Below are 134,691 nucleotides of genomic sequence, written 5' to 3' on the forward strand. Positions count from 1 at the left end.
AACATGACAACGGTTTTTACTTGCTCTTTTTGGGGGGCTATGTGACGACTCATTAGTGTGACCAAGTGAAGGGCAGTATAACCAACTGATTAAAGAAGGAAAAGAGAGAGAAAAATATCACAGAGGGAAAGTGGCTTGTCCTCACATTGCCATCTCCAAACATGGCTGGAAGGCTCCACTAATGAATTGAACTGTCTCATGATAATGAACGGAGTCTAGAGATGTGCAAAAGGAAATGAGGGGGTAGTGGTATGTCAAACTACATGAGCGATGAAGTTACTCATAACACTGCCTATACTACAGGGGCCTATTAGTCCGCCTGTCTCTGCTGACGATGGGTTTAATGAAGTAGTCTGAGAAGACCAGACTGGTGCCTACTTTAAGAGGAAGATGATAGTCTGTAAAATCCAGCAAAAAAGTCTGAGGAAAGAAAGGAATATATTTCCTGCAAATCCTGTATGTCATTGATTAAAACATACAGTTCTTTAACGGTGAATATATGCTTAAAAACATTGTTTTGTAGATCCTCAAACATCATAGCAATCCAGAAAGTTGTCCGTAAAGACAAATAAGTATGGTTGGCATTTGCTACCTGTTATTTCTTTTTCGGATAACGGCTTTTTTCCTTTGGCTTCAATAAAGTGATGCATCAACAACATTTATGCTACAACTATTATACGCTGCCATTGTTTATTTTTTGGTGACACACAGAAGCCACTTGTGCAGCATACTGGTGGGTCTGCACCTCAGTGGACAGGTTTTGAACACAGCTGTGATCTGGCATGGATATGAGCATCTCCAAACTAATGTTCTTCTTTCACTACAAGGATGAAGATAAGGTCTGTTAACAAAGATTACAGTGACATGTCATCTGTCAGATTAATCCTCGTGGTTGATCATATTGTGTCTGTCATGTTGAGCCTGATTAGGCATTGCTATAGTTGCCATATGGTTTCTTATTCTCTCTTCAGAAATGCATTGAACTCTGATATTCAGCACAGGAGTTTTCTAATATCACCGATTAAAAATAAACATTCTTTGTTGTTAGTTAGTTTACTGAAAATATACTTATTTAGCTTTTTGAAAGAGATACAATAAAAAAAATAGTTTTATTAGGTTCTTGGTGTTTTTTTTTTTTTTTTCCTTTTTTCTGTATTTGTATAACTTTGCCACAAGTAAAGTATCTTGTTTTTTTTTCCTCCCAATTCTTCTGAGTGGAACAACAGGAGTTAGTGATGGATCAGCTTTGAACAAATTCAGAATATGTCAAGCCCACTAAAAATAACTTGTTTTGGGATGATAGAAGCAACTCTGTCAAACCAGTAGTAGGGTAATTTCTAGGTATTAAGTCTTTGTGCTGTTTATAAAGATATGGATCTATTTAATAGAATGAGCTCTATAAGCTTGTCTTTCGGCTGTAAATCTGAGGCAGTTAAAGGCATGTCTATCCCTATGGACAATATTGGTGTCCACAAATTGGACAAATGTCTGTGGAATGAGTACATATTCACTTTATCAGAAGTGAATACATTTCAAGCTACAATAAAATATAAATTAATCTAGATTAATTCATTTAGTCATTTTAAATTAATTTAAAAAATAATTTAAAATTAAAATAAAAAGAAATATTTTTTTTTCAAATTAATTTAGTTAGTAGATAGTAACTAAATTGATTCCAACTAACAACTTGGCATTCTCCTGTAATCTGTAGACTAAACAAAGCAAGCAAACACACAAAAGGAAATTTCACCCATTTTAAAAGTATATCTTAATATAAACATTTTATTCAGTGCATTTTTGTGTATACAACAAATAATAAACAACTGGAAGTTATCAGACAGCCGCAATGTCTGTCAGTATATGCTGATTTATCAGATTTAGTCTGATAGTTTGAAACACATGATCCAACATGGGTTAATACATGTAGCCTACATCATGCAGCTTTATTCCAGTATTTCCCTGCTTTCTCCCATGCAACAGATAGGTTCACTTAATACAAACCACTTCCAGAGGATACCAAGGAGAGAAAGTCTCTCAAAGCATGTACCAGAAAGAAGTAATGTAGCTGAAGGGAAGAGTACATAGCCCACAAAAAGGGTCATATTTGTACATTTTTGTGTACATGCCCTGTGCAAAAAAAGGGAAGATGTTCATTTTTGTATATTTTGTTCTTTTTTTTTTTAATTTTACAAATATGACGTGTCCTATAAAATGTTAAGCCACCTAAAAGTCCACAGTACTCTTTTTTTTTTTTTTTAAATATAGAAAATATTGTCACCACGATAAGTTACTTAAACACATAACAAGCATCCTGGGAGGGGCTTCCACCATAATTCTATGGTGAGCTTTATCAGTCAATAGAAGTTGACAAAAAAGGATGGCTTGGGGACTGAAGTATAACACAAGCACAGAGGGAGGAAACAGATCACAAAGACAAGAGCTAGAGACAATGTGACACAGTGATAACAGAAGGGAATGGGAACACTGAATAGTCGCTTCATATCTCCATCATTGAGCATATCAACAAATCACAACATCAAGCCTGCTGCCAACACCAACGTGGCTAAAATCATGTTCATTATCCAATCTTTTATTTATTTTTTTCCCCACCACACAATCATTGCTTCCCTCCATCAAAAATGTACAATAAAAAGAAAAAAAAAATCCAAATTTGCCTTTATGTTGGCTTGGTTTTCAGCGGCTTAAAGGGACACTCTTTAAATCTGTCTTTGGTTTGCTGGAACCCATCTCAGTAATGCCAAAAAAAAAAAGTCCAAAATAACAAAAGAAAAAATAAACCCAAATACTAAACAACGAAAAGTGTGAGACAACAAGGGGGACAAAAACAACCAGTTATAAAACAAAAAGCTCTTAGCTAATTTGGAAAATTAGCAAACAGGAAGTTGCAGCTATGGCATCTCTTAAATAAAGAAAAAAAATGCAAGAGAGCCACACTGTCCTTTATATATCAGGTCAGTTAAACATAGGCTTCATTTTCCCATGCTAGAGAACTCAGTCTCTGAGCGTGTGCACTAGGACGCAGGAGAGCTACCATCTGGCTGGTCAGTAGCACAATGCTGCACCATACCAGGGAGTTTATAGGCTTTGTATTCACAGAAGCATGGATGAGACAGAGAGGGCTTTTACTGTACCACTGCAGCCTTGTGGATCAGCACCAGTAATGGCTGCCATGAACACCTGCATATCTCACATCCTGTCTGCCTGACAGAACTGCTTAATGTCTGCATGACCCAAGAAAAGTTAATGAAATTAACAAAATGGGATAAAGATGAGCTAACTGGTATGTGGTCATAACCAAAAGAAAGTGACTATGGTAATAAATAAAGCTTAAGGGTAAAACAAAGTTTTTATGTTTGTTTGTTTTTTTTATTTATTTTATTTTATTTTAATTTTTTTTTGTCAATTTAAGAAATTATCTATGTACTGTTTCATATTATATATGCTGTTTGGAGGATGGCTGATGGTACCTAAAAGTTTTTACTAATTATGTCTGAATGTTAATATGTTGATGTCGTAAGTTCTGAACAGCTGATTGGAGAAACAAGTTTGCTTTGTTTCACGCTCTGCGTGAGGTAAGGTTTCGTTGTTCGCCAGGGTAGGGTTTGACTCTTGGGCTATGTCGACTCATTCTGGCTCACGGCTTTGCCTCCGTTGAGAACAGCTGATGCACTCCGACTCTTGGTGGGTGTGCCGCTGCCAGAACGGGAAAACTCTGTCAAGTCATGGAGGGATGGTTCTCTGTACATCGCCACTGTGGAAACACAAGAAGAGTGCAAATCAGTAAGATTATACACTGTATCTATATATCGTACAAGTAGGAACATGAAATGAAACATTAAATTGTTATTTATAGGGTAAACAAAGCAATGCAGACAGCCAAAGATACTTTCTGTCATGATTAATCACAATTATAACCATAATCCACACACAGACAATATGAAGAACACATCACTGTTCACTGCATTGAATGAGTGTCTGACATGTTCAATGACACTCTTTAAAAGTAACGACAGAAAAAGGTTTTCATCTTAGATGAAAGGTTTTTGTAAGCTTAGTAACTATCTTAAAATAAAAATGTTACATGCAAACTGTCAAAGTCTGCTACAATATGAACTATGCTGACCAATATAAACAGCACAAAACTAAGACATTGATGGTTTATTATTGATTAGGATTAACAATTTTGATTCAAACTTAAAGTTTGACAGACGAAGGTGTTCAGATATTAGTTTTTTTTTCTTTTTATCAGGGTTGTACTAATTTTCCGTTTATTTTATTTTTTCTGGCACTGTTCACTCAAATATAACTGTTGATTTGTTAAGATTTTATCTTCTCATCCTACTGTTCTTACTTTAAGAACACTAAAACATCACTGAGTTGTGCATCATTGTGGACATTTTTGTCTGATTAGGACATTTTTGTATCTAAATCTGAATGCTTTTTTTTGTCTTAGTGCATATAACAGAAAAATTTTCTCTATGAATTTTAGAATTAAGTTTTAATGTTCTCTAATAGTACTTTATGCATGGGCTTATTTTAGTAGTAAAGAGTAAAAAGTTACATATTTTTTCCTAAAACTGACCCAAAAAAAAAACACACAGAATGTATGACTATACTTTGTAATTGCTATTACAATAAAAAAAAAAAAGGTGGTCACCAAAAAGCAGATGTGCTTAGGGGCACCTCAAAGGCAAGCAGCAGCCCTGATACTCATAAAAAATGATCAAGTTTTTATCAGACACTGTGTAGCTCAATGCAAACTCCTGATATGCTGTGGGAGGTCAGAGTAGACTAAATTGATGCTGTAGTAAAAAAAAAACAAAAAAACAACATGTTCAGAGTATGTCATTATAAATGGAAGAGTTGCTAATGCCTCAGCTCTGCTGTGTATGCAGCATTGGTTCAATCTGCATCTCAGCAGCTACCGTTTCAGAAAACACATCAGTAATTTGAGGTTCTTCTTTGGTTTCCGGATGTTGTCGACATCCTTCTGCCTAGAATGCTATTTAATGTTTATTCCCAAGCGAGTCTGTGGCTGAAACAGCAAATCCAGTACTGACACTTCACTTAGCCCAGCATTTTTCGTTAAAGCAGCAACCCAGAGACCATCCTTTGTACACACATCAGTCAGTGTGGCTGGAAACTGCTGATTGGCACACATCTCATTACTGGAAACTATGGCGTGACTATTATGGCATGAATAAGACCAAACACTATTGCTCCTCTAATTCTTACCCAACTATTCCTGACAACAATCTACTTTTAAATAATTTTACCACACAAGTCTCTTCCTGTTACAGCAATGGAGACTGACTGCACACTCTCCAGATGAAGTCACTGCTTTGTCTCTTGCATCATGACTTTCTAGAAGAGTTTTGAGAGGATTTTCCTGTTTGGCTTTGAATGATGAGTTAAACTTGCTTCATTTGGGGGAGGATAGAATGAGGTGCTGAGAGCTGTGTCTCACAGACTGGAACCAGAAGAGTAGTGAGTGAAGCTTGGAAAAGATGCCATCACCAGCGGAGAGACGGCTTCTTAATCAGTGCCCTGTAACACTGCTGCCTCTGAATCCTTATGAGACTTTGGAACAAAGTCTCCTGTGTTTCTCTGTTGGGATCTTTCTAAACACCAGATACATCTTTATAGAAAAGGACAGCAGTCCTGCTCACATTTTTAACAGTTTTCTCAACAGGAGGATAACAGGAGAATTTATCTTGTAATCTTAAGAAAACAAATTTCATTTTCTCAATATAACGGCTTATTCAAATGTAGGGTCATGAGTGGGTTGAAGCTATTCCCAGCCCATCAGAGCCAACACACAAAAAGACAAAAAATAAATCAGACTCACTCCTTGTAAAACTTCTTGACACATCAGCCTAAGATGCATGTGTTTATATTGGCAGGAAGCTGAGACAGAACCCACAAAGATGGCATGAACTCCACACAAACAAGACATTTGTTGTTCATCCAAATGATAAAAAAAAAAAAAAAAACAAAAACATACATATGCAGTATACATTAATAAATTCCAGTGGATTTATTGAGTGCTTTTGGTGTACTGGGAGTATGCTGGTGTCCAGTCTAACTACTGCAGGAATCAAAGACTTGCACACTTTGAATGCAGCAGTCTGTTGCTGAAGCAGCTCTGCAGGGCTGTCAGTGTTCCAGAGGGCTGTGAGGCAGTCGGGAGGGGACTGTCCTTCAACATGGATGAAAGCTTATAGCCAATACCTTTTCTCTAACAACACTTCAACTAGTGGGTCTCACATCAGCTTTCATCCACCAGATAGAGGAACATCCATAACTGATCTACACAAGTGATTTTACTTCTATGAAGTTGAATAAAGGCTGTAATTGCAATGTGTCGCACAGGTTTTACCAAACACTCATTCACAAAAACACACATTTACATCAGTCTATGAAATACACAGTGACAGGTCTAAGACTGTAACCGCTAACTGAGCCCAGCTTAATCATTTCATTATCTCAAGAAAATAAAGTTTGTTTTCAAGATAAATTACACATTATCACAAGAAAGTGGTCAAAATATTGAGCAAATGAACTTGCTTTTTCAAGATAAAACCCCAAGAAGAATAATAGTCAAGCATGGCATCTCTTAGCTTCCGTAACATCTTAAATCCAAATATATAAACATGCTATAATATTGAGAAGTGAGAAGCTTTTGGCTTTGCCCTTGGGCAAGGCATCAAAATCCACTGTTTAGAATACTTTCTATTATTATGGCATTAGCAACAAATTAATTGAAAAATGAGTTGTTACTAGGGCAAACATGTTTATAAAAATAAGTAGTCAGGGATTTCAATGCATTTTCTTAGTTTGATTGCACAAATTTGCATACAGAACTGTAAAAGCAAGGTGGAAAAAAGCAGATTTTCCACTGCAAGGACCACGGCCTTTTCAACAGACAACAGAACCATTCCTTCCTCTTTCCTCATTTTTTCTCTGTTCTCCACAACCACATTGCACACACATCACCTATACTGGTGGGGTTCTCTGTGAATTTACTGTAATGAAAATAAAGGACTAGGAGTCACTATTTAAATCCCTGAAACATTTTGTATGCGTCCCTGGCTACAGACAATGGTTCAACCTCTCCATGCACGGTGGCTGCTGCAGAGTGTGACCAGCTGGAGGGAACTACTGAAAAGGCACAGACCAGTATCTATGGGGAGAATACTAAATGGTAGAGCCAAATGGAAAGCATTTTTGGAATTTAGTGAAAGAATAGCCACAAAGAGCACAAATATAATGAAAAATTGGTCATTTTATTCAGAAAAAAGTGATCCTCAGAAAAACTACCCTTGCCAACTGAAAGACTAGTAAAGAGAAGAAGTTTCTCAATAATTTATGTATATCAACTGCATATGATGCCACATTGCATGCTAATTCTAATCCAACATAATCTTACTGTGAAAAGTAATCATTTTAAAGATAATCTGGTCAGACTTACCCTTCAGAGGTTTGGGAAGGAAGTGGGCTGCTGGCTTGTTCTTTTTGACATGATTCCCCTTCATGATTTCTCCTTCCTTGTTCAGACCGAGGTACCAGCCCCTGCCCGACTGTTGCTGCCGGTATATCATAGAGGAGTATGTCACGTAGTAGTTCTCAAACACTGACTCCTTGAATTTGCACTCTGGTGTAAAATGTTCCTGTGGAAAGATGGACAAGCAGAATGAGTGTAAAGCAGTCATTGGTCAAAAGTTCCAAAACTATCAAGAGTTTCTCACATCCTGCTACAGACAGAAGGAGCAGTAACGCAATAGTTCTTTGGCTCAGAGTGCAGCTTCATTATGGTACACTGAGCTGTGCAAGTGACACACTTGGCCAAAACAAGAGCAGATGGAAAGTATCTAGGCGCAAGACCTTGGTTAAAAATTCTTATCTCAATTCAATCTTATAAATCTATGAAAGACATTTACTGTTGTTAATAATGTAACACTTATGCCATAGATAATAGTTATATGACTCTACTGAGGAGCGTTAATAAGACATACATGCCTAATGAATTGTCCATTTTCATTTGAACTCAACTTTTAAATATGCATGGGCTATGCATTATCTTCCAGAATTTTTTTTTTTTTTTTTTTTGTATGTATGAATTTGTATGTGTGAATTTGTAAGAAAAGATCCTTCCGACTTTTTAATTATTAGTCCCAAGTCCAGTCCTCGGGATCTCAAGGACTCAAGCACCCTGATATAAGAGAATAAGCATCCCAATGGCTTATACATAGAGTTCACACACACACACATTAAAATGCATACAGTATATGGAAAAACCACAATAATATAACGATAGTTACAATAAACACAGATTGAGAACTGTGAGTCCTCTGAGACAGAGAAGTATAAATGTCACTTTCAGCCCAAAGTAGGTGTAGCAGGGCTTAGTTATAACTCAGTTAATTCAACATCACATCAATAAGAGTGGTGACGTGTCCCAAAGGCCAAAGACCCACTGTGCTATCCATTACATAAAACATGCCATTACCAGACACATAATCATATATTACAACTGCTCTGTTTTTTAACAGCCCAACAGTGTCATACTTCATGTGAAGCAGCAACGTGACTTCAAAAGATGAAATGAGGTTCATGTCTGATGACCTGTTTTGATTAATTATCGAAGTCTTTCTATCAGCAAAAACTCAAAAACATTAAAAAAAAAAAAATTCTGTACACCTCAGAAGTGAAAGATTTTCTGTACACCTCAGAAGTGAAAGATTTTCTGTACACCTCAGAAGTGAAAGATTTTATATTAACTGGTCAAAACAGTTATTAGTTCTTGAGTAGCTTTTTCTCTCTCTTTTTTGGAGGAGGGGGGGGTCCTCAGAGCCCAGTCAAGACAAAACACCTATTATGGGTTATCTTGTCATCCATTCTCACGGACTAAATCTACATAGACCCAATTAGACAAAAATATGATAGAAACAAAACCACAGTAGCACACAGCTTGTGGCAAAACTCAGTTGGATCTGTCCTATTAGCTTGTTCTTCATCCTCAGCTAAGTATTAACATTTCAGGCCACTTGAATAAAAGTTAAGCCCATGGGGAGGACTGGAGAGCTAGCTAAGGAATTACTGTGTGATGGTGCAGTAAGTGGATGCGCTCCAGAATGGTTCTTATTTGAGACCATTAGTTTTTAACTATTTAGGTCTTGAATAAATGAAAGAAAACAAATGGTAAGTCAAATAATAACATCTACTTTTCTTTGCTGCAATAATTAAAACTCCATTTAATCTCCAGGTGTACCATGTAACCAGCAGTAATCACTAGTTCAGAGACAACTTAATCCCGCAACCATTTACCACTTGGGTCCAAAGCCAGGCTAGAGACTGGAATAAGTAAAAGAAACTCTTTCTTTATATATACATATACTAAAGATGTCTAACATGAGCATTCTGGCTGCGAAAGAGTTGTCTTGTTCTTGCAGTGTTTATGCAAATCATAACTGATAGATTTGCTTAAATTAATAGGCTTTATTTCATTTGTATGTATTGCCAGCTTGAATATGTGCCTCACCAGATTTCAGCAACATAAAATTTCAACATTGAAAAAAGCAGATACAAAATATTCCTAAGGCTTTTACCTATCTTACAAAAGCTTTAAAGCTTCAGTATTGTCAGAAACTCTTCTTATGCTATAAGCATTAAAAGGAATGACTATGAGGGGAACATGTAAAGAGGAGCAAATTGAGTGCATGTTAGACATGCTAGAGCATTAAAGGTGTAAGAGGTGGAAGTGCTGTCAAAAGAGGCGAGAGACTCTTGAGGGGCGAGAGCAACACCCATGCTCTGAGCATAGTTGGCAGCTCATTCCACCATTATGGAAACATAAATTTCCATATATATATATATATATATATATATATATATATATATATATATATATATATATATATATATATATATATATATATATATATATATGTATTGCTTGATCATAGGAGCAAGAGTACCAGAAGATATTCCTGTGAGGAAAATAGTAAAAAAGATAAGTAAGCCACTATGACTGAATTTAAAAGGCTAACTGCAGGTGCTTTAGATCAATCAATCAAAACTTTATTGAAGGACACCATGATAAATAAATAAATTAATTAAAATGAGTGACATAATCCATTAAATATTTAGACATAGACTAAAACACCTGCACATATGGGGACTCGATTAAAACAAGTATTCTAATTAATTACAGGCTTATTAATTAATAAATCTTGATCACTTGCATTTTAATCACATAACAATTTTTGCCCAGAAAAGCTTCTTTTTTTGTGGATGAATAAATAAAATAATAGTCACATTTTTTACTATTATCCACTCAGGCTTCACGTTAATGTCTGGAAAAATGCATTTTATTTCTATTAAAAACAGTACAAAAAATAGAAAACATCCCTAATCAAAATTGAACCCCTTTAAGCCAAAAATACCGTTTTTAAGTCATTTAATTTATTAACTTCAGTCTACAACATGTGACATCACTTTTAACTTTTTTTAAGTTTTTGTCCACTCTTCATTAATGGGTATTAAAATCTGACGGTAAACCATACTGTGTTACAGCTTTAGTCTGGTCATGCAGCAGAGGTGATCACCTTCTGCTCTGACTGTAGCTTGAAGCTGGATGATGTTGGAGGACCAAGCTTCTTGTTCTTCTGGATGGGGAAGCAGCAGCCAGTTCCAGTAACAGAGAAGAGCTAATGATACACTTTTTCATGTTACTCACCAAAAGTCTTTAATAACACTAGAAAAAGTCAATAGATTTGTAGATAGTCACTTTTTATATACACAGAGCCACTAGAGGGATCTGAAAATTTACTAAATGAAGCGATAAGGTTTTTAGCAGAAGTCTACAGTGTGCATCAGTGTAATCAGTGTACTGGGAAATTTTGCGCTGACAAATGTTCCGCTATTAAATGACTGGCTGAAAGACCAGGTGTGTGCCAGTGGAGGTTGCAGGGAGTTTGCCAGCCACACTCCAAGCAGAGCCTATATAATCCTGGGCATGTCAGATCTGAAAAGGAGAAATGCCATTCACAATAATACTGAGACAGCAAAGAAGGTGTCTTGATGGCCGTGGTTGAGAAGGAGAGACCAGTGGGACCAGTAGCAGTACACCACTTGGACACAGGCCAAGGCTTGATCAGCCTTGGTCAGGTCACCTGGTGGAGGTTGCTTGTTGCAACAACCCAAAATACCTGTAGATACCAGGATACAAAACTAATGAATGTTAGAGCATCAGGAGATGTATAAAAAAATCCAATTGCTTAAGGAAAAAAATAAATAAATACAAAAAGTGAAAACATTAAACTGACTGATAATTAACTAAAACTGTGGACCCTAATGGAAACAATCTGTCTCCATGCATTCTAATTTTGTTTTACATAACCTCTAAATAAACTTCTCAAAAGAAGAAGCTGGTGTTCAGAGAAACATGTCACAGAGTAATGAAGCAAACAAACAAAACAGTTTGCAATGGGCAAAAAGGCATGGCAAATTACTGTCAGATAAATATTTTTAACCAATTTCTTGAAGGTATTTTTGTCTCTTTTATTTTCTACACTTAAATATACAAGTTGTATTGTATTTAGGTTGCCTTTAGATACTCTCTCAATGCTTCTTTCACATTATGTATTTGTTGACTGTTCCCTACATCAGAGTTTCTTTTTTGTCTTGCTGCACAGCTCTTTTGTTCAGACTGATTTGCAGCAAGTCTTGGAAAGTCTAGGCAGCATCCAGTTTAATTATACACGATCAGTAATTGGAAGGAAAACAACAAGCTGCTCTTGAGCCAACATTGCTGTTCTACCTCTAATAATGAGCGTATGTGGATTTGGCTGGTTACACTAACTCTGATGAAGAATGAGAGTCTATTGACAGTAAGACACATACAGATGGATACATGTGCAATTAGTGCCAAGAAGGAGGAGAGGCTGCTGGCTGTTACTCTTGTACTTGAGTGGGTGTTTTGACAATAGGCTTATACCGATTAACACAAGGAGGGGCCAAAATAGCCAATGATCTCCATTTCGGTTTCAGCAGAACTGTTGTAAATGGACATTTATGTGCATTTCAAAGAGCTTTCAGTATTTTTGCATCTATTGTTCACTGAAACTGATCTCCCTGGGAAATTTTTAAAAAAGAAAAAACTCCTCACATTAATTTAATCATGGTTCTGTGTTAGAAGGAGCAAAGGAATAGCCTTGTAAAAAAAAAATACAAGACAGTACTTGACATAATACAGGCTGTCAGTCTCCCTGTGCTCAACTCGGTATGGTTATCTGAGTGTATGGACTTTTTTTAATAATCCCATTTCATTACAAAAGCTTATGTTTGAAATAAGCACAGATATGACGGATACCTGGCACCTGGATACCTCACTTACAAAAATCCAAGAAAACTGTTCATTTAGGTATTTATTAATGATTTATTTTTACATATTTTTTCTTTAGTCATATAACTAAGTGGTTTTATGTGTCTAGCTCAAGTATAAAAACAAAACAGTGGGAAAATTATTATTATTATTTTTTTTTTTTACAGTATCAGGAGTGTCCATCATCAGTTCTCAAGGGTTCGGGTTAGTCCTGAAATACATGAAAAACCCACAGGACAGGTTTTTCAGCCACACCTGGTTTACATGAAATGGATCCAAAAGCCATTGACGTTTTGCACAATGACTACCTGTCCAGGGTATACATCCTGCCTTGCTGATGGGGTGGATTCCAGGCCCCTGCCTGCCTGCTTTTTACATAAAGTTTATGTAATATGCAAGTATAGAGAATGGATAGACAGAATACAGACTTCTCATTAAAGAAAAGTAGTTGAGTGAACTTATAAAATAAAGTAATGCACCCGGCTGCAAAGGCATGTTTGAGTAGTCTCAGACCACTATTCAAATGTACTCATGAACGTAAATTGAGGAATTTGAGAACATACATTATCTCAACTTTTTCAGGCATATTTTTAACAAGCTCAAAGACAAGAGAAAGACAGAATCGCTATCTTGTTCAAATTTTACTTTCATTTACTCAGTTTTTTATTTATCATATTTTAATTTTTCACAGTGAAGGATCTTTTAGTTTGTATTTGGACAGAGATACAGAAGATTCCAGAGGGTTCACCTTCCTAGTACCTCTGTATTTTTTACCACCACTTGTGAGTTATCAATCACACACTGAATTATAAGCTTCAGTGGTATTCATAGGACACCTTGTTATGTGCATATGACAGTTGTGGTACCAGTATGTTTATTTTACAGTAAGTCATATACACTACTCACAAAAAGTTAGGGATATTTGGCTTTCAGGTGAAATTTGTGGAAAATGCAATATGTTCATGCTACAGAGATATAATATCATAAAAGTAAGACATTTAAGTAGAAGGATGCACTACTGATTTCCTCATCTCAAAAAATTCATTCAACACAAAAGGTAACAACAATGGTAGTTACACCACAACAAAAAATGTGAACGTCTCAATATCTCGTCATGTGCCCTTGAGCATCAATTACAGCTTGACAACGACGTCTCATGCTGTTCACAAGGCAACTTATTGCCTGCTGAGGCATGGCATCCCACTCTTCTTGAAGGGCAGCCCTCAGGTCATTGAGGTTCTGGGGTGCAGGGTTTCGAGCCTCTACACGACGGCTCAGCTGATCCCACAGGTTTTCAATGGGATTCAGGTCTGGAGAGAGTGCAGGCCATTCCATTTGAGGTACACCAGTCTCCAACAGCCGTTCCCTGATGATGCGGCCTCGATGAGCAGGAGCATTGTCGTCCATGAAGATGAAATTAGGCCTGTGCTGTTCATGTAGGGGCACAATCACTGGATTAATGATGTTATTCAGGTAGTATGGGCTTGTCACAGTACCATTCACAAAGTGTGGGCAGTTCTGTACCAAGTGGACACCCCTGCCCACACTGTAACACCGCCACCACCAAAAGCTCGCCTGGTGACAACAGTGGCTGATGCATAGCGCTCTCCCTGACGTCTCCAACATCGTTGCCGGCCATCATTTCTGCTCAGTGTGAATCGACTTTCATCAGAGAACAGCACTGAGGCCCACTGGTTCCTCGTCCAGCGTAAATGCTCCCTGGCCCATGCAAGACGATGATGCCTGTGCCTGGTGGTGTGGTCAGGTACCCGTGCAGGTCGTCTAGCACGCAGACCACGCTGATGTAAACGGTTTCGAATGGTCTGACGTGACACTTGGGTGCCTCTCACCTCTCTTAAACGTGCCTGGAGTTGAGCGGCATTCATCATCCGGTTTCTCAGGGCAGTGTTCACAATGTAGCGGTCATCAGCACGGGATGTGGCCAAAGGACGTCCACTTCTAGGCCTTTCTGTGACTCTTCCAGTCTCTCCATATCTCTGTTGCAACCTGCTGATGACACTCTGTGACACTCCAAGCTCAGTGGCCACTTCTGTCTGAGAACGTCCTGTTTGAAGCATCGCAATGGCAAGGGACTGTTGTTCCATTGTTAGGTGTCGTCTTGGTCTCATGATGTCAAAATGTGAACAGCATGATGAGGACAACTGTTTAAACACCAGCTCTAATTGAACCAGGACATTTATTGATCAATTCAAGGATCACACACCTGCCGTGATTTTTGCCGTTAAGCTCCTTGTTAGAGAACAGCAACTTGTGCAAAATTTATTGAAACATTTAACAGTTGGACATGTGCATTTAAAAGCTTAGAGAAGATCACATTAAGTTCACCTGTACAGGTTTGAATGCATTTTAGGCTTGTAGTGAAATTTCCCCCAAAAGCTGAATATCCCTAACTTTTTGTGAATAGTGTATTATATATGACAACTATCACCATCCATCTTTGTTCAATGAATTACTTTTTTAGAATGCAGACTGTAGGAAAAGAAGAAGTGTCATGTCTTATAATAAGAGAATAGCCTGTTCGATATATAGAAGTACAACCTGGGATAATAACTGCCTATGGAAAGGGGACATAAGCTTATTATGGTAAGTGTTTAGTGTTGAGGGCAGGTTTGAAGTTCCTTTGACATATTCAATCTTTCTGAATGTTAAACACATGCATTAGTTAATGCTTCCAATATCTAGATGTAACTATAAAATGAATATTCCAGTGGCAAGGCAAGTATGTCAGTGACACTGAATAAATTATGACACACTGTCCAACAATATTCTGTCTGCCTCACAGAAGTGATAACATTGTTTTTTTCCATTCTTGTCAGCAGGAAATAAACTTGGATAATGTATTTGATTTCTTCAATAAAGATACTGGCCAGATTTCTAAGAAACAACTGTAGTCAATGCTCAACATAGCCTGAATCAAAACTAAATTGACACCAATTATGATGATAAAATCAAAGCAACCGGTAATCACTGTCAAAGTTTCTCTGAAGCCACATCGACGCTTGTGGGTCTCAACAAAATTGAAGCTATGACTGAGCAGCAAGGACCATTCTTGGTAAATTAAGTGTTGAAGTGGATTAAACATAGTTTTTCTTTAGCTAAATATAAAGTATACTCATGGTGTTAATTTGTTTGGGAGACTTTTAATCTAGTAGAAAGGACCCTTCCAAATGCCACATACAAACAGACACTCCCACATAGGGTAGGCATTTAATTCAGAAGGACACACACACACACACACAAATACATAAAAAAGAGCAGTTAATGATACAGTCCAGTGGAGTGAAACCTTGCCGCTGAGCCTGTTTACCAGTGGCATTGTGATGGCTAAATAGCTGAAAAGACTCGTGTATGAGCCAACTACAATACATATCTCAAAGGTGTGGATTATATGTTCACAATAAATGTTCAAACGTGACAATACAGACGCTACTTCTTCTTTATCTTCTCTTTTTGTTATTTCTACATCAAAACCAGTATTAGCGCACTCTATGCTTTTTCATGAATGCATTTTTCAAATGATGTCATTAATTAAATCTAATGTTATCTTCACAAAGCAGTCACATTTACTTCTCAATCAAGATGAATTACATTTCTTCTCCCTTGCAGCATCCGAATGATTTTTCTATTCATTTCAGACATTTAGCTGGCACTTAACACATATCCAGAATGGCTTATGAAAAAAATATGAGTGTGATGAATTTAACATCCAATGCTAATGCAGGAAATTGTTCACACAGTGCGTAAGGATTTAACTGCAAGAGTTTTTTTTGTACAAAAGGCCGTAAACCTCAAAGCCAGACTGTAAAATGTCTCCACCCAAGAGCCCTGAATGCTCCAATACTGCTCACACACACATACACACACACAAACATAGCAGTCTAGACGAGACTCAACTGGAGCCTCAGTGACTCACACTAATTCAAATATGACCCACCAGGAAATTAATAACACAGCTTCAGAGGCACCTCATGATTTATATACACTTCACTTAGTTTGGTATCCTAAATATGCTCACAGATCTGAAAAAAGTATCAAAAAGTTAAAAAATATATACATATTTTCCTAACTGATAATTCTATACGTTTCATTTGTTTGATGGCAAATCATTTTATCTCTTTACTGACAACACTTTTTTCCCTTGCACAGAGAAATCTTGTGTAGTTCAATGTGAAGCAGCCTCTAACACTTGTGTTTTTGAAGAGAGGCAAAAGGGAAAATAGAGAATACTAAATCAAATCAAATCAAATCAAACTTTATTTGTATAGCACTTTTTGTGCTTAAAAACAATACAAAGTGCTTTACATTATAAAACAATTTACATCAAAATAGATAAAACACTAACACACATACACATCCCCTTTCACCCACCCACAACCACCCTCACCCATGCCCTATTTGCCCTGTAACAGTTAAAAGAAGATGAATGAATGGCCAGGTGCATTTGCACCAGATGTGCACCAGATAAGGAAACGGTATTCTCAGGGAGCCTCTACACAAAGGGCTACCCCAAACCAAGACCACCCAGGCCATCACCATAAAGTAAAATACATATTAATTGGTTATTCCTCTCCCACACATAGATGCCAACAGATTCATATATCTTTACTGGTAAACTCTGCCTCACCCACACATGTGCACTGTTTCTTTTACCCATCATTTCCCTCATAATAAGTCTTGATATTTGTTTCTGCTCTTAAATATACACAGCAGTTGCAATCAAACAAATACAATACAGATATACTTGAAGCAAAGATGAGGTAAAATCTCCTGTACATTGACCAATGCTATCAAATGAAATGCTTTATATTACTTTCAGTTATACTTAAACATGTATGCACATTTCCAATTTAGTCTATATAGAAACATGTACAAAACATCTACAAATCTACAAAGGTCCTTTTTATTTTGTCATAATGCAGATGTTCCCTTTTCATCAACTCATAATTCCTCCCTCACATGCCTGTATGCACACATTCATGTAAAACAGTGGGAGACATCTAAAGCCCATAGCAGCAGCACTGCCTTCTCCACCCAAAATGCGTCATCTGTTGTCTCTCCACTGTTGATAGGGAATCTCCTCCCAGTGCTGACCAGCTATTGGTTGGTTTAATGCATGGCTTAAAGGCAGTACTTTACCATTACAGCTATCCCAGCAAGACAAACACTATTAGGCAGCCAGCTTCACATTCAGTTCAATTTCCTCTCTAATTTAGCTGAAATATGAAGCTCTACAACCCATCCTCCAAATGCATTTCTAAGCTGTACTTTATTCCACACGAGGGTTGGTATTTGAAACAGCATCGATGATACATTGCATGCAGCAAAAAGTATGCTTTGTGGGTTTCAGTTTTTCTCTCTCATGTCTTAGACATTTTTACAAGTAAATAAAATTCTAATATACTGTCTGGTTGTTTAGATTTTAGTGGCTGTGGTTCAATCTTGTTTCCTTTTAAGTTCAAATTTTCACAGTAAATTTCACAGTTATTTTTGAATAATATGACAGCACAGGTTAATTATCACTGGTTATAAGAACTTTCACAAATAAATACCAAAAAAAAGATATTTTAATACATCAAAAGATGATATTAATGAACAAAATATAACAACAACAACAACAGTAACCGTAGCAACAGGCTCCTCTCACTGTGCTGTAGAACTGAGTGGTTTAAAAGGTTATTTATTCCATCTGCCATAAGGCTATATAACAGAAGTCTAAAATGAACTTGTATCTTAATTTGTGTATTTTTTATTAATATTGTTAGTAATTTTTGTCTAATTTAGTTGGGTTTTTTTTGTTCATTTTATTTTTTACTTAGAGGTATAATTGATTGTGTGCTTGGATTTTTAGTTGAATTTCCCCTTTAGAGAATAATAAAGATCTATCTATCTATCTATCTATCTATCTATCTATCGATCTATCGATCTATCGATCTATCTATCTATGTCTTTATATCTGTCTTGATGCTGGCTCAATGAAAACTAAAGCGTTCTCATTATCCTTCATTTAACATAAGCACGTAGAAACAATATGTACAGAAAAGCAATGAGCTGCTTCTATCGGAGTCTTTGTTGTCACCGGACCCCATGGCAAAAGTTTTAAAGTTTGGAGATGGTCAGAGGATATTTTTGAAGAGTTAGTTATTAATAACAAAGACTGAAAACTTGGATTAGTACTTTAAGGAACTTTAAGCTTTGTCTTAAGTTGCACTACAATGTTAACATCTTGGAGGGCAAAAATAAGTGGTTTTGGTGGGGAGTGAAAGGCAGTCTATATCAAAACAGACACCTGCAATTAACCTGTTAAGACAAGGCAAGTTTATTGTATTGCATAATTCATTTACAAGACAATTCAAAGACAGAGTAGACAACCAATTTTAAAACCATTTGTCTTAAAAGGCGAAAGGGATACCATGCAACCTTTGACCCAAACATTAACCTAATATGAATAATAACCATTGATTTCTGGGGTTACTGTAAATGTACGCTTGACACGTTTGGAGCGCTAAAGGGGGCTGCCCTTTTTTAAAAACAGACACGAACTTTGCAGGAGCAGTCATTAGTCTGTCATTAGAACATGTGACCTGGAGCGCTTTGCATTAAGGCTCCCCCTCCATAAACAGAGGACCCTGCTTTGTGCTACTTTTTCCTCCTCTTTAAACAAACATTTTTCATGGCTGAACAAAGTAAGAAAGTAAAAAACAATGTCTGAGGAGGCCAGAAAGAGAAAGGGGGAATTATTGCTCCAGAAAAAAATGCTAGTTCATCTTGGCAATAAAATTGCTCAATGGAGTCTGATGAAAGAACAGTGTGAAAAAAAACCCCACTCTGTTTGTCTCAGTATTATTAGATTGGTAAGTTAGTTCCTGTTAGCTCCTGTTGTGCAAACATACCAAAATATGAGGTAAATCTTCCACATCTTAAAGTGAGTGTTTATTTAAAACAATGACAGTATGTGCCTAAAGAGCAGCAGAATGTCGCCATATATGTCTGTGTATATGCTGTTCAGTAGAGGTTAAATGCAGCTAGTTGAAACTAATCAGCTACAGATCAAGGCTAATATTACTCCCTAAACATTTTATGCAAGTTGGACTGGTTTGCATCCAAGAAATGCATGTCCTATCATTCATGTACATATCAAAGAAGTAAAAGAAATTAGCAACTGGCCTGGTTTTGTTTTATGGTTTTTATACACTGTTCAATAGAAAGCAGTACTATTCTAATGTACAATAAGCTAAGGGCTAATGCTGATGTTTCTACAGCAATAAATTATTGACATTAAATAAAATCACATCAAATCAAAGATATTTTATTTATCCATGAGGGGAAATTCAAGGTTCATTTGACACTCAAAACTATAATTTATAGTGATGTTTTTGTAGCAGTTTATGCTTTTTTTTTTTTTTTGCTTTTTTTTTGTGCGTGTGACACAGATGGACACTTTAATTTTGTGGGAGTGTCCTGTGGCTTGTGGGAAGTTACAGATTTAGCGCCCTAGTGGCCAAAAGTTACATAATATCCCTTTAACAGAGGAGGGGGACTCCAACATAACCTCTATGCCACCAACAACAGCATCCTTTCAATTATCCCAAGGAAGCTGATCTCTCTTGTTCACACATTTGCTACATTCACACCACAGGTCTCAATACTTAGAGTTAAAATTTTTTGTATAGTTGTTCATTATATTTTAAATGGCACTGGCATCAGACTCCAGTCTGAAAAGGCCATGACCAAGAAGTGACCCACCTGCACAGAAGGAGATGCAACATCATACAAAGTATGCTGTTCACACAGGGATGCATTACATGTTAGCATCTGTGCATCAGTTTTGAAAATGTTGTGTAAGTAGAGCAGACGAAATTATGATACAGGCTAAATTTACTTTTTTATCCTATTATTTGCATTTATTTTGCAGCTTTCCATCACACACTCTGGGGCAGAATTGGGATGCCTGTCACTTAATTGTGTAGAAGTCAGATGTGACATCAACATTCAGACTGGTTATGTATTTAGTTGGATATGTATTTAGTACATTGTACCACTGGCCAGTAAACACAGGGCTAAACACAGAGAAACTGTATGCGACTTCATGCTGTACTCTAAATGACATTACAGCTATAGTTCTTTAAATGGCTTTTTTTTTTAAATTTCTTTGATTCCAGAAGTGATGAATTTCCACTCATTGCCTTGTTAAGAATAGCAGCTGTTTATGACGCCATGACGTTTAAACATGAGGAAAATTTTATAGCTGCCAGATGATTTCTTAGTCTTTACTGTGAAACTACAACATATGTCCCATGGACCAACATAAGTATTATTTTTTTACCATCTCTTGATCCTATTGATATATAAGGTCATGCTGCCTAGTGCAGAATTTCATTACAAAACATATGCCAGTAAATACAATTGAGAAATTGAACCAACTTTCACTGCTGCCTTTTTCTACTTGGAAACCATTAACAAAAAGGTCTGCATCAATTAATTAAACTATTTGCTTGATACGCTTAACTGCTATCAGACATCTAACATGTATCATTTAAGCAGTCGCTCAGAGCTGTGAACTGTCTGGGAAAAGATTGATGGAGTATGTTTTATTTCAATTATTGCTGTGTATTCCCGTCGGGCATGCTCAGCTGGGGATGGATATGTTGTCAAACCTTTGCTAGAGCTAATTAAAATGTAATTATATTGTAGACAGCCTATATTTTCAGCAGGCCACAGTTATTATGTTATGATCGTTACACTAAATTTTGTCTGTTTTATAGAGGTTTATGTTTTTATGATATGAGAAATCATGTTTTGTGACAGAACTCTACAGAGCAGGACGAGAGAAAGATAAACACAACAATTTTTTACTATTAAAACAATGAAACAGTTATAGCATAACAAAATTAACACACATGGTACCAAGTGACCTGTTGATCTGGTGTGAAAATCTACCAAATCTCCACATCTCCAATGTCTTATTTATTCAAAATATGAAAGATTAATGACTTATAAAAGTTACTTATAAAATATTCGTTCACTAGTTAAAAAACAATCAATCAAAAAAGAAAAAAAAAAGGGCCAGCTGCTCACCTTGAACTCAGCATCAAAAACACAGATACAAGAGTGATTCTTCTTTAAAAATCATCATACCACCAAAAACCTGACTTGGAGCTAATAGACTTTATCTTCTTAATCCAAAAGTATAAAATGCCACAGTATGCTATTAAAGCAACATCTCTTGTTACCATACCAACTGGCTCTTTTGTATTTTATGTATGCATGTGGATATATCATTGCTGTTTGAGGATCTATTTGTTTTCCTTGTCTAAACAGCAATCTAAATCAGTAAGTTATTTAAAAGCTGTGAAATTATGCCTATGAAAATGTTTAAATACTTCATCCACTGTAATAAAGTTTTTAATATAGAAGCATTATGGACCTTTCTGACTCAGTGACATCTATCGTGTGTTTTAGAGCCGCTGCTGTGCAGCGGCATCCTGAGAAACCAAACTATACAACTTTTTCATCCGGGATGCTATGTGACGTTGAAGCAGAGTTTTACTTCACGCTGGATGTTTTAAACACACAACGTTGCTGCTTCAGCAAAGAAATGCAAGGAGATTAAAAGAGAGAAAAGGAACAAAGCAAGAGTCCTTGTAAGATCATCTTTTGCCGGCTAGAAAGAGAGGTCAGTTGCAGGTGGAGATGCAAAATGATGCCGGATTAGCTGTCGATCGGGGGCGCATGACAGGGGAAAATGGCAAGAGTCTTTAAAGCTGGGGGAGGTAACTGGGGAGGTAGTAGGGCTGCACGATTCTAGATAAAATGAGAATCACGATTTGTTTGCTTAGAATTGAGATCACGATTCTCGCACTATTATTTTCCAATATAAATATTTATTGCACGTATTACCGGCACATCAACTTTGCAACCGCTGAAACTGAACATAAAAACAATAAATGTCTCTCTTGTCTTCTCTTAGACACACAACCTTTGAATAATTTTAATAGTAACATTTTTTAACTATTTTTTTTTGTACATAAGGTGATGAGAGGTAGGTATGTTTCTTAAAATATAAACAACAGGAGGGTTGGGCATGAATCTAGAAATTTCACACAGCAGTCCTTTGGTAAAATTTGATATTCTGTCATTCAACATTGGAGGACAAAAGTGATTTATGCAATGTTGGTCTAAAGGTATTCCAAATCTACTTTTTTCATAATCTATTTCAATGGCTCAAAAGTTTATTCATAGTACTAAACATATTTAGGGTGGTTTTGACTCACCTTTTGTTTCTTCCACAACATTATTCTTCTCTCCTGCAATGTCATAATATAATCTCTCCTACATCTCCTACATCTCTCCATAATCTCTCCCACAATATTACATTACACGCATATGGCCAGTTATGCAAATTAGGCGATGACATCATTCAGCAACTGTTAGAACAGCCAATATCTACTTTCTTTGGAGCAGCAAAGTGACCCAAAAAAGACACTTTGGCAGAGTTACTTCATTTTGTTGTTGCTTGTTTGTTTGTTTTTTTTTAGTAGATTTCTTACTTGTGGTTAGTTTTTAGTCAAAGAAGAACATAAACATATGTTGGCAAAAACAAAACTTTTTAAACTACTTACTGGACAGACAGTTTAAACTGGACATTAACAATCTAAATGGACCAAACAGAGACGACAGAAATAATCTTAGTTTACGTCCCACTCTGTAAGCTAGGGTGGGATCAGTGGTGGATTTGCACATGCACTATTCATTTTGACTGTGCACGTGGACTTGTGCAGGTGTTCTCTCTGCTCCTCTGACCGGCTGTGAGTGCTTTATGACGGGACGGGCTCCCGCTCCGGTTCGTGTCAGTAACTGATAAACATGTGCTTTTTAGTCAGTCGCCAAAACACCAGAAATGTCTCCAATAACTCCAGTAAAAGTCGGTAGATTTGTCGCTTGTCACTTTTAACAAAAAAAAAAGTCGCCAAGGGGGTTTGGAAAGTTGCCAGATTTAGCGAGAAAGTCTGCAAGTTTTTTCCGACCAGCCGGCATCTGTGTCACGTGGTATAAGGATCTGCCGTTGTCATTTGTTGATGGAGAAAGAGGGAGTGCTTGTTTTTATGCAGGTGATGTCCCAGTTCGAAATGTGGTACATTCGTGGTGTTTTTTTTTTTTTTTTTAAATCGTCGTCCCTGAGCCGTCACCTTATCGTGGTGGAGGGGTTTGTGCGTCCCGAAGATCCTCGCAGCTATGTTGTCGGGGGCTTTATGCCCCTGGTAGGGTCACCCATGGCAAACAGGTGTCTAGGGGAGGGACCAGACCAAGCACGGCTCATCGACCTCTACGATGACGACCAATCTGGGCATGAATGTTCCCTTGCCCGGACGCGGGTTACCGGGACCCCCCTCTGGAGCCAGGCCTGGAGGTGGGGTACGAGAGCGAGCGTCTGGTGGCCGGACCTTTGCCCATGGGGCCCGGTCGGGCTCAGCCCGGAAGGGTTACATGGGCCCCACCTCCCGTGGGCTCACCATCTGCGGGAGGAGCCGTAGGGGTTGGGTGCAGTGTGGGGCGGGGACCCTGGCGGTCCGATCCCCGGCTGCAGAAGCTGGCTCTAGGGACGTGGAACGTCACCTCTCTGGTGGGGAAGGAGCCTGAGCTTGTGCGCGAGGTTGAGCGGTTCCGGCTAGATATAGTTGGACTCACCTCGACGCATGGCTTGGGCTCTGGAACCAGTACCCTCGAAAGGGGCTGGACTTTCTTCCACTCTGGAGTTGCTCATGGTGAGAGGCGCCGAGCAGGTGTGGGCATTCTCATCAGCCCCCAGCTTGGTGCCTGCACGTTAGGGTTTACCCCGGTGGATGAAAGGGTAGTTTCCCTCCGCCTCCGGGTGGGGGGACGGGTCCTGACTGTTGTCTGTGCTTATGCACCGAACAGCAGTTCAGAGTACCCACCCTTTCTGGAGTCCTTGGAGGGAGTGCTGGAGGGTGCTCCTTCTGGGGACTCCATTGTTCTGCTGGGGGACTTCAATGCTCACGTGGGCAATGACAGTGAGACCTGGAGGGGAGTGATTGGGAGGCATGGTCCCCCTCCTCTGAACCCAAATGGTGTTTTGTTATTGGACTTCCAACATAAGAGTGTCCATATGTACACCTGGCATCAGGATTCCCTGGGCCGCAGTTCGATGATCGATTTTGTAGTCGTATCGTCGGACCTGCGGCCACATGCCTTGGACACTCGGGTGAAGAGGGGGGCGGAGCTGTCAACTGATCACCACCTGGTGGTGAGTTGGCTCAGGTGGTGGGGGAGGAGGCCGGTCAGATCTGGCAGGCCCAAACGTGTTGTGAGGGTCTGCTGGGAACGCCTGGCTGAGTCCCCCGTCAGATCGAGCTTCAACTCCCACCTTCAGCAGAGCTTCAACCATGTCCCGAGTGAGGCGGGGGACATTGAGTCCGAATGGGCTGTGTTCCGTGCCTCTATTGCTGAGGCGGCCAGCCGGAGCTGTGGCTGTAAGGTCGTTGGTGCCTGTCGTGGCGGTAATCCCAGGACTCGTTGGTGGACACCAACAGTGAGGGATGCCGTCAAGCTGAAGAAGGAGTCTTATCGGGCCTTCTTGGCCTGTGGGACTCTGGAGGCAGCTGATGGGTACCGGCGGGCTAAGCGGCATGCGGCTTCGGCTGTTGCCGAGGCAAAAACTCGGGCATGGGAGGAGTTCGGCGAGGCCATGGAGAAAGACTTCCGGACGGCTTCGAGGAGATTCTGGTCCACCATCCGGCGGCTCAGGAGGGGGAAGCAGTGCTCCGTCAATACTGTGTACAGTGGAGATGGGGAGCTGCTGACCTCAACTCGGGACGTAGTGGGTCGGTGGAAGGAATACTTCGAAGACCTCCTCAATCCTACCAACACGTCTTCCGATGAGGAAGCAGAGCTGGCGGACTCAGGGCTGGTCGCGGAACAGTGGACCAGCTCTATACCCTCTTTGGGGTCCTGGAGGGGGCATGGGAGTTTGCCCAACCAGTCTACATGTGTTTTGTGGACCTGGAGAAGGCATTCAACCGTGTCCCCCGGGGGCTCCTGTGGGGGTACTCCGGGAGTATGGGGTACCGGACCCCCTTGTAAGGGCTGTCCGGTCCCTGTACGACAGGTGTCAGAGCTTGGTCCGCATTGCCGGTAGTAAGTCGGATTCGTTTCCGGTGAGGGTTGGACTCCGCCAAGGCTGCCCTTTATCACCGATTCTGTTCATAACTTATATGGACAGAATTTCTAGGCGCAGCCGAGGTGTTGAGGGGATCCGACTTGGTGGCCTCAGGATTGGGTCCCTGCTTTTTGCGGATGACGTGGTCCTGTTGGCTTCATCTGGTCGTGATCTCCAGCTCTCGCTTGAGCGATTCACGGCCGAGTGTGAAGTGGCTGGGATGAGAATCAGCGCCTCCAAATCTGAGACCATGGTCCTAAGCCGGAATAGGGTGGATTGCCCTCTCCGGGTCGGGAGTGAGGTCCTGCCTCAAGTGGAGGAGTTTAAATATCTCGGGGTCTTGTTCACGAGTGAGGGAAAGATGGAGCGCGAGATCGACAGACAGATCGGTGCGGCGTCTGCAGTAATGCGGGCTCTGCGCCGGTCTGTCGTGGTGAAGAAGGAGCTGAGCCAGAAGGCGAAGCTCTCGATTTACCAGTCGATCTACGTTCCTACCCTCACCTATGGTCATGAGCTGTGGGTCGTGACCGAAAGAACGAGATCTCGTATACAGGCGGCTGAAATGGGTTTCCTCCGCAGGGTGGCCGGGCTCACCCTTAGAGATAGGGTGAGGAGCTCGGTCATCCGGGAGGGGCTCAGAGTAGAGCCGCTGCTCCTCCGCATCGAGAGGAACCAGTTGAGGTGGCTCGGGCATCTGGTCAGGATGCCTCCTGGATGCCTCCCTGGTAAGGTGTTCCAGGCACGTCCCTCTGGGAGGAGACCCCGGGGAAGACCCAGGACACGCTGGAGGGATTATATCTCTCGGCTGGCCTGGGAACGCCTCAGGATCCCCCCCGCAGAGTTGGCAAATGTGGCTGGGGAGAGGGAAGTCTGGGCTTCCCTGCTTAGGCTGCTGCCCCTGCGACCCGACTCCGGATAAGCGGCAGAAGATGGATGGATGGATGGCTGGATCGTCGTCATTTGAAAATGAGATTGTACACGAGTATGAATTGAGATTGCGATTTTTTAACGATTAATTGTGCAGCTCTAGGAGCTAGCAACGTTTGAAAGTGGCACCTTGTATTGGTTTCTACCCCCCCCAAGCAATAATCTGGTTTTGCTCCTGGCATGATCCAAGGCTTTTTTATTCGCAGCTTTTTCCACCAACGATTTTCTCTTTCTCTGGTAATTAGCGGGAGGAGGCACATAAACCGAGCCGGGTCGGGGAAATCCTTCCTGGATTTTTTTCAGCCATGTTTAACTTCAAAATTTCTTCTTCACTACTTTTTATTTTCATCCAAGCACGCTGTTTATGTGCAGGTTGTGGCTATCAGGTACGCGCTGCAGGAGGAGGAGGACGAGGGAGCCAGGAGAAGAAGTTTACAACATATAAGAAATACAACTCCATTTTGGTTCGAAAGTTTGGGTTGATCAGAGTTTTTATGGATTTACAGTAAACTGAGGGGTATAACTATATTTCTTTTTGTTTGTGATTATAAAATGTATAGACTACTATAAGGACGAGGAACCACTTCACCCACAATAAAAAAAATGTCTCTGAGCAAGATTACCAACTATAGCTTTAAGGCTGCTGCATGATTTATGGAAAAAGATAAAAAGAAGTGTTTCTGTGATTGTCTGTGTAGACTCTGTACAACATGACAGCTGATTTCAACTGTTCTGAATTCTGCTTATGAGGCCTTGTACAGCAGCAGCGTCATTTCCATTGATCTCTAATTCCTAACCTAAGGCAGACAAGCTAACAGAAAGCTAATGTTACCTCTTGTTCAACCAGACCTCCATCAAACCTGCTTACCATTACAAGATGACAAACTTCCATTAATAGAGAACATGCTCTTTTATTGTTTTATTATTTAAACTGTGATTTCTGTAAATATGTTTTCTCTTCTAAATACTCGTTTTTCAATACCAAATATTGCTGTATCAGCTTTTTAATTCTAACTCCCAACAATGAAAGCAACTGCTCTGATTACATATAAACCTGCTGATTTATGTGACATGTGTGTTTGTGTGTATGAGAAGGTAATAACACAACAAAGGAAGGAATAAGCAAGATGTTCAGTTCCTCGCCTTTTTTTAAATCCCGTTACCGCTAAGTGTGTAATCAACAATTTGTCAGTCACAGCCACACACCAAAAAGTCACAGGATTATTAGATTTTGTTTGTTGTTTCTACGCTAGTTGCTCACTCGGGAGACCTTTACCATACAGAACAATCTTTAGTAATTTGACTATAAAGGCTGTCTGTCAACAGTAAATGTGTGTCTGCCTGCACACCCTCGGGGTACACACCCCACCAGTCTGTCAGTCTTCTTAGTGATGCCTGCCATGCAATGTGGTGGTGGCATTTGGGGAAAAGATGAACAGAGACAGTCCTCGGCCGGCAACTGAATTATTCATGACTTTGCACATTTAATCAAAGATGAAGAGCCAGCTGCCACCGTTGGAGATGTCACAGCTTAGCTGGCTTGAACAATCTTCAAACTTATTATTGACACATGAATTTATCAGAAAATGATGTTCTTTAATCAGGTTCCGGATGTTGCCGTGTTTGAGTAAACCAGAAAACGAGTTTCTCATTTTCACAAATTAAAAAAAAAAAAAAAAAAAAAGAAGAAGAAAAACACCTCAGTGAAAGATCTTTTCTCCCATTCATGTCATGTAAATCAGATGCAAGTGAGAGCCCCAACAATCTCTCTGCTCACAGCCAAACTAAAAGTCTCCGGACAGAAGACAAGTTTCTACACAACACAAATGATTCTCACACTTGGATTGAGTGACACACTTACCGATGTGTACAGGTAGCCCTCACTGTTCATAGCCAGATAGAGTTTTGTCTGCACCCCCTGGATGGCCACCACTCGGAGCCCCACTGGTATGAGGTTAAACATAGCTGAAAAGAAACGGAGCAGCACAAACAAAGAATAATTAAAGTCTTCACATCAATTTCTTTTAATAACTTTATTTTTTTCTAAGACAAAATTACATGAATAAAAACACAGAATTTCTGCAGCTGGCTTAATATTTTCTGGAAACTACACCTGGAGGTGTTCAATAAACAAAACAGAAGCTTATAGTATAAAAATAATGTTCATATCAATAAATGGAGGCAGGTGAAAAAAAAAGTTAATTCTGCAACCCAATATATCTTTTGTGATCAATGAAACAGACATTAAATTGAGAAAATGTGGGTTTTTTTTTTTCACATTTCTCAATCTGTTATTTTAAAAGAAACAAGGTCACATTCAATCTCATTCAACTCATTTACAGTTTACTTTTGCAATTTTTTTTTCATTTCAGTGGTCAGAAAGCATTAATTATTTGTAAAGCAATACCTTTGATTAGGGCTGGGCGGTATGACTATATATATTGTTTGGATGATAGAAAATGTCTATCGTTTCATATGAGGCTCTATCGTTTACGTCATAATAAGGTGCTTTACTGCAGTATTTTCCGTCAAGATGCGCTTTACGGCATGCACACTGCTATATATAAACAAACATGGAGAAAGACGGTAGCGGACGTGTTTCAGAGCGGGGTAATTCACTAAAAGATGACCAGCCAACCAAAACTGATGAGCTTGTTCATAAAAGAGGGGGAATTTCTATCACATGGATGCGGTTTGGATATAAATAGACGTGTAACCAACAACAGACTATCTCACAGTCCCAACAACAGTCTCCGACACAACTAATTTTAGCAACAGTGCAAAAATTTGGATAAAGAATACAGAATAAAGAATAGAGTCAATGAGCAAAAGCCACTAAAGCAGCGCCAAGTGGTGACGAAAGCGCTCATGATAAACTTCAGACGTAAACGCTGCAACAGGCTTTTACCTGTGAAACGTCATACGACCATAGTTCCTGCTGATAGAAGGAGATCACTGATGCCGTTGCCAAGCACATCTGACATAACTGATGACTGACACAAAATTACACAAACTATTTTATATCGTTATGTATATCGTCATGGGGATATAAAATGAGCTATATCGTGATATGAGATTTTGCTCATATCGTCCAGCCCTAGCTTTGATAACTAAAAGATAACTTAATAGTCATTCAGACATAATTGTTACATTGTATCCATCCCAACAAATGCACCATTTGGTCTGAGTTTAAGCTCTGTTGTTTCAGCCTTGATATCTGCTAAGTACACAGGCACCCATCATTTGCACACTTCTACACACAAACAGCAATGTGCACAACCTGACTGTGACTGGGAGGCTGAATGCAGGTTGTGAAGATTAAAGAGCCAGCAGCTGCCCAGCTGGTCACAAGGTACATCTCTATTTAATTAGTGTCAGCCTGTACTTATGTGTGTGTATTTGTGTTTCATAATGACCCACAGGTTTAAAGAGGAAAACACATGAACATTTACCTTAGAGTCTACATGTGTGACCAACTGAGAAATTTTGATAGTGAATAATACAATTACTTATGTCCATAAGAGAATTATAATATATAATGGTCTGCTGTCACGTCACAAGGACTTCTAAGTTTAAACACAAATGAGAAGACAAAGAAAATTTGTTTTGTTATTACGCTTGTTAAGCAGTGAGTCAATGTGTCCTCACTGGAAATCTCTTCAACCACTTAGTACATTCTTATCTGAAACTCCTTTGAGCAAAATGCTCTACAGAGGCTTTTTGATGGGCCATTTCATTTACTCTTATCGCTTGAACATTGCAGACATCCCTCTCTCTGGGCTTTCTATGTAAACAACTGCCCCAGGAAAGCATAATATATTTACTTCATAGAGGCTCTGCCAGCATATTATTGGTTCAGTGGAAAGGCAATTACTGGTATGTCCATGAAGTACTTGCTCTGTGGCTGTCTGTACGCCATCCCCTCGTTTCTTTCTGTCTCCCTCAGCTTGTTTCAGCAGCACTTAGATCCTTCAATTACTGCATGAATTTTTGTTTGTTCTTTATTGTTATTATTTTTCTATAGAATACAGCAACGATACAGGAGTGTCAGGATTCTGAAGAGACTAAAAATCCCATGAGTTTATTTGTCAGTGCTTTTTGACAGGTGCATGGAATGGTGACTTGCCTGATCATATGCAATATTTCTAGAACAGCTGTGATAAACAACAGGAGATGCTTTGCGTTCCTTTGTCGTATAAATCTGCGCTTCCACTGCAGGGGCTTTCTCCAGGGACAAAGAATCCTCAAAGGCAGTTAAGTCAGGTTTCTTGGCATCTATTTCGCTATCTACCACACACACCCTACTTTATATGGTCCAGCTTGCAAATGAGCCAGCAAATTAAGTGGACCACCTTCACCTTGCAAACGATAGTTGTATTTCTAATAGAGTCTTAAAGAAAATTGAGAACTTATCACAACAAATTAAACTGCTGATACAAGTTTATTCTATTGCTACTGTATGTGAAAGCAACTCCATTTTGTAACAAAGTGTCATAGCCCTTCATGAAATACTTATGTTTTGACTGTTGTGTCACATAAATTACACAACAGAGTCCATTTGACGTTGGAGCGGGGTGGAGAATGGTCTTTTACCTCTGACTGCCAAGCCTGAGAATCAAGATTGAGTACGTTACAAACTCCTCAGTTAAGGTGAGGTTAATTCACATGAATATATAAGGTTAAAAAAAACGTCATGTCTTGCATTAAAATGGACTCTGTTTTAATTTGTGGTAAAGAAAATATTCTTTTCCTGGATAACTTGGACCCCACGTCCTGGGCTAAACATAATACATGTTTTGCTAACACATACCACGCCTCCCACTGATGCACATTACTTTGAACAGGCACACTAGTTGGCACAAAAAAAAAAGAAAAGAAAATGCAGCTTCTTTTTTCTTTGTCAGCATGAATACATAGTAATGAGACAAATTTCAGGATTTTCTGTGAAACTGGGATGACGTTCCATACTGCCTTGCCTGGTGGATAATAGCTGGTGAGGCAGCTGAATGACACAGAGCACGGTCATATCAGCAACTTGGTGAATCTCCGGGAAGGTAAACATGAAGTGCGGCAGACTGTGCTGGGCCATAAATAAATCTGTGAACTGGAAATTATGTCAAACATAAATATGGCTATCTTACAAGTATACATACAAAATGGAACATTAAAATGTGCTGCCAGATATACTTTGGAAGTTTTTAGTATAACTGGGCAGCTGGCATTTCAAATGCAAAGACAGTCATACAATATGGAGATTGTAAGTCACACCACTCTGTTTTGAATCTTTCAAACTGACAGATTGGCGTAGTTTTTCTTGGAGAGCATCTGTGGTGATGTCTGCTTTACACACCCATTGCTGCCAGTAAAATCTCTACACTGGTATGAACTCTTATTAAGCACCTCATTATCTGCAGCATTTTTAGGTGCATTTGTGGAGAGTTTGTTCTTTAAATGTGAGGTACAAAGTAATGATTAATATCTGTGACAATTTTTTTTTTTTTTAGTTCTGCAAACTACCAACAGAGAAACTAGTTTAAAAAATAGTGCACTGAGTACAGAAGCACAACTATTTCTTCCCAAAACATTTTGGTTACAAGACAGAAATGATGCTATCTACAATTGTTTTTCCATTGCTATTGTATGAATGAACTCAGTCTTGGCTCTGCTAAAGCTGGTCAGGATGTAAAATTGTTTGCATTTGAAATCTAACCATTTTTTTTTTTTTTAAACAAAGACATCTTCCAAGTTTCCTCAGTATAATTTAATCATAACTAAATATGAGAAGTTATACACTCCATTCCCTTATTTAATTTAGATGAGTGTTGATATTTTGCTGTCTCCCTCTCCCTAAAACATCTTGCTATCTGAGCAGTTTCTGTCTTTATAATTGCGCCCTTCTCGCTTTGCATCACTCTACTGACTTCCCTCCCTTGATGCTTCCACCATGATGCTCACATACACATCTACACTAGAAAGATTACCAGCCAGTGAGCTAATCGAGATTTTCAAGTAGTGGAAACTCAATTACTTCCTCACTCCTACAAACACCTGAGCACAGTGAAGAGGACGACAGGACCTGCCACCCACGTGCTTTCCTTTTGCACAGTGGCACATGAAATAAAAAGAGTGAAGAGGCCTGAGGGACAGCTTTCAGGATGGTTTCAGTTCCACCCACTAACAGCGACAAGTCATGGCCAATTCAATGTGACAATCAACCTGAGGCTCCTCAACAATGGATAGTCACACTTCTAACATTTCCAGTGTCATCCCAGGAGCAACATGCCTGCAATTATAACAGCCTGAATATGACAACATGGCAATGTTTTACAGCTATAACATGAGCCGTGGTGTCAACAGTCACTTGTGTTGTCAGATAAATGCTGAACAGCAGTGGATTTGACGTTGTTTGGAGAGTTCAATTTAATGAATAAATTAAATAATGTTTAGGTATCTGAATTATAAAATGTATAAAATTTAATTTCATTAGATTTCTTTGTGTTTGTCTAAAAACATTTCTAGTATGTGTGTTCAGTTGTAATGCAACTAAAGAAAATAGCTAAAATTGAGTTAAATAGGGTACAAATTGCTGGCATTTAAGAGCCTTTGATTTGTTATGTCTGCTGTCATTTTGCCAAGTGATAAAATATACCATAGAAATATCAAACCTATCTAGAACCAAAGCCGCATCCCAGAGTCTGTCTGCTTCAGCCAGCTACAGTGGCAAAGATCAAACCCTTGCTTTTATGCATGTGTGTGTGCATGTGTGTATATAAACATTTGAGGAAGTCCTCTCTAACACTATCATAAGACACTGCCAGCTCCAAGAGGACTGCACTCTCCGTCACCATGGAGACAAGCGCACCCAGCGCCTAACAACGCTATTTTTGGAGCAGTGCAAAGAGCTTCACTCTTTCTCCTTTTCCTATTCAGCAGCACTCTTAATTTTCTCTTCATAACCCATTTTGGTGCCTTTACATGCCAGTTGTTATGCAGCTCCATAAAAACAACACAAAATAAAACAAACAAGCAAATAAATGCAAGTCCAATCACATCATGTGGGGTGGTCAATGTGCGAAGGGGAGTATTTAGTTACTTCTGTGTGTGTAAGATGTTAAGATAAACTATCTTTATTTTAATTTTTTGTGACTTTGTTATAATTTAAATTTTATTTAGGATAGAAGTTCACACACAATTACAAGGTGTTGCCCTGCATAGAAAACATCTCACTTACCCAGAGCGGCTTGCTGTACCTTAGACACATCCCCACCGAGAGACTAAATTAATACAAAGGTAATTTGGAGGTTCGAGACTTGTTAAGACTTGCACATTGGGATTAATTACAAAGTATTATGTTAAATCTGATCAGTGTTCCATGCTGTTATGTTTTCATCAAAACTCTTTAAATAAAAGCTAATTACAGTTGATCACCTGATCCCTGCGATGCAGTTCAGACATATAAAAATTTTGGGGTTTTATTTGTTGTTTTGTTTAGTTTATTTTCATCATCTGATTATGATGTGATCCCTTTCTGCATTGTTGCCAGACAAGTGGCTGTGCTATTGCTGTTCCACTGATCTTCCCTCTAATGTATTGAAAAACAAAAAGCTGGTGGGTGTTGTGGCTATGATAGGGATGCACCAGGCATGGTAGAAGACAAAGCTGCCTCTTACTATAGAGGCAGAGAGGGGGAGAGTAAGAAGCCATTTATGATCAGTTTTTATGTAGGTAAAGTATTATTTTATTTGGATGTAATTTCACAATTTTTCAATTACACTTCCATAGACATACTTGGTCAACTTGAATAATGGAATTTTTTTCTTTTATTTTAAGCATAAGAAAACAAAGTTGTCAAATTGATAGACAGTATAGACGCAGGTCTGCCTTAATTACAATTGACAATGGCAAGGTGAAACTTCTTCTTTGCTAACACTGTGTGTTAAGGAAGCACATCTAAGATTGAAAATAAAACAAATGGTGGAGATAAGTGGGTGGAGATTAAAACTTACTGTAACCATTGTCCTCCTCCTTTGTTCCATCAATGGTTCCATCTGCCTGCAACTGCAGGTGGAAGCCTTGACGACTGTACAGCTTCGTTACGATCCCCTTCAGCTGGGGCTCTAGGGATGCAGAGGAAAAGCAGACAGAACACAAGAATGAAGTAAGGGGCAAGGTGATGTCATTTTGACCTTTCTAACGAGACATGAAAAAAATTATTGTACTGCTTGCCATCAATTTATACATTGGTAAAAAAAAAAAAAAAAAAAGGAAATGCTATAATCAAAGAGAAATTAAACAAATATATGTAGAGAGGAGCAATAATGACAGCTGGTTGTAAATAGGAGATCAGATCATTTTTACAACAATAAATTCCTCTCCTATAAACAAGTTAATGGATGTTTTGGATGATTTTTTTATGTAGACTAGACAAGAAGATGCTGGTTAACTATTTCTGCCTATTTTTCCCTACACTGGAACAGAGGTGACTGAAACAGCTGCCACATGTGTCTTGAATTTCATAAATGTGTCAACAGATGGCCAAAAGCGAAGAGTCTTGAAATAAAAAAATGACAGTGACATAATGGGACAATGATGTTAGCTGGCTAAAGGAAACTTTTTCCTTTTACAACGTGCTCTACGACATGGAAATCATCCAATAGAAGTAAGATGAAAAAAGAAAAGGAAACTTTTAACACAGAAGCGTGTGAATGCATCAAGAGTAGAAGTGTGAAAACAAGACTTCAAACAAAAGCAGTGGATCAGCACTTTTCAAAAATACCGTGCAAAAAATGGTGTCATTTTGACATTTAAAGAGAACATTGACTTGTAGTACAGTCAAGCAAAGAAACACGAAGATGCAGTACCAGTCAAACATTCTGGCACACTTTTCCATTAACTTAAGTGGGAAAGGGTCTCCAAACGATTGACTGGCGCTGTACATCAGTAAATCTAAAACACAAAGTTATCAGCTTAAAAATGACTAAAACCAACTTAAGTAAAAATGTACATTAAACTTAAGGGCATGATAAAAACAGGCAAACAAGAAAGTGGACACAGGCAAAAAAAACCAGGTAAATTTGCACTTTCACATTAGTTTCAGATGCTCTTTAGAGGCATTGCATCTGTGCTGCAGCTAGCAGGGTGATGCTTTTATGTACCGCTCTGACTTACGCCAGCCTTGTATGGACACTTATCTTTTTTATATGGCATATTGAAAATATCCTAAACATAAAAAGGACTGCAGATCCATTCAAAGGCACAACTTTCCTTTATAAAGATGTAAGATAGCTTCTCCAAATGTCAACAACTTATTTAGCTTTCTTTTTTTTTTTTTTTTAAATGAAAATAAAGGAAAGCAGGTTAATCAAAAAGATAAACATTATACAGGCTAATGGTTGCATAAACAATCTATGAATTGTTCAAGATATCTTGAATTGAAAAAATGCAGTTTTTCTAAGATTTTACAAGTAAAAAGAAAAGAATCACCTCATTTCATTCACATTTAAACCAAAGGTGAAGTTCTAATGTAATCTGCTTGGTCCTATTTAAGATTGTGTCGCCAGAGGTATTGAAAATATAATTTCATAGTCAGTTTGTCTTCACCCAAGTCATCCAGTAAAATATGTCCTATCCTTTAATAGCTAGTTTTATTGTCTGTGTTCCATCAGTGTAATTCCCAGAAAGACACAAGTGCCTTCAGTGATCTGGTCACTGTTGCCAGCAGTGTTCTTTACTGTGGTGAAACCACACCTTTCATCCACTCTTTCATCTGAGTAGTACAACCACTGCTAGCTGTACTAAGGTTAGTCTTGAAGCACAAAAGGTTTGTTCAATCAGGTTGCCAGGAATTGTTTTAATGACTTTGTTGTAAAACTTTAAACATTGCATAGTATAAATAAAGTAAAATAAACAATAACAAAATAAGAAAAAAAAACAATCACAACAATCTACAGACAGGTTCAGCTGCACATTTATCTCTGTTTACAGAGACACAGGAGTAAATGATTATGGACACATACCATTGCATGGAAATAAACTTAACAGCGTACACTGAATACATTTCTTTTAGATGTCAAATACCATAGTCTGATGAAATCAAACTCGGTTTTTTTTTCTGCCAAAGGGTAGAAATCAAAACTGTAGATAAGTGGGGCATGCACAATCTGCAGGGTATATGGTTATCTAAACACACCCTAAACCTCTTTTGCCTTAAATGGCAAGTTGTGAAAGAACTTTGAAATAAATGAAAATATTGTATTGGATAGTTCTGATGAGAAGTTGTTATGCCCAAAAACATCCAAATAGTTACACTAAAACATGTGAACTTTGTCTCTGAGTAAGAGGTGATCAGATCCACAGCATGGCCACAAAGGGAACTTGAAGCGAAAGAACCTTTGTGTCATTGTAGTGGGACGGGAAACTTGACTCTGTGGATAAAGTGTAATATTAAGTAGTAAAACTACATACCAACAATAATTTTGAATTTGACAATGTGATTGATCTTTATTTCTTTCTTTAGTCTTTTCAGATGAATTTCAGAATATTCAAGAACTTGGCAGAAGTAAGGGGCAAAACTTTGGAGCAAGCTATGAGGTTTAAATAAAAGTACACGTGTGTGTCAATGGGTCTTTTTTACATTTGAGGTATGAAACTGTGATGTAAAACGTTCAAATGTTTAAACACCCTTTCTTACATACTTGAGAATCAGCTAAAAGGTGGAGTAGGCCTACACCCAGGTCAGTTAAATGTTCAACCAGACATTTTGAACAGTTTCCACAAAGTTCAATGAAATTTGTGAGGTAGTGATGAAAAGTTAGCGATGAAGTTGATGCTACTCTGATGACACTGCGCAACTGACCTGGTCGTCTCCTTCGTCTCTTCTTGGAACCAAAGAGTTTGACCCGTGAGAAAACGTTCAGTCGACTGGGTTTTTCACAGCTTCCTTTGGTTTTACTGGGGCTGCTGACGCAGCGGCAGGCATTGGACTTCTCCCGCTCCCTCGCCTGCCTCTTTTGCCTTATGAGGGAGCTGGCAATAGCCGCCGCCATAGCCAGTTTGGCAGCGCTTTGGAAAGAAACGTGAATGCGTGAAAGCAGTCAGTCCTGCAATCTGGGAACCTGATCCTGAAGAGGAAACGTCCAGGTGCAGCAGGGAAAATAAGGCGACTGTTTAAATAACCCCACGGTCTGTAAAACCAAGTGAAAAGTGCACCAAATAGTGAACAGGAGCCGTCCCGCAGTAGTGAGCTTAGATAGTGTCCAAGATTATTAGTTTCAGTCGTTATTCAGAAACTGTCCGTTGTATCTCCAAGATAAGAGGGGAATCTAATGAAAAATAAGGAATACACGTTCCGCCAAAGATACTTTCACCAAAGCACGTTGCGTCCTCCTCCGCCGGTATCATCTTCCTTCTCATGGTAATGAAAAACAACCTCAGATCTGTCAGCAGTTTTACATCATCCCAACAAAACTATCCGACCGCGCACATGGTGATCAGGCAGGCAGTCGTGAATGACGCTCCGTGCCAAACCTTAGGATGTGAACACCTGTTTGCAGACGCCAGAAGTGACTGCAGCGCTCCTTTGAGACCTTCTCAAGACTGCAGTGAGACAAAGGTTTAAATTCCGTTTCAGAAATGCAGAAAAAGGCGTAAAACGATTCAATTCAGAGATCCTACTTGCTTTACTGTGTTTAGTGGAAGCAAAGCAACGCCAGGTATCTGCAGGAAGCGCTTCATGCTGAATCAGTATCCGAGCCCGGCGCAAACTCAGCCCTGCTGCTGAGCATCCCACCTACAACCTGGAGAAGGAGCAGCGGGGAGGAGGGGGAGGACAGGGAGTCGAACTACTGAGACACATGCACAGTCAGTGTGCGCAGTTACAGCATGAGTAACGCCACACAAGCCATGTGGGATCATTCATATTAGATATCTAGAGAAATGGGCGTATAGAAGGCTTGAGGGCGGGTGGTTGGTGAAGACGATAAAGTGGGAGAGAAGGAGAGAATGACACTCCCCCCCCCCCTTTAATGGTCAATCCTATTTGACAAAACAAGGCAGATATACAAAGAATTATAAGAACTATTAATGATTTTTACGCAAACATTTATGGGTCTTAGTGAGGTGAAGAAACGTTTTTAACTTTATGGACTACATGTATTGCGCACATACACTAAAAATAAGCTAAATACATTAACTATGCTGATTAAACTGATTAAATTATTAACTACAATCTCTGCTTTAGTGGGGAAGATACTGTGAGTAATAAAACTGTAAGCAGCCATCAGCAATAACAAACATGTTCTAGTGAGATTCACATTAAAGCATGTAAATGCGCAGGTAGAGTATAGAATTTACAGCCCAAACTCCCTCCGTCCATCACTCCAGTCTTTAAATCCATTTTCTATCCCGCTAAATCCAGTTCAACAAACATTAACTTTGAAGCTCCTGTTCTCCTTTAAGTTGTCTATTGCATTGTCCTTAATGATAAAACACCACTAGAAGATTATGCATTTTATTATTCTAGAAGCTGCAAACCCCAGATCAGAAGTTTTGACACAGTCTTTCCCAACCTAACGGCCAGTCTCAGACTTTTCCTTACAACGCATTCAGCACATTTAACACACTAACCAATGGTGCCATCTACAGTCCTAAACCAAAAATGTTCGCTGGTTTGTCTATTTACTTGTATAGATATTAAATTTCAAGTACCACACCTCAAAGGTAAGGATATGTCGATGGCAGATGAAGACAAACGTACAGGCTAAAATGTCTATAAATGATAAGAAGCATGTAAAATTACACAACTAAAAAAAGCACAAGTTTTATGAACAGCTATAGAAGTAAAAAAAAAATTTAAATAAATTGAAATCTTTGGCTGGTCCGAAACTTGGCAGAAAATTCAGTTGGCATGAAATCAAACCGTCCTCGTTTCAGCACCATAGACAGCAACATGACGACTACTGGTTGTAGAAAACCAAAAATGACTTGTCTGCTCAGTTTATTAAGCAAGACCATTGGCTTTGCTGGAAGCACTTAAATCCATTTAGTAAAAAAAAAACGGGTGACAACAGATTACCTGAAACAGATTTCCTCAAGGGAAAAGTCATCTTTTCTTTACAGCGAAGCCAAAGCAACGACTTGGATACTTGCAGTCCTTAGGTATTGAAGTGAAGACGAATGATGCTCAATTCAGCAAACTTCAAATCACTGTAAGACATCTGACAGAGGCGTAGTGGAGGAGAAAGCACCGAGGCGTGGCCATCAACAGGAAGCTCATTACAGGACATTAGCGACATGCCATTATGAGTTCTAAAATGCTCATTAAACATTCATTTGGAGGTCTCGTTGAGCCGGCAGACACTGGTGTGGTCTCAAAGTATTGCTAAGATCAGATGGAGGGGAAGCAATGGGGAGAAATATTGAAGAAAAGTGGGCAAAATGCAGGCTGCGATTGTACTTCCTTCACAGGGAACTGAAGACTTTGCTCTCATATTACAAAAATGATGTAAAATGATCCGATAATGCGTTGACTAAACTGGTTATGCAGACCTTTCCACTTTGAGCTGAAAATATCGATGAGACAGGGTAAGCTTTGCTTTAGACAAAGTGTTGTTATAAAGACAATCCTTTTATCTGTGAAGTTGCAGGGTTGCTTTTCTTAAATGAGACGGTTTATTTTAAGGTTGGACAAAAATAACGCCAAGCAGCGGTTTTAGTATCTGTTTGTCTCCAAACTATGAAGTCTGGTATCATCAGGGTTTTCTAATAAAGGTTTGCTCTAAATTTGTCAAATTATAAATCGTATACATATGAAAACTGATTATGTTGTCGTCTCTTGAGTTTTGAGTGCAATCTGGTCTAAAGGTGAAGTTTTGTCATGCACACGAGTTTGCCCTCACTGAGATACTTTGTTTTGAACACTAGATGGAGCAATGAGACTATTTAAAGCACGGATGAGCATTCGTCTTAGAGAACAAAACACTTAAGCGCTTTATTTATATGCAGCTTTAAAATGTGTATACACTAAAACAGAAGTATGGCTGAACATAGGAATGAGTGATTCAATTTTCATTTGGAACTGTTATCAGAAACTGTTCAATTTAGGGATAATACAACCGGTTTGTACATTTTCTGTCTCATTAGTAGCATCACACAGGAATAACATTTACACATATCAAAACAAGACAAAAAAAACACAGTTATGCACAAATATAACCTTCCAAATACTTGATGTCAGCAGAGTGAAGCAACAAAGCAACAAATCAATAAGGTCAATACTGGAATAGAGAAATCACACTGTGACTGGGTGTTAATGAAATACAGTGTAGCCATCCATGCAAAACAAAGTGCATTTCTGCCTCTCCTGTGGAAGTGGTTATTTCCAGAATAACTAACCTTAAACCCCCTTTCATTTTAGTAAATGTGGATTCTAAAAAGTTGGATTTGATGCTTTTAGACCGATTTTATAGATGATAGATGTTCAAAATTATATCTGGCTGAATGACTAAGCTCATTTTTAGTTTAAGAAAGGAAACAAGCTTACTTTCCACATTTCCTTCTCTCATATTATCTTGGATTTACTTCAAATATAATTGCAAGAACTATTTTAGCATTTCATGCAGTAGTCTTTCTCACTTTCATTTACATCAGCATGTGAATAAAACAACAAAGACCAGTTTTATGTGACAGATGATGATGCAGGGTTTCTATAAATATAATTTCAGTCAGTTTTCTGTCAGGTTTCATTTTATTTTCCTTCGTTTTTCTCCACACTGAATAATGAAGAGAGTGGAGAAAAAGCTATGCAAGCCCTGCCAACATGGATCAAGGGTCAAATAGGAAACTCTTTTGCAAAAACTATTTCATCCTGTGTTACATGGACTTTGTCAAACAACTCAAAATTAAGGTGAATTGTGCAGTTAACACAGAAATTCACACATTGAAATGAGAGTATTGATTTGCAAATTATGATACTGCTGAAATTTAGGAACCGGATTATGTCCATGTGGGAAATGATGTGATGGCATCTATTTTATGTAAAGTTCAGATTTTTTCCTAAGTTCAAGTTAATAATTTCTAACTGAACCATATGGCTTTAGATCTAAATAAAAACATGCTAAAGTAACAGCAAACACATAGTGTATCAAAAGCAAAGTTTTGGAAGACATGAAAGATTTTTAAAGTACTATATGAGCCATCCTGTATCCTAAGCTGCCATTAGATCTAACACGTTACATACTGAAAAGTCCAAATAAGATTCTCTTGTCTGGTAAAAATGGTAAAACCCATTGCTGGTTTTATAATGACTGCACTCCAACATGAAAGCAATGCACAAGAACATCAACCAAAAGATCATGTTTCACAGCAGTATCATTATCTGCTGTTGAGACTTTGTTACATCACAGTTATTTCAGCTATGTGGTGGTTGTAAAGTTGTAACACATTATGTCCCTACACCCAGGTCCCAAATAAATGACCAGATTAGTGGACAGCTGTCTTCAGGCTCACCAAATTCAAGTAAATGATCTTTTACTCCCTTCAGCAGAGCTCTAGTTGGGCAGCTTGTCAGTGAAATTTTTCTACAAAACATATTGAGAGGTAAATATTGTATAACAAGAGTTACAATTCATAAAACAGTTTTAGTCATCATGCTCTTTACTGAGCTTAATCTTTTGTATGCCTGTACTCAACCTTAAGTCACAGCTGCATCTCTATAAATGCACATTTAGAATTAGTTGTATATTTCAGCCTGCCTGCCCAGTACTATCTAAAACCCTTGAATGTAACATCACCAAACACAGAACTATGACTCTCTCCACTAATCCCGGGTTTCACATCAATCACCCCATTGCTGATAAATGCAACATGTCACCACTCAAACAGGCGTTTCAGGAGAATGACTGACTGTTAGGAGTACAGAGATAAGTTATGGGAGTCAGGCTGCAGTCTTCAACTGTGATGCTAATCCAGCACACATGATACGAAAGAAACTACAGACAGATATAGTTTAGTCATTTTTATTAATGTAGTGACAAAATAAATGCTAACATTATTATTTTCTATTTACTTATAAATAAACTACATAAAAATCATTCATCTTCATTTAAAAATAAAAGGACAAAAGGAAGAAAATGATAGTAACACTAATATTACAACAACTACTACTACTACTACAAAAAATTAAATAAATAATAATAATAATAATAATAATAACAACATTACTGCATTATCAAATCAAAGAATCAAAGAAGAAGTACCCACTTCAGTATTTGTTATCAGCAGTTATCAGTATTTGTAATTTGTTTCAGCATAAACTATTTCTCTGTTTCTGTCTTTAACAAGACAAAAAGATGCTGAACTTATTTTAAGTTATTGCTCTCTAAAACAATACTGCCACCAAGTCAAACTTAGAGTGTTTTTTTTTCTCATGTTTCTGCATCACTGACGGATACAAACAGTCAATGACCTCTGTAAAGTCGCATCTGAAACCGGGGTAAATGAGACAAGGATATACCACGCAAGGACACGGACAAACACAGGAAAAGTGGCCTTGTGCTAAATGTGTTGCCTGTGCACTAATAAACCATAGTTACATTAATTACTGCCTTGCTCCAGAATGCCAGTCTAATATGGCCTCCTGGGCGCACATTCACTGTACTGTACTCACACTTATCCATACACACAGTGGGAGCGAACGAGATTTATAGAGAAGTGTGAAAAACATGCAGATTTGACAGCTATGATGCAACCACATTAGTGGGTACAATGAATTCTGCTTATATCTTAATGGTTTATTTCAAGACAAGTGAGCAAAATACAGAGCAAATAATTTTCCAAACAGCATTTATCCTCTTAAAATTAGTGGCACTTTTTATTATATAACAATCAGAGGTACATGTCTAAAAGCAGTTCTGCTCCGGAGACGTCTGTCACAGACTCCTGTTTACCATCTGCTTCTCTTTAACTGTATCAAAATAACTGTAACCAAAACCCCAGCTTAGCTTGCAATGCATACCTAATTGGAAAGGCCCACCGAATTCAAACATGTCCACAGCATCATCCACATCATCCACTCTGCTCTTCCATCTAAATCCACTAGAGGGTAGGAGATCAGAGAGGAAGGAGAAAGAGCTGAACGCTGCAAGGTTGAACGCTCTGTTAACCTATGCATTATTAAATATAATACCACAATTAAAGCTATCTCCTCTTATTAACAACACCCGGCTGTCATGATAACACCTGGGGCTTAATTCATTTTTCAATTTTGAAAGGACATAAGGAACAACTGGTTAACCTTGCTTTCTGGTTTTTATATGGAGCAAAGTCTTGTGCCAGTGATTATGAGAAGATATTGAATCTCAAACTAAATGATTATTTTGAGGTCCAGGGATATGACTTTGTTTTAACCTTTTGTGACAGTGTGAGGTGGGGAAAGGGCGAACGAATATGAGGTATAATGTAAAATATGATCTGGGGAGAAGGGCATGATGAAAGCTCAAATGGTTGCTGCTCGAATCATTCTGCCCTTTGGCAACATTTTGCTGGCTGTCTGCTCTTTGTGTGCACACTGGTACAGCAAATCCACTACAACAGCAGCTTGCAGCATGCTTGGTCACCAGTGCCATGGTAATACCACGCGTTGCCATGGTGACTGCACATACGTAAGAGGGTGTGTGCAAAAGATAGAGGTGGAGAGTGTGTGCTCACTAGGAATGGGGGGTTGGGCTTTGCATAGTAAAACACCATGAATTACTCAAGGTTCCAGCGGAGGAGGGGGGCTTCAACTCAGACATGGCTGACCAGCAGGTAATGCATGGATGATTTGTTCCACTCTTTTTTTAAACCATAGGGTTGTATCAAGTACATGGTAAGGAGAAAACAGTCAGTAGACCAAAACCAAAGGACAATGGTCTCATAATTTCCTCCAGTGGTTATTTAAGGGTGCAAATCTTGTGTACAAACTCAACCATGAGAGCCAATGATTAGAGATTTATGTGAGATAGTGATGTGCTCGCAATCTTAAAAAGAAATATGCCATGTCTCCAACTGTGGTTTCATATTTAATGTCTGAAATGCAAGAAAGCTTCTTTATAATCTATAACAGCTATTCCTGTTACGTGATAATGATAATACAGCCTCAACTTTTCATATAAATATAAACTAAGACAAATAAGCCAAGACATATCTTTTGGCTTTTGAACAATGTTTCCCAATAATGAAATTGAAATCATTTTAACTCGAGAATACAAAATAATTTTTGAGCAGCTCTTCCTTTTTGCTACAAATTTTTTCTCAAAATATCAGTTGTTCTGTGAGATTTTATTTCCATTTATATCATTTTTAATTTGCCAGTGGCCATGTAACCACTTACAAATTCATATGACATCACTGCATCCCATAAACTTGAATAAGCTTGGTGGCACTGAACAAAAAGAAAAAAGTATAAATATTCTGTATATAACATGCATTACTTATTTGATGTTATACAATTACATAACTATAATAACATAAGGGGGCGAAATCTGCTTTCCCTCAGTTTAAGTGATGTTAAGGAGGCACATAAAAAGCATTAAAAACTCTGTATCCATGACAAACTCAGTGCTTCCTGGGCTTTTTTAAAACAGAATTACAAAAATACTAGTTACTTCAGTGCTACACTCATAGTACAACTTTACTGAAAGGAGCATAGAAGCAAACATATAAGGTAAGAGCTACAACTCATAGGCAGAGATAAACTGATAATCACAGAAAAAGAGTGGCAACAAAAAGCATCCAGCAGACAGAATCCTTAATGTATACCAGCATCCTCCTCTGAGGTGATGGACAACAGAAACCTCTTAATAAATCCCATAAAACTGTTACATTTTGATAATGTATTAATGAATTACTTTCTGAGCGTTATGCCATCTTTTTCTTTTGTGCAAAGCAGCATCACGTCAATCTCTACCTTGCTTTTAAATGCCAGAACTAAAAGGGAACAGACTGGCTTCCTGGCATTTGTTATTTAACCTCTCGCCTTTTGTACAGCAACTGTCTTCAAAGTGTTTTATTTGCTCAATTAGCACTGACATTTTTTTCTTGCACATGGAGATGAGAAAGCTTTTTGTTCCACACCTGAAAGTAACACAGCTCCATTCCACATGTCAATAAAGCTAATTAATGGCATCGATACAGAATTCAAGCAATTTAAGCAATTGAGCATCTGCAAGACATTTGTGCCAGTGTGTTTTTTGTAAAGATGACAGAAGTAGATGATGTTTACTGCTGGGACATTTCTCTCTATTAGATGTTTATTTTTAGTCTTGAATGTTTCTCTAAATATGGGATGTAAAGGTAAAGTTACAATAATTTCACTATGTGATGTGTCATTTCAATCAAATAGTCACTCATTGTTATCCAACACAATGTGTCATCAAAAGTGGAGAAAGACAATACAGAGCATACTGGATCACCTTAATGAACATTATTTTTAAGTATCAAATTCAGCTTCTTGTTTCATCACAGAAATTGCTTTGAAAACATTCATTCATTCATTTTTTAAACCGCTTAATCCAATTTAGGGTCGCGGGGAAGCTGGAGCCTATCCCAGCAGTCTTTGGGCGAAAGGCAGGGTACACCCTGGACAGCTCGCCAGTCCATCGCAGGGCCACAACTATGAAAACATGGAACTGTTATTTCAGTAAGTGACTGGTTATCTTAATTATTGGAAATTGGTGATAAATCCATATGATTAATCATCACCTTAAGTAAAAAAAAATAAATTAATAAAAAAAAAAAAACACAACATAGTCAGACTTCCAATCCAAAAGATTCTACAAAATGTTGGTGTTGTGAAATATGTAATACTAAGAGAAAACTGCTTACAAGTATGAGACCATGATGAGCTGACCTCAGCCCCGTCTCTGATCCAAAAATGTTCTGAGGGTCTTTACACATTATGGTTTCTATGTTTTTCTGTGTGTGTGCTTGTGTGCGCACGCTTTGGTGTGTAAGAGTTTCTAGGCTGTAATGACATGGAAAAATCCCAATCAGAAGAACCAAACAGTGTGTGTAATGACCAGAGTTCAGACAGCAGTCTGCTTGAAATGACTCGCGGTGTAGCAGCAGCATGCTGTCATTACTTTAGCACAAATAAGTCTGAAACTACGGGCTACAGAAGCTCCTTGTCTCTCCTGGTCTCCTACCAATCCTTATTTCTGTACAGACATTAAAAGTGATGATGGGTGGTCAACCTCTGCTCCTGTTCCAAAATAGGAAAAAGAAAAGATTATCATATGTAGATTATCATACTAACAATAAATTAATAGAAAAATCCACAAAGTATAGTGTGTCAGTGACTTGAAACTGTCCCAAGCAGGTATATACAAAACAAAACAAGCGTGTTTGTTTGTTTTTTCTGTGATTAGTAATTGATTAGATGTAAATTAAACTGTAATACCAATGAGTGTATATTTCTGAATGATTTGAGTTTTCAGTTCTTAGGTTCCACTGGGACTGTGAGTGAATCATAACTCCTGTGCTTGTGAGGAAAAGAGAGGGTGTTAAAAGCCTGTGATTGCTTATTGTCTACGGGATACTAAACTTTTTTTTTTCTAATAAACATTACAAGCTGTTATAGAACTAAAACCTCGGTATGGTTTTGATTTGATGAAAAGATCTCAAGCTATGCAGAAAGCAGATTTGTTTCAGAAAAGGCAGTAGACATACATCAAAACGACTCAAAGTCTTAACGTGATGCTAATTTTAGTTCAAAATATGCTGTGCACAACTGCTCAGTGCTGGCTTAGCTATTACCCACTCCAGCTTTATCGATACCGCTTTTCCATTAGCTGTAATGGTGGAGCAAGTCAGAGATAAGACCACACAGCAGGGTGGATACAAAATATCTTGTGTATGTAGATAATTCAATGAGAATTTATACATACATAAGACACACACAGAAAGCCAACCTCATGCCAAGGCTAATATGATATTTGTCAGGTCTAGCCATAAAAAAGAAAGCAAGTCTAAAAGATATTCGCTTGTCAACATGGAAGACCGGGCAATCACATGCAGAACAAAGATAATGAGCCAACATAGCAGGAGCCCTTTGGTGTTGATCATAATGGAAGGATAACTACAGAGAAATGGCATTTGGGAGTTTATTATCTTATATCCATCCCTCCCCATCATCTGAACACACACACACACACACAGGAACTGGGCTCTCATTCCGGTAGGGACATCTGGTATCAAAAGGAAATCAAGGAAGTTTGCTCAATATTTCCAAAGTTTGTATTAATAACTTTTTGCTAATTATACCTCACCAGGCAAGAGCGGTATGTGTCCCAAAATGCAGTAAATGAGTGATGTTGTCCTACATATTGCCTGTATGACACATAAAGGAAAGGAGTAGAGTAAGAAGTATTACCTCAAACACCAGAAAACCTGAAGCTGTCTTCTCTTTGAGACACAAAGGAAAGCTCACACATTAATATTATTTATTCAACTTTGCTTGAATAAATATCCCCTTCCCAACTGTAATCCTGGAGCGGGTCCCCCATTACTTTCAAATCTGCTGACCTAAGCCACAATGAACAAGTGCAAAGATGAAAAATAACACAAGTTTCACATGGTGCACACAAGGGACTCAACTGCAGTCTCAAAAGGGGAAATTAAATGAAGAAAGTAATGGCTTCATGGAGTGAATTATTTTTCCAGAAACAAAAGTCCCACAATGCCATGACCTCCTTATATGAACTCTTTTTTACTTGTTTATAAGGCATAACTCCTGCAAGTTTTTTTCCCTGGCATTAATATTAGAATATTGGCAAAAGACGCCTTGAGTACACATGGGATATTCTAACAGTTTTGTCAAAATTAAACAATTTGACAACCTGGGAATGAGCTGTCTTTGCCATTAAGCAGATCTCTGTCCTCAGTATGACCCCAAAACTAACCTCAAGCATAACAGTGAATATTATGTAATGATATCAAATGTGCAGAGCAACAAACTGGATATGAACATTACTGAAGCTGATTTTAATCTGGCCACACACACACACACAGAGTTTCCTCTGCATCTGACGGATATCCACAAGTAAGGTACTGGATGTTTTATTAGCTTGAGATGTCTCCTGATGAAGATCAGACAGACAGAGTAGGTTTCTTCCACTGTTGCATGCAAGTCATGAATAAACTGGAACAGATTTTTAATTCTATGCCATCACAGTAAACTGATTATATGTATTTACAAAATGATCACAATGTGAGTGAACATACCAGAGTTACTGCACGGTTTCAGATTGGCATAGATTATTTCTGTAAAAGCGTTAGGTGGAACAAATTATCTAAGCTGCAAATGACACCACAGGAGACATGAGTCAACTGTGGGAGTGGGTGGGTAAATAGGCCATGTTCCCTGCCAAACACAGTGGATCCCATTTATAACTTTCATAATCTGTGCATGCTGAAGACAGCACACAGAGAAATCAATGGAAGCATAATTACAGTGGACGGTAGCACATCATTATTTGGAAAATAAAGTTGGGCAGAATGGTGCCAAGCTGATAGATAACCTTACTGAGGCGTGATAATGAAGCAGAGGTTGCTTGTGATGTGGGCAGACATATGCTCATCATGTAACACTTCAGAAACCAAGACAGTCATGTGAACAATGTGATCTAAGTTTTGTCTGTGTCATAGACAGTAGTCTGAAGGATCCCAGATACAACCTCAGCTGCCGCTTCACCAAAATACACATGGTTGCTCTGCTGCTTTTCAAGCCATGTCAATCTAGAGCAAAGCAGATCGCTCAGACAGGAAGTAAGTCGATGAAAAGCAAAGTGGATCTGGTCAGTTTTACAAATAAAGGACATGTCTCGACTTCGAATTGCATTTTACTCAGAAACATCAACATTTTCTCACCACAGGTGGCACCTGCACCAAGCTATCAGGTGAGAGACGGTAACACTTGATACTGAACACCATGGACAATGAGGCAGTTCATCTAAACTTCCATAATAAATATGAACATAAAATAATAAAATAAATATGAACATAAAATAAAAATAAAAATAACAGAAACTAAATATTCTGACAAAGTAACCCATAGTGGATCCACAGAAAACAAGAAAAAGTTATTTACGATCAGAAGGCACACGAGACATGAGTTGGACTGGCCAGATACTTCTTTGCTGGTTTACTCTTTACAGCCCACCAGCACATCAACAACTGCACGATGATGCAATCCTTACATGACAGAGTATACAGAGAATCCAACAATGACAGAAATGCTCTGCTCTGAAACGCTCCTGGTAGAATAGGGTAGCAAGCGGTAGGCTCAGCATAGCCGTTCTGCTGTGCCGTGGTTAGCTGCTAAAACATTTACAGAGGAATTAACCATGTGGAATATGTTTGCACATTTCACCTAGTTTAAATGAAACAGACAAAGAGAGGTCTCTGGACCAGGACAATGGTGAGAACTGCACAACAGACTGCTTTGTGTGAAATTGTTTGTTTATTTATAAAACATTAACCAGACTCCTCTAGACCATCACAGACTGTGGAGTCTATTAAATAAAAAAGAACCTTTGTATATTCCAAAGTTTATCAGTAAAGTAAATATGTATTGAATTTTAATGTGCTTTTATGTGTAAGGGTGCTTTTTTTTCGTGGGTGCATATCTGTGTTTGTGCATGAGTGTGTTTTCATATTTTTTTTACTGTGCAACAGCAGTGCATAGTGCATGTCAATGGAATACATCTTTCTAAAAATGCAGATCAACTGGATTATGGTCCTCCAATTAAACACTAAAAAAGAACTTTGAAGATAAGTGTTTTCTTTCACTCAGAGCTCCTCCTTCTGTTAGGCTCTAAAGCCAAATTAAGTATTGAAACATGTGGCAAGTCAGAGGGTATGCTAAAATGAATGAATGATGGCACTGAGAATCCTGCTACCAATTGAAGGATAAGTTCAGATGCATGGAGCTCAAATCATGTAACCAAAGCTATGGCTCTCAAGCGGCACAGCTGCTGCGATATTCTGTGTCTGAAGTTTGGTCAGTTTGCAAAAGTAACTCACAAACACGCTGTCATATTCAACAAGCCAGAACAGGTTTGTCTCAGTATTTCTGGATCACATTTGCACCAGAGACCAGAGGAAAAGGACCCAGCTGAATCTTTAGGCATGAACTATTATGCACACCATTATTTCGAATCACTGTTTGCGTTTGCAACTGAGGAGATACCATGAGGGGATTATGGCATATTATGCTTTAGCAGTCAGGAGCACAGATTAAATATGGGTGTTTGCATGATGCATGATACTGGTCTGTTGTAACAGTTGTTTATGTGTGATCATCAGCACTGTTCAAGGACCCATTACATCATACTGAACATGTATCTGAGGCCTGTGACATCCTGCTTGCACATTCACCACCAGGACTGAGTCAAGAGGACATGCCAAGCATTTATCATTAAACTGAGGAAGCACTTATATTATTAGAATAGATAAGACATGCCGATGCACATATTTGTTCTCAGTTTATCATTTGGACTGGTTGTAAACCATTCGAACTCGTGATTTGACCTTTTTCTGTGTGAAAGGAAATGAGAGAGGGAAAAAGAGAGAAACAGCTGTCAGTGGGTGCAGGCAGAGGCTGATGAGATGTGCATCGTCTAATTATCTCTCTGGCCAGTGGATTAGTAAACCTTAATGCCCCCTATACAATCATGATGTACAGTAAGACACACACACACACACACGAATGAAGCTAAACAATGCAAGCATCCTTATTTGCTTTCAAACAAAGTTTTTCTATAAAGAAGTGCAGAAACTCACTAGTAAATCATAGTTTCCAGCTTGAGCCGCAGTGACCTGCAACTGGCCTTTGATTATTACAGTTTTTCTCAAACACTTTTGTGCAAATTTCTCACAGCAGAATTTACATGCTCATAACTTTTAGTTCAAACTCTATTCTGTTATTCAATTCTATGGTCATTTGTCCAACTTATATTTGAGAAGTGATCACTTAACCATAGCAGTTAACCTAACACAACTCTTATGGGAAGGAGCTCTACCAAAGGGTTGATACTTTAAGTTTGATCTATGGAAGTGACTGAAGTGTGATTTAGTCTTGGGGTTTTTTTTTTGTTGGTTTGGTTTTTTTTTTGCATAAAGCTGTTAATGAATTGTTATGACATGGCAAAGACTGCGATGGACTCGATGTACTGCCGAGCTGTCCAGGGTGTACCCCACCGTTCGCACAAAGACTGCTGAGATAGGCTCCAGCTTCCCCGCGACCCTTCATCGGACTAAGCGGTTAGGATAATGAATGGATGAATTAATTAATTTATATGGCAAAGAGCATATGAAGTAAAATGTGAATCAATTGTGTTTAGTTTCTCCACTGAAAACAGTCATGTGTAACCTTACTGAAGTTTTCAAATGGCTGTACATCCAGTTTTTACTGATCTGACTTTTTTCTATAAAAACACTTACAGATCAGACTGCCACAATGAAAACACGACGAAGCCATTTGAGTGCCTTGTTAGAAATGAAAAGTGATAGTACTTTTCATTTTGATAGCTCTGATAGTTACATTGACATAAACCATTGCTGTTAAGGATTGAACTATCTGTTTTAAGCAAGTGTCACGCTTTTGCTGGTTATCCACAAGGTTCTGCAGATTATTGTTTTAACACTAACTGCCGAGCAAATGTTAATTCTGTTGACAGAAATGTACCAAATGTAACGTAAAGGTCAAAGTAACACAAGCCATCTGGACAGACACTCAAACAGTCCCATCATAGCTACATATATTCTAACATGTTGTTGACTTGAAGGTTCTTCTCCTAAGAAGCCTGTTGTTTTATGAGAACTGTGATATGCTGTTTGAATCTTAAACAGTGTTGGAGGCTTCTTTTCCATGAGTGAGAAAGCAGCAATCCCAGGCTCACAGGAAAACATAATAAGTACCTTTTTTCACATCCAACATGTCTCATAATCCACAGCTGGAAATTGTGAGACAGAAACATATCATTCGCCTTTTGTATATACAGAGCAGCATATATGTGGTAAAAATTAATTTTTAAATGCCCCTATATTTTCTAACGGACGGACAGACAGATAGACAGACACAGTATATATACAGACAAATAGACGTATAGACAGATAGACAGACAGATAGATAGACAGACAGACAGATAGATAGACAGATAGACAGATAGATAGATAGATAGATAGATAGATAGATAGATAGATAGATAGATAGATAGATAGATAGATAGATAGATAGATAGATAGATAGATAGATAGATAGATAGATAGATAGATAGATAGATAACATGACACACTTCCCACTAGATTGAATGGGATTAGTGTGAGTTGTCAATAGAAAGTGCTGAGGTGAGGAAGAACCTTTAAAGAGAGCATATGGTAGGGCAGTCTGTGTGTTTGCCAAAGCTGGATGATACATGGATGACTGCATAGAGGTAGAGTTCATGAATTCTGCCATATTTTGTGCAGTTGTGCGCAGTCATAGGTTTACATAAGAGAATGCATTCTGTGGTGTCTGACAAGCACTTGCCAGCTGACATCCAGCACAGCTAGAGATGCAACATCTCTATGTTGTTTATTCAATCTAGTGCATTGATCTTTCCTGCTTGGTTGCTTTATATATATGCCGAATAATTAGAATTCATTCTAGGATATGACTTCCTAACGTTCTCAGAATACTAATGCAAGAGCCCCGACTCAGGGTGTGTATCCTTAGAAGTCTAAGGATCCAGAAGCAATACACAGGAGCTTGTTGGAGGTAAAGGGAATGTCACACAGGGCAACCGAGTTACTTATGTAAGAGCTCATTTGACACCTACAAAAAGTAATCAAAAAGCCCCACACACTCAAACAACTAAAAGACTGTAACACATGAAGCGGATGAAAAGAAGAGGAATGAACAGCTGGAAAAAGAAGAGACATTTTCAGATGGTGGAGGAATGACCATTTCAGTACTAGATGTATTTCAAAATCAGATGTTAGTAATTACCATGGGATGTAGATTATTTTAGAGTACTTCTGTACTTTTGTAATGTAACTGTTCTTATTCAGGTTTTATCAGATATAGACAAACTGAACAGTCGTTTTGTGTGTTGCCACCAATTTTGCAGTGGCGACCTTGTATCTGTTGCAGACACTGACAGCAGAATGGATATCTGAAGTAACTACATTAGACAATGGTCAACAGTTACTGATAAGAGTATCATATATGCCAGTCTTAAAATTATTTTGTTTTTTTGTGTTAGTTAAGTACCATTATACAACAAAAACCACAACAGAGAAATGAGAAACACAGGGAAACACAATCCCCCTGACATTTGTCCCTTTCTTAGTTGAAGTATTGCGATACAATTGTTTAGTTGTAGTCAATAAATGCAGACCAATGATCCTAATAAAAGAAATATTAGATTTTTTTTTTCATAGATTTTCAAGATAACTTCTTCAATCACCTAGCTTGTGACATAAGAGACAGATATAAGCAAATCCAGACATCACCTGCCTGCAAACAGTGAAACAGCGTTTATCTGTGTATGTTACTCTTGAATAAAATGTGCCAGTTGTTACATTAATTTCAATGCTGTCTTCTGAAAATTAGAACAAAATTATTTAAACGAACTGTGGAACAAATGAAGTTACCAACAAGTCTGATTTAAGGGTCCAATGTCAAGATTATCACAGTGTCATCCAAAGTGTAGCAGCAGAATCTCTCCCATATCTCAGCCCAGCATGAAGTACAACTTAATCAGGTTTTGTAAGTTAAGCAGTTTTCTGATCGGCTTGATGAGCAGTTTTTTCATTCAGAGACGGAAACACAATGAAAATGAATTTCATGTATTTCATACATCTCTGAGAGTAGAACTAAACTCCAAATGTTTTTTACTTTCCATGTGTGGCATGTTTTTAGGAACGTTTCATAATATCTCTCAAATTAGCATTTTAATTATAGCAGCAAGGCTGCCCCTGTCTCCTAGTCCATTAGTAATAACCACAAAACAAACATGACTTGTAGCAGCATGTTAAGTTTGACAGCAACATAAAATTTGCAGAATTTTCTGAAATTAGCTGTTGTTGGAAATAAAATCCTTTCTGGTAATATTCTTGTCCCACTTCTGTCAAACATCCCTGTATTCTGCCTGCTCAGGGAGTTTGCCACTGCTGTTGGAGCAACTAGGAACCACACAAGTCCTCCCAGATTTGCTTGGCATTGTTTACATTAAGAAAATAATTTTAAATGACCTCTGATAGGCACACAAATGCCACCGCAAAAGTAGCGGAAGGTTTACTTAAGGTATTTGCCTGCATTAGTCTGTTAATTGATCCGTTTTTGAATTCCAACCTGACATTTGAAGGCAAAACAATCAGAGGAAATGGTCTAAATTTTCTGTCATTATAAACTTGGCTGTTTTAAATATGTTTCTAAAGTAGCTCTTTTTATAAAACTAAGATTTTACAAGATACAGATAGCTGAATGAGTGTTATGAGATAATCCAGCCATGGAGCATTCAAGATATCTTCCAAAAACGTAGCTTCCAACAAAAAGAAAATTAATTAATAATCTGTCACCTGTGTAACTCATAAAACAACAAAATGACACTGGATGGCCGCTTTCTGACTGGCATAAAATTTAAAAGTTTTGTTTGAATTATGAACCCCTTTTATATTTGACTAAATGTCCTTTAGGACGAATTTATTTGCTCTGGCAAGGTCAATACACCATATTTTATGTTGAGACTGTAAAGTATTGTAAGTATTTAATCTCAATTTCTTCTGGCTCCTTAGAAAAACCAAGCCATCTCAAACTCTGGCAGGAGACATGATGGAAAAAATTGTGTCTGTATGAGTTTTAGACAGTATTAGCCTTGTTGGCAGGCTGGCACATTACTTGGAACACCCTAAGATGAAACATCCAAAGGTTTTACATAACCCTGCCAGCTCCCAGGATGACCTTCCAACTGTGTATGTGTCAGCTCCAAACTGGCCTGTTGTTCTCTCAGTCTTCACTAACGTGGCATTTAGACAGTGCTGCAGTCACATGCATAAAATTGTGCATAGTTTCATGACTTAAACTGTGTATGCAGAAAAACTAGAAATCTATATATGCATAATTTTCCCCACGTTTATGAAAACTGTTCGTGTTTATAATTTTCATTTCCAAATCTCAAACATTAGACACTGTGCTCAATGGATGGACATGCACCCTGACCTACTTAATTTTCTGCATAGAAAGTTTCAGGAGTTTCCAGAGAGAAATGTTATCCCATTCATGTTTGATGCAAGATTCCATGAGTTCAAAGTTATTATTATTATTATTATTATTATTATTATTATTATTATTATTATTATTATTATTACATTGTTTCGTGTTAATTTAAGTCTGGACTGCAGACAGGTTGGTCACCATCCTGACTCTTCTCCTATCAAGTTACTGTGTGGTGATGGATATAATATGCGGTTTAGCATTGTTTTGCTTAAATAAATAAGACCTTCCCTGAAAAAGACGTCTGATTGGGACTACATGTTGCTCTAAAGCTTCAATGTATTTTTCAGCATTGATGATGTCTTCACTGATATGAGAACTGGCCACACAATAGGCTCTACTGCAACCATATCTTTCAGAGATGCATGCTGTCCACTGACAACAAGCTTTAGCCCTGAGGATACAGCATCTATGGTTTCCAAAAAGAATTAAAAATGTTGATTCATCTAACCATAGAACAGTTTTTTACTTTGCCACTGACCATTTGAAATTAACTTTGGCTCTGATGAAATGGTGGTGTTTCTGGGTTGTGTTCACATATGGCTTTTTCTTTGCATGATATAGCTTCAACATGCATTTGTAGGTTGCAGCTGTACACAGACAATTTTTTGGAAGAGTTCCTGAGTGCATGATTTCCAAAAGAGTATCACGCCTGTGTTATTATAGTGCTACTAAAGGGTGTGATGCATGAAGTCTTTTTTTAACACTATTTTACATTGAAGAACATGTTTTCTGAAGCACTAATTTGTTCCATTTTATTTCTCAAGTTGAAGCATTGGCACAGAAGTTTGTTTTAAGCCTCAATAAACAGCAATAATGGAAAATGGAAGAAAGGAAAGGAGAGGGCAGTCTCTACCAGTAAATGTCTGTGTTATGACTTGGGGAGAGGAGCAAGATGTTGAATAACTAGTTGTGGCATGCTGCAGTGTTGGCAGAGGACCAAATACAGTACAGTGCGGCCTGTTGACTTTATTTGGCTTTATGAGGGGTTTTGGAAGGTGGAGGGGAAAAGCAAAGTGAAGGAGGCCTTGTAGGTTTTAACATATGGATGTTTCTGTCTTTCTCAATATGTAGTTAACCAGTTTAAAACTTCACATGGCACAGTGGTTTCCAATCAGATCGGTGACACTTCTGAATCCTGTCCATGTAAGCAACAGATAAATCACATAACTTAAAAGTAAACCACTGAGTGTTGTCACTTGTTCAGCACAATATGCAGTATTTGGAAGACACAATTCACCATTTGTCCCTGCTGCTTGTTTCATGGCAGCAGTGATGGACTCCAGCCATCCCAGGACCCTGACTGGATTAAGCAGGTCTTAAAAAATGAATGAATGAACAATTCACCATTACTTAACTGTTGAAATAATGATTAAAAAAGCAATATTAAAATGGACAAACAGAGGTTTGGTCTGTTAATTCTTCAACATAATGACGTCAAGCATTTGGAGAGACGCACAAGTGTACGTGTGATTGTGTGTGTTCCACCAGCTGTCACTGCTGAATGCAGTGAGGATATAAGGCAACATAAAAGCTACAGAAGCAGGAAAAAAAAAGGTTGACTTGAAAAATTTCTTTCACAGGCACCGTTGTAGAAAACAAACACTACCTCTCCTTAAATCACGTATCCTTAAATGCTGTATATTTTTCGGTATGCATCGTATTGTATATCCACAACATCTGTCTCTCCGCTGTCAGTAACACTAATTTTGCCTACCTGTAATCTGTACCTTGGCAGCTGTTGGGAGCCACTTTGCAGGCCTCCCATTAACATGTTGCTGACTCAGCAGTGTGCCTCATTGCACCAATTAAAGAGCTTAACGCTTGTTTACTCTGAGGAAGATTTTACATGTGGCTGGTGTCACAGTTACTTAAAAATGACTATGCTACTAATTGCGTGGGTCAGATTTAGAACCAGTCTAAACAAAGCAATACAGCAAATGTATTAGTGACATTAGCTGAGCTGTGTTTTCTGAAGGTTTGTCAAGTCTGAGCCAGAAAGTGAGAGTTGATCGCTGCAAGGGAAGTCAAAAACATTGATTTTCTCATTACAATTTCCCTTAGCAGTGGGTGGGATATGAAAGGGAGCGAGTTCATGCTTGAAGTAGATGAGTGCGAGCAGACAAAATAATAATATAAGGATTTGAGCATTATTGTCCAGGACCAAATTATGATGACTAAATGTCTGAGTTGTAGCATCTCCACAGTAACAACTTTTGCCAAATGTTGCCAGTTTGCAGTTGTCAGACTACAAATTATATAAGACAAAGAACATATCATTGAAAGCCACGGACAGACTGGGACAAGAATAAATCAATCCTGCGTGACCAGCTCATAGGATTATGCAAACCACAGATCTTGGTGCTCCCTTAAATGTGAATATCAACTGTGCAACTCCTTAAAACCACAAAAACATGCTGTGAATAGGCAGGAATTAGTGAAAGTTGACGTTAAATACATCCAAAAAGTGTGATTTTTAGTGAAAAAAAAGTCCAAGCTCCAGCACAGTGATGAATATTAGAGCAACATTAAGCCTGAGAAGAACAACAGAAAGAGCAAAAATGAGAAATGATGACTCAGATAAAAACTTCCTGGACAAAGTGTAGATACATTGTATCTGTTACCTGGAGACGTTATCTCAACCAGGATCAAATTAAGACTGAATGAGATTTTTTTTTATTAATTATTTATTTTTATTTTTGTTTGTCCTAAACATAAATTTGTATCAAGAATCATTGGAAAATCTGGAGAAAAAAAGACAAAGAGCTACATCAGTAGCCTGTAAGATATGAACAAAAATGTACATAAATGGACTCATGTGTTGTCCATAAGGCAGAAGATTATGGAAGCTTAAAGCTATCATCCAAATTAAAAAAGAAAAAGGGGCCCTTATCACATTATAATGTGGCATTTGTTAAAACTTAAATCTTGTAATATCATAACATGATAGTTGATTCAATTTCAATTTAAAAGTCAACCTTTATTTGTAGAGCACTTTTCTTATATTAAAAAACACCATAGAGTGCTTTTCACATTTAAAAGCAGCCCAACCCCCTTTACATCCTCCCACATTTCCACAGCACCAGAAATTCACTGTTAACTGTTGATGATCGATGGTTGAATACATGTTCTCACTTCCAGTTAGATGAGTTAGTTCAGGAAGACTTCCAACAACTAAATTTTAGGTCAGAACTAGTTAACCAGAGAACACAACTAGTTAACATGCACTTTTCCCAATGGAAACACTGACGTCATCATCTGGTTTAATAAATGTAAGGAGACTGTGGTGGGGGGGGGGGGGGGGGGGCATGGTTTTGGCTGAGCTGTGGGAAGGAGGGGTGAGACTGTGGTTCAGTAATGAGTGTTTAATCCAGATTTTCTTTATCTGTACCAGTGTGTTGTGGCCTCAGGGTGAGAAGGGAGAGTAGAGAGCAATGGCCAGGCTGGCTGTCTTGGTCTTCCTTGTGTACGACTGGATAAGAAAAGCGTGTTAAATCAGAACCGGAGCTGTGTGGTTGCTGTGCTACAACACTGCTACAGAGACAAACAGACAAGCTAATAAATGGCTGTTTTATTTACGTGTTTTCATCACTTCATCATAACTTCAAAAGCATTTTCACCTTTGATTGGTTTGTATGGATCAAACTTTATTGGTCCAGTTTTATTGGGACTTTTGACTCAGAAAAGTACCTCAGTGATGCAAAAACCATGCAGCTTACCACAGTTAATACCACCATTGTCCTCATCCATGGCAGCTGATAAAGGTCCTGCTGTGACAAACATGTCAGTCATCTTCAGATGACTGACATCTATCTCACAGTTTAGCCGTGCCATCTCTTCACTCTCCCTCCTCCGTTCTCATAGTTAGCTGCATCTACTGGTACACAGCCAAATGGGGTTTAAAGTATCAGTCTGGGGTCAGTCAAGAGAAGAACAAATTGGCCAGCAGACAAAGTTCAGTGCTGACTATTTGGATTAATAAATTACTCAGACACGGGGACGACAGGGAAATGGGGTATCTACCGAATCTTTTGGACCAGTCAAACCAATAAGTAAACGGTTTCGGCCCTCTAGCAAAATGGCCAGTCCATCCCAGCCAAGGCTCATCTAGGTAGCAAAAGCTGTGCTTTCCAAACCAAGAAAAGAGCTACTGTAGCTAGATGATGCTGGAAGACACAGCCCGATTCAGTTTGTTGCAAACAGAGCTGTGAAGCAGTGAGCTGTTATGCATATTGCCCATGCTTTGTTCCAAGAAAACCTTTGGTCATGGCTTTCATTTGGGTATTACCTTGACCACTTGTGCATTATTGTAAACCTACAATTACCCTTCACAGAAACAGTTATTATTCATTACAGCTGCATCTGTCAGCAGAATGGTATGCCCAACCATAAAAAAATTAAGAACATATAGAGTTGGTGAATCCTGTTGTCGAATTTTTCACACTATTTTTGGGATGTGCTCATCAAACAAGTCAGGTCCATATCCCACCTTCCAATTTACAGGACTTAAACAATTTGGTACTGACAGCTTGGTACCAGATACCACAACAGAAATATAGTGGCGTTCAGGCCTAAACCACTTTCAATGTCTTTAAACTGTTTAGCTCCGACTGCTTTTGGCCATGTCAAATACAGATCTATAATAGCAATATCCTGTAAAAAAGATTCTTTCTCACGGCGCTAATATGCAATGGCAAAGACAGCCTTCGAGCAAGCAATATGAAAAATATATGAAACACAATTTGATTTAACGAATGTGGCCTGTAGAAATAAAGCCTCACGCTGACTAATGCAATCTGCACCTGTCCACTCTCCATGCTCGTGTCAGTTGCCATTTTCTGCAGTGAACAGTGAGAAGAAGTCTGCTTAGCTGACAAGCTGTTTACTAATGATGGAAAATACATGGTAAGGAAAAGAAGATTTGCTGGAAGTGTCAGGAGCTTAATATATGTGAGAATTACAGTAATGACCAATCTTTCTCAACATTTGGACATGCTCTACATGAACTGAAAAGTATATACAGCAGTTTCTTGTATTTCTATATTGAAAGACCAAATTTTCAGCTATATTACTTGCTTTATGGGACTATTACAAAGTTTACAATAAGACAGGACCCAAGCTGTGTGAACAATCAAAGAGAAATTATAATTAAATGCACTGTGGTTCATGTTATGAGACTGGCCATTATCGTGTTGCAGAGAATTTGGTTAATAGTTTTATGGACCCCTGCTTCCACTGTCCTCATGTAATAAACCTCAAAGCAGTCACACATTGACAGGGCGACAAATTATCATTATGATAAGTGGGTTTTGTATCAGTCAACAAAAAAAGACATTTTTTTTCCCCTTCACTTTGAATCAGAATATATTCATACTTGAAATCAAACTAATTACTTCTTTAATTGAAGTCACACTTTTAAAAATGTAATCTCTTAAGATCATTTAAAAGTTTCGTTGCAGTTGTCTGTAAGCAGGAGTTTTATTGCTTATGTGACACTGACACCTTCCTTGTAGCCTGCTGTCTTCAGACACCAAATCACATTATTATGGACATGATTTATTCATGCATAGTCTATTGATGAATTGACTTAGACTAACAGAGTTGTCTCCATGCAAAACAACATACTGTACAGGAGAGAAATAACATTTAAAAAGCTGCTACTCTGGCAGTAGTGCATCCAGTGTTGTGGGTCTCATCACAATGCAGCAGCATCCAGGCCATTTGGGAAGGATGTACTGTTATAAAGAGCAACACAAGTCCCCTGAAATCTAATTGCACCATGTCAACTTTGCTGTGAATCACTGCCCTACATTTTGCATTTGGATGTGGAAAATGAATGCTGCTACTACTCATTCGTCTTCCACTCCTGCTTACATTTTCTTGGCTGAGTGGGCAGCGGATGAATTATTTTGTCAATAACACTGAGACAGATTGATAGTGGTCTTTCTGTTGAACACCACAGGAGGTAGATCTCACTCTGGCTGTAAGTGATGCATCACTACTTATTTATTCGTTATATCAAAAAGTTAGTTAACAGCATAAATTAATCAGCTGCAATTAGCTCACAAATAAATATGGAGAAAGTAGTTCAAAAGTGGTTTGAGGTCAACCCAAGACTCTATTGAACGGTTTACCAAAAAGGTTGGCAATAAAATGAAATACTGTTTATTTGATCTGTAGAATACAAAAGAAAACAAAAATGTTCCAACTGTGTTGTATAGTAAACAGGTTGAGTGTGCTCTAGTAATTTTTACTGTTAATACTGGCCATTATCAGATTTCTCCTTAATGCTCCACATCAGCAATGTGAGACAGAAAACCAAAGTCCTTATTCAGCCCTCCGTGAATGTTGAATTCAGTTTGGCTTATAGCTAACAGTCCTCATAGAGAAGGAACAAGACATCTTGATGTTGGGCGATTTATTGGCCTTCTCTTGAAGTAACTGTAAAACTGTAACAGATGAAACATGCCTTAGTTACAAATACAGCTCTCATTACATTATACAGAACTGAGGATAACAAAATAAATCAGCAATCAAACTAAAATATAATCACAAATGTCGCTAGCTTAATGCTAACACAAAATGGGAATTCCCATAGACATGCTAACAGAATTAGCATCGCCTGGCTGTTTAAAAGAAACGTATAGAACAAAGTCACAATCTTGTCTCTCTTTAGAAAATAGTCAGTCAAAACACTTACAGGCATGCGTCTCCTGTGCTCTGTTGAAATGAAAACCATAAAAACGAAAACACCAGTCACAAACCACTTCTTTTCCTTTCTTCTACCGTTCCTTTCTCTTCTTCTATTTACACAGAAGCAGCTGCAGTACATTCTTTTACTCGCTACTTCGCCCTAGTGGGGCAGCTGAACCAATATACGTTTGCAGAGGCAGTACACTCCCCACCTGGTATAACACTGTATACCACTAAACATGAGCTGCACGAAAAAGAAAAATTACCTCTGAAACAGGTCGTAGGTACACTTTAGCATGTCCACCTTTCACTACTCTAACTTCTACTTTGCGCACTCTACCATCACCGCTAGGAAAAGTCTTAATCACAAGTCCAGTTGGCCATTCTGTTCTTTTGGATTGAGAGTCCTTCAAAAGCACAATGTCTCCGGCCTGTAGATTGGGCTTATCAGAAGTCCATTTTCTTCTTGCTTGAAGTGTAGTCAGATATTCATGCTTCCATCTTTTCCAGAAAGCATCAGCAAGTCCTTGAACCCGCTACCAATGTTTTTTTTAGAAAAGTCATTGACATCAAAGTCACCTGAGGGAGAAGACAATGTGTTTTGTTTTTGTGTCAATAACATGGATGGGGTGAGTATTGTCGGAACCTCTGGGTCAGATGATACTGGAGTTAATGGTCTTGAGTTCATGATAGCAGCGACGTCTCCCATCAGAGTGATGAGTATTTCATTTTTCAAGTGAGATGGACTTGCCTTAAGAATAGGTGCATCCAAAATTTGCCGTGCAGTGCCAATCATTCTCTCCCACACTCCACCCATATGAGAAGAATGAGGCGGATTGAATATCCAGGTGCACTTGTTATCTTTAAGGTATGCTTGTAGCTCTGAGTCATCTGTGTTAAGTTTGAGCTCCTTGCAGGCTCCAACAAAATTTGTGCCTCGGTCTGACCTTAGTATTTTGACAGGTCCTCTTAAAGCACTGAAACGTCTGGAACCGTTGATGAAGCTTGCAGTAGTCATGGTATCTATAACCTCAATGTGCACTGCTCTGGTGCTCAGACAGGTGAACATGATAGCCCAGCGTTTATTCTCAGCATACCCTCCTCTTGTTTTCCTAGCTGTAACTGTCCATGACCCAAACACATCCAAGCCAACACGAGTGAATGGCGGCTCCATAGACAGTCTGTCAGAGGGCAACTCGGAAATCTTCTGATCTTCTAGCTTACCCCTCAGCTTCCTGCAGAATACACATTTGTGTATCACACTAGATACATACTTTTTTCCTCCAATTATCCATAGTTCAGCAGACCTAACAGCACCTTCCGTAAAATGCCGTCCTTGATGTGCAGTCTGTTCATGATATTTCCTGACCAACAGTGTGGCAATATGTGTCTTGGGAATGATCAGGGGATGCTTTTCATCAAAGGTTAAGTCAGTTGTAGAAATTCGGCCACCAACTCTCAGAAGCCCAACATTGTCCAGAAATGGAGACAACTTTTGAAGCGGACTTTGTTCTCCCCTGTTGAGACATTGGAACTCCTTTTGAAAGGCATCATGTTGTGCATTCTTAATGATGATGGTTACAGCCTGGGAATCTTTGTCATCTGTGTTGCAGAGATTAATTTTTGCAATGCTTCTTGCTTTCCCGATAAGAGTTGAAACGGCACATACCATTGATTTCCAAGTTGAAAATCTCTGAAATCTTTGTGATCCCAACATTTTTCCTGTGACATTTGTACTGAAGTTTGTCACTTCTGGTCAGACCTCTGGATCCTCATCTGGGTGCACCAGCTCAAATGTCTCAGGCTGAGAACTGTTTTCTTGCTGGGCTTTTGTTAGAAATGCTGGTCCAGTAAACCAGTCAGTGCTTTTGAGAGTGCCAACAGCTGTTGGTCGAGTCCCATGGTCAGCCGGGTTTTCTTTGGTGTTGACATAATGCCACTGGCTTGGATTTGATGATTGTCCGATTTGCATCACCCTGTTTGACACATACACATAAAATCTGCGTTGCGTGTTATAAATGTAGCCAAGCACTATTTTACTGTCCGTGTAGAATCTCACTGAATGAATGTCAATGTCCATTTCACCTAAGATGAAATCTGCCAGTTCTACAGCTAAGACGGCTGCGCAAAGTTCAAGACGAGGTACAGTATGAGCTGGACGTGGAGTCAATTTGGATTTTGACATAACAAAGCCCACGTGACTTTCTCCAGTTGTGGAAACTGTCTTCAAGTAAACTACAGCAGCAATGGCTATAACTGAAAACACAATCAACTCTCTTTGACTTGTGTGCTTGGAAAGTGAAACTGGGTCATAAGGCCTTAGAATATGTAAGTCTTCTAACGTCACCATTTAGTCTCTCCAAAGTTTCCAGTGCTTTTGTTTTGCTAAGGGCAAGGGCGCATCCCAATCGTACTGTTCTCTCATCAAGTTTCTTCCACCTGTGGTAACCAGTACCACAAACCTTAAAGGGTCAAACAAACTGTTCACTGTTGACAAGATGCCTCTTCTGGTTGCAGGTTTCTCATCCTTGGCAACAGAAAAGGTGAAGCTAAACACACCTAAAATAGGGTGACCAAATTTATGTGATATTTTATGGGGGGGGGGAACGTTTCATTTCTCTCGTTGCGCTGGGAGCGATAAAAGTGACGGACGCTTCCGGTGCTATTCAGACGTGATCTGAGAGAGAGAGCACAAGATGCACCGTGGTCTTACTTCCCTCTTTCACCTGCTTAAATACAGGTCAGTAAAACATGTAGCAACCATCTCTAATTTTGATACGGAACCTGGAGTTATTCCGGCGGATTCTAATGTATTTAATGTGGTTTAATATTGTTTTGTCATATGTAAAACCAACTTTTGAGTAAGTTCTCACGGGTGGCCGCCATTTTGTGCCGCCCGCGCCATAGTTTACACGAGTGGGACAGGCTCCGGTTTACATAAAATAATTGTTACAGCCAGTGTTTAGGCATCTTGAATGGAAAATAGCCATATGTTTATGCTATTATACCAAGGTTATTCGGAAAGTTATGAAAGAATGTTGAACTTGTAATGTTTTGGGAAAAATGTTTAATGATTGACATAAATGTGCAAGCTTGTTCATTTCAGTGGTCTGTATATTAACAAAGAAGAGATATATTTTATTTTGCTTGATGCTGAGAGAAATTACACATTTTATTTTGTGGTGCTAATCCAGTGAAAGACTGTTGTATAAAATTGTTACTTTATGTACCAGAATTATTTTGTGAATACATGACAATGCAGATGTGTATATCTTAAGAACTGTCCATGGAGAATAGGGTGAAACAGTGAATCTCTCAAAAGGGATTTTAGGAACAGAGCTAGTGATATCTTTGAGTTGAGTTCAAACAAGCTGAAATGAAAATACTGACGAAACATGTTTAATAAATTCAGACGTGATCTGAGAGAGAGAGCACAAGATGCGCCGTGGTCTTACTTCCCTCTTTCGCCTGCTTAAATACAGGAAACATCTCTGCTACTGTGGTCTTCAGCCCTGAGACCTGTAACATATCCAGCAAAGTCACAATCTTGTCTCTCTTTACAAAATAGTCAGTCAAAACACTTACAGGCATGCGTCTCCTGTGCTCTGTTGAAATGAAAACCATAAAAACGAAAACAACAGTCACAAACCACTTCTTTTCCTTTCTTCTACCATTCCTTTCTCTTCTTTTATTTACACAGAAGCAGCTGCAGTACATTCTTTTACTCGCTATTTCCTCCTAGTGGGGCAGCTGAACCAATGTACGTTTGCAGAGGCAGTACAGTCCTTGTTTCATGGAGAATTTTACTGAATTTTTCAGAGGATTAAACAAGCCTTCAACTTAGCAATTGTAACTATAAACTGGATATCTAGGTTTTTCTTTTTTCTTTCTTTTTTGTTTTGTACGACTGTCACATAAGTTAAAAATGAAGCATGGTCATACTGAAAAAATTTTCACATTGGAATATAACCAAATATTGTGACTGATTTAGTCATTTATTAGCTAATAATATAACTTCAGATTGAGGATTTTGGATTTATTTTCCGATATTATTGTTAACCTTCCATTTTGAATGCTGGTATGCAAATAAAACAAAATAAATAAAATATTGGAAAAGTATGTGGTGTGTATGCAGAAATCTTGAGTAATGTTGTTTGTCTATGTATAAACATCAGCAAAAAGCTGATGTTTGTGAACAGCTACACAAAGTTTTGTTAAGAGATCAGTGTGTGACATTTTACTTCTGCAGTGCAAAGAACTTTTAAGTTATAAAGCTTATTTAAAACTCCTATAATCTAAATTATGCCAATGCTGGGCAGAATTCTTCTTTTGCCTGTCATGACTTTAAACCCTGCTGGTCACTGCAGAAAAAATAAAAATGTCTCTAAATAACACTAAATATTTCAGTCTAAATCTAAAGCTATAAATGCAAAATATTTAATTAAACACACATCTTACATACAACACAAAGATCATACTTACATGTCAAGCTATACATGTCTGTGTTTACATATTAAAAGGGATTGTTTTCAGCCTGTGTGTGTGTGTATAGCATATGACAGAACTGTAAACACAAAGTTATGCAGTCGAGATATGATCTTCTGTTCTGCCAAAGAGAAACAGAACATCTGTCAAAGACTGCAACAAGGAAGAACCAGGAGAAAATTATTGCAGAATGAAGAGGGGCAAATCTATACTAAGTTACAAATTTGGGTTTAGTGGTTTGAGTTTTATGTGTGCAATCTAGACTTTTGTGCATGGAGCTGAACCACTGTTTTCAGGTGATTTACTAAGACTGACTGTGTAAATGAAGGCAGATGCAAATGTTTTGGGAACACTTAATTAAATGAGGGTTTTGCTCATTTGAGTTTGGAGCAACAGCATGACCTGAGAAACGTGAAAGCCACATAAAAGAAATGGGAGCAAATTTGTTAAAAAGGTGATCCAATAGTTGATGAAGTAAGAAGATAGCATAAACACATGAGAAGGCAAACAAACCAAATATCGCCTGATCATAAAACTTTTACGAATAAAATAGGTGAGGGCAGGAATAAGGAATTCTGGTCCTCGAGGGCCGAAGTCTTGCTTTCGCTTGAGTTTTCCTGATGCAAACTCAAGTCAAGTCACTCAAATTAATGGGTAATTAGTTCTGCACAACTTAGTTAATTAAGTCTGATAGATATTGGCTGTGCTGCAACAGGGAAACTCTTAACACTTGCAGGACTGTTGACCTCGAGGACCAGAGATTCCCACCTCAGGTGTAGGGGGTATATACTGTCATATTTAAAAAAAGAAAAAAAAAAAGGAAACTTGAATGAATTTAACACAGGCACTTGTTTCTAACATAGGCTTAATTTATCCTGAGAAGGGACTGATTAAATTGACACACCTACAGAAGCACTAATCTACACAAACAGAAAAATGTTTTTCTTTTTTCAAAATAAAAGAATCATGCAATGACCCAAGATATTTTGACACAAAGCTGATTAGTACGCTCGTGACATCACAGATGCACACTTTATTTTCTGTGCACATACTTAGTGTCTGCAGGGAGCAAACTGCATATGGATCTAATCGTTTGTTCATATTTCTCTGGAAATTCAGCTACTGCAAAAAAGCTTTGTTTGGTCTCAGTTAATAACTGCAGAGTGCGTGGAAACCTAATGACTGTGGCCATTGGGTGACACACGGCATTTTGTGTGACTCCTTATGGTGACTCCAAATCCACCCCGAGTTTCTCCAACAGCACCAAAATGGCAATGCTGGATAAGCAATATGTTTTGATGATTGTTTCCTCATTCATCCCAAAAATATTCACACAAGGGTGAAAAATATCTTCTCCACTTCTCCTTGCTTCATTTCAATGTCTCCTTCTTGTGACAATAACCGCAGCCATGTATGCACAAATACATACACAGATTGTTTACACCTTTTTCTATGAGCTAAATTACTTTCAGATTTGATCAATAACCTTGCAGGTGCTTAATAAATTTACTTACATTTTCTCCTTTAACACACAAAACTGTATGTGAATGCATATGCAATGATATCGCATGTACAAAGCCGTACTGTCAAAATGTAATGATTTAATGTCAAAGGATATATGATTCAGATAGTGATGCACAGTGGCCTTACAACAAGGTCGCTGGTTCAATCCTTGGCTGGGGAGAGGTTTGGTTAGTGGCCTTTCTGTGTGGAGTTTGCATGTTCTCCCCATGTATGTGTGGATTCTCGGGTTAGGGTTAGGGTACTCCGCATACTCCGGCTTCCTCCCACCACCCAAAGACATGCATGTTAGGTTATTAGATACTCTAAATTTCCCATAGGAGTAAGTGTGTGCATGAATGGTTGTTTGTCTCTGTGTGGCCCTGCTGGCAACCCGTCCAGGGTATATCCTGCCTTTCGCTCAAAGACTGCTAGGATAAGCTCCAACTTCCCTGTGACTCTTCATCAGATTAAACAGTTAGGATAATGAATGAAGATAGTGATTCAGACTGTCTTAAAGAGAGTAACCTAGACAGTAAATTGAAATCATCTAGTTCACATGGGTCTGAAGATGAATACAAAGTTCTTCTGTTGAAGCTGTTGCAAAGTAAACTCCCTGTAGCTTCGAAGATACGCTGAGATGACTTAGAGACATCATGTGAGCTACAACCTAAATTCATGTGCTGCATATACTGTATGTTGTTGATCATGTCTGGAAAAAGTAGGAATTATACGGTGGTCAGTGCAGGGGCATCAGCAGATTACTGACTCTTGTCAAAGCTAGACCATATAGGGACAGCAGGCGGTCAACCAAAGTTCCCACTGAACAATTTGTTAATCTATCTAAAACTCTGTTTAACACATCTCTAAATATTTTAGCATCTGCAATCCACAAAATAATCATTAATAAGTGCAACAGAAAGCAGTTAGATTACTGTTGCCATAGTAACAGTGTGACAAGGCTGACTTTCCTGCTTAGATCTTACAAAACATTCAAACTTACATCACATACCTCATATCCAGCTAAGGTAAATGCTAAGCTATCTTACTCCACCTTTGTTCTACTGATCCATTATTTACAACATTACAGTGGAGACTATGTGTTTCTGTGTGCCTGTAGTGCCTGTAGTGCTTGTTCCCCACCCAGTTCTACACAATTTCTATCCGCATCATGCATCAACATTAATGATATCTTGTGAAGAGCTTACGTAAGAGCTGTAGTCTCCCCTCCTTCCTTTGTAAATTCAGTCACGTCCAACTGGAGCTGCAGACTAACTGAATAATACATCTGTACTTCTCTAGGCAGACCTCTGCTAGCACACCACTCCTATATCTCTCTACTCTTCTCTCCTTTCTCGTGAGGATAAGTACATGTGCTTGAGTTCTTCAGAGTGTAAACAGGAAGCTATCAACAGGTTATCTGACATCTAAGTAGAGAAAGACGGCGAAACAGGAGACATTTTTTGGTGCAACAGAAGACAGACCAGTACACTGCAGCCAGCATTTCAGTAGTAGGAGAGTTTATTTCTTACCTATCAGGCGGTCTGCAAAAGAAAGCAGTTTCTACAATCTTAGCTCTATTTGATAGATAAATGATAAAAGTGGTAGTCTACGGGCTTAAGCATCAGACAGAGTAAGATATGGTTGCATGCTGGGAGCAGTTGTTTTTCCTATGACAATAATTTCACTAAATTTCCTTGCAAGAACAAAGGCTGGCCGCATGGTCATTTTACTCATTTTACTTGCTGCAGCAAGAACTTCAACCCAAGACAAAGAAAAAGTAAAAGTGGAAAAGTAATGCTTGGCGGGAGATAAATGGGAGGATGGAAGCAACGGGTTGATAAGCTACAGCCACCAAGAGTACACAAAGCCACAGACAAGATCATGAGAGGCATACACAAAAGAGAAAGCTGACTTGCAGTATGCAACTGAACTTATCACTCTTTAGTTATGAATATGAACTATAATCCTCTAGACAGGATGATAAAGGAGTTGTACTTCTTTTTAGGAGGGCAGTTAAAGTAGAAGTGCCTACTAAAATTGCCTAGTCACTGAACTCAGTAGGAAAGCAGCTGCCTCCATCTATCCCCCCTTTTCTTTTTGCACTTTGTTTTGGTCTGTGCATGCGCCTCAGGGTGGCAATGACCGAGTTAATGGTTTGGAGTAGGGAGGGGTGCGCAGGAGCTACAGATGCTATGCTCTGCAGTCCAATGTAGGGGGTAAGCAGGCAGAGACATGTACTCATTCAAGCACACCACACTGGACTAAGCCCAGGAATACTCACTATCAGACAGGCTCTCTGCATGAAAATACCCCTAAAAATGAAGCTGTATGTTGTATTCGAGCAGACACACTTATACTCTTTAACATGCTCATGCATCTGTACATATATGCTCAAAAAGAGGCTGAGGGACACGGGATACTCTAAAAAAAAATGCAACAATAATAAAAGAAAACTTATTTTGAAGATTTAAAGAACTATTAATCCTAATATGGGGAATAAAGATGAGAGCAGGCGGAGAGAGATGAAGGGCATCAGCCAATCAAAATGAGGATAGGGTGCAAACAAACCTTCAGGCTCTGCGCTCTCTTTGAGGACGACTTGCTTCAGTGGGCAGCAGAAGATTTCGTGACACTTAGCACGAAAGGGAGATCCTTTACTCCTTATATCCGCAGAGTGGATGGAGTCCTGCCGTAACATAATGTACTCCTGGGTACCTGGGGCAGCATCATCCTGGACTGCGGTGGTGCCATAACAGAATGAACTGGGGTTAGAAAACTGATTGCACATAGACATGAGAGAAAACAAAAACAGCAAAACAACACAGGGCATAAGCACAAGAAAAAAAAAACACATCCAACACTGGAAATAGAAATATTATAATACTATAAAAACAATAGTACTAAAACAATAAACTTAGACAGAAAGCGGGAGGGGAGAGTAGAGAAAGGATAGAAAAGGAAAATTTAGACTCATCTACATTAAGAACACTAAGATAACATCATCACATAAATTAAAAACAACCAATAAAACAACAGTGGGGACTCTTGTAAATATAGACTCAGTTTTCTAAAAAGTAAAATTGTCAACATAACAGCAAGAAAGGGTCAAGGAAGGGGAACAACAAAGGTTTGATGTTCAGAATCAGTGTTATGGACCCTTTTAGCAGGCACTGAACCAGGAGCTGTTGCAATGTGATAACGTGACTGGTAGGGGAACAAAAAAGTTGGTGGATACAAATAAGCATTCTGCTAATGTTAGCTTCAGGTTAGCATTTCCATTCATCACATTCCCACCTCGTTCACTGTATGAGTAGATAAGCAGATGCAAAAGCATGCACAAGCTCCCAGGTCACACTCGAGACACAGATTTACTATCATGACATCATGCATATTATGACATTAACAGACTTCATATAGCATCACTCTACAGGAATCCTGTGAAAATCCCTGTGTTTCAGTTTCTCTCTGTGTGTACTGGACCTATTGCATCTGTAGCCTGGCAAGGCAGACTCTCTCGCTGTACCAGCGTAGAGTCTGGGGACTCACTCGCATCAACGGATTTCTAGGGCGGGACAAACAAGCACAGAGTAAACCAGTTAGAAAAATGGCGGACGTGACGTCAGTAAAGTGGCAGCCTACAATGTCCGGAAGTGTTCAGTAGAGCCAGAAGAAAATAAACATGGCGTGGAGTACAGAAGACATAAATGACCTGTGTTGTTTTTGCTGTAAAAACCTGAGGCTACATTGCGTTATTGGCAACTCTGTGTTCCTGGTCATTTAAAACAGCATTTAAGGCAAACAGAAACAGACTCCCGCTACGTCCGTGCACCATCTTGAATGTTTTGAAGCATACGTGGTGATGCAAGGCAGGAGGCAAGAATCTCCTCAGATCAGCCAATCAGAGTGGCCGGTTAGTTTAAGACCAATGCGAATCTCCATGAAGGGGAGCGACTTCAGACTGAGTCGCTCTGTATTGAATATATAGAGCACTCCAGTCTGGCGTGCTAAACTATTGCATCTGTCCTCTTCTGGACAAAATTCCTGCTTAACTTCAGTCTTTGACCTATTTTCTTTCTGTTGATGGATTTGCTACAAGCGAATCAGCAATCACCCTTTTTCGATTTGAGAGTCATGTTTAATTGATAAGGAGATTATTAATGATAACCTCTACCTTATTTTGCCCAGATATTATTTATAAAATCCCATGTGCAACATGGGTAAAAAAAAAAGAATAGCAACATGAATAATGTTGCTAGTACACACGTAACTTAATTTAAAATCCATGACATGCACTTATTCTTAATGTCCTGATTTTCTTGATATCAGCTCTTTTTAAGCTGCTATGATATTAAACACTTGACCTGCATGTCAGCTTCAGTCTGGATTTCCTAGAATTTGAAATCCTGAATAGTTGCTACCACATTATTCTGAGAAGAACATTCTAAAGGACTAAATATAAGAGAAACAGGACATACATGGAAGCCATGCTCTGACCTTTCACATTTGCTGTACAGTGTTTTTTCTGGTTTGTGACATAAACATAAACACACAGAAAAAAAGGATTACAATATTATATCTAATGAGTGTCACATGGATCCAATTCACGTTTTTTTTCTTGCTACTGGTGTGTTTTGTCTTTTGGTTTAGGATTATTGAACACAGAGCTTTCTGCATTCACATTTCATTCACTCTGGCAGAACACCGGTCCCCTTCATGTTAAAAGAGATTACTGCTTGGCCTTGTGCACACCGACCTATTGCCACTTTTGTCTAATTGGTATGGAACAAACAAAGCATGTTGTTGAGGAACAAAATAAAACAACATTTTAAATTCCTCTGATTAGTTACCGGTCTACCTAATAGCAGCTAGATGACTTTTTAGTATTTTTGATTTTGTAGCACCACGCAGTCTTGAATCAGCAGGGTTCTCAAATAATTTACTTATTTGTCTGATGATGTCAGATTACAGTGCATGTGAAAACATGTGGAAAGTGTTAAAAATAACTACATTAATTTTGGTCTTATTAATCTCAGTCTATTAAACCTGCCATATGTTAAAAATGACTGAAGATTGTTTTGTTCATTTCCAATATCCATTTGCTCATCCGTTATGCAGCTTAGCAACAATTCCAGTCATGTAACAAGTATCACAGAAAAGACAGTGGTTGTGTCTAAGTGACCAGTGGGTTCTAAAAACACACAATGCTGTAACAACAAGGTCCCAATCCTGATACAATGGAAAGATTCTTGTACTAAATGAAGAAAGAAAGCACACTACACTAATTTTATTCTGTAATTTTTTTAATTATATAATTATGTGTCCTAGAGTGTATTTCCATGGCTGAGTAGTTTGACAAGCATGATCACTGTCAGTAAGAGTGCATTTTACAACCTTTGTTGCAGTCTGACTTAATAATTCAACTACATAGCTGCACGTGAAAAATGAGGTGGGACCCATTGTCTGGTCATAAAATTGATGAACTTTGAAATGGTGGCCTCCCTTTTTTAACTTCATAAACCTCCATAGTCCCTATAGTAGATCCAACTGGGAGACAAAAGACAGAATAAAACCTTAATGCTAATACAACCCCACTAACTTGTGATTTAGCCGTCTGAGCCAGCATCCCCGCCTCGTATTGTTGAAGTATTCCTCCCTGAGCTCATGACTGAGTTGTGAGTGTATGTGAAAAGATTCAGGAAAACTTCAACAAATGTCAAATTCCTCTTGACCTTTGTTGATGAGCCAACTGAATGGCAGCTCATCAGAGACAATAAAAATGAGTGACTGTGGGGCTAAGAGGACAACAACGGGGGTGGAGAGGGGGATAGCCATCATCTTTTACAGCTTTCATCCCTGCCCTTGCCTTGATGAAAAGTGCCTTTTAGGACTGAAAGAAGCATAGATTCTATCACAGGGTTTGGCTCAGTCTCTATGGGAGTGACGACTCCCCAGCTGTCACCCAGGTCCATGATGGCTGGAGATCTATAGTCTGCAGTGTTATGACACTGGACCTCAAGTAGGCTCCACTAGATTTCCACGCCCAGCTGACTGGAATAAATCCCACCTTAAAGAGAAACGGTGGGAGGAAATGACTTGCTTTGGGTTAGTTGTTCATTTATTTAATGCGGGTTGGAATTAAAAGTCAACCCGCATTAAATAATTAAATAATTAAAACAATATAGCAGCAGTCGACTGTTTAAAGGACGTAATGTGCAGTGATCATGCTGTGCTTAAGCCAAAGTGGAATGTGTCTGTGGCACTTAATGTGGTAAAGCATCATTAGGGGCAGCCAACTCAAATGAGCTTCAAGGATAAGTGTGATCAACTATAGCGCTAACAGGTCAACAAAATGAACCACACTCCCATACATCAAAGATGCAATTTGCACAATTTACTCAAGTCATGGTATTTATAGTATCCATTGAGAAGGTGGAGCACAACCATCATAGTTTGACAAGTGGCATATTCATAAATTTAGAATCAAAATTAAGCACAGAAACAGGTCTGTAGCCTGAGGTTTTTGTCTCAAAAATAGCCTGGCCTCAATGTGGATTTACAAGGAACAGAAACTAGCACATTGTCTTCTGGGATGTCTTCCTTTCAGGATGGCTCCATCTCAAGAAAGAATAGTTTTATTTTGGCAGCAAGTCACCTTGCAGGCAACAGAGAAAGTAAGCCGAGTTGAACTTGAGGTTTTCTCTGAAACGCAGAATGAGTTTGCATTTTTATTCCTGCTCTGTTATCCCTCTTACCTCATTGTTTTTCACAACCTTGTTTTATCGTCTTCTCCCTCACCTTCTGCTTCCTCTCTTCCTTTTTCATGTTATTTTAGTAGCATAGACCATACGAGGTGAAATTATCAGTCTGTGATGTGTACCCAAAGCAATGTTAATCGAATTAAATCTGATGTAATGCCAAAAAAAAAAAAACCCTTTAGTTCAGGTTGCTCTTTATCTATGATTTTTACAATGTTTTAATGTTGAGTATTACACTTAATTTAATGATTCTTGAGATTGTAGTATTAAATAACTGTAAAATTGCATGTTTTTTTTTTTTTTGTTGTTGTTTGTTTGTTTGTATTATTATTTCTGTATTTTCCATTGATTCATTAAAATTTATGGAGAGGCTAATGCCATTAGTATAAATACAGCCTGATCAATAAAAGAGAAGAGGGAAACAGTTTCTACTATTTCTGGCAATTACTCAAATGCAACACAATTAGATTATGGCTTCAGTCTTACTCTATCTGCTAAAACAATTTACGCCACCACACAGTATGTAAGGAAGCTATGAATCTGTCTCAGAGGGCAGTTTGCCATATTTCATTCACGTTTTTTAATCTAGAGATGAAGCAGTATAGGCTATGTCCTCATTTCATCTCTCATCCAGTGTGTCTAATACCAATGTGAAACACAGACTGAAGCAGGGGTCAGTTGATCTAATGCATAACTGAGAAAGGAATTTAAAGTAAAATTAAGACCAAATGTAACATATAGTAAGTTTTTAGATGTTTTTGCAACATTGGGGTAGTCAGGCATATGGAGCTGACTTTCAGAGCAGGTATAGCATGTACAAATGACGTAATGACAGAAGTTGTACCAGTTCTGTTTTATCTTTACATGCATCCCTGTAGAAATATTACAGAAAGTAAGACATACATTGCTGTCCTGATGACACCCTGCATTATTTACCTATTAAACCTGAGCAAAATAAGTAATTATAGAAATTAAAGGCTTGAATTTAGATACATTATAGGCTGCATAACCAGCACTTTTTAATTCTGAATTCAGGCAAAACTGAGGTCCCCCCTAATCTTATCTGAGTAGCATTTTACCTCTAAGTCTCTTATTAAACAAGTCCCAGGACAACTGTTTCTCAGTCGACTAATATTACCCAATTCAGAAACGTCCTTTCCCAAATGGACGGTCCATGCATTTATCAAATCGGAGGAACTGCGGCAATGTCTTTTATGTTCTGTTCTATTCTGTCTGATAGTATTTATAGTATTATAGTATTATAGTAAGAGGCTGTGAACAGAGTACTGAGTAGTGGTACAGCTAGGAAAGAATACATTTATCTTTTCTCCTCTACACTTGCTACCTGTACATTTTAAAATAAGATTAAAGAATCCTTCTAAAAACATGAGTAAGTAAATAGGTAAGATAAGGATCACTGTGCTTTACATAAAGTACATAAGAAAATAAACATAAAAGTCAAGCTCTGTCTTATCTGAAAGGTCTTAATGTTCCCAATCATCCAATCTCATAGAGACTCTCCACTTTTAGAATGAAATTTAGTATTCAAATCTACAAAACCTTTTTATTTCAAGCTCCTTTCCTCTGGAACCACAGGTTTGTCATGTAGTGTTTGTACTTAGTTGATCTTTTGTACACCACTTGTTTTAAATATTCTCCTTTTCAATATTTATTTAAACCAAAATCTTTCTTCCAACTTCATCTTCATCTTCATCTTCAGCTGCTTATCTGGGGTCGGGTCGCGGGGCAGCAGCCTAACCAGGGAAGCCCAGACTTCCCTCTCCCCAGCCACATTTGCCGTCTCTGCGGGGGGGATCCCGAGGCGTTCCCAGGCCAGCCGAGAGATATAATCCCTCCAGCGTGTCCTGGGTCTTCCCCGGGGTCTCCTCCCAGAGGGACGTGCCTGGAACACCTCACCAGGGAGGCGTCCAGGAGGCATCCTGACCAGATGCCCGAGCCACCTCAACTGGTTCCTCTCGATGCGGAGGAGCAGCGGCTCTACTCTGAGACCCTCCCGGATGACCGAGCTCCTCACCCTATCTCTAAGGGAGAGCCCGGCCACCCTGCGGAGGAAACTCATTTCAGCCGCCTGTATACGAGATCTCGGGCGGATCTCATCCACCACGATTACCACCACGACAGGCACCAACGACCCTACGGCCACAGCTCCGGCTGGCCGCCTCAGCAATAGAGGCACGGAACACAGCCCATTTGGACTCAATGTCCCCTGCCTCACTCGGGACATGTTCGAAGCTCTGCTGAAGGTGGGAGTTGAAGCTCGCTCTGACAGGGGACTCAGCCAGACGTTCCCAGCAGACCCTCACAACACGTTTGGGCCTGCCAGATCTGACCGGCTTCCTCCCCCACCATCTGAGCCAACTCACCACCAGGTGGTGATCAGTTGACAGCTCCGCCCCTCTCTTCACTCGAGTGTCCAAGGCATGTGGCCGCAGGTCCGACGATACGACTACAAAATCGATCATCAAACTGCGGCCCAGGGAATCCTGATGCCAGGTGTACATATGGACACTCTGATGTTGGAACATGGTGTTCGTTATGGACAATCCATGACGAGCACAGAAGTCCAATAACAAAACACCATTTGGATTCAGGGGGGGGGGGGGGGGGGGGGGGGGGGGACCATGCCTCCCAATCACTCCCCTCCAGGTCTCGCTGTCATTGCCCATGTGATGAAGTCCCCCAGCAGAACAATGGAGTCCCCAGAAGGAGCACCCTCCAGCACTCCCTCCAAGGACTCCAGAAAGGGTGGGTACGCTGAACTGTTGTTCAGCGCATAAGCACAGACAACAGTCAGGACCCGTCCCCCCACCCGGAGGCGGAGGGAAACTACCATGTGTCTTTGATGGCGGTGGGTGAGTCAGGGGTGGGAACACTATATGTGATTCAAGCACTAAATCACTCTTATTATAGTTTCAATGCCTAAACAACAAGATCTAAACAAAATGTCAAAAACTTTAGATGATTATATAATGCTTGTCAGAATAATATGTTGATATCTGAGATGCCCCTAGTTTGTTACTTTTATAAATGAAATTATGAGCCCAATATAAAAAAAAAAACAAAAAACCAATAAATCCCAAATACTCTGTTAATCCACAATAATGTTGTATATTTGAAGATTAATATTTTCATATTTCATTTGTACAAGAGCAAAGCAAAGTAAAGAGATTTTATTGGTTTCTGACCTTTCGCCATGTGTCTAAACCAGGGGTTGGCAACCCGTGGCTCTTTAGCGCTGCCCTAGTGGCTCCCTGGAGCTTTTTCAAAAATGTTTAAAAAATGGAAAAAGATGGGGGAGGGATATATATTTTTGTTTTCATATAGTTCTGTAGGAGGACAAACATGACACAAACATTCTTAACGTTTTCCAGCGCTGTAAAAATGTGTAGAATAAATATTAAATTTTAACATTTCTGTCAAGGAAGATTTGCGTCATAGTCTGCGACACACGTAGCCTATCTATCAGCAGCGCGGGATGCCAGGCAGGTGTTTGTTGTAAACAAAACCGGCCGGCTGTGTGATGGGACATGGATCCCAAAGAGAAAAATAACCGAGGAGAACTGAGGATTCAACGTTTCTTGGACTGCATTTGTATTCATTGCCAATGCGCAAGGATTGCCTGAATGTTTGCTCTGTAGCGAGAACTTGTCAAATAACAAAAAGAGTAATGTGGAAAGACATTTCCAGGGAAAGCATGTGCGATTGCATTACTTCTGGAGAAATTCGAGAAGCGCAAAAATAGATTTAAGTGGATTGCATCTCCAAACTCCACAACTGCTGCAAGTTTTGTTGCAACCCGGGAGACAATAAAACTGGGAAACTGTGGAAAACTGTTCACAGATGGTAATACATGAAGGAGTCCGTCATCAACATATCTGAACACGTATTTCCAGACTTCAAAAACAAAACTGAGATAATACAGTAAATCAAAGACATGCCCCTCTCCGCTAAGACAGTGAAGGAAAGGACCATTAAAATGGCGGCAACATTACCGATCAGCAAATCAAGGACATTAATTCAGCACAAGTTACATCTTACATGCCCAATGTTGAGAAGCCGACCAGTGATGTCCGACAACAGAAGTCACATTAAACGGGTAAGAAGATAATCCTTCATAGACACAGACTGAGTAACAAAGTGGATGTTTTTATAAAATTATTTCGGATTTTTGTCAGTATATATCTGTAATGACACTTGGTAATGGTGTCCAGGTCGGAGGATAGCTGCGTTGGTTGCGTGTCTAATGAGAAGAAGTTGCTGCTGCGTTTTACCCTTGCACTGACTTGCTTGACAGAAATCAAACTGTATTCATTTGATTTGATATACTTTGCCTTTTTTTAAAAGGCTGCTGGTTCATTTTTTTATAAATGCAGGCTGCATTTTATTGCGCTCTGTTTGTTACCCAAATAAGGGGCGCGTTATGCACGTTCCATTTTGTTGTTTTTTTCGAATTCTTAAAAATAAAAATGACATAAAAAATCAAATTTCTTTATTGCATTGTTTTAATTTGATCAATGCAACGAAACATAATTCATTAATACTGTAATGAAGTTAAACGTGGCGGCATAGTACAACAGAGTAGTAACGTGGTGCGTCATTCTCTACAGGATGCGCAGCGGGGAAAATAAACATTTTATCATTAAGGCTCATTATGTATTTGTAGCCAACTTTTTGATAGTAGGCTAATATAGCTAATATAGATACATAAAGATACATAAAGCATGTGTTACCTTCATGATAAGGCTTATATAAGGCTTTTAATTTTTTGCGGCTCCAGACAAATTTGTTTTTTGTTTTTTTGGTCCAATATGGCTCTTTCAACATTTTGGGTTGCCGATCCCTGGTCTAAACATACGGAATTGTAGTGAATCCACACTTTTTTTTAATTTCTAAGCCCTTGCACTAGTTGCTTTACAAAGCCATTTGTAGTTGGGTAAATGAAATACTTTTTAGTACTTTATTACTAAATTTTTCATACTAATATGAAATCAGTATTAACAAGCAGAATGCACAATGTACACTATATGTGATAACTCCTATATTTTGTCATTTTGAATTAAAGAAGACATAGCTGAAGAGTTTGATATATAGTAAATACATTTTGTGTAAAAGTTGGGCCAATAGAAAATAAAAAAAAAAAAAAATACTGATCATTTTCAGTATTGCATTTTAAAGCCAATATGACTCAATAATATTGGTAAGCTGATAAATATCCATATCTCTAGTTCTAAGTAAAACTACATAAATTCCTCCTTGCTGAAGCAAAAACTTAAAACATATGTTGCATGACTGAAAAGTCTTTTACTTACTGCTTACTGGTTTAATGATCCCTAAATAAATTTAGATAATATCATCCAGTCGAAAGCCATTACATCAGACTCCAAAAGTCATGATCCATGAAAAACCTCTACCATTTTTGAATGACAAATGTTATTTTTTCTAACTTGATCAATACTTTTTTCCCACACGCACTCTACAGTTACAGTATCATTACGAAACTTCTTTATTTTGGCTATCTAGTATCTATCCGGTGGTTTTCCAGAGACAGATTCAGAGATGCATAGTAAACGTCACTGGGACATCAGCTGGGCCAGGAACGTGGAGTTTTAAGGTTGTAAACTTACACTGTACATATTTAAACTACAAAAAAATTAAACATATTAAGTTGCTGTAACACATAGGAAAAAACATGTGAATGTCATGTTTTGTGTTGTTTTGTTTTTAAGTCATGCAGGAGTACTGAATGTTTACCACAACACAGATATAATAGCATGTGTTTACATGTAAATGGTAAATAACCCCCTTCCCGGTCATGGATTCAAATTATTTTATCTTGTTAAAAGCAAGGGATAAGAAAAAAAATTACTTTCTCTAAAACAGATTAATGCTAAGGATCTCTCACTGCAAATTACAGCTGGCAAGAGCAAATAGGATTATAAAGCATGTAAAGTAGACTTTCTATTGCCTGCTGATAATTTGGCCTTCGAGTTTTGGGAGACTAAAACATTGTGGGATCAGGTTCAGTGTAATAGGATAAAAAAATAATAATAATAAAATAAAAATCCTGAGCAGTAAGTGACACCAAGTAGTTTTAGAGATATATGTGTCAAATCCCTTTCTGTCACAGATGATTCATGTGTTCTTTTCATGCCATCTGTATGAACAGTGTTAAATGGAACACAAAACACTTCCAAGCATAGATTGTGTTGCTTTTCCATCATGCTGTAGATTGCTTGTTTATGACAGCATGTTTTCCAATGTGCAGTTCTTCAGTCATAAATTTGCATGCTTAATAAGATTAGCACACGGTCAACAAACTACTCCACAATATAACAAACTGAATGCAACCAACACTGCTGGGTTTTGAAAAGGTTTACTAAAAGGTTGTTATGTTAGATTTGTTTTTTGTTTGATTTTTTTTCTACAGTGAGAACAGTCCTATGCTGGCATCATTGATCTCATGTATGCATTGATTCAGACTGGACTCACATGTTCTGTACTGTATGTCTCTTCACAACACTGGCAGGGTTAACTTTGCTTCTTGGTTCTTACTTTTTTAATGCTTGTTTGCTGTGAAATGGGTTGTCTCTTAGTTACCTTCGCCAAAACCAGATTAAATCCATTGAATTTATAGATTCAGTCTAACTAAGTCAGAGCAAATAATTCAATTTTCTGCAGTCAGGCTTTCACAAATCTAGATGTTTGTTTTTTTCTAATGGTGTCAAGTTATTCATTTATTCTTTGATTTCCCTCCAACAGGTGCTGTCATCAAATCCTGCTAATTTAAACACAGCATACACATAAATGGGCTAACAGCACGCAACCTTCAGCAAGAGAGCGAAAAGGGAGGATGATCTATGGTACTAGTTTATAGAAACTTCTTTAAAGTTTGTACAAGAAACAAATCACTCACCTGTATGTGCTATTGTAATGGTGGGGTATCCTTAAAATGCTCAGAATCCACACCTAAACTAACACACACACACACACACACACAAACACTGACAGATAATGATTCCTACAATTGGAATGTTTTCATCTAGAGTTTCAGAACAAAAGTGAATGTGATTCTCAGAAATGAAGCTCAGAACACAGCGACTCCATGGTAACAAATGATGAACAGCATCAATGTTCATCTGAAAACTGTTTAAATAGTTATCAAAACCCACTCAATGTGTTTTTTCTTCTTCTCAGAAGAGGTAACATTACATAACTGAAACAGTATACCTTCTGCTAGCTATGCTATCCTCAATGAGTCCCCATCCTCTGTTGGCTCATAAGCCTTCATGCACTTTGTGCTCAGTGTATGCATGACTAAGTTAATGGGTCCATTCTGCTTTTACCCACTACAATTTCATATGGAGCATCACTATTTTTTCTTCAAGTTTTTAGCAAGTTCTTCAAGTTTTTTTCTTATAACTAATAAGAACTTACAGTATCGGTTTTGGAACAACTGAAAACAATCTTAAAGGATACTTAAGAAATGTAAGAACTCTGTATAGACTCATTATTTAACAAATCCAGACTAGTTCTTTGTTATATATGAGCACCTTATATTTATATCATCACTAAGCCCTCGCAGGTTTTATAAAGCCTTTCCATTAATCACTTAATCAAAAAAGGAAAAAAGAAAAAAGAAAAAAAGTGAATGGTCCAAGCTTTTCAGCCAAGGACATATGGAGTGCAGCATCTTTCTCTGCCAGCCAGATCAGATCCCAGATGGGCATCAAAGCTACTTACACTTTAGTTTATTAATGCACATTTACAGACTTTCTCGTTGTTATAGAAGGAAAGGCAGCAGAGGGAGAGTGGGTGGAGAGGAAACATGTTGAGGAGTGAAGGCATGTACACAGTTAAGAGGATGAACATGTAAAAGGTGGAGAGGAGAAAAGGGAATTGACCTTAAAATGCTGTTGTTGTGAGTCTCAGTTCTGCAGAGATTTGGCTCAGTGTTTGCATCTACAAACACAGCATAGTCTTCAAGTTTTTCATTAATGATAGATTACTGTAAGATAAACATTCTTGTTGTCCTGTGTGTGATGTTATTTCTGCACCTGTGCACACAATCTAACCTGGTTCTTTCATGTTGCGTTTGTTGATGCTGAGATGATGGCAAAAGGCATAATTTTTTTAATTGACTTTTTTTTTTTTTTAATTAGAGCAATTACAGTAGAATAAACATTATAATGTCACCCTTTCAGTTATACTTGGATTCTTTATTATGATAAAACAGAAAATTGAGAAAAAGATTTCATATTTTACTTTAAAACACAGTTATAAACTGAGGTATGACTTTAGGTGTCATTCATTCATTTATTTTCTGAAACTGCTTACTCCGATGAAGGGTCGAGGGGAAGCTGGAGCCCATCCCAGCAGCCTTCGGGCGAGAGGCAGGGTACACTCTGGACAGGTTGCCAGTCCATAGCGAGACTTTAGTTGTTAAAATACATTTAAATTAATGAGAAAAAAAAAGAATAATTAACATGATCTGCACTAGGCTAGCAACCTGTCCGGGCTATATGGTGCCTCTTGCCTGCCATTTGCTGGAAAAGGCTTCAGCTTCCCCCCAACCCTCACTTCGCAATGTAGAAAGTAAATAAATAAACGTGATTGAGTAACAATGTCCTGCAGATCTGGTTTAGGAATTTATTGATACTAATTTCGATGAAGAGGAAAACAAGAAGAAACGCAAGCCTCAATAAAGATCTTAAAGGATGGAATGATAGCTCTATAAATATTAAAATCAGACATTAAATCAGGAATAGAATGAGCATTTGGTATGGTATTATGGCAAACCCTTCTGCTCTATCTCCAAGTGATGAACTTACTGTCAATTCCAATTGACCTAAGAGTCTCAACTAGCTTGGCCTTGATGCAGGATTACATAGAGGATTCAAATCCAGACACTCAGAGAAAGGAGATTTAGGGGCAGCTAACACCAGCTCTATCTGAATCATCAAATATACGGGATTAGCGTTTGATGGCTCAGTTTCCTCATAATGCATTTTGAGAGGGACAAAATCATTTAGCTGTTTTGCTTTTGTCAAGTTGGGACAAATCTAGACATTTGTTAAGCTATATGACGAAACTAAAGCAGAAGAATGTTTGAAGAAAAAATAACAATATCAATGCGAAGAAGGAAAGCAGGACAGTACCGACTGCATTTAGCTCTCTAACTTACAGAACAGACTAAACTGGAACCAAAAAAAGCCCTTTTCCATCAAGTACACATACATTTTCAGCAATATTCCAATATAAACTCTGATTAGGACTTTACTCTGAATAAGATACTGCCATATGAACATTTTCTGATCTCTTTAACTCACATAGGGTCATTTTCTTTGTAAGCAATAATCAAATCAAGCTGTGTAGAGTATTCTGCTCTTAGTTGCATAATGTAGGAATGTATACATTTTAATCTCTCTCTTACATTCTGCTACCGTTTTCATATCATCTTGCTGATTTGCAGTGCATTCCCTAAGCTCCAGCAGAGTGAATACAGGCTGGCTTTTGTAGAAAAAAAAAAAAAAAAAAAGAAGATACACATCTGGGACCGGTTAGAAGCCTGACCAAACCTCTGTGTTTTAGGACATGTGGATGTAATCAGGACTTTAAATGGGCACATTTCAGGGAATAAGGTTTTAGCCATCATCCAGACAATGCTATGGAACTCTACAATGGATGGCACAAATGCATCTTGTTTTTATCCAAAGACAATCTGACAGTAAAGTTTAACTAAATGCTAACCTGTTGAACCAAATGTTACAAAAAATAAAAACATCTGAGAAGTCTATGAAAAGTGCCGTTTCTTTTTAAGAATTTTCTTTTCATTTTTTCTCTATTTATCCTTTTTCTTCTGTGTTCAGTCATATTCAATGTCACTCCATGACAAGGAAAGCATGGAGTTTTTTTTGTTAGAATACACTATTGCCCTGTAGAAAGCTTCCTCTCCACTGTCAAGGTTACCTTGACGATATCTTTTGTGACACTTAATTTACCAGCAAGAGCCCAAAAACAAAAATGTATGTTAAAAAGCTATCCTGAACAACAGGAGGTTCAGTCCCTTCATAGTATAGGATGTTTGTTCATACTTTTCTAACACTTCGTCGGGACACCTGCAGCAGCAGATAATATGCAACTTACAGCTGAAAGAACATAAGGGCCACATGTCACTTCCTCAAAGTCATGTTATTTACAATTTGTGTTGCTACATCACAGCTAATCTTGTCAAGTGTTTCTTTTGAACAAAATGAAGTTTTTTGCAGAATGTGGGAATTGAAGGGCAGTGCCATTCCATGCGATGCTATCATAGTACTCCAGTTTCGTCAAGTCCTGCCAGTGTTTTTGCAACACAACTATTAGATTAAGTTTTAACTACAAACTGTTGACTGGGGTGAGAAAAATGGTTAGGGTTAAAATACAGCAGACTACGGGACACTGTGTGCACTAGCGTGTATATAGTTCTCTATTGTGTGGGGAACATAAAAGCTACCGTTTCAATCTTAGTTTTCAGAGATGGGGTAGAGAGTGATTTTTGCCTTTGATAGACTTGAAGTTTTTATAGTTCAGAGTAAATGTAGGGCCCAGGGTAGAATTTCTTGCAGTATACACCACAGCTTGGTTGAAAGCTCGGATTTGGTATTTAGTTGCCATAGTTACAAAACAAACAGAGACATAGAGATACAAGGGAATGTGCATGGGTGGAAAAAAAAGTCCTGAAACCAAATTTATGTTCTAAATAATGATTCCCTGTCAAGTCAGATAAAAGGCTAAAAACAAACTCACAAATCCCAGTGTCTCATCAGATTTTCTGACACTGATCTGAAAGTGTCAGTTAATATACTTTGCTACTTTGACCTTTCTTTAAGGACGCTGGTCCTCTCACTGCAGATGATGTCATGGCTTAGTTTATGTGGAAAAGATTATATGTGAACATTGTTTATTTCATAATAAACAACTCCTCTCGAAGATGTTACCATTTGCTATATATAGAGAGATGCCACTGACTCCTATGTCCAAAAGTGTGTGTCTATATCTCTAAGAATTAATCTACATGTATATAAAACCCTAATCCTGATTTTAAAAAGCCATGACCTGTAACTTGAAGTCATCTGTTAGCATCCTGTTACAAACAGATTTAGTTTACAGCCTAAAAAGCCTGTAAATACTATACAAGCAAGGCAAGCTTGATTTAAGACAGAAAAAAAAATCGAAAAATGATTTACCACTGAATGAAGCACAAACAATGGTTCATATTTCACTTTTAAGCATAAGCATAACCATCCTCATGTGTAAGCAATGAGATAATGCATTCTGGTCTTCCTGTGTGCAAGGGTAATATCCTGTTAGTATTCTGTTGGTCCCCAGTGAGTTAGGCTGACCACAACTCGTCTTACCTTAAGCGAAAGTTTTCAAGGCTAATTTTTCTTCACTACAGCAAACTGCCAAAACATGTGGATGGTATATGAACCTCCCTCATTTATTTCCAAATAGTTTAACTCTTGATGCAAAATAACTTTGTATCACTTTGTGATTCATTTGAAACAACAAGCATAAAGGGAAAAAAAATCCTGAATCTTAAAAAGAAAAGACCAAATAGCCCCCGATGAATTGGCTCTCCAAATTATCAATCCATGTACAGTGTTACGAAGAAAAAGTTTTAATGTAAAGCAACCAAATGTTTGAAAAGGATGAAAATGTTCAAAGAAAGCACAGATCTGATTCTTTACCAGGCTGTCAGTCTGTTTCAGAGATGGGGCAGGCATCAGTCGATGCTGCAGCATTACAAGGCAAAGCACCAGGACAGGGAAGCAGGAAGAACATCACGATTTACGTTCTACACCAAGACATGATTTATGCAGACACATAGCTCTGTGTCTTTCACAACTGCCTTACAGAGGAAATGCAAGTCCAGATAGCATTTCCTCCTGTCACTCAATGCAACACAATGAGAGAAAGGGGAGATGAGTTGTCCCAGTAGAAGCTTTCGATAAAACACATTTAACAAAAATTGACGTCTGAGTGAGATTTTAAAAAAATATCTTCCACCTTACTTTGTCTAAAAGAGGATACTTTGTATATATTAAAAAAAAAAAAGAGAAAGATAAACAATTAACCTTTTTGTGTTTAACTAGAGTGTAATCTTCCCATCAAGACTCTTGATAAAATTATTTCAGCCACAGATTCAGCAAAATAAATTTATTCCTTCCCTTGAATAGATGTGCAATACAAGGTTTTATACCATTTATACAGTGATACAGTTCTTTCTTACTTTGTTTCCAAGTGGAGTTCTTTAAAAATTGTATTTACTCAAAATAGTTAACTAAATAGGGAAAAAATAGAAAAAAGGGAGACTACACGAGACTGATGGGAGTGTTAATATTTGAACCTTGCAGATGGGGTGTAATTAAAAATACAAGTGCTATAAGGAGTGTTCCACAGAGCACCAGGGTGCAGCATTGTGTGAGGTATGATGTGTGTAGGCCTTTGTAAATCCAGGTATCGTATAGTATAAACACACTACTATGCATGAGTGAAACAGTGTGCATGTGATTCCACTGCTCAAGCTGCAGGCTAGGTTTACTATCTGGTGTTTACAGAGAGGCTGATCAGAGGGATTACAATTACACAGGAACTGCTTAAGACAGCTGCTTTACTCAGCGTTATCAAACCACCCACACTCACCATACACTGACACCCAACATCATACACAACAAGTGGCAAAAGAAAATCTATACCCTTTCTGGTATTTATAAGGACTTCTACTGGCAACAGGTGACAATCCAGGGGGCTGGGGTTTTACTTGCAGCATTTCTCCAGGGATTACCAACATTCAAACACTTATAGCAAAGGCTGAGTCCAATAGTGCTTAAAGAAGCAATTTTTTATGTCTGCAGGGTATTAAACTATAATGACCTCAGTCACTGTTCAGCTTCAGGTACTTATCAAACTGTGTGATAAGAAAAACTGCTGTGAAATCATTGTATTAATATATTTTCTGGGTTTTTTTTATTCTTTTTTTAATTAACTGGTGTCATAGTGACCACCAAACATAGTTTACAGGATAAATGGTTTTACCAGACATGCATTACAAAAATCAAGAGACTTTCTTTATTGTGTTATTGTCACTAATATTTACAGACTGTAGAAACATGTAATCTTATTGTATATTCTGCATTATAAAAGTGTTTCACTTTAGTAACTTTGTAATAAAATGTTGGTGAGAGGCACAAATGCAAAAACCTCAACTCTATCTTTCATACTTAAGCACATTATCAAATCCCCATGACATCCATGCCACCTTAATAGCACTTGACGTATAAAGGCATGGGCTACACCAGGACTCGGAAGGCTTCTTGTTTTGGGGCCTGGAAAGATTAGCAACAGCACCTGAAGTCGTATAAGTTACAATGTAGCGGTTGCATGGATTCGATTTCTCTCGCCCTGAATATAGCTGAATCTCAATCAAACTAATCTCTGTGGACATTGAAAGCCAAATCAACTTTTCAAAGATGCGTTTTTTCATCTAACTCATTTCCCAGTGCAAGCTAATGTCTTCATATCACCAGGCTGGTGATAAATCCTGTTTTTAACTGCAGTTGGTCTACTCATGTTTCTAAAGGCTGGCCGGAGTTATGAATAGTGCAGCAAACATGATTTGTGCTTGAAGTTTTTGAGCAGTATCTATAAATACCAGGTGATGATATGAAAAAGAAACCAACAATATTTGTAAATGTAGCTACAAACACCAGCAATTATTTTCAACACAAGACAAAAGATGCCAAAATATTTCTTGATATCAGTGTGAGATTAAATAACAGCCACGAAGAGGAATGATGAGAGTCCAGCGGCTGATGGCAATCTCAGTTTGCAAATGATTCTGCAACTGTACACCATTTGTTACCCTGACACTTTTCCAGAACAGTCCACACTGCTAGCTGAGGGGGCTGAGTGAAAAGGAAGCCCACACTGCTTCCAGAATAAACTGATTTCATTCATGTATACTCTCATTGATAGATTGGTGATGCATGAATGGACATTTGAAATGAATCAAATAAAGTACCATCCTCGTGTTTACACTTCTTCCTTCTGCATAGGGAGATTACAGTGTTATTTCCCTATTTCTGCTGTTTAAGTGTTAGTGTATATTTAAACAGCCAATGTTACTGTGCAGACTCCAAGGCCACAAAACAACAAACTGCTTTGCAGAGGTTAAGATAATTGCCATGACAACCACCACAGCTTGGAAGAACAGATTAGACAGAATTGCAGGAGGAGAAAACCATGTAAGGCATGCAGTGTAACATACAGTAAATCGATCACATCAGGCAGTTTTTCCCTATAGGGATATGGGCTATTAGTGTGGTCAATACTTACGTAATGAGGAACAATTGGATCAATTTAGCATTTATTGCTGCATTGTAGCAGCACCCTACACATTGTGGGCTTCACCTGCCAGTTACAGTTCCAAATGATTAGTTTCTAAATGCTGCCATTTAGCATTTAAAGGTAGTGGGGATAACGGGGGAGTTAGTTAGAGCTGGAGTCATGTTCTGTATTTGTCTTCTGACTGCTTTACTCATTCTGAGGAAAAAAAATCTTAGAAATCACTTTAGCAAACACTCCTCAAGTAAAGACTTGTCTGCTACTCCTCACTCCTCTGCAGAAGGAATCCTTGTCAACCATACTAAATATTTCATGGATGTATATATGTAGCAAAAGGCTATTTGCAGCAGCAAAAAAAAGAGGCTTTGATTTAATCACTACAAAGTGATATGCTCGGCTTTAGTTGGAACAAAGTTACACAGAGCAGTAGCAGCAGGATATTTTTAAAGGATATTTTTTAAAGAATATATTACTGTCCTTGAAAGGTGTTGGACATTCATGTTCCAACACAAAGTATGCATGTGAATGGCCTCTAGAAGATGTTTGGCGAAAAAGGCAAGAGTGCAACCATGGGAGCAATATGCCACAGACGATGTGAGAAGTAATATTTTGTTTTTCTTATTTCTATTTTAGCTGCCTATCAAAAGACACACTTAAATACATCAGTATCATTATAAGTGAATCTGCTTTGCCTTCTCATCAGACTGTCCTACCGGACAGACAAGTGAGGCCATTTTATTGTCCTCTACAAAGTCTCCAGACCCCTTTCACAAAAACTGTTTATTCATTTATTTATTTTTTTTATTTTTCTATGCTTTTTTTCTTTGTTGGAACACAGAAAATGCAGGCACTGCCTCAGCATTTGTAGTTTAAGGGTTGACCTTGGATTCAAACTAGCAGCAAAGTCACAAAGTAACACAAACCATTTAACTGGTTGTCTCCAGAGGGGAACTACCATTCTTCTCAAGGGAATCAAATAAATATAATGGCCTCAGGTTGCCACTCAGTATGACTATCTGATCGGAAGGTTAAGTGCATATGATGTATGCTTTTCCCACTGACCTTTTTTAATAGTAGCACATCACATTGGTTTCACCATGATCCTTCACCTTGTTCTTTCATTTGAAATATTATCACCTGCCAGCTGTTGCATCTACTGTATTTCAACTTTATGAACAGAAAATGAGCTTTTTCTTTACAAGCATAGATGGCCCTGTATTGACAAAAACATCCTTAAGTTTTAGAGCATGTACACATGTACAGGTTTTTGTTCCTCCCCTCTCTGTCTAGATAAAAAGAAAAAAAACTTGAGTCCACATGCACGCTGTTAAGCACATTAAGATTGCATCCACGCTGTTTCTAAGTATAAACACAGGCTGCGTGTGCAATGTAAGAGCTTTTTTTTTTTATAGGCAGTGACATTTTGAAACCTAAAACCTAATGCAGGGGTTGCCAAACTTGACCAAAATCAATGGCTCCTAACAGGCAGGTGCAGAAGTTGACAACAAGCTGCTGAGAACCTTTCATGTGACTCAAGTGTGTTGTACCAGGGAAACACTAAACCATGCAGCATGGCAGCTCTTGGGGACCAGTGTTGGTGATCCCTGACCTGATGTATGTCCACATACAGATGCAGAGTATTTGTAAATCTTCTCTTTGGTTGTAGGTTTTTGAAAGAATTGTTTTTAATGCTGTAAAGCTGCACTTTTGTGTAGATGACAGGCCAAATATCTTCATTTTGTGAGATACCCCTCTATGTGTGGACAAGGTCACAAGTCGCTATAAATTCCTGTAATAATGAAAGGTATTTAGGCAACCTTTTGGTGGAGATAATGAGATCTTTAGGTCTGTACTAACCATTTCCTTTAGGAAAACCAGGCAAAACACTGGAAACAAATGCCACAGTGCTGTACTGGAGCAGTGGAAATGACACTTAATTCTTGATGCATAATCCATTTCCTCTTGGTTGCATTTCTACAGAGCCAGATGTCCTATTCAAGTGAGATGAAGTGATTCTATGAATAAACTCAATATCCCCAGTACTTCATAGAATTACAGAATAAAACATATATCAGGAGTGCATCATTTAAAATCTTGCAGCACTGCTCATATCACATGTGATGATCACAAGCCAAAGTTCTCATTATGAATCACAGCCAGAATTTGACCTCATCAATGACACATTATGCAGATGACGGGAAGTCATTAGCTTAAATGCCTATTTTTATATCGCCATGCTTTCTATTTTTCTTTCTCCTTTATTCTCTTTAATAAGCAATACAAATCAGCATAAAATATTAAACAAAACATTTAAATTTGTTTCATCATGTGAAAAACCTCATCTAAATACTATGAGAAAAATGCAAATAAAAAGTTAATAAATTGCCATTTTCTGGTGTCAAGCATGTAATTTCCTTTATGTTGTTAGATGTGAGACTGTGCTACTTTTCTTGATCTTTTATCATAGAAAATTAAAATTATTGGCAACTCCTAACTGTTGCTTGGACACAGCAAGACATCTGATGAATCATCTTCGGCTGTGGGATATTATGATTGCTGCATTTTCATTTTTCAACACAATCTGTTTGTTGTGTTTATTTAATTTTCCTCTCCAGCCAAACCAAAATAGTCTAGCTGTGCACCACTGTACAATCCAAGCTGAGTAGTATTCAAAACAAGCAAACTGAATCCCATGAGCAGAATTAGAGATGGTTTACATATTTCCATCCTTAAACATGACTGACAGAAGACAAATCTGTATTTTTAAAATCACACATTTTGATCAAACTGTAACATTCATTTAATTTTATTTTATTGCCATTTTATTTCATTTTTAAGTATTAAATCTTGCCTCTCTTCTGTCATGTGTGTCACAGTTCTTATTAATGTCAGAGCAATAAGCTGGTAAACAGGAACATGTCATCGTTGGCAGCAGCGTGGAGGAGCTTACAACTGTACTCATCATTCTCACGGACTTACAAGTGGTGCTCTCCCCACAGTCTATCAGATTTTAATCTAACGCACACTGGATTAGCTTTTGTCCTTCATGTGACCCAACCACAAACACTCCATTATGGCTTGAGGCCATGAAGCCCTCAGGGACAGTAGCTCAGTGCATAAAGCACCTCTGGTCAAGCACAATTCCCTTAACTGAACTCTTCCATGAACCTCTGATTACTAGGATACATCAAAAAACTATAAGGGTCGTAAGTAGTCATTACAGTATGTTCGATGTGTGCTTTCCTGCCAGCTTTTTAAAATCGATCACTGTAACTTTCACTGGAAAGGTTGGGAAAAAGAGTGAAGATCTGCAATGTGTAACTTTCAGTCTGTAAAGTGAACAGCAGAGGTTTTCCGTTACTTTTTCTGCTGCTGACTTGCTGACTTACAACCCCACAATCCTCAGGACATTCAGAAGAGATGATGTGAGGTGTCTTTTAGGTAATCACCATCCCAAGATGGAAGAAGCACACAGACAGGTGTACGTAGAAACAAAGACAAGGAAACTCATTATAAGTTTGGACTTGATTATGAACAATAAATAATAAGGGTCAGGTCATCTTAAAGCTGGTAACTTTACTGTGGTACATTTAAATTTTATTATACCCAAAATGCAAAGGGTTTGTAGTAAAAGAATCATTCATTTGAGGTAACAGAGACCTTTTTAAAAAGGGTGAAATTCAAGGTTAAATAAACTAAATCCAATGTTATTAAAGACTAAATCAAACTCAAAGACAGGTCCTAAACAGGAATTTCTAACTAGAAGTTTAAACAAGAATTTTTGTTGAAATAAATTAACAAAGTGAACTTGAAGTTCATAAACAAAGGTGCTACAGATAGCAAACTTAACATTTTGTGTGAAAATACTGTATTTTTTGTGTGTTGAACTAATTGTTAGTTGTACAGTTTCGAGATACAATACAAGAATACTTTATTTGTCCTGAGTGGAAATCCTTTAGTTTCTGATTTTAATTACAGTACCAGTCCTCCAAACTTAGAACTGGTCCAGTAGCTCCTAATTCTCTGTAGTACTGTGACATAAGTGCTACATGTGGATCACATCGGGAGACTTTTGCCTGGTTATGTGATCTCATTACTGGAAATGAGACGGTGGGGTTCATGTGGAAGTGACTGTGTTGAGTGTGCAGAAGGGAGGATGTGATGCAGAAATTACTGATGGAAATCACCGTCTTTTCATCATGTAAAACTGAGACTGATACCAGTAATGCATGTGTGAACATATACACAATACCACAGTGGGTGTGTGGGATGCAACATAGAGGTCAGCATAGACAAGGATGAAGGAGAAATTCTTCCTTGTGCGCAGTCATTCATTACAAACACAGTAAATGCTCCAGAAGATTTACTAGCATTTATTGTTGTTTTAATCTAAATAATATCAAAAAGTTAAAAATAGTGTCTGGTTGCCGAACACACTTTACATGGTTAAAAATATAATAGTACTGTTCACCATCATTAAAAGCATTTTGTGGCAAGAAGTATTTGATGAAAAACCCAATTAATGTATATGTGTTCACTTCATATAGCATCCTATAAACAAGAAATGTTCTAACAGCACAGTGCGAATATCACAAATTTGGTGATCCAAAGGGTGAGGAGAGGCACAGTTTAGTGCTTTTTATTAAAATTACTGCAAATATGTCATATGGTAAGTGAGTGAAATGGCTACAGAAAGAAAACTTGGGGGAAAAAGAAACAAAATGGCTATAAAGAGACTCAAATTGCTCAAATACAGAAAACAACCACCAAGGGACACAAAAATGTCTCTTTTGATCTATGAGTCTTACTAAAGAGGATGAGGCAGTTTTAAAATGCCTTTGTCTTATTGTTTCATAAACCATCCCGCTGCTGACACATGATTATAAATATACCATACACCAGCAATGAATGATTCATATTAAGGGAATACAGCTGCTAACATTAAAAAATGTCCTTAAATCCAAAATTCACTTGTGTTTTGTAGTGTGCTATGTTTATTGTTCTTGTAAATTTATTCTAATTGTTTAATTTTTTGCCTGTATTGCACAGCACAAAATAAAACAGTTTTCTTTTTGTGTTCATGTTTCTTTCAGATCCAGATTTGTTTTGTATGGCATTTCATACAAGTATGGACGACTGTTGTAAAGTCCTCATCTGTATCTAACATTGAATTTAACATGTCTTCTTATGTAATTCCACCATGAAGCATCTAAGTGCAGAGAAGCACAGCACAGGGAAATGACAAACAATCTGGCAATGAGCAACTGAAACCTAGGAATATATAAAATGAGGACCAACAACGAGGAGAAGGTGACATAAATCAAACTAAGCGTGCCACTGGAGGAGGAGGAGCTCTGGAAGGTGGCTCTTAGGTTGCAATAATAACAGGAGCTGGCAAGACAGCAGACCCAGAGTTGCAGATTGTTGCTTTTGAGAATTGAATAGACAAGGCAATCCCCCCCACACCCATGGGCAAAGAAGCAGGGACACCTCTGGGAAGTCACATAACAACATGAAGGCTGGAAACCCCTCAGGAACACTAGCTGGAACCAAGAGGAAAGAGCCGCTTGGAGACCAGAACTGTAGCCATAGGTGAAGGGTGAGCGTCCCACTCACAGACCCCTTCAGGAACAGAAACCTGGGGCGGAAGAGGAGTGACTTCCTTAGCGGCAGAAACCAAAGGTGGAGGAGAATCCCTTTCTGAGACCCTCTTTGGGAGCAGGATCCACAGTAGATGGAAAGAAGTGACCTTCTCAGTGACAGGAACCAAAGGAGATAGAGGATCGTCCATTCAGAGACCCCATCAGAAATAGGAGCAAGGCTTGGCTTGGACAGTGTCAGTGGCATGGACTAGGGCTTGGACCGCTGAAGTGGTGGGCAGGGGACCATTGTGGGAAGCTGAAGCGCTACAGACAACACAGGAGACAGGAACTGGGGAGACAGATCAGGGTGCTGGAGGCTCAAGCTGGGGTGCTAATGCAAACAGTAGTGCCTGTTCCTGGATACCAAAGCTGTCTATGCAGATGCAGTAGAGCTAGGCCTCCCAAGACCATAGCTTGGCCTTGGATCCAAACTCAGCAGCTCACCACTTCACTGGAAGTGATGCTGGGGTAGCCTGCTGGGTCCATGGCTGGTCAAATCATTCTGTCATGGTGACAGAGGGTATGAGGACCAAATAGCAGGATGTCAAGACAGGAGGCAGACAAAATGTAGAAAAAAAGTCTAAAAACAGAACTTACAAAGACAAACACCAAGGGACACATAAATGGAAGAAAACTAAGAAGAAGCAGGTGGAAAATTAAAAATTAAAACCAGTCGAGTTAATAAACAGGAAATAAAATGTAGTGTAAAACATAGGAGATCAGAATTACAAAATAAAACAGGAAGGGAACTCAAAATGACAAGTCTAAAGGAACCTAACCAAACCCACAGACCATGACATCAACCCCTTATTTACAGAAGTGGATGTGATGTGTTTTGAGTACAGATAAACTGGTCTAGCCTACATTATGACCTAGATGGAAGAAAGGGGAACAGCGGAGAGACTTAAACACTTTTCTCTTTCTGCTGTCTTCTTGGAAATGAAGAGTCATCCTTCTATGACACAGTTATAGGGGAGCTCAATGGGGCCTCATATGTACATTTGGTGTAAATGTGTGTGAGAGAGATGTTGACACATCATGTATCAGCTTTAATCAGGCCTATGACCTGCTCCACTGGCCACATGGGCTCCAACAAAGAGCATGTTTGTTAAAGTTGATTGTCCAACACATAAGGCTGCAGTTTAGTGAAAGGAATGGCTTATTAGAGGATCACTATCTACAGTCATTTCATTTATATAATGGGCTGAGCTGTGCAAGTTTCAGAATGGTTAGGCTGACAACTGCCATGCAAAACCTCTGTTCCTTTAGAATTAGGTTAACCAGTTTGAGTAACTGGGCTACTCCGATCTGGTCTAATCTGGGCCGGATTGTTCTGGGTGTGTCTGTTGACTCTCCCCTGCTCAGCTCTGCCAGTGTGTACCCAGAGGGCCTGTTATTTTGGGAGCTCAGCTGAGAAGAGATGACAACATCATGAACTGCTTAAGCTGCTTACATTTCTTCAAGCTCTCCCAGTGCACCCTGGGATCTACACTCTTTGGGTTGCTACTGTCACCGTTGCTCCACATGCATTGAGTGCAAGTGAATAGGCACTGTGATGAAGCCACAAAGCATTTAGATATACACAATTTCACGCACACAAAATCTCCTGTTAGCAGTCATAGACTGTATGATGATATCAGTGGGAAGCATGTGCACGGATCACGTCAAGCGTTTGCAAAACTTCAAGATGAGAGAATACCGGAAAGGCGTGGAGTTGAGTGGGATGAGGTGATAGAGAGTTGAAAGGATGGAGGAAGGAGTGTGTGTGTGGGTGTGATGTTGTACTACTGTATATTATGTGCAGAGCACATCTGGAAGAGTTCTGTATTTATCAAAGCACAGATATTGACTGATTAAGGTATGAAACAGCACAACTTTCATTTCACTGTTTTCCTACACTGTTGTTAACTGTCCTGGAAGTCTTGCTAATATGTCAGTAGATTGTGCACATTGAGGTATTGGTAGAATATCTATACACAGAGAGAGAAGATGGGCAAAAGCAGTATTCTCACCCGTACCTTCTTCTGGTTAAAAAAATGTTGAACAAAAACCACTTAGAAACACATATTTAGGCTACAAACCAGTACCATGTCAAGTGGTGAAATGGATAGTTTTATTACTTCCTGTTCTTACCAGCTTTCTTTTCTTTTCATTTATCTTGTGATATTTCCAGCTCATTCCTGGTGTTGGAACAGTTGTACATGTGCAAGATAACCTCGGCCAGTTCAAGTCTAGCTAAGTGTTTACGTGCAGTAATAAATCAACTTGTGTGATCTGAATGTGTTTGTTTAGTTTAGTTTAATACAGCTTTGATCAGATAATGTTTGCATGCATTTTAAGCTTTTATTTGGCTGCACTAAGAACAAAGCCGTGCTGCTGTGGAGGCTTTTTTTTTTAATGAAAATTGCTATCACGTCACATAATTTTGTGGTTCTTCAGAAGCTTTTCAGTTTACAGCGAGGAATTTTGCAGTTGTTTTATTTTGTATACAAAAGAAGAGTGTGTATGACTGAATTTTTTCTTTCCTTGTGTTGGAGAAAATAAATACATTTTGTCATAACAGAAAAATACTTTCCAACAATGACAAAAAGTCACATAATCCTGGTATAAGCTATGCTGAATGATTAACAATAACAAAATATGATTACTGTGGTTAATTTATATATGGCTTGTTTAATTTTAAGTCTATACCAGCAGCAATAACAGTATTAAAAAAAAAATTGCATAGTGCAGGTAATAAGACCTTTCAGTCTTTTTATTTTATTTGTCAGGGCCCATGTGTAAAAAACATTAATAAAAGATGCCTTACACCAGATTTAGCCTTAGCTAGTTTCCATCTGCAGTCCCTGATAATGAAGCAGTATGGGACTGCTTCATTATGTAAACTGGTATTTTAACAGCAGCCATAATGTCAGCATGCCTGGCCCCAGGGTGGCCCGGTTGAAAAACTGATATGTTGAGTTCATTTTCCTCTTATATTGCAGGACCTGCGATGTGACTACCACACACACGTACGTATATTGCGGTGACGATGCTCAAACGATATATCGTGCTGCTCCACCTGGCAGAGTCTTCTGCAGTGTTACAGCTCAGCCTGCACTCATTGAGCCTGACGCAAACAGCAAAGATTGGCTCCTGTAAAATTACTGGCCAACGATATTAAAAGCTCTCCAGCCAGAGGAGTGATATAAAATTTAATAGCTTGAAATCTAAGCGATGTTAATATAGAGAGTGAACTTAAACCACATGTACGACTGAGTACACGTGTTAAGAGAGTAACTCAGAGTTAAAGACATTTAGGGGTAAGAAGATGAGCTGAAAAATAACTAAACCTTTCTGAAACATAGTGATATTATGCTGCTAAAAGTAGTTTGGACTGATGAAAGAATGAGGCGAAGAGAGGACAACATGTCTAGAAGAACTTTGTATTACATAAGAAGGTTTTTTTTTAATACTTGTCAAATTGCACAGGCACTCCGTTGGAGATGAATCAGAAGTCATTCTTTAAAATACCCTCAAATATAGAATCAGCTCACAACTGCAGCTATTCATTTGCCAAAAGCACATCTTGCACTTGCTGATAAGTGGGTTTGTGTAAACTTTAATTACTAATGCTTTGAGGATAATTCAGTTTTTTTCTATGTTTTCCTGGGTATACAAGGGATAAATCAGAGGGGAGATAAAAACTGAGATAAGTCACCAGTTACGTGTGCAGTTATACATCAGCATTCAGATGATGCTAGCTCAGACAGCACACCTCAAAGTAAGAGAGACTGGGAGGAGTTAAAGGACAAAGCAAGACAGAGTAAGAAGAACACCCCTCAAGCCAGAAGAGTCACATGACTTAAACTTGCAAAATTACAAGCAAAGACCTTTACTATGCAAAACATGTTCATGTATTAGCAGTAATACATCTCATTTGGCAATATGTTCAGATGGAGTGTCTTCATTTTGGTGTGCTGATACTTTCATCCATAGCTCTATATCCAGTTATACTGCTGTGTGGAAGATTTTTAATCAGAACTATTTGTTTCTGGTTTTATTTTACCTTTTAACTTGCTGTCCTGTACTTTACAAACTCAAGGTGTGGCCAACTGGGGAATATGAGAAGACCTTGTGTAAATGCTTCTTCATGCAAGCATACTGTCCGCATTCAGTTCAGCAAAAATATAATCACACTACAACATATGCAAGCATCTGCAATGCAAATGGTTATTGCCACACAAGCAAACATATCTGCAAAATGTAGACACAAATGCAGTTCCCTCATATGACTGTAGACTCAGGTGTGCACACAGTCATATTTTACTGTAATGTCTCTGGGATAAGCTATAATTACCTAATTAATGTCATCCCATGTTGTGTGTTAGATAACAGGCAGAAGTATTGGTCTCCGCAACAGCCTCCAAACCAAACACAGCAGATGGTAAAGGCATCAGAAGTACACTTGCATCATAGCCTATGCCTTGGATTGGATTTGCTTTCCAAAAGTCTTAATAAGGATTCAAACTCTGACTTTTTAATAAACAAGCTTCGACTATATATATAAATGTATATGTGCTGTGTATATCATACAAAATTTAAAGTTGCTGTACTGCATTATTGTGGCTCCATTGCACCTCTCTTGCCCTCCCATCTTTGTAAAACACTGAACACTCAAACCTACAGAGCATGATGTTTAAAAGTTAAATAAAAAGAGTATCACATATATCGATGGATTTTTTTTTTCTCCTTACTTCATTGCAGAATATTCTCAATGTGCAAATATGCAAAGATTAATTTCTTCTAAAACTAGTTTTGTGAAAAAAAATCTGTGTTGCATTTCCTTCACATAAACCTTCAGAGCACTAACAGAACTGCACGCTAACAAGCCCCAACTAGTATGATCCAGTAGCATAAATGCAGAAAATCAGCCACCTTTAGGTCATTTTTTCCTCCATTTTTCTGCTTTTATCGTCTCTTCAATCAATCGCAGGGTGCGTTGACACAGCTACTTATTAGGAAGCAGCAGTGGGCAGGCGGAGATAGCTTTGCAAAGACAAACAACTTAATTAGTGGCGGCACATAGCTTTAATAAGTCCAGCTCAAAATAGTTAGGAAAAGCTGCTGAAAAACATAACATCAGCAACACTGTAATTATGGCTGAGCTCGGTGTTGATTTGGGATTTAAAGTGGCGCACACAATTATTATGTTACTGACGCTTGTGCTGTATTGTTGGTGTTTTCCTAATAGGGAGTCAACAATAAGGCATTCATATCTACTAAGCACATAAACAGACAGCTCTTAAGTGTTTAGCACTGATAAAAGGCAACATGGTTTATTTTGTAAATGTACAAATATTTAATGATAAATAAAAATGCCCAGAGCTTTGTATGTGTGCACGTCTGTAAATTTTTGTGCATGCATCTTTAGTCTGGTTGTATGATGCATGAAAGAAATGCACTGTATTTCCTGTGCTCTCTCACATTTCTTTGTCTACAAATGTTCCACAAAGAAGAATGAATTAAACACTTTCCACCCTACACACCTGCTCAAATATGCTAATATAAACACATCCCACCAGGATTTTAACTTTTATTCTGCACTGGATGAGCAAACACGGTGCGGTAATCAACAATGCATTTACCTTTTAGAATTATTCCACGGTCTTTGCAGTGAAAATGAAGATCACTTCAGCTGAATCATGAAGGCAAATATAGTGCTTCTTTAATCCAATTAGCAATTGAAATCTGCTTGTGATTAGTGCTTTGTTAAGGTACTAGCTAAGTACACAATCAGGAATCATGCCCACCTTTGGACATGCAGTTTGTTGTGGTGCTGTTTTAGAAGTGTGCAGAGACAATATACCCAACTTCCACTGCGTAAAATTAATGCATTTGGAAATATCTGAGTATAAATGTAACTAAAACTCTGGTAACTAGAATTAATTTTCCCCAATGGAAACCATGTATTTTAAAAGGCCTGGAATCAATCTAAGGCAGAGCTGGGTAACTTCGTTCCTCGAGGGCAGCAAATGTGAGGGGTTTCCCTGCTGCAACACACCTGACTCAAATCAATAGGCAATTAGCAGACTGGTTCAGAGTTTAATGTTAAGCTCTGCATAAGTCTGCTAATTAAGTCTAATGTGAAGGTGTCTAATGTCTAAGGTGTGAAGCAGCAAGGCAACTCCTAACACGCAGAGGACTAGAGATGCCCACTCCTGATCTGCAGGGTCTAAGTTTCACAAGTCATTTGTGAAGCTATATTACAAAGATTATCTCTGAAAAATAATTATTCTTACTCGTTAGGTTAGAAAACCATCACTGAAGTGTTTGAATCTTACAAATATACCTTCAAAAGAACACAAAGAAGTGGATGAAGAAAACTTTTACTTTCGGGATTTGTTGAACAAAGATCTCTCTGACTGTGAGGTGTGCAGTCTTTAAAGCCAGAAATTAACTTTTACATTTTAAACAGAGGTATATCTCATTTTGGATAAGATGTTCATGAGCTCACCATAAGGAAAACTTTAAACCACAGTGATATGAATGGTGTAACTGCAAGGAGAAAACCACAGATCTTTCACTGCAATGTGAAAGATCACATTGAAAACTGTTTTCATACAAAACCACAATATAACTTTTGGAATGACATGGGAAGTTTTTCATTTTTAAAAGATTCTTATCCCATCTGTAATACGCGACAGTGGTAATATCATGTTTTGTGCTTGCTTTGCAGTTTCTGGATCAGAATGGCTTGCTATTGCTAATACAACAATGAAACCTAAAATACCAGTGAATTATGAAAGCAAAAGTCAGAATGTATTTCCGTGAACACTGAAATCAAATCAAAATACACTCCTTTATCTGAGGGAAATGTTGAGTTGCAAAGGAGGAAAGGCCATCAGTTTCCCAGGAGTAAAGCTGTTCTGTACTGTTGTACCATACTGCTAAGGATAAATACTTAATTATAATATTTTAGTCTCATTTCGATTGGCTTCTTTTTGTCTACTTTTTGGATTTTACACCAATGATTTATAATGACATGTATGTTCAGAAACATAGAAACTTCTAAAGGGTTAATTGACTACAGAATCCAAATACTAAGGATGATCATTATAATTGCATTTTTCTTTACGTCAATTTTATTTCCTGCAGACTTAGGCATTTTAAATATTCCTTAAGATTAATTGTTAGGATCACATTTACATGAGAACAATGACTTGTTGAAATTGTTTTATAAGTTTGAATGTGGTTGTAAAGAAATGTGACGTGATTAGGTTTAATAATCTGCTGAGCTGGTTGTCTGTCTCAGTAATTAGCTTGGTGGTTTCGATGCAAGCTCGGGTCAAGTCGCTCGCCGCAGCATGGTTAGAGGTCATCACAAAGTAGGCAGCTTGATTAGCCTGTGGGGTAAACAGAACTTTGATATTTCAGTGTGTGTGAGGCGACTGGGGTAGGTGGGCTTTATTGTGATCCCACAGCCAAGACAGGATGGAGACCCTGAGCCAAACACAAGAGACCGGTAGAGAAACTCAGAATGAGACAGAGAAGCCATCTGTCCCTGCAAGCTTTGCAGTGTGGAGCACAGAGCACTCAGCCACCCACGCAAACACACATTCCCCACAACTAACACAGGCTCTATGATATCAATAAATGTACAGTTTGTAATTAATTTGGCTTTTTTCTTAGCAAAAATCAAGTATTGCTTTTATAAATACTTTTTTTTTTTTACCAAAGTCTAATCACGATCACATCTAAATAAAAGCGTTCTCTTGGCTTAGAATGAGTAAATGCTTAGATGGTGGTGCACCAAACCGAAGGCTGCCATGTTGCAAGGACATCTTTGAATAGGGTCGCTGAAAGGGAATAAACATGTTAGCAGCATTTAGCTGTTTATCCCCGTGTGCTGTGGTGGGGGACACAAGCAAAGATGATCGAGGATCATTCAACATGCTATTCTCCATTAAAATGGAGGACCTTACATACTCTTTGCCACTCGAGAGGAAGGAAAAGATAAACTAGAAAATAGGAGAAAACTAGAGCCTAAGTCGGTGTAGCATTTTCCAGATGGAGACAGTTCATGGATGAAAGGGACTTCAAAACTGACGAGGAGGTTGCAGGCTTTGGACAGGTAACTTAACAGTGAAGTTTATTTTAGCATTAGAAATGGTGCAGGGTAGGGCAGCTACTACTTTATCCTACTTTAAGTCAGATAATGTACCGTTACTTGCGATAAAATGAGACGACTAATTAGTTAGTAAGTCTGCGGTGGAAAAGCTCAGTTTTTCAGTTGCTGTTACGCTTCACAGAAGTCATACCAGCTGGTAACCGCATCTCGCTTGTATGGCATGGATTTATTCTTTTTAAGGGTAACAATGATTACACGACATCTACAAGTGAGACGCTGTGACTGCACTCCTTGCGAGTGGATGTTTTTCATGGCAGGGGTGCTCTTTTTGGCACAACACCATCTCCCTCTCCCTACGTCACTTCCTGACTTGTGGTATTAGATGCAATAGAAAAATTCTTGCAGAAACTACTCCTAAAGCCCAAATAGTGTATTTTGTGTACCAGCATTCACAAATGTGTGTGTATGTGTGTGTGTGTGTGTGTGTGTGTGTGTGTGTGTGTGTGTGTGTGTGTGTGTGTGTGTGTGTGTGTGTGTGTGTGTGTGTGTGTGTGTGTTGTGCTTACTAGCGTCTGGCATTTAAAGGAGCCATGCAAATTGTTTTTTTTTCCTCTATTTTTCAGAGTGTGATGACTGATTTTAGAGTGAGTGTGAGGACTGCCTCCACACTGTGTCAACAACACATCCCACCAAATATGCCCACAGGGTCCCTGTTTCTGAACAGAAACACCAACATACACAATACATCATGTCAAACCTTAAAAGGAAAAGCTGTGGAAGCAGCAAGGAGTGCTGCTGTTCACATTGTCGCCGTTTGAGAGGTCCATCAGATTACTTCCTATCAACAACCATAGAAATATCAAACACATGGCTTTTCAGAGAGGGTGTGCTTCTTTAAAGTAGTGACATGAGCATAAAGATGTTATGTGGAAATCTCTAATGCTGTAACATTTTTTAAATTATTCATGGCGCAGTGTGAATTTTTCAAGTGGATGAAACAGGATGTTATTTTGAAGATTCACACAAAGACTATGGGCAGCAAAGCAAACATGTCATCTTTGATCTCCGTTCCTTCTGGTCAGTGAGAGTTAACCACTGAGTGACAGGAGGAAGGAGTAGCAGAAAGAAAGGAACATTTGTATTCTATATGTCTGTTGTCATGTCACGGATGGACTGTTTTAAGGGGAGGGGTGTAAAAAAGGTGAGTTTAGCATTGTGATTGTAGCTAAGGGTTTGGTCCACTTACAAAGGTTAGCACAATTAGTTTGGATTAGTATGAAAGCTCAGTCACACCAAGTGACGTGTTTTTGTTTGTATATGTGAAAATGTGGCTCTTAGTACTATTTTGCTTCATATTTTGTAATCATATTTTATTGTAAAACATTTTGGGATTCTTTCCATGAAAAGTGCTATAAAAATAAACTTTATTTATTACTTTATGTGAAAGCCATATTAGTTACGAACACCAAACTTAAAACAGAAACTCCACAACTGCGTTAATTTAGTGATGCTGCTTTGTTACTTGCAGTGAAAGAGCAACTGAAAGGGAAGGATTTCAATTTTTGAGATGGGTTTTTATTTATCCTGCTTTTTGTTTTCTTAGTCTTGCGTCATTGTGCGGTCATTGTAACTGCATGATGTTCTCATGGTCCACTTGGTCCACTGCAGTCTGGAAGCAAAGTATTAAAGACAATCGCAGTGTGAATGTTCCCAAAGATGATTCCCATGATTGAAAGCTTGTTCAAGGAACATGTAACGATTAAAGTTTTCCTTGGATGTGCACAAGTTCATTTGAGTCATTATTAAAGAATAAATGTCTTATATGGTTCTTTTATCGTAATACGTGCAATAATACCGGCTGTCTGTAGCACTGGAAAATGAGACACTAAATATTTAAAGTTATAAACAATCTAGATGGTATAAATTTGAGAACGCGATGACCTGCTGTTGTGCTGTCTGCTCTTGAAAGGTATGTCACAGAAGATATTTTGTTGTCGAATACTCAAAGACTTTCTTTGGTCTCTTCTCAGATCCATGAGCCTCAGCCTGAGAGCCTCAGAGATCTCTGTTGACATTTTAACAAAAAGAAAGAAGTAAGTCTTGGCACCAAATCTGGAGCCCTTGAATGTACAGATTAAAAGCTTTTTGATTTGATCAAATAAATTACCATAATTACCATAATTAAATTACCATTCTTTGTATCAAAGAATCTGAAAGGTTTTTTTTTTTTAGTTTTTAGTTTTGTTTTTCGTTTCGTTTCGTTTCGTTTCGTTTCGTTTCGTTTCGTTTCGTTTCGTTTCGTTTCGTTTCGTTTCGTTTGATTTGGTTTGGTTTGGTTTTGTTGCCACACACCTGTAGTCACATTACCACTCACAGAAAATTACCAAAATACAAAAAGAAATAAAAACATCTATGTACAGTAGAAACCCCAATCATAGATTTTTTTTCATTCAGATCTAGCTAAACAGAGGAAACTCAGCAACTGGTGATAGTGCTGGTAAACCAGACAGAAAACATATGAGTACCGACACAAACACACAAAAAAATTACATTTATCTACACATAAAGTATGGTATGAAAACAAATGCATTCTCTTAATCTGCTTTTTGGAGTTCCTCATCATATTTCCATCTATGCTAAGCTCTGAAGGTTACTGCAAAGTAAATGTCTTTGTATTCTCAACAGTACAATAAAATATTTGAAACAGAATGCGTCATACGCCCAGGCTGAACAGCTGACCACTTGAATACACAGCACACTAAACACAGGGACACAACATAAAGGTCAGGACCACTAGGACTAGTTACACAACTACTGAAAAGAAGCCATATCATCTGGATGTGCTGTGTTGAATGCAAAATAATTTCTTGTTAATCAGAACAATAGTCACAGTGAATATAGATACCTTACTGCAACAAACTCCAATATATGACATGATGGGAAGGAGCTGAAGCAATTAAACAATGTCCCTGTCCTACTTTTTCACTGTAACCTTCAAGCAAAGCTGCAGCATTTTTGAGTTATTGTGTGTAACCTTTTCATCTCGCCTACAGCATTGTTCATTTTCTTTATGGAAGTCAGTTCTGCTGTTAAGGATTACTGTTAGATCACTGCCTTCCATTTCTCTCTCACTCCCTCTCGCAATGCCACTCTTTATCCCTTCGCTATCCTTTTACTTAACTCTCCATCCCTTTGTCTTTCTCTCTCCGTACTGCAGTGTAGGCAGAGACTTGTCTGCTCTAATTACATTGAAAATGATGTGATCATTCACTAAAGAGAATCTCTCTGACATCTGACAAAACAAGGAGAAAGTTTGTCAGGTAGGAGACTGAATCACACTGCTGTCTGTAGTTTTACAGATCTATAACTGTCAGATTAGTTAGTTAGAGTTAGTTTGTTCTATATGTTTATCAGTTTTTATCTCTCATCTTCAATGCACCTTGTCAGAAATCCTTTTGTACCTCTTTGTAGATGTTTACTTTTGTGCTTTGCTTTAACTCTTCCCCCAGCTTGATATGCACATTTTTTTCAATGTTGTACTTACTTTGTGTTTTTTACAACTTAGCTCTCCCCTAATTTCTAATTTCCTTCTCTTTCTGTTAATACTATCTGGATATTTTTGGATTTGTTGGAAATGTGAAAAGGAAGAAGTTTGGTGATGATCTGGATCACCGTTTGGATCCAGGATTTTCTTTTAGAACTGTGGCCCATGGTGGAGGTTTGCTCTCTCAGAGTGCTTTTCTAGTTCTTTTTGCTCTTTTTCTAAAGAATACATATAGGCTGTAGAGTACTTTTACAGATATTGTCCAGACCTCCACAGTATGATAAATACAGTAAAAACAGTGACAAATATAGAATATATAGTGATTTAGTATTCAGAATAGGACTAATTTTCCCAATATTTGAAGTGCTTCTTGTGAGTTTTGTCCTTCCATGGCTTACATGTGGTTTTCAGTAGTTTTTTTTTTTGGACCAGTTCACATCAAGAAATTTTATTTAGAGAGAAGACGTGATACATTACATGGACATGCACAAGATGAAGGTGCAGGGGCCGAGAGTGGCTTGCATGTTTTTATAACCCATTGTTTCTGGTGGCATAATTTATTTTATAAAGCTGTTGTCATCTTTTAAAAGTTGTCTCGCTATGACTCGGAAAAATAAAAAACAAGGCCAGTGTATGCAAGACTGAAGAAAAACCAAGCATGGACATGTGATGGCAATGATTAATGACAACTGTTTCTGTGTACAATAAAACCCTTGTTTTTTGGGCTATAAATGATGTGACAGAGGGAAAATACTTTGACCCAGTATATCATAAATGCTGGACATTTCTGTCATATTCACTGCTTGATCAATCAGTTTTATTATAAAAAATAAAAATATTTGTCTGACATGACACTCATTTATCAAGGCTTGGTAATAATGACATATTTCCCCCACAAGGTTCACCAACTACCATCAACAAATTCAAGTTAAAGCTCTACGATACAAAAAAGAAGCACCACCATCATCTCTGGGCAAAAGCTTATTTAAAACTGTCAGAAAAAAATGGGAAACTGTTCTATAGTCAGGCTAATAACAACTTTCATCTTTGGGAGAGATAGCTTGACTGCAAAAGGTTCAAACTAAACAACAGAGGGTCCATTTACGCCTTAACCCTTTAACCTTCACACTAACAAAGAGGCCAGAGAAATTGGTTTTTTTGTGTTTTTCCATTTGTTTTGAACAATAAAAAAGACAATACATGTTTTTAGCAAATGGTTGAGATGCTAAAAATAAGAAGTTAATAGTCATGTAACAACAGTAAAATGGTTGAAATTTGAAGCAGTATATAGTGTTATAACACTTAGTTTGGGTTTTATATACTCAAACCAATAGGTAAAGATGACTGAGTCAGGTTTGTTTACACATTCTTTTAAAGAAATTCATTGAAGCCACTGCAAATTTATCTCTACAAAATGGTATACTAGGACCTTAGAGGGTTAACTGGTGGAGACTGATGGCCCTCTCTCCAAGCTGGATTCTGCCACAAGTTTTCCCTTTCTGTTTAAGGGAGTTTTTTTCCTTCCCACAGTCTGAATAACTCCCAATAGTTTCTGAATTAGCTTGTATGAACACATTGTTTTATATTGAACTATAGAAGATGTATTGGTTTTTTTTGTTTGTTTTTTGTTTTTTTTGTTTGTTTGTTGACTTTTTTGGATCACAAAGAACAGACTTGAATAGATTATTTCTATAAAGTGTCTTGAGATGACTTTGAAGTGAATTATTACCATGCAAATGAGGTGGAATTGGTACCTTTCAGTTCAAAACCCAGTATCCCTCACGCTTTGGTGGTACATTAGTGTCTATTGAGAATGCAGCTTGTATATCTGGATAGCTATCATCAATTCTGAAAGGTGTACACATGCTTTAGAGCAATATGCACTCACTTCTATAAGACATCCGGATCCCATATTAATTCCATATTTAGTGTTAGGAATTTAATATTTACCCTTATAGATAAAAAGAAAATACACATATATTTGTTGCTCATACTTTGTATTACAGCTGAAACTTTAGGACAATTTGAACACAGACTTATGATTGGCTTTTAAATTCAAACACTTTATCATAAGGTGTAAATCAGTATGCCTTCCACGTACCCTGGTTACCCCACTAATAAGATTTATTACCCTTTTCTGGTAAGCGGTGTGGGATAGTGTTGCATGACTGGCAGATATAAGAGAGATGGCAAAATGCCCTGCCAAAGAAAATTGTAATATAGGCTTTTCTATTAGCACAAAACATAAATAACATTTAAATAAGAGCCATGTTTTAGATAGGTCACATCATTGTACAGAAGCAATCTGTTTCAAGTATTTGCAGGCCTTTCTCATGTGCATACTGTTTGTTTTAGCGCCTGTGCCGACAATCAGCTGGCTGGCTCTTGAAATGATGCAAGAGGAAATACAAAGTACATGTTACTTTTTTTCCCCCAGCTGCAACATTTGAGATTGAGTAAATATATTTACCAACAAACAGTTTAGGAAATGTCATGGATAACATGACTGCAAAACTACACATCTTCCAAATGTGTCAAACACTATTATATTTAGCACACAGTTCCCAGTACTATCAGCCCAGTATAATGGCAAAGCTTAGACCCAGATGTCCACTACTGAATACAGTGTTATTTTATAAATTTAGGTGCAAAAGTACACTAATAATAAAAATTTAAAAAAAAATACAGTTTATACTTTTTTCTTTTTTTCAATTTCCTTGTTTTTTTTCCTTGTGGGAGTCGGGCAGGCAAGATTTTGAGGGTTGGCTGAAGTGGAGCTATTAAAATAATAAAAAATGCATTGTGATGTTGTGCATTAAGAAAATATTGATCAAAGCTTTCAAAAGAGAATAAAAATGTAATCATTTCCCTCTGGAATGTTAAGAAACAAAAAGTTGCTCAAACTGGAAAAAAAGTAATAAGTATCAAATTGCAGTTGTAAAGCTCCTCATTCACTTGTGCATTCTCACTCTTTATTCTCTAATTACGCTATCCTTCCCCACAGATCCTCTATCTGGCTCACAAAAAGTGGATGTCTTCACAATAGTGCAGGCTAAGAAGGCACCATACCCACCACCCCTGACTGACGACTGCAATGCTCATTGGGGCTTTGTTGCCGTGGCAGCATCTCATTATGTAAATGATGTCTCCCTGATGAGAAGGAGGCAGGCACAGGCGTGATGCTCACTGCTCCAGACTGTGTAAAATTGGCTTCAGGGACCAGGATCGTTGCTATTTTTAACAGTCATCTTAACAATGTCTTTCTTCTCCATCCATAACACGTCCACGCATTTTAACACTTGTCTCACCTTTTTCTCACTGTGAGGACTAAAATATACTCCTGCTAAAAGACAAATACACACATGGGTGCTCTGCCACATCTCACATCCGAGCCTGACATTTATTGTGTCGAGGCTTCATACAGTGTGAGTTTATCCATAACTGAATTTCTATTATCATCTTATCCCTGATTTTTGTACCCTGAATATATTAGTGTGCCGTCCTCTGTCTTCATCATAGCTGAATGAATTCCTGCAGAAGAGTACTAATGGTTTTGTAGTATGTCATTTTGCATATTGTAGCTCAGGGAAAATGAAGTGCATTATCACATCCAGGTTTTACTTGAATGCAAGGCAAAAAACATTATCAGTTTTTTCTGAAAGCACAACATACTAATATTTAGGCTGGATCTAACAGTCATCAGTCAAAACACCTCAAAGCCAAAAAAAAGCCCTACCTTATCACGTATTTCAGCCTTAACACAAAAGAGTGTTCCATTATTAGCACTGTGCTATAAAGTCAAGCTAGTACACATGCGCAAGTAACAATACAAAGCTAATTGTTTTAAGTAGTATCAGTAGTAAAACCCTCTAGAGTGCAAAGTCACGGCATGGTGACATTAGAAGGGAAGTCAGGACTGTAATTACAGTTGCAGCAACTGAAATAGCTTACTCTTCCTCACACCTCGTGCTCCTATTTTTTACTTTATTTTCAGCCACTAGTAAAAAGTAATAATGCAAAATGTCTGTTTGTTTGTTTTTTATTTGCATGGACTTTCTGAGGTTAGACATATAATGAGAAAAAAAAATGCCAAAAATGTAACATCTCATTTAACATTTCACCATGCTTTTTCTGTAAAACCTATGTCAATAAAGTTCAAAGACACACAGTGGGACATTTCCAGACCTCCACAGGTTACAATAAACATGGGCTTGGGCTACATACAGCCATATCTAGCCTCTAAAACAAAATCAATTTATTTTCCCTGATTAGTCCATTGGGTCAGTCTAGGATGTCCCTCATGTTTTCCACTCTGTTTCCTCTCATAGACAGCGAGCATAGCTGAGATGGATGCTGTGATGCAAGCTGAAGTTAGGTCCACCCTGTAACACAGTCAGGAAATCAGCTACAGAACTAGAAGAGAGCATGAAGCAAGTAATCCTGTTAACCAGTTGCTGCAGATTTGCAGAAAACAGGGTAGTCTGTTACCATGTGGTCTGCCTAATGAATTCTCGCTCAAGAGAATACAACGTTATCAAGAATTAACCCCATAAGACTGGTGGTAACATACAGATATAGCTTTCTTTCTAACATGGAGCAATATTTGCATGCTTTTACCATTCAAGTTTGTTTCAGCGATAGCATTTTAAGTTAACAATAAAGGCAGAATGAATTAAATTCATGTTAAGATTTCCTTCACAGAGAATTTTAAGCTTTTAGTGGACAGTTCCATCTTTTTTCAACATCCACTTCATCCTGTTCAGGGTCCAGTGGAAACCAACAACTTCCACATGATGTAAAATCCATTTTAGCAGGTTTTGCAACATTTCTTAAAGGCAGAATGTTGCTGTGTGTCCAGCTCAGACTGGCCACCCGAGGTGCACCACTATCCCTCCCCTCTCTTAGCACTGTAATGATTAAAACCTCGTTCTAATAAAGGTTAACATCACATTCAGACGAACACTCTGCAATTTTTGTTATTTTTTAATGAAAAAATATCATTAGCATTATGATTTCACAATTTTATTTGTTTCTGGGATTTAATAGCTTCTTAAGTTTTGCTAAAACAGTTAATAATTTTGTAAAAACTAAGGTTTTTTTAAGCTTTGGCTCACTTACAGGTGCACCCCATCTCCACATTTTCTACCACTACCTGCCCTCCAACAAAACTGTTCTAGATACACCACTGGATGCTGTGGGTCTGAATGGGTTAAGAAACTGTCAGCTTCATTAAACCCAGCCATCATTCGCTCATACCACCAACACAGCAGAGGCCTTCCAGCTGATCAGACTCCCTGGCCTGCTCTCTTCCTGTAGGTTTGTTACCACTGGTCCAACCTTATCTCCGCTCATTCCTACCTCCCCATAATCCCTTTTATAGTTTCTACCAACTTTAATTACTCCATGTCCAAAGCAGCTATTAATCCGGAGAAAGATTTGAAATATAGAATGTAGCTGGCAATAAAATCTCTTGACACAACATCATTCTAAGGCCTTGACAGAATTATTTCAGTGATGTCACTCTGACTGGAAAATGCTGCCCTCTTCAATCTTTGACTGACAATAATTCTATGTGATGCTGTTCTAGTCCCAGTAGGCTCTGCAGGTCTTTGATGATTACAGCAACCTATAGCTTCTACTGTGACCTTGGGATACTATAATTGCTTCTGTGCCCTTTTTCTGCCCTCAAAACCTCCTGTAACTCTCCACTGTATGACTCATGGTCTGTTTAAGATATATTTATAATACTGCAAGAAAATGACAGTTCGACTTTCCTTTCAATATGCTTTCAGTATATTTCACAAAAATATATGATTCTAGATTAAAGCAACCTTTTTTTCATTTAATCTAATGTGTATTTAGAACAACACTCCTTTGCAAAACATCAATATGAAGTTCTTCAGACCTTCAGCGGGTTTTGTGTTTGGAGATAAATCAGGACAGGACTGTATAGAGCACATACTGCACACATCTTTAAAGTGAGCTCTCAAGGTGTATAAATGATTTTGATTCTGTCACATAACACTGCAACACTGTTCCAGTGTTATGTGACAGAATCAAAATCAGAATCAGCCTTGTTTGCCAAGTATGAACGTATACAAGGCATCTTTTGTCTGCAGATGTTGCCACTCTAGTGGAAGTATGAGGACAAGTAAAAAGTGAGCAAATAAGTAGGAAGTAATAAATGAAAAGACAGAGCAAAATATATATTAAATCTACAAATATCAGCTCAATATACAGCAGATGCAGTGGAGGAGAAGTATCAAATGAAACATGTGAGCGATGAGGTGCAACGGTGCATCATGCAACCAGTTTATCTGTTAAATAAAATGACTGCATGATTGCAACAGGGAAGAAGAACAGAAATGCTGCCATCTCACTTTGAAATATTTTACAACTCTGCCTTTTCCAGAAACAGAACTGTTATTTGTCGGTTTGACACACATAGACACAATTATGTGGGATTACATTTAGATGAGATTATCTACAGAAGCACAGAGTGCATTTCTGAAAGTACATTGCAGTAATCCAAAGTGTGCAGGTAGCAAATAATCCCACACCTATTTTGTCAGAGATCTGATTCATGTAATTACTTTGATGAATATTTTCAGATGTAGGAATTACATCTTTATCATGATCCCGATCAACATCAATGGACCACTGATAAATCTGAAACAGGCCACAAAAGCAGGCCAATAAAGTAGGCCACAGTGGTCAAACAGTCAATGTTTGGCCCTTATAATGTCTAGTTTGGTGCTCATACTATTCAAAACTAGGAGTCCACTGAACCTGGTGGATATAACATTTAAAAAAAAGGATTACTGGACATGAATTCAAAATAATATTGCAGATATTAATATAAATATCTGATGGGGGCATATATCCTAACATTTCTAGCATTTTGGTTAATGAGGATTAAAACATTTTAGTCCCTCTGAGTGACAATATATGTAGAGGAAAGCAAATGACACAGTCAACTTAGTGTCCACCTTGAGGAGTATTACCACCTTAAGAAATGACAAGGATTAATGCAAAAGATGTCTGAGAATAACAGAGAGACAGGGAAAATCTGAAAGAAAGAGGGGTGGGGAGTTATGAGGGGTAACAGTGACACGTTTCCACTTGTTCTGTGGCCTGGAAAATTAACAACCAGGGAAAGCATGTTGAAATAGAAACTGAGGGGACTATTCAGAAAGCTGTTCACCTCAGAAGGCATGTGGATTACCAGCAGCAAGTTGACTAGTGCACCAGAGATTTTATCAACAGAACACTTCTGGCAGTGCTGACGTCAGACTTAAAGCATTTTTTTTTTTCATTTCCATTTCCAAATTAAGCAATAATGTGGATTAAAACTTGTGTTTTGCCAGCATCTGATGCAGAAAAACCGTTCACCGTGAACCGACCAATAACTAAGTACCTCTTCATTTCTGCACAACAAACCTCATCAACGCAGCTCACATGTCAGATATTCAGTAAACCAAGCACTGATGACAAAGGGCTTCCTGGGTCACTCATATACCAAAGCCGACAGAGGAATTGAATAGACGGGCCTTCAACGTTCTCAAACAACAATCAGCACCCAAGTCAGAGATGGAAAGTGGCAGATCACTGATGCCACTCAGAGCCAGTTTCCTGCAGGCAGTATTACCAATCTGCATCAGAACCAGGAAAGCATCTGACAAGGAACAAATTCCACCACTCTGACTAAACAAATAGAACATGTCCTCACCATACCCCCTATTCACACAAGACAAACTATTTGTATTTGTCTGTGCCAAATACCAAATATCATGGGAGCTCACTGCTAGGAGTGATATTACAAACTACAGAAATAGTATTTGATGACCCCCTACACAAAAAAATAAAACTTTTGCTTATCCATTTATCTCACATGTAACCTGTTTGATGCGGAATACATGGAGGTCTGGACATATCTTTTAGACTTCCTGTTAGAGTTCATGATACAATGAGAACTGGCTGCAGGGTACCGACTACATCTAAGATTGTGTCTTCATGATAAAATCAACAAATCTTCTCTTTACCACAAGCTACTCAAAGAAGCCCGTTGGGCAGCCTGCCATTACTGAACGATTTTAATGACACTGTGTGCAGTTTTGCTGATGAGATTAGAGCAGGTGTCAGTGTTGTGGAGGACAGAGCCGCCCGTACTATGATTAATGAAGCGGCACCAAACTCCTCTCTGGGCATCTATTGATTCAGTGGCTGGCCTTGCGCTGAATTAATCTGCCTGCAAATATGCAAGACTTATGCCTTCTGTTGTGCTCATATCTGATGTTTGGGGCAGACATGAATCCACTGGCTGACACTTGCAGCCCAGGAGGGGAGTATATCAATGCACCGCATTGAGATGAGGTCTGAGGAAAGTGATAGAAGTGCTGTCAAAGTTATTTGCTCATCTCAATGTGGCATGCATGATTTACCAACAAAAACAATCAAAATGAGAATAAAAAGTAGACATAAAATTGTGCAAGCTGGCTCAATTAGACTGGGTTGCAATACTGCCATAAGGGGAAACAGTTTGGAGGAAAATGTCCTCATAAACGATACACAATGCATCAACACAAGCCTGTTAGTGTGTATACGCACGGGTTAGGCAGCTAAGATTTCAGACAGTGAAAAGATGTAAAGCTGAAAGAATGTTTGTCATGTTGAGTTTGACACATCACTATACACAATTTAGTTTCAAGGAAACTAGGAAATAACGCAATGGAATTATTGGTGTTTATACTGAAGCTCAGGTTCATGCTATTTCTTTCTAGGCAGCCATGTTTCTGCCTGTCAGCGTGACCATGTAAGCTTTCTAACTAACCATGCCCTGCAACAGAGTAACTTGGGATTCACAAGACAATAGAGATCTGGAAAAAAAAGTAGAAGAAGAAACTCTTCTTACTAGAAGTAGGAAAATGACATGTGGCAAAAACGGGTTCTGTGATGAGGTGGATAATTTACAAACAATTCTTACCTGGTTTTAGCAGGAACCATGATTGGGAAAAATCAGGGCTTTACTATATTGGTCTGTGGGAAATCACTGGGAGAGTTTTTCTGACATGGTTTTTGTTCTGTTTATCCCCAGATTATATCCCAGCACGAAAGATGACAAATATGTGTTTCTGCACATTTAGGTCAGCTCAGCTCCATTACTTATGAGATGAAGTGTAATTGTGAATTATGCTGAATCACTTCCATGTGTGGAAAGGAACATACAAGGTTAATGGAAAAGCTGACCTATCATAAAACTGAAAGTGCAAATAAAAATTCCAGAGTCAATTTAGTTAATGAGTGAGAACTGATCTGGGAATAAAGTATTCCTGCTCTGTGAAGAAACAGAGCAGACAGAAGCTTTTGTGTGCAAACAGCTTGCAGAAAAAACACCAGGAGATTGCAGGTGGTTCTGGCTTTAATGAACCGTTTCCCTGAAACACTTTGTGGGACGACGGGTTGCCAACATTGGCAGGGTCAACAGTGATTTTCCCAATCCAATTCTCTGCTTCTGTGCCATTCAAGTCATTGATGGAGGGCAGCTGGCACCAGCGAGCCCTGAGTGATAAAGAAAGTACTGAGGACTTATTGCTAAAATTAGAAAGAAGTTAAGCCACATCAGTTGTTGGATCTATAAAAACTAGAACATTCAAGCTTTGTTAAATGTTCTTGGTGTAGATGAGGATGTCCAGAATTTTGGAAAGGGTGCCCATTTGGAGCTCCATGGCAAGCCATGCCTGCAGCATAGGACAAGAGGTAAAGTTGTTGCTGAGTTCTATTTTAAAATCAGTTCTTTTCAGCATATTTTGATAGAAGTTGCATCTTGCCATGTGACACAAATATCAGGAAAAAAAGAAACAGATTAAAAGAAGTCTTTTCTATTGACACTATGAATGTTTTAGAGATGAAATAAAGTTTGATGGGCGAGTCTCTTCAATAACATTCTTATAAATGCATCCACATGTCCACAGAGACATTTATGAAAGTGAAGTCAATCTGTTGCTGAGGAGGCTTCAGTCTGTGTGTCTTTCTGTCTGTCACTGTAAAGAGTGTGTGTATGTGTTTCTCTTGGTGTCACTTGTCCCAGAAAATGTCAGCTCTCTAGCAGTTTATGACCACCAAGACTGGTCTGTCTCAAAATAAGAGGACAAAATAAACATTATGTTCAATTCTAACATATTGTACATGAATGAAATCTCAGATATTTTTTTTCTGATTTAATACTAACTTAGCGATAAAGTACTTCAACAGCAGAATGACATAAAAAACTTCTTTTTTTATTCTGATTATTCATAATATGATGTTTCCAATTTAGAAGTTCTTCCCTCATAAGTAAATATGCCAACAAACAAAGGATGCATTGGTGTCTTATAGCATCGCTAAATATTTCTTACAGTAACATCAACAAGTAACATTTTTATTTTTTTGTGGAGCAGCTAGTATAACCCATTAAGGTTTTTAGCACCTGAAACAGTGTGTGGCAATATGAGATCCAATCCTATGGCTGTACTAAAAGTAAACAAAAAGGGATGAGCTGGCACGCTGCCATACTATTAATCCAGGTTACATTACATTCTGGAAAACCTCCATTGCCATTTGCTTTAAAGACCATTTTTAGGAAACAGTGTCGGTCAGCAGTCCTGTTTCTAATAGAGGAAACAAAAATGAACGTCAGGTCTTTAAAGGTTTAGAAAACGATCTTACTACTTCTATATCAGACCCTATAAAAGTCACCTGAATAAGGAGCTGGTTATTTTAACCTTTCCAGCTGCGCTAAGACAACTGGTGCAGTCATGTCTGTGACGGTGCGTAAACCATTGCGCACATCCCCAGTGTAAACTGGGTACAATGGTTTGTCCCTCCACGTTCCTCTAGCAACCTTGTCTCCACTTCGTCTCCGAGGCAATATAAAGCAGTTTACTTCCTTCTCCCAAGATAAATGCTGTTTTACAGTAATGTTATGGTCGTAAACCCACGCTAGCAGCCACAGCCTGTCCACGGTCCGACAGATGTGATGAGAATGTGCGGATTCAGTGCGAGCGAGAAACACAAAGGGACCTTTCAACAGGATGCCAGTGACACAATGGGATATCATCATCATTTCACGTTGCAGTGGGTTCCTTTGACTGGAGGAATTACGTTTAATGACATCACGCAACGCTGTAGTCAGGTTTACAATATGACCTGTCTGAATAATCTCATTTTTTTTCTTTCTTTTATTCATTTTTTATCGATAAGCAAGTAAATGCAAGAGAAGCATGTGATTCCAAACCAGCACATCGTGCAGCATGAAGGCCTACAGCAGCAGACGCTTTGGTGTCTGAAAGCAGAAGCTACCACATGCATCGTGCTGGGAAAGCTTCACCAACCAGTGGCTGTGATTGCTAACCTCAGAGGGGGATTTGGGCACCATGCATGGAATGAATGGGTGCATGTTGGCGTTAAAACATGTAGTTCTGGGTGAAGGCTCGCCTCTTACCCTTGGAAGCATCCTTGTCTTCTTTTGGCTTCGCCACTTTTCCGCTCATAGATCCCAGTTTGGATGTGTAATTCCCGATTTAGGAAAGAATTGAAATCCCCTTATGTGTTGACTGTCCTCAATGAAATCCCTACCAAAGGTTCCAGGTGCTGAGATAAGGGTTCTGTGGGGAGAAAAAATATTCATCGCAACTATACTGATTCCTTTTCATAACACAACAGCAGGGTTTAGTGATCTTTAACGTGACCCATCAAAAGGACAGCAGGATCTGGACTGGATGCAAGGTGTCCATCAGAAATATTAATGGAAACGTCCGACAATTCTTGCTCTTTAAACACACTCACTATAATATATGTGAAAGAGCAACAATATAGTTTTAATATACACATAGAAGCAGCTAGAAAGCATCTTCCCACAGCCACAGTTTCCAGTGAATTCACGCCACGCAGTAACCTACCTTATCTCCTCCACGTTTTCTGCTACATCAATGCACATTGATGAAAGGAAAATGCTCCCACTAGGAATCCCGTTATGTTGCATACAAAAAAAAAAAACACGACCTACTCTACTGTGACAAAGGACCAAAGCAGAGGAGCCACCAAAAAAAAAAAAAAATGAAAAAAATGAAAAAGAAATGAAAAGGGGAAAAAAAAAAAAAAAAAAGCTGCGAAATGAAGCGCAGTGTTTCTCCCCGGAGCTCTTCAGTCAAGAGAAATAGAAGTGAAAACACTGAACCGTACTATCTAACAAACCCCGGGAGAAATGCCATCAAGAGCAGCTTCTTCGACCAGGTTTTTGTCTCTGTGAGGTTTTTCCTGGTGGCGGAGCTCTGCTCCTCTCAACGCTCCGCAGGCACAGTCAACAGGATAGTCCACGTAGACGCGCTCCACCCGTTACAGCGCCTGTTCACACAATGGACATCAGTGTCTGGACCTCGGTGTCACAGCTTTGATGTAAACCTCCATGTAGAACCCTCCATCCATACATGCAGCCTTGCGTGTGAGCCGTGAGCTGTCGATGCAGCGCAGATTTACAGCGGGAGCTTGTGCCGCACGGCGCGCACCATCTTGCTCTTGCTTTCATTCAGCAGCCTTTGTGGAGCAATGCGTTATCCATCCCATTCACATCCAGGCTGCGCCTTCTATTCTCGTTGACTTTGTGAAATTCTTATATTTTGCAGCAGTGGCCAGAAATGAGGATAGAATGGCTACCTAATGGCTGGTGTGCAGCCTATTCATCACATGGTTTTATCTGTTCAAAGTTTTACAAATATCTCAGTCATTTTAAAAGGTATTTATGGCAAATTATAAGTACTAATGCCCCAATAATATTAGATCTGATATGAAATCAGCTTCCTAGGATTCAATCACTGTTAAGAATCGTACAATCTGACTATTTCTCATCAGAGTTTGTGCTGGAAAGTTTGCAAAGGACTGTTGGATGGAAGGAAGAGGACCGTCCACCAATATCCACAAAGTCTTTATCTTCACTTTTTTCCTGATAGAATATCACATGAGACAACATAGATCACTGAGATCATTTTCCACTTGGGATTTCAGATCAATCTTAAGTAGAAATATAGTCACAGATGCCCAAACTCACCAGTTTTCCGCATTGTCATCCTGCCAAGAGGTTACATTTTCATTTCGATGAGAGTCTCACAGAAATGCTTTTATTATTCCAAAAACAAGATGCTAGTTACTTAGAATTATCCAAAAATGTCAAATGGAACATTTTTTTTCAGGATTCAAAGAAAATATACTTAACATCTACCCATTTAAACATTTTCTGTCTGAAGAAAATGTACATTGACTCGTTTTTTTTTCAGTATCAGAAAACCCTGTTATGTTACTAATGGATTAAGCCTGTCTGTAGAGCATGTTGCTATACCTTACTCTTGATTTAGGTAAAGTTTTGTGTAATGGTAAGTTGTAGGGTCCTTACCTTGAATCTGGTTGGAGAAGCACAGAAGCTATTGCTTGTCCTTCATTTCCAAGTCTCCAGGTTCAAATGGTGACTGCCTCACGATAAAAACAAAAAACACACTAAAGAAAGGGAGGAAAAAAGCAAATAAAAGGTTTCAAGTGATCTAACTTAGTTTGGAGAACACATGAACAATTTTAGTGATGAATGGTATTTTTATCAGTGTATTTAAAAAGATCTTGTCCAATTCCAGTCAGTTTCTTGCAGGCTTTATGTCACATCTCTTCGTCCCGTAGGTCTGTGACATTCAGTGGTTGCAAAGGGAAAAGACCTGAGGGGTGAGGGTTGAGGGTTACAAGATCTATATAGCTATTTTTAGAAGAAACTGGACTCCCTTCTAACTTTCTTAGCATGCTCAAACGTTCCTAAGACATTGAGGGCACATTGGGCTCTGTTATGAAGGGTAACTTTGCCTCAGGTTTATTCAGGTTTAATCATTGCCGTGTAACACCTAATGTTTGTACAGAGTGCTATTAGTTATTTGTAAAATGCTCTTAAACATGTTGATAATGACAGGTTTGTCTCATATATATTATCTCTGCCACATTGCAAAAAGTGCTGCCGGAAGATGAAGAAAAGGCCAAAGAAACGACCTTGCCTCCAAACTGTTAAAATCTTTGTTCTACTGGATATGCTGCAAAGAGCTAAAGATCATATTCCAAGAGACTTAAGGGATCAACAGCCAGTGTTCCTACTATCAGACACCATAGGACACCCACATCTACAGTTTTCAGTTAAGTGCAACATGTGTCTTTCAGTGGCGTATTTACATTTAAGGTGACAAACCTTGGATTAACTTTCTTTTGTGAAGATTTTAGCCAACTGTTTGTATAACAATATACTGTAAAAGCTGCAGTGTGGAATTCTGACTCACCAGCTGGACATGTGCATGTACGTTGGGTGTAAGGTTCTGTATAAAGAGCAAAGGTTAGAAAGAGTGTAAATGTCAGTGGGTTGTGTTCGCACTGTGTCCGTGGCCCGTGGCCCCCTTTGACCTTTCCAGCAGGGCACCACTCTTCATTGCTGCATTCATCCCCAGTCTGTTTAAAGCAAAGCCCTTGAGCATATTTGATACAGTGCAAACAAACTCCTGACTCACACTCTGTCATCTCTGATGTCATGTTCGCAGCTGTGTCCACCCATGTCACAAAATAACCCTGAATCACCACTTTTAGACTGATGATTGCAATATCTGCAAGAACACGTGATGCCTTTAGCTCACATTGCTTCCACAAATGTTGCATGTGTAACAGTTCGCTCAGCTATCTGGTTTCTGAAAATACTGAATTCCAAGTCATATGTATTTGGATTCCTCTGGCAAAGCAAAATTCTACACATTTAGCATAAGTATGCAAGATATGTGTACCAGCAGCTTAGTGTCCAATCTAAGGTTTATTTATCAATCACTCAACCACGTTTTATTTATAAAGCAATTCATCAGTTCCCTTCACAAGTGAAACCATTCTCAATTGTCAAAGGCTGATCTGAATGAATCAGTTCAGCCTTGCCTTAAACAGTGGTAGGTCCATGATGGAGCACAACTTAAGGGGTAGAAAGTTCCAAATTTTTGGCCCTACCCCTGCAAAGGCACAATCACCCCCACTGTTTGCATCTGGATTGGAACTATTAACTTGAAGGAACGTAGGTTTATGCCAGATCAGTGAGAGGTCAGTAAGTCACGACGATATAGAGGTACAAGGCTGTGGATGGAACAAAAATTAAACTCTAGGATTCATTCATTCATTCATTCATTCATTTATTCATTCGTTTTATATACTGCTTAGTCAAATTTAGGGTCACTGGGAAGCTGGAGTCCATCCTAGCTATTCTCAGGAGAGGCAGGGCAGGAAAGAGCTGAAAGACTGACACTGGCTCAAACACATTAAATGATGAGAAGGAAGTAGATGCACATCTGAGATTCAAGAAATTAGTCACAAGCTGATTTAAACAGATATCACAAACACACATACGTTTGATAGAAATAATATTAATAAAAGTAGAAGAATCTGGCTTTTAACAGCTCATAAAATTTAGGGGAATCAAGCTAAAACTAGAAAAGCATTTGGAGAGAGCACGGCACCGCCATACAGCTTGATTCCATCCATTGAAGAATCATTTTAAAAATTCCTATGTCCACATTTCCTTCTAACACACCTAGAATTTAATGGAATCTCAGCGAGACAAAGGAAATCTCATAAGTCTGCCAAGCTGGCGTCAAGTTGTTCCCAAGCAGCGATACTAAACCCAGGCAAAAACACATCCTCCTGGAGGTAATGAACATCACATGGTGTGTTCCATTTTGCCATTTTATAATGTGAATATTTTCTGTTCATGTTATCAGTTTCTCATATCATTGTGAGGAAAGTAAGCTCACTGCTTTTCACAATATTGTTTCAGTTCATTTGGGTTTTTGGACTGCTCTTTATATTCAGCTCTCTTGTAGTCAAGCCACAATATTTCAGTCAAGTTGGATCTGGACCTGTAACACCTCGTCTTTCCTTGGCGGCTTTGTGCTAATACATAACAGAGCAACTCCTACTTTTATTGTGGCGTTCACATCTGTTGATTCGCAAGTCAGATGTTTTTGCTTAGCAGCTGCTACTTACAATCCAAATTCTTATGGATCTACTAGGGCTATACTTAGTTTTTGCATTTTTAGCTAGTTTTTGTTAAAACCATGTAACTTTTGGCCAAAACATCAACCTAATGTTGGAAGATTTCATATTTATACATAGGGTTATACATATTTACTTGTACTTAGAGTTTTGAATGGCCTTTATTTTCCAAATACACTAATTTTCTGCTTAAAAAGTGTGCATGTCTTTTATACCTTGATGAATGGTGAGTGCATCAGCAACGCTATCACCATAAAAATATTGTTTAAAGACCACATGAGAATCAGCAAAGATTCTGAATTCATGCATGAGTGAGACTAAATAGGTAAAAAAGTAAGACATGATTTCATATTTCTGTTATTTTTTCATTTTATATGCCACATATATGACACAGCTTCTTCCCAGACTGTATTTTATACCCCTATGTGACAGAGTGTGTGCCAGCTACGGAACAGATTAGCTGTATCTACAGCAGCTGGCACAGAAAAAAACTTCATCTTTATACCTAAAACCCAGTAAGAAACAGCAGCATCTTTGTTTTTACAAAGATTAGAAAAGCAGCAGTGATATTTTGAAAACTCTATTTGCCACATTTTGTCCTCATTAGTCTTCATCGGCATAGCTTTTTTCAACATTTTTTCATTAATCTGTAAAACAGCAAGCTTTGAGAGCACTTTCTGACCAGGAGCAATGGGAGCTCCACTTTTCATTAACGGTGACTGAACATCTCTGAGCCGGCAGCTTCTGTCAACTTGACTGCATCACGGCTCACAGCACCAGGAGTGGATTTCAATTCTCATTCCTTAAGAATCTTAAATATTAATTTATACTTCAGGTTTAAACATGAATTTTATTAAATGTAAATATTGTTGAGTTTTACTGCAGCATTCGTTTACCCCATTTTTATCCAACACATAACATGTAAATTGTAATTTTTTTAAACAAGTTTTAAATGTTAGTCAGGACACCATAAATGATTAATTTACTGATTCAGTAAAATAAAGTAATTAAGCATGGGTATAACTGGGGGACTGTAAAAGCTTTCAAATCACATATGTTACTGATTAATGCAGCCAGATAACTGAAATATCACATTAATGTCAATGGCTTCATCAAGAAGAGAAGTGGGGGCCTCTGTGCTTTTTATAGCGCTTCTTGTGGATATTACTGCACAAGTTCATTAGACTGGAGAGTTGTGTGTAGTGCCCAGTAGCATAATTCTTCTTCCTATCTCAGAGTGTAAAGCAGTTACAACATTTACATTTATTTACCCCCCACAGTACAGCTTACAGCCAGAGGTTCTAGTACTTAAAGAATTATGAAAACAGTCATATCTTCAGAGATGTAAATTGCCAGGAGGAAAGTTTCTGAAATGTCTGGAACATGTAGTACATTGCTTTATCATCCGATTAATATTTTGTTTCCTTCAGAAACATAAGCATGATGTTCAGAAAACCTTTGGAAGAGTTTGGTAATTGTGCTTGTTTGCTTGCTGTTTGCTATCTGCTTGTGGCATGTTGAAGATCTCTGGTCACTAAGTTGGCTATTCTGTCCAGTTTTGATTGTGTATTGTTTCTCACTGCTCACATGTTCCCTCTGTACTCCTGTTCTCTGACTGGAAGAGGCAGATGGCTGCTCATGCTGGGCTTGGCTCTGTTAGAGGGTTTTTCCTATTAAAAGGGAAATTTTCATCCCTGCTGTTGTCAGGTGCTGCTCAGGAGGAAATTGTTGGGTTTCTCATTGCCAGGTTTTGACCTCTTAATGTAAAGTACCCTCAGTTGACTTGTGTATATATTAGTATCTTAATTAGAGCAAGGAGTTAAAAGTGTTATTCATGTGAGGATCATGCTGCCTAAGGTGGCCACGTTCAGTCAGTCAGTGTCTGGAAGTGGCCTTTAAAGGGCCTGTGGATCTGCACATACTGGCATTTTGGCCATTTGCTGTTTGTTTGCTTGTTTGCTTGTTTGTGAGAGTTGATTTGTATCATCTCTAGTTTACTAGATTGGTCTTGTAGGGTAGAGTTTCTGTTCAGGTGGCATCTTTTTCTCCTGTTTATGTTGAAGTTCAGGTAGATAAGAAGTTGGTCGTTATTCTTTTATCATTTGGTGGTTAGATCTGTTGTCCTTTTATTTTGTAGGTAGGAGTGTTCTGTTTGTTTTGCTTTTGGCTGGAGTTCATAAATGTAACTGACTTATGACTACCTCCACATTGTCATCTTCTTTAGTTGTTACTCGCTTATTCACATGGGCCTGCAATTGTGATGTAACACACCTATAATGCCAAATAATAGAAGAAAACAGAATTTACAAAAATCACAACACAAAGAAAAAACTACGTGTTTGAAAAGAAGCAGGAAGAGACCTGCAGGACCTATTGAGTCCTACCCCTTCTCTATAACGTTTGATAAAGACTTAATAAGATGAAAAATAAAATGTGACTTTGGTCAGGCCCACTCTGTTAATATATTTGAGGGATCCACAAGGTGGCAGTGTCACTTATTGTAGATTGGCAGCTTCATAAAGGAAACTTGCGTGCAGGTAATAAATGTTGCTGTTGAGAGGTATGGTATTCAGACACATTTTCTGGCCACTCAAATGCACAATCATTCTACAGATGTGATGCTTTGTGGAGCGGAGAAATATTTGAACTAGTGTGGAACAGTGTGGTGGGGCATTAAACAAACCAAATGACAGCACACAAAAAAAACTGAGGTCTGAGACTGCAACAGGTGGCAATGCATCTAAACCTGTTCATTCATTGTTCAGCAGATTGTAATGATCTTATGGGTGCGAATGCTGAAAGCCTTAGGTACACATATTACCATCAGATTGTCGTTTCGATATCTAATTTCACCCTCAGATTCGACTCAACCACCACAAAAGTGTGTTTTGATCAGGAGCAGTGTGCTGCGACCTCTGTTGACCTTTCAGCAGAGGTAAGCCAAACAGTCAGAAAACCTTTATATGGATGTCTTATAAGTGTGGCTTTTGCTGAGAAAAACATTGAAATGATTAATCATTTGACTGCCCTTTGTCAGAAAGAAAGTCCTACTCTCACTGAGAGGACAAGTAACAACTGAACTGTGTTGCAATCTCTATCTGAAGAGAACAGGGCTTATTTATAAAGACACTTGGAAAGAAAATGTTGAACTACCTGTAAGATGCAGGAACATGGAGGTTAATTAATTCTTGTTTCTCTGATCTATTTTTGAAAAATCCCCCCATTGTCATTGTGTGGAAGTTGTGCTACCATTAAATGCTTCATTCACTACACAAGATGATATTCAACCGCTCTGTCTCTATAAATACTGGAGAAAAAAAATTTAAAAAAACTTATAAAAAAGATCATCCAAACAGAGCATCAAGTTCAAGTTTTGTTTTGACTGGATGTTGGCATTTGTGTCTGTGTTGCTGTTCAGCCCGAAGCTTCTACTATGACTAAATACCACAAAAGCAGAACTCATTGAACAGGGAGTCGGTCTCTGTCCGCGTTGAGAGCTTGAGCTCACCTTGGTCTTATTTTAGTTATAGTAAATACAGAGAAATATTTACAAAGATGAGTGTGTGGATTGTCCATATCTGTTTTGACAGCCAGCATTTCTCCATAGTAATGCATTCCTTTTGAGGTGTCTTTTATGCCTGAACCATGTGAGTCATTTGTAGACAGGTCTGTTCAGACTGGGAGCCTTAAATATTGAGTTTTTTTGTTTTAACAAGTGGTAGTAGTAAAACAAGGTTCGTTCTTTTCCAAACCAGTGTATTTTCCTAACTGTAACCAAGCAGGTAAGAAATAAAATATAATAACATGAAGTCCTCACTGGTGATTTGCCATTCAGATTATTCCCCACAAATCACTTTTCTTTTCTTTTGAGCTTTACAAATATTCTGGTTGGCTACAGCAGAAGAAGGTTCGACCACAGCGAAAGAAAAGGCCCTCACATATGACAACATGTCATTATTTATGGAATAAGGTCTGAGCTGCCTGAACTCCTCACAACCCAGGAGATACGGCGCAGTAGCAATCAATAGCACTGAGCAAGCATCAGAGTTTTTTATTATCTGCAAGGCTCTGACTTGATCTCCAACTGTAATGAATAATCTAATTGGAGTCGACACAGACTCCCAACTGTGTGGTGCTTCCAAAGACAGAGACAAGACAGAGATGTCAGAGGGATCCTCTTAAATCGATAGTCAGTAACAGAGTATTTCACTTTTGTCATGATTTGGGTTTTTCTGTGCTTTGTTTTTGGGCTTCCTGTTTTATTTTGTAGTTTTTCCTGTCTTGGTTCTTGGTTAGCTTCTTAGATTTCCTGTTCATTGATTTGGTTCAGCTGGGTTCATTTAGTTCATTTGTTTCACCTGTTTCTCGTTCGGTTTTTCCTGTGTATTTATACCACTTATGTTCACTCATTGTTTGCTGGATCATTTTGTATCTCAGTTAGTTTGTCTGTTCTTAGTTTCCTGGGTTAAAAATAAATCAGTCTTGAACCTGCATCCCTGTTCCCTCGTCTCTGCGTTTGGGTCCACACCACATCTCCATTGCTTTCGTGACAACTTTCTTCTCTTCATTCATGTATCAACTTCGCCAATCTCAAACCGTCAAGTACTGTAAATCCGCTCTACACATCGGTCATCACCTCAGTTAGAATAACTAAACCCATTTTTATATTTTCCCCTGCACCTTCTACAGGATGATAAGCCCAGTCAATGGCATGCAACCACTCTGCTATTTAACCAGGCTGCGAGACTATGTGGAAAGTATGTTACTGTGATTATCAAGTCCACATTCTCTCCATGAGGCTCAGCAGCAGACTTAGATTTAGAAATATGACTCAACAAATGTGTTGCTGGGTGTGCAACCTTTTTGTGTTTGCACAACTCATAAGAACAGATCAGCCTATTATTTATTCATTGACAGTCTGCAAAAAATACTGTAAATAACTATTTACTATTTTACTCTTGCAATCCTGAGTAATAAAGAATGAGAAGCGTTTGCCCTGAGTAGACAGTGTTAATTACTCAAGTATGAATTATTCAGCCTCTTGAATGATTCAGTGAAAGAAAAACTATTGGCTTGTAGTCAATAGTTGCCAACACTTGAGATGACTTTAGACTCCCACTGGGGGGATTCCAGACCGATTGATGGGTTCCAGCTTATACACCAGACCAGAAAATGACACCAGAGTTAAATCTTTGGCTGGCATGCTGAATCAGCATCCCACACCTCTGACTGTATCACTGTCTGGAGTATTGATTTACCATACTGAGTGATGATAAAAGAGTTAAAGGGCAGGAAGAAAAAGTTTTATAAGTTTAAATAAAGTCATTTAACCTGTTGTTGTCTTAGAGAATGATCCTGATTAACAACTTATATTTGGTTCATAATATACTTCAGGCCAGAATGCATTGCAATGGCTGTCTACTGTGAAATGATAAAACCAGAGGTTTAAACCTACACAGGATGTGCTAATCTCATTATTTTCAATGTGCAACAACCTACAACCTGTAAAACCCTTGGTTTGGCTAATGGTCTTACTCTTGCACTTACCATAAGATGATACCTTAGTTTAATTTTTACTTTAGTTGAAATAGCCCAAACTCTTTTATAAAGTTTTTTTTTTTTTCATTTACGGCATCAAGAATCACAACACACCATGTTTAAATGATCAAACAACAAACCATTAAAGTTCAGTTTGAAATAAATTGAATTTATTTGGTTCTTTTTTAACAAGCAAAGCTGAAGATCATTTCTTGAACAGAGTCACTTGAGATAATAAACATGGTTCAGTCAGTGTTTTTAACTTGAAGTATGTTCTTTTCAGTTTAAACACACGTTTGGTGAATGGGGGAAAAAAGCCAATTGTTAATGAAGCTCCAGTACTATTAATCTCCATGGCAACAGATGGCTGCAGAGTAGAGCTTCTGTTTCAGTCCAGCAGAGGAACATATAGCATGTGTGAAAATCAATAAGTATATACTGGAGACAGTGATTAACACGATTATATTGTCCATGTTCATCATTCAGCAGCCTGGAATGTGGCTGAAAATTAAACCTTGAATTGTTTATTCAGCTGAAACATCAAACTTATTTGACTACTGACGCATAAGGATTTTCAGATCCTTCATTGTGATGAGTACAGTTTGATTGAATTTTATATATATATATATATATATATATATATATATATATATATACACCACCAGTCAACAGTTTGGACACACACACACACACATATATATATATATATATATATATATATATATACACCACCAGTCAACAGTTTGGACACACACACACACACACACACACACACACACACACACACACACACACACACACACACACACACATATATATATATATATATATATATATATATATAAAGATGAAGTTTTATCGCTTGCTCAGGCTTACTGTTCTGAGGTGCATGCACACCATCTTGTGGTGCAAAGCTCAAAGTGCACTTTTGTCAACTAAAAAGTTTTCTAGCCTTCAGATCAGTCCAAAGAGGTTTTTCTTAACAAAAGGTTTACTAAACTTCATCGATGCAATATCAGATCAATTCAACTTATTTAATTTCACTCATGAAGCTGAGATATTTACTATGTTAAAGTTATTTTTAATGTAACTCAAAGAGGCACTGTTATCCTTTTTCATGTGTAGTCTTTAACTTGTTGACTTCTTTGTCTTACAATGCTGTTAAAACAAAGTATCCATGAAAAACAGAAGATAGGCAAACTTAATTTCAAGACCTCCTTGTCTTTGGCTGATTGAACCATGATGAAACTAAGGTGGTAGAAACTTGGTCAAAATGCCACAATTTCATCAAGCCAATGCTTGAACCATCTGTTCAGTCGGATGGTTAGGTGCTGAAAATCTGGAATGTGAAAAACAAAACAAAACAAAACGCTGTGACAGCAGGAGTAAAATTCAGGTCATGAGTCATGTAGACAAACTGTTGTTAAACCCACTCACATCATTTTTGGTGCGCCATACATGGAGCTGAAAGTGTGATTTTCCAGCTTTGACATAGTTGGTCAAATTATCTTCCAAATCATCCTCCTTTTATGTCTGCACTTTAGGTTTATTTAAGGATCAACACAAGTTATCTCGTTGAAACCTCTTCTCTTGTGTGTGGAATGTTGACACGCTGGTTTTCCCGACCATCAGATTGTTTTCGCTGAACAAACATGGAGAAAATTGAGAGTGAACATGTGCAAACTCAGATTTGTACTTTGGAGTGATGGTCCAGAGTGTGTCTTACAGGATGTCACGGACAGTTGGAATAGCACTAGTTTTGTTGTTTTTGCTGCATTTGGACTTCCAGCTTGGCTCTGGAGGTAAGATTTTCCCTGATGTTCATGGATTATTGTGATGAAGACAGCTGCAGCACTCAAACAGAAGCTATTTCCTCTCTAGCCCCTTCTCCAGGCACTGGCTCTTTGTTTCTCTCCGGTCCAACAGCTGACGGTGTCCTGCAGAGACACAAACGTTACAACACTGGCTTCTTTGAGGAGCTGCTAGAGGGCAACTTGGAGCGAGAATGTTTAGAGGAAAAATGTGACCTGGAAGAGGCGAGAGAGACCTTTGAGAATGATGAAAAGACAGTGTGTATTTGGTCCTTTTGGTGTAAATAACTAATTATCTTTGTTGTTTTTTCTCATTAGTGACTTTATTTTGTGTTTTAGATGGAGTTCTGGGTGGGATATATGGGTAAGGGTAGATTAAAAGTGTTATTTTGTCATCAGAAATAAACTAGAGATTCTGCATGCTATTGTACAGCTGAATATTTTGGTATTCTTAACTTTAAAACTAAAGGAAAAAATGTATCTTTATCTGGTAAAAGAAAGTTGCATTTTTGTTTGAATCAAGCAATGCTTCTGAAGTACATTAACTTATACAATAAGTGTTATTGATGACTTTGAGTCAATGTCCCATATTTGGATGTCTACAGACGGCAATCAGTGTAAGTCAAGTCCATGTCTGAACCAGGGGTCATGTGAGGACCATCTGGGCTACTACACCTGCATGTGTGGACCTGGCTTCACTGGGATGAACTGTGAAATTGGTGAGTGCATGTCCTACTTTTGGATCAAACAAAATTAGATTTGTTTGCCTGCATGACCCAAATTAGTTGACAATATGATATCCAAGATTTAACAGCCAGATGCTTTTCTCATGTTTCCAAATTTAATCTGTGTCTCACATCAAGCACCAATCCACTTTTAAGTTCCAAATTTAGATTGTCTTTCTTGATCGTCTAAAAACAGCAGCTAAAGCTTCTTTGTGGTGAGTGTTGATCGCATCGAACAGAATAAGCATAATTTGACAGTCACCAAGGAACCATTAAAGATCATGTTCACATTTTCTCTTAGAGCTGTTCATCCTGTCCATACTGGTCTTTAAGAGACGCCTTCTCTGTGCTTTGTGTATGTTGCCATTTTCTCCATGGGAGATAAACAAACAAAAGACAAACAAGCCTATTTTAATCATTTTAGTGCCATGTCAATGTTTGAGACCAACTTCTATAGTTGTTTTAAATATATTATTATTGGGTCATCCAAGGTTTGAGCAACACAATGTCATTTAGTTCATCATAATTATTCAGAAAATGAGAATAACTTAGTCTCTGGGCTGTTTTTATCCTCAGTCATTGCAAAAAGATGTGATGTGAACAATGGAGATTGCATGCATTTCTGTGACTCTATGGAAACTTTTGGAGCAAAATGCTCCTGTGCAACAGGATACAGGCTGATGAAGGATGGGGTCAACTGTGAAGCAGAAGGTCTGGATAGTGAAATCTCCAATAAACATCATAGTTATTATGACTTTGAATACTTGTTTGACAACTTAGATCATATTTCTCTCATCACTAGTTGAATTTCCTTGCGGCAGAACTGCACTGACTGAAAGCAACACATTCAGAAGATCTCTCGTCATACCTGAGGATGAAAGCGTAAAGCACAACTCTTCACTGACTAACATGACCTCTACTGCAGCCCCTTCCTCAACACCAGCCAGTACCACAGACAAGTTTCTCACCACAAATCATTCTATTGTGAAACGATTTAGAAAGAAACTTTCTCTGTTGGCACACAATATCTCTGAAATCCCCTCAGAAGAGCCGCCTAAGACTTTAAAACGCATTGTTGGCGGGAGGGAGGTCCTTCCAGGAGAGATCCCATGGCAGGTGATGTATTGAAACACAAGTGTAAGAGACACATGTAGGAAGTATGGTGTTATGTGTTTGGCTTTACCTCTCATAGCTATGTTCATGTTCTCTTTCTTTTCAGGTGGCATTGGTAGCTCATCCCAGTGGTCGTTTATTCTGTGGGGGCTCCATCCTCAAAGAACGCTGGATTATCACCGCTGCTCATTGCCTCGTAGGCCAAAAGACGTCCTTCTTGGTCAGAGTGGGTAAGAGTCACAGTATGATGACATGATGGAGCTTTTGATTGCCAGCATATATCAGTTCACAGAAAGTCAAAGATCAACTGTTTCCATAATATGATGCTTCAGTCTATGAAAAAAAGGAAAGAAAACAGTTTGCTTTACTTTCTCACACACAGCATGTTTGTTTTCGGTTTGAGTTTTTTGAGCTTACATGAACTTTTGTTTGAATTAATATCACCGTTGTCTGCTTTATTACTCTCTTTAACAATGCAGAACAATAGAAAATCAAAAAGTTATTGCAGTGTTGCTGTAGTTTATGTGTCAGACTGTAACAAGATGCTTCACTTGCCTACTTCACAAGGGAAGGCAAACATAACAGTTAAGTTATATTTAGGAATTTGTCCCACTTACATCTGATATCTCTACATCCAGGTGAGCATAACATTTTCATTAATGAAGAAGCAGAGCATGGCTATGAGGTGTTGGAGCAGCACATACATCCACGCTACAATGCAAGTCTAAGCTTGTACAACCATGACATTGCCATGCTCCATCTGAAAAACCCCATTGCCTTCTCTGCAACGGTGCGGCCCATCTGCATCGGGCCCATGGCTTTCACTGAGGCCTTGGTGAAGATGTCATCGCCCGCTACAGTCAGCGGCTGGGGGCGCATGCGCTTTCTTGGATCCACAGCTAACACATTGCAGAAGGTTGAGGTTCCCTTTACAGACCGCACAGAGTGTAAACACAGCAGCAACGCCAGGATCACACCAGTCATGTTCTGCGCGGGATACTACAATGAGGAAAAAGATGCTTGTCAGGGTGACAGTGGAGGTCCTCATGCAAACAGCATTCATGACACATGGTTCCTGACAGGGATCGTAAGCTGGGGGGAGGAATGTGCAAAAGAAGGGAAATATGGTGTGTACACCCGGATGTCTGTTTATTACCGCTGGATAAACCATGTTATGGGGATAACTAAACACAGACTAGCATCTGATGTGGATGAACCTGAATACTGACTTAGAAGATTTTAGATGCTGAGAATGCAAATGTTTAGATGTCATGCATGGCGAGCTGCTTTTCAAATAAATGCTTGTTTAAAGAATTTTGCATGAAGTTTTGAAATTTGGAAAAAAAAAAAAATATATATATATACTGCAAGCTTCAAAATCTAAAAAACAAAAAAATAATATCTAAACCAGTCAGACATGTCTGTGAAGTGGGGAAAAAACTCTTCTACAACTTGATAAATGGTAAATGGACTTGTACTTCTATAGCGCTTTTCTAGTCATACAGACCACTCAAAGTGCTTTACACTACTTGTCACATTCACCCATTCGCACACACTCACTCAACACACTCATACCCCGATAGGCACATTGGGGGGCAGTTTGGGGTTCAGTGTCTTGCCCTAGGACACTTCGGCATCGCGCGCGGGGAAGCCTGGAATCGATCCCCCAACTTGAAGGACAACTGCTCTTCCTCCTGAGCTACAGCCGCCCCCAATGAAACATATGATGTAAAACATGTAAAGTTTTTGGGTAACTTCTAAATATGTGTGAATGATTTAAACATTCTTTTTATATAGTATCAAGCAATTAAAAAAAACTAATTCAGTACGAATAATGCCCATCACAGGGCATTATTCCAATTAATGTTAGTAATGCAAAACTATTGCATGTAAAAAAAAAGAAAAAAAGAAAAAAAGAAAAATTTTAAATCCCTTGGAAACAGAAAGTTAACAATAAAGTTCAGAACAAGATCATTCTTTAAATCTGCATTTACTGAAACAATAATACACAGTTTAAATAACAGATAAATCTAGGTGTTAAAACATTTTACTACTTTTATTACTTAAAAAAAAACAGTTATTGCAATGAATACCATTCTCTGAAAGATTATTTCTTACAGAACCGATGCCATACAAAGTGACCTTACAATAATCGTTCAGTTGCCATGCATTTTCATAGAAAGTCATTTTCATCAACAAACTCATGTTACTGGGCTCACTGGGACTCATCATACTTCAAGCAAGTTCCTTCTTGTTTTCCAACCTGGAAAATCTGTGCAAATTCTGCAGCATTTTGGATTGAAGTAACAAAAGAAATCCTATTTATTTTATCATGTTAGCTAAAGGGAAATATAAAGGGGGTGGAGCAGTAGAGTCTAGCAAAGCTTCTGTAAATATATGGAGATGTAATTGCATTTGGGACAACATAGGTACCTCACAAACTGTAGGAATAATATGACAGCAAAATAAAT

General features: G+C 38.4%; 2 protein-coding genes across 3 annotated transcripts; one reads left to right on the forward strand and one right to left on the reverse strand.

The window, feature by feature from the left end:
• Positions 1 to 1,763: 1,763 nt before the first annotated feature.
• Positions 1,764 to 120,666, reverse strand: fgf13a (fibroblast growth factor 13a). 2 transcript variants are annotated; one of them, XM_079250418.1, is made up of 7 exons: positions 120,380 to 120,666; positions 118,436 to 118,598; positions 71,068 to 71,235; positions 34,535 to 34,645; positions 28,390 to 28,493; positions 7,493 to 7,691; positions 1,764 to 3,772 (listed from the first exon to the last, which is right to left on the reverse strand). In XM_079250418.1, the coding sequence occupies exons 2-7, from the start codon at positions 118,482 to 118,484 to the stop codon at positions 3,636 to 3,638; spliced, it is 768 nt and encodes a 255-aa protein (XP_079106544.1). In that variant the 5' UTR covers positions 118,485 to 118,598; positions 120,380 to 120,666; the 3' UTR covers positions 1,764 to 3,635. The 2 variants fall into 2 exon arrangements, with proteins under 2 accessions (XP_079106544.1, XP_079106543.1); XM_079250417.1 differs by lacking the exons at positions 71,068 to 71,235; positions 118,436 to 118,598; positions 120,380 to 120,666 and adding an exon at positions 37,384 to 37,576.
• A 9,579-nt stretch (positions 120,667 to 130,245) lies between these two features.
• f9a (coagulation factor IXa) lies at positions 130,246 to 133,448 on the forward strand (the record flags this gene model as incomplete). The annotated part of the gene is given in 10 exon segments (XM_079250083.1): positions 130,246 to 130,260; positions 130,262 to 130,373; positions 130,453 to 130,640; positions 130,722 to 130,746; positions 130,988 to 131,101; positions 131,684 to 131,818; positions 131,910 to 132,053; positions 132,153 to 132,223; positions 132,327 to 132,450; positions 132,859 to 133,448. Coding segments are annotated over 10 exon segments (1,518 nt in total).
• Positions 133,449 to 134,691: the final 1,243 nt, after the last annotated feature.

The sequence above is a fragment of the Telmatherina bonti genome, assembly GCF_933228915.1.
Source record: "Telmatherina bonti genome assembly, chromosome: 12".
NCBI lineage: Eukaryota > Metazoa > Chordata > Actinopteri > Atheriniformes > Telmatherinidae > Telmatherina > Telmatherina bonti.

Excerpts from the sequence above, each read along its gene's own strand:
- fgf13a (XM_079250418.1), bottom strand. The coding sequence starts at position 118,484 with ATGAGCGGAAAAGTGGCGAAGCCAAAAGAAGACAAGGATGCTTCCAAG. Across the intron at positions 34,646-71,067 it reads AGAGAGCGCAGAGCCTGAAG|AGCCCCAGCTGAAGGGGATC; the intron begins GTTTGTTTGCAC and ends CTGCATCCCTAG. Across the intron at positions 28,494-34,534 it reads GGAGGAGGACAATGGTTACA|CTATGTTTAACCTCATACCA; the intron begins GTAAGTTTTAAT and ends GTTTCTTTTCAG.